Source organism: Panicum virgatum, chromosome 3N (genome assembly GCF_016808335.1).
Source record: "Panicum virgatum strain AP13 chromosome 3N, P.virgatum_v5, whole genome shotgun sequence".
Classification (NCBI taxonomy): Eukaryota; Viridiplantae; Streptophyta; class Magnoliopsida; order Poales; family Poaceae; genus Panicum; species Panicum virgatum.
In genome coordinates, this window is record NC_053147.1 from 23490005 (window position 1) to 23629725 (window position 139721).

Here is a 139721-nt window from a genome sequence, read left to right on the forward strand (position 1 = left end):
AGAGATATGGAAGACATTGTGTATTGCGGAGAGTGATTGAGGGGGTTCCAACTGATAAGCCACTGCTCTAACTTTCTTGGTGATCCCAAAAGGTCCCACATAACGTGACGCTAATTTTCCTCTCACTTGAAAACGACAAGTGCCCTTAAATGGAGAAACCTTGAGATAGACATAATCGCCAATCTTAAGGTGGAGTTCTCGGCGGCGACAATGGGCATAAGTCTTTTGGCGAGATTGAGCAATGCGAAAATTCTCACGGATAATCCTGACTTGTTCTTCGGCATCTTTCACCAAGTCTGGACCAAAGAAAGGTCTTTCTCCAGATTCAGACCAATTGATCAGAGTTCTACACCGTCTTCCATAAAGAGCTTCAAAAGGAGATATTTTGATACTTGCTTGATAACTATTATTGTAGGAGAATTCTGCGAATGGCAAGCAAGTAACTCATTTCTTTTCATATATGAGAGCACAGGCTCGTAGCATGTCTTCTAAGATTTGATTGACTCTCTCGGCTTGTCTGTCAGTTTGGGGGTGATAAGCAGTACTATAGGTGAGATCAGTTCCCATGGCTTCATGAAGACTTCTCCAAAAGTGAGCGACAAATTGAGGGCCGCTATCCGAGACAATTTTCTTAGGAACACCATGAAGACAAATAATGCGGGTAAGGTACAACTCCGCATATTGCTTGACGAGATAAGTGGTCTTGACCGGAAGAAAATGAGCCGACTTTGTTAAACGATCCACGATTACCCATATAGAATCATATCCTTGAGAAGACCTGAGTAACCCGGTGATAAAATCCATTCCGATTTCTTCCCACTTCCATGATAGGATAGGCAAGGGTTTGGAGAGTACCGGCAGGTTTGAGATGTTCAGACTTAACCCTTTGACAAACAACACACTCAGAGACGTACCGAGCGATTTCTCGCTTCATGCGAGTCCACCAAATTTTTTGCTTGAGATCATGATATATTTTGGTACTGCCTGGATGAATAGAAAATTGAGAACTGTGGGCTTCATCAAGGATAATTCGCCTGAGGTTATGATCCTTTGGTACCACGATACGCTTCCCAAAGAATAGAACTCCTTCATTATCCGTAGAGAAGCATCGATCTTTGCCCTCCTTCATTAATTCCCGAATTCGAGCCATACCCTTATTCTTCTTTTGGGCCTCCTTAATTTGATCATAAAGGTCAGATTTGACCGTGAGAGTAACAAGATAGCCTTCTTTGACTATGGAAATTCCAAGTTTCCGGAGATCGTCACAAAGAGTATGCACAAGAGGAGCTATGGTCAAGCAGTTGCATTGAGCCTTCCGGCTTAGTGCATCAGCGACGATATTCGCCTTACCGGGATGATAGTGCACTTCAATATCATAATCCTTGATTAATTCAAACCATCGATGTTGCCTCATGTTAAGATCAGATTGAGTGAAAAATATATTTGAGGCTCTTGTGATCGGTGTAGATATTGCAATGATTGCCAAGCAAATAGTGACGCCATATCTTTAGAGCATGGACAACGGCCGCAAGCTCTAAATCATGGGTAGGATAATTTTATTCATGTCGCTTGAGTTGACGAGAAGCATAGGCCACTACTATGACACCCTAGGTGTCTGCGCAGTAGAATTGCATTTATTTTATGCATCATGTGCTTATTTTGCTTGAAAAAAGATCTTATTGTAAAAATCTAAGAGTAGTTGTGTAAATATGATTTAATGCAGGGTCCTTTCTATAACTTAATTTGAATAGGGAGAGTAAATATTGCTTTTGTATAGGGTTTATTTATAAAATTCAGTGTAATCATTGCTTGGCAGAAAATTTTGCTTTTTAGTTTGAAATTAAACTGAATTTGCAATGGAAAAGACAAAAGTCCATTAAATTCAAAATCCTTCCTTTGTTTTTAAAATAACTCTTTAACCTTTGGTCAAATCAATTTTTGCACAACATCAAAGTTGTAGATCTTGAAAAATTGAACAACTTTCATGTTGGGAACTTTTTCATTTGAGCCCAAGTTTAAAAGTTATTGTTGTTTTACAGTAGGGTCACTAGAATTTTCTGAAGTTGCAGAAATGTCCACCTTTCATCTCTCACCTCTCTCCCTCTCTGCTTCAGCGCCGCCGGCGCAGAGCGCAGTGCCGCCCGCCACCGTGGAGGGCCCCGGCCACCTCCTGCTCTCCGTGGCACCCACGCATCGCGCCCCAGCCCCTCACCGCTTTTCTTCCCTCGCACTGGAGCCCCCTCCCCTCGCCACGCCGCCCCAGCCGAGCTCCACGGCCGCCACTTCACCGCCGCCGTGGCCAGCCTCGGGCAGAGCCCCGGATCACCTCCTCTTGTGCGCATCAGTATCAGGAGAATGTCCGCATTCCATTCCCCTCGCTTCCTCGCCTTTTCCCCGCCCCCAGACCGCAGAACGCCGCCGCCGTCCATCTGCACTCCGGCGAGCCATAGCTCACCGTCGACCTGCCTCTCCACAGCCGCTCCGCCCGCGCTGACCCCATCCCTAGCTTCGCCTCGCCCTCACGCACCTGACCGGCTACTCCTCGTCGACTATCCACCACCGGAGCACCCTCGCTGACGAGCCTCCTCCACCGCCGGACTTCCTTCTCCGCAGACCGCCCTCCTCCGACCATCTCCCGTCGCGCCAAGTACACTAGAGGGTGCGGCTCGGTCTCCTCTTTGTTATCCCCAACATCCCCCTCGCCGCCGGTGACCGGAATAACCAGTAAACGGCCGGCCGGCGTCCTCTGTTCTTTCCCTCTGGCCAAGGGCCTCTCTGTTAGAATTCAAAGAAACCCAGGGGGTTATTTGCATAGCAGTAGACTCTGATGAAAAGTATCAGCAGGGACCTCTTTGTTATTTTGGCTGTAAAATTTGAAATTCCATAGAAATTCGTAAAAAAATCAGAAAAATACAAACTCAAATGTTTTGGAATTCCTGTTACAAGAACTACATGTTTTGTTATATGCACATCTTCACTTTTGGTCTGTATTTTAATCCAAGAAAAAGAATAGAATAAATAGGCTTTATTTATTCCATGAGTTCTACTCAGTAACTATATGTGGTTTTTGGCTAGGATGTGTCTTGTAGTGTTCTTAGCATCTGGTAAAAATTTGAAACCTTTTTGACATCTTTAGCTAGGTCAAAGTTTCAAGATTCTTAAATCTACTAGTTTTGCTAATTTATTTGTACTGTTAGAAATATTCAATTTTTGTGTATGAAACTTTTTCCATGAACACATGTTACTAAAACCTTGTTGTTGCCTAAGTTTGGAAAATTTTCGATCTGTTTAACTATTTCTTTCATTTAATGCTTGTTTAGTAGGCTTTAATTGTGATAAATAGTTTCCTTAATTAGCAAATTCTGAGAATTTTTGTAGAACTTTATTTTGGTCATATGTTCATGTCTGTAAAATTTTGGATCCATAAACACTATATAAATTCCTGTACTAATTAGTTTTATCATATGTGGTTTAATTTTTGTCAAAATTGTTACTTCATTTTATGCCTATATAAATTCTGAAAATTTTATGAGGTATTCATAATAATGTTAATCCTGTTCTGAAAAATTTTGAGCTTCATAAGTGCTGTAGTTTGTTCTGTAGAAATTGATCTTGCTCTAGGTGTTGTCTAAATAATTGTTTTATTCTGATTAAATGGCTACATGAAATGGCATGAATTTTACAGGGTAGAATAAAATTTGTACATCCTGTTTGAAGTAATTTTTCTGAATTTAGATGTTGTTTGTGTACTGAGTTGCTCAATTCTTTGCCAACCATGATTTACATGCTTTATAAACTAAATGAAACTTACTTTGTAAGTATAATCAAATTGCCTTGTGATTTTAATCATGTTGTTTTGTGAAACAAGAAATGTTATATAACTACTCTATAAATGCTTGCCCATGTGAATGTATGTTTGCTATTTGTTAGACTACAACTTTATCGAGAAACATGTTTGTGGTAATACTGTTTCTTGCACCCCATATAGATACGACTGTTTTAGCGGACGGGACGTACGAGTTGATCCCGGAGTCCGAAGAAGGTGATCCAGAAGCCCAGGTGAACGCCGCTATATTGACTGAAGCCCCGGACCAAAGTCCGGAAGAGCCCAAGGCTAACCTAGCTAGCGACTACCGAGAAGGCAAGCCCCGGACATAACCCAGTATTTCAAATTATTACAATTTATTGTTATTACTTACTTGTGCATTTACAGTTCTTAGGATTTGAATTGAAACCCTAGATGCATGATCCTAGGAACCTATGTACTGAACACTAGACCTGAGTTCGAATAATTGCTAAGCTTATAGGACCGGTAAAAGTTGAGTGATTGCCTGTCACTCACGAGCTCTATAGGAATTTCTTGTTTACTTTCTGCTATCAATATAAGGATGACGGACGGGGTCGTGTTCGATATCATGACTTTGTGTGAGACCCCGTCTGTGTTGATGAACTTGCTAAGGTCGCTGTGTGTGGTAGCGGTGGTTAAGTTTTTGAACGTACTAGCCACATGCCGTAAATATGGTACGCGGTAAGCCTAGTAGCCGATCGGACCGGTGAGTGGATATACCTTTCACTCTCTCTCTTAGAGATAGGTTTTTATTTATGTTTATGTTGCGCAACACTGCGGCTACAGGGAGGAAGATGGTGCCCTGTAGTCGGGGAGAGTGACCCTATCCACAGGTCGGAATGAAAGGTAAACGGTTGTTTGGGAACGACCCGACGGTGTTCCAAACATGTGTGTTAGGTCTGCCTGGCCAGGTTAACAAATTTCGATTCAAATCATCCGCTTCTCACGGTTTTGGACTGCTTGATCCCTTTGCCACACAGAGTAATAAGAGCAACATTATTATGATCAGTTTTGATGTTTGACTAAAGTTCTACCATGGTTGGATAGGATTAGCTGCTGACCTAGAATGGTTAATCAACTAGAATATGGAAACCTAAAATGTGAAGTAAGGACCTACTCTTTATTGCTTTTCAGCAAAAAGAAAACCAGAGCCTCACAGAACCCTGCAAAGTCTAGTTAGGTGGGCTATGTATACCCGTTGACGGTTAAGTCTTGCTGAGTATTAGAATACTCAGCATTGCTGTTGAAACCTTTTTCAGGTATGAGTTTTGAGGACCAGATCGCTAGTCTGTCTTGGCCCTGCTCTTTGCCTCCTGGCTAGTCCGTAGAATGGGATCCGTCTTCGGCCAGCAATGACCCCGATGAGTGATACCTTGCTTGGGCTAGCTCGGTATATTTTTGCGACGTGATGTAGCCGTCGTGTTTTCTTTTCGCTGCTTAAACTCTGAACGTTAAACTTATGGCTTGTATAACTGTTTTACTGAGTTTGGAGCTGTAATAATGCTTTGAACTGGTTTGTAATAACTATTATGCTTGTGTTGTAAAATATGTGGTTGTAATATCTCTGGACTCGCCTTCGTGTGGGGTATGCTTGTTCGATCCGAGAACCGGTGGTTGTATCGGGACGTTACCCGACAGACCAAGTATTGTTCCATTTGAAGTGTGTTTGTATCGGTGTTGCCTTTATGGTGATGGCCAGCGCACTTGAGCCGAGATAATTCAGGTGGTTCTGCCACAACTACTCAGCCTTCTCGCATAAGAACACAGCCAAGGCAGATGCGAGAAGCATCGCAATAAACATCGAAGCTCTTGGAAATATTCGGCTGAGCAAGAACATGAGCGGTATTGAGATGATCCTTAAGAGTTTGGAAAGCTTCTTCACAAGCTTAAGTCCACTCAAACTTAACTCCATTTTTCAATAACTCGGTTATTGGCTTCGCAATTTTCAAAAAGTTCTCAATGAACCGGCAGTAATATCCCGCAAGTCCAAGAAAACTCCGAATCTCAGAGATATTTTGAGGTTGCTTCCAATCGAGGACATCTTGCACCTTACCAGGATCCACAGCAATACCATCTTTAGAAAGAATATGACCGAGAAAGGATACTTTTTCAAGCCAGAACTCACATTTGCTAAACTTGGCATAAAGACGATGTTCTCTCAGTTTTCGAAGGACAATATGAATATGACGAGCATGATCTTCCTGGGTCTTGGAATAAATGAGAATATCATCAATAAAGATGATCACAAAGACATCAAGTTCCTCCATGAAGATGCTATTCATCAGATATATGAAATAAGCCGGAGCATTGGTGAGGCCGAAGGACATGACCGTGAATTCATAGAGGCCATATCTAGTAGAAAAAGGCGTTTTTGGAATGTCCTCCATTCGAATCTTGATTTGATGATAACCCAGCCTTAAATCAATCTTAGAAAAATAACGAGCTCCCGAGAGTTGATCAAATAAGATATCAACCCGAGGAAGAGGATATTTGTTCTTGATGGTGGCCTCATTCAACGGACGATAATCAACACACATCCGCAAACTACCATCTTTCTTTTTCACAAAGAGAGCCGGGCATCCCCAAGGAGAGGAGCTCGGATGAACAAAACCCTTGTCCAATAAAGTCTTGAGTTGTTTCTTCAATTCCTTCAACTCATTGGGAGGCATTCGGTAAGGCTGTTTAGAGATAAGAGCAGTCCCGGGCATGAGCTCTATGACGAACTCCACCTCACAATTAGGAGGCATACCTGGTAATTCTTCCGGAAAGACATCTGGATATTCACATACCACAGGAATATCTTCCAATGCTGTAGCTTTAGTACTCGGCAAGGCATATAAACAAGATTCCGTCTTGGCAAGGGAGAGTAGAACTCTCTTTCCGGAGGGATGCAAAAGATCGATAGTGCGGGGCCCACATTTGATGACTCCATCATACTTAACCAACCAATTCATCCCAAGAATTACATCTAAACCCATCTGATCTAGGATGAGAAGATTAGCTTGAAAAGTAGCTCCCTCAATGAGAATTGGAACCCTATCCACAAAGTTTCTAGAAATGATCTCTCCACCCGGTGATTCTATATAGTACGGCACTTGTAGGTTTTGCATCTCAAGCTTACTATGCAGCATAAATTTCTTATTGATAAATGAAAAAAGTTGCTCCAGAATCAAAAAGAACCATCGCAGGGTGAGAATTGATTAGGAGCGTACCCATGAGAACTTCGGCATTCTCCAGAATTTCCTCAGCGGTGGTGTAGTTGAGACGGCCATGCTTAGGAGCTTGTTGTGGCTTGGCTTCTTGGCGCTGTGCCTGAGGTAGAGGGTTATTGGGCCTGGGTGCATTGAAGGCACCGCCATGCCTCGGAGAGGGACAATCCCTGGAGAAATAGCCTGTGCCACTACAATTGTAACATGGGCCCTTTGCAGCAACACTTGGGTTGCTCCAATAGGCATTGACTGGCCTAGGAGCTTGTCCTTGAGGAGGTTGAGGATTACGCACAATCCACATAGGACGGGGAGGTTGAGCTCCCGGCGCCCGAGGTGGAAGAGGAGAAGGCCCCAGACGTGGACGTGAGGAGCTACCGCCTGCCGAGGTAGGAGCGGGACGCTTGTTCTTGGCCTCAAGATTCTTCATCTTACGCTCAGCTCTGATGGCTATATTCACCAAGTCATTGAAGTCTTCAAACTTGGTAGTGGAGAGCTTATCTTGCAATTCTTCAGAAAGCCCATCATACAGGCGTTCTTGCTTCTTGGCATCGGTGGCCACTTCTTCAGGTGCATATTGGGAGAGAGTGTTGAAGATATTCACATATGTCATCACATCACGATTTCCTTGAGTAAGATTCAGAAATTCTTTCTTCTTGATATCCATTATATCCTTGGGAATATGGAAAGAGCGAAAAGCTGTGCGGAACTCCTCTCATGTGAAGCGGTGATTGGCAGGGTGAGATGCCTTGAAGTTCCGCCACCAAGCCCCAGGGGCGTCATGCAGTTGATGAGCAGCAAATAAAACCTTCTCATATGGCTCACACTCAATAAGACCAAGCTTCTCTTCAATGATATTGAGCCAGAAATCCGCATCAAGAGGATCTTTAGAGCCACGAAAGATGGGTGGGTTGGTACGAAAGAAATCCCCGAACCTGTTCACTTGAGGCTCAGCTCTTGGGCCATTGAAAGTGATCGGGTGCTCTAGCCTAAGAGGGGGAGGGGGTGAATTAGGCATTAATAAAAACTTAGACCTATGGCTCCAACTAGTTTGCACAAAGCTTAAACTAAAACATGCTATCTAGATGTGCAACTAGGTTGTTCTAGTGTGAAACCCCTATCCCAAAAGAGTTTAGTAACCTATAGCCTTTCCTATCAAGAAACTATTCTATGAAAGTAAAGGCACACAAATTGCTAGTATGAAATGTGGAAGCTTAAAGAGAGGGATAGGAGATAGCAAACTCTTGACGCGGGTGTTTATCCTGTGGTTCGGTTAGCCACAAAGGCACACCTACATCCACGTTGTTGTAGCACTCACTAAGAGTATTGCTACTCGGCCACCGAGTCTCTTCCGTGAACACAATCACGGTCACCTTGGCCCCGGGTTCCACTAAGGAGGTTCTCCACAAAGGATGGGGGTCTCCACGTCCCCCGCACAAAGTGTCGTCGCCGCTCCACACCAAGTCGGAGGGTCGATGACGTTGCCGGCGAGCTTCACGCTCCAAGGTGCCGGCGCACCAAGCTCTTGTTTTGGTTCACTAGAGAACCACAGCACAAAGGCTCAAGGCCTTACAATCACACTCACTAAGAGCTAATCTAGCACTCACACTTTACAAAGCTAGTGCTATAAGCTAAGGATATGATCTATGAGCTCTTGTATGGCTTGGAGATGTTCTTGGATGTGTATGAGGTGTCTTGGGACTCCAGCAAGCTTCAAATGGCCGGAGTGAGGCGTATATATAGGCCACCAAGTCTTGTAGCCGTTGCTCCAACGGTTAGCTGAAAATCTGCGTACCACCGGAAGAACCGATGCCTCTTGGCGAGGTAGCGTCGGTTCATCCGGTCACTCATAACACGAAGTAGCCGTTGGACTCCTGTCGGCTGACGCAGAGACCACCGGTTGAACCGATGCTTTGCACCGATGCCTCACCGGTTCAACCGGTGCTGAAGGAATCTTCTCCTGGACGCTGACGTCATTACACCGGTGGTATGCACCGATGCCCCGTCGGTTGAACCGGTGCTGAAGAAACTTTTCCTGGGCACTTGACATCGTCTCTGGTACAAAGAACAGCCAATGCACCGATGCCCTTTCTTGGACCGTCGGTTCAACCGGTGCCTGTAGGCTGACTTGGCTTCGATTTCCTCCTGCACCAAACATCGTAGCGTCGGTTCTTCCGACAAGCGTCGGATGCACCGGTGCCCCTGGCGTCGGTTCTTCCGGTGCTCCTGATCCGAAGAGCTTTGCTACGCCTATTTTCTCTTTCTCTTTGTCATCACTTGAACCTAAAAGCCTGAGAATGATCATCTTAATAATCATATTAGTCCAAGTGTTGTGTTGTCATTCGATCACCAAAATCACTCGAAATGGCATAAATGGTGCCATGTTCATTACAACCATGATTGCCGGCATTGCCCATTTGATTGACTATGGCCGCCATAAGTTCAGTTTGCCGGGCCAGGACGTCCGCAAGGTTTGGGTGAACAGGAGGATTTGGAAGGGGAACCTCGTTGTTGCAGTTGTTATTGCCACCCGAACCATTAGCACCATCCCTCTCAGTTCCCGAACGCAACACCATCCTGTTAATAAACAAAACGGTTAGCGGTTAGGAATGAAAGATAAAGAATGATACTCAAAGGCAGGGTGGAAAGACAATGTGTAGATAAAAATCTAACACATAACCAACACTAGGATAACATATCTAAGAGAAAGGGTAGATTTGGCCCACTAAGATTAACAAGAATGAGATCAGCGAAATCTAGACCACGGCACACTAGATTAACTGAGTATGGATTTGGAGACTGAAAAGAGAGTATGCATGCATGCGAGATATGAATGCAACATGACGTCTCCTCACACCGTGAGCACGCCTTAACGTTCTAGCGCTCACTTACGACTCGAAACAACCGCATTGCCCAGCAGCGCTACAACCCTCCTACTAGCACTTAGGACAATGGATGATTCCCACCTCCTCAACCCCGGTAAAAGGCTCAAAAGATAACCAGCAGGTAAGGGTTTTCCTACGCTCCCACTACTCATGAAGACAAGAGGGGTTAAGCATATCTTAATTAAGCAAGTGAAGCAATAAGGGAGAATTAGCTCTAAGACGAAGGAAGAAAGGTAGCATTTCACCTTAGGTTCAAATTTTTAACAAAAATAACTCTTAGTGCAAGTAATCAAATTTTATTTGACTCTCTACCCACTAAACAAATTTTTAGATTCACTTCATGGAACCTCAGCTCTGATACCCGTTGTGAGAACCGCCCAATTTAATACTATTTTAAACGAACCGCCAGTCATTGTCTTTCAGATGAGAGTTAACACGTGCCTGCCAGAGAGCGTGCCACGTGTTACCTCACATCTAGAGACACGAATAACCGACACATCATTCGGCTAAAATAATATTAAATCTGGTAGTCCCGGTATGTGTTCCAACATACGCCCAGAATCAGCATATACACATACCGTTTACCATCGAATACATCGTTAAATAACCACAAAGAGCAGTTTTACATTACCTGAGTTCAAAACTTAACATTACCAGATCAGCATAGGAAGGTTCAAACTATTCACCATAACAAGCCTTGGGCTCACGGAAGCCATATTATATAGAAACTTAAAGATTATTATATTTACATGCTCTCACGAAGCTCGATTACGATAAAACCTACTACGATGATGATGTCTTGCTCAAGGACACCATCCCAGCCTCAACGACCTACTCCTCCCCCGCACCTGGATCGGCGGGGTAAAAGTGGCCGAACACCACTTCCGGTTCACCTACAACTAGGGTTAGAAGCACCCTGAGTACAAAGGTACTCGCACGACTTACGCGATTAAATAAACAAGGATCATGCAAAGGCTCAAGTAAAAGCTTTAAGATTAAGTAATTATTGCATAAGCATGAGCTCTCTAAACTAACACCTAGTACAATTAATTAATGTTGCCCGAACCCCCATTAAATTTTAGTAGCACATATTAAGAATAACATAGTGATTCCCGAGTTACTAAAACCCACTTCAACATGACCGTAACTCTACGAGAGTTCATGGGATAAAGAGCGTGCTCATAACCGAGAGCGCGGCAATTCGAATTGATTCAAACCTTGCAAGGGTGTACTACTTTACCCACACGACACGAGGACCATGCGACTCACCCAACCGATCACGTCGGGCAAGGGGGTACTCACGTCAACCGTTCCCAACAAGGCTCAATCGTTGAGGGTACGCCCAGCTTGCGCGTGGAGACTTAGTTCCACCGGGGACATCTCTAAATTTTTCCTTTACATAGTTCCACTCGGGGACCCACTAAGCCTCCCTGCATAGCCCTTGGCCACGTATCTGGGATCAGGCCTCAATGATCAAGTCAAAGAAGGTAATTGGCTCATCCGTACCATTATATTGGATATGTGGTAGCACGGAAAGGTGCTCAAAACCAACGTCATCCACTCGGTCCTTAATCAATCCAAGCGGACTATGCCCATGTGACTTCATTCTCTAGGCCCTACTATTCCGCTCGAATCTCGATACTACCAAACTCTTACCACCAAGCCGAACCAGTGCAACAAGGATAACCGGTAAATGTGATCCTCCAAATTATTCATGTCTAGCGAGCAAAAGAAGTACTCTAAGCAGGGCTAAGCATCTAGTCAGGTTAAGTGATTAACTGACTAACTAGTGCCAAGAACGAGGATAACAAATCAAGGAAGGATAATGCACGCAAATAGGTACAAGAATGCAATACATACATAATATACATATAACCCCAACATAACTCGGTGAGATAACTATCTAACTTAGATTAAATAGGAGCAAGGAATCATGCTTAGCTGCTTGCCTCGGTTATCTTCGGGCTCGACCGCGAACTGGACTCTGGGTTCAGGCTCGACGGACTCGGCGGGCTCCACGGGTTCGTTCTCCGACGATTCGGTCACTATAATGCATGAAGGAGATGCATGAATTAGTGCGATGCTATGCTTATGCATAAAATAAACTACATGAAATGATATGCACGAAAAGATGTACATGAAACAACATTTTAGATATGCAACTCTGACAAAACCGGAGATTCCGGTTTAAAAACCGGATGTTCTGGTTTTCAGAACTTGATAGGCCAAAACCGGAAGTTTTGGTTTTTAAAACCGGCAGTTCCGGTTTCAGCGGGTTACTTGCGGACTATCCGCTCCAAAGAGCCGGGCTGTCCGCGACTCGACTTTCGACGCGGCGACCATGGCGCAGCGGCGGCACGGCCGTGTTCCGGCGGCAGAGCAGGGCCGGAGCGGGCCGAAGGAGGCGCGCACGGGGTGTTCTAGGGCAAGGCGAAGCTCACTCCACAAGTGGACGGCAAAGAGAGGCGACGAGAGAACGCCGCGACGGCGACAGGCGGTGGCGGGCGAAGGCGCTCGCCGGCGGCCCTGCACGGCGAATAAAGAGGCCGGGTAAGGAGGGGAATCGAGCGAGGAGAAGGAGAAGATGCTCCCCACATGAGGAATCGAGCCACGGCTCACCGGAGACGACGAACCGACGGCGAGGGCGGAGCTCGGACGGCGGCGGCAATGGGGAACGGGGAAAGAGCTAGGGTTTGGGTTTGAGGGGAAAGGGCCGGTCGAACCTTAAGGCGAGGAGAGGAGTGAGGGGGCGGCACGGTAGCCGAGGATGGCCGGCGCGTGTCGCGAGGATGGCCGGCGGCTGTGGCGACGTGCGGCGCGCCGCGATTCGTGCTCTGCCCACGAAGCAGAGTAAAACCGGAAGTTCCTGTTTTTGAACCCGGAGGTTCCGGATTTTGAATTTTTCACCCCGAGATGTTACACTCCACACCAACACTGTCCTCATCTCCGCCCTCGCGCGGCTGCACCCGGGCCTCGCGTTCTCGCTCTTCTCGGGCGCATGCCGCGGACTCGACCCCGGCCCCCACCTCATCTCTGTCGTCCTCGCTGCCTGCGCCGACCTTCCGCACCTCTACTCTCGCTCTTCTCGGGCGCATGCCGCGGACTCGACCCCGGCCCCCACCTCATCTCTGTCGTCCTCGCTGCCTGCGCCGACCTTCCGCACCTCTACGGTCGTCAGGTCCACGCGCGCACCACCAAGGCCGTGCCTCCTAACGGCGTGTTCGTCTACACCAGGTTGGTCGATGCGTACGCCAAGGCCGGGGACATGGCGGCGTCCAGGAAGCTAGGAAGGTGTTCGACAGAATGCCTTACCCGAGCATAGCATCCATGAATGCGCTCCTCGTTGGTTACGCTAGGAACAAGATGTATCTCAAACTCAAACCGCTGTCGTTGTTCAGGGAACTAGCAGGGCAGGGCGGGAGGTGCTTTTGGATCAGGTGAGCATGTCACCAGGTGTGGGTGCTCGCAAGAAGCTTTGGTCATGTTCGATGCTATGGATTGCAGGGATTTAATCACTTGGAACAATGTCATTTGTGCCTGCAGTCATGAGAGCCACTTCAAGGAAGCATGTATACATGCCCGGTTATGTTCATGGTCAGAGATGGTGTCTTGCCCGATATGTCCCCTATGCTAGTACTGCATTGCAGGCATCAACATGTATGTTGTTATGGGCTTTGGAGCAAGCATACGTGCCTCTGTAATGAACTGTGAAATGTCATGAACTGTGAAATGTCATGAACTGCCATGTTCACTGCACTGCAGCAGAATGGACATGGAGTACTGACGGTTGATATGTTTGAGAAAATGCTAGACTAGAGCATAGCATCTCTCCAGACCACATCACATTTGTTAGTGTTGTTGAGCAAGGATGCAAGTACTTCAATTTGATGAACCAAGTTCATAATATCATACCTTTGATTGACCATTATCCCTAGTCTTTACTTTCATTCATCCCTCCATCAATTTTAATTAGAGAAAAGAGAAGTGCGCAAACTCGGACATAAAGCACTTCTTGTAGGATATGCACCCAACACACATCTGCTTACGGCACTAAGTTACTTTTATATTGGTACCTCAGCAAGATTATTACTCAAGGTAGTGGATAATCAAACTCAATTCAAGCAGCTTCATACTCACCAATGTCAATGTGCTGAAATAAGCTAACAATAATATCTTCCAAATCTAATGCTACATTATACATGCCAAATAACGGGTCATAACCGCGCGCCAAAGGCGCGCCATATTTCTAGTATAAATAGATTTGTCTTGAAAAATACTTTTATAAAAATATAAATCAATGAAGAACATATAAATCTACAGGGACGATGCGCACATGCAAACCTATAAACTGATGAAGAAAAACTCATACAAGTAAACACATAGTATGGCTACGAGTATAACGCTAGCAACTGAAGTTTTTCCGTCACATCACCACCACACTAGGTGGTTTCGTATTCCATTTCTCGTATCTCTCCTCCACAAATCAGGTTGAAAAAACATGATGTGATTAACTGCTCTTTCTTAACCCCTCGGCCCCTCCATGATTTGCAAATCAAGCAAAGATGCCCTTTACAAACAAACTTTGACATCAATAAATACTACTTATTAAATAATAATCAAATTCTACAACAGCACTAACACAACTAATAAATTGACTATTTACACACACTAGTGAAGCTCTTGTCTTGATTTGAAGTACAAACTTTCAACTATCTTTTGAATTATGGCCAATCAACTCGATTGTGATTGAGGCATGAGATGAACCAGCCAATATAGTGTACATAAGTGACATGATCCCATCCCAACCTCTTGCACGCTCTAAAAAGCCGAAACAAGTAAACTTCACGGAAGCCTTAGAATTGATGTCGCAGCTCCATCTCTGGAGTATTCCATAATTGTTTACAGATTATTCTCCCTCTATGGCTCCATCATCGCATATCAAGTTCGCAAATAAATATGGCACAATAAATTCAAACTCTTTCTTGGTAAGAAAAAGTCTCCAGTTACTTGCAAATTAAGCAAAGACATTTCATATAAAACGAACTGCACCTTCAACATCCATAAATACTACTACATGATATCATTTAATCAAGTTCTTTTACAACATCATACAACTAAATAGTCTGACTATATACTACCCTATATCTGCTAACTCTTATCTTGATCCCAAATACTATACCCAATCCTGTGGAAACAGCACGATTCAGGCCAATCACCTCCTGAACCTGAAGTACCCAATCCGGTACAAGCAGCCAGCCGCGCGATGTAGACCACCGGAACGACGTCTGAACCAGCACCGGTGCACTCCCCAAAAAGCCGAAACAACCCAGCCCCCTCCGGGTCCGGGAGCGGTAGAACTACTGCCGCGGCTCCATCTCCGTGAGACCGTAAGTCTCTCTCACACACAGTACGGCGGTGGAGCCGAGCGCCCGGAGTCCCAATTCCCAAACAACCCCTGGAAACCCACGGAAACCGGCCCAAATCGCATGAAAATCTCGCGATTCGCCCCGATCACGGGGAAAACCAAAACAAACCACCCCCGCACGCCTCCCGTATATATCCACGCGGCGCCCCCAATTCGCCTAGCCAAAAACCGGTCGATCGTGCCCCGTGCCGTGCCAAAAAGCGGTCAGGCGAGAGCGAGCGAGCGCACTGGCGTCCGTCCTCGGCGAGGGCTCTGGGGCCGCGGCGGCGAGCGGGAGCGCAGCGCCGATGGATCGCTGCCGTAAGCGGGACGACTCCGACCCCGAGGGCCCCGGGGAGCCCGAGCCCCCCGCCGATAAGCGCCCGTGCACGGCGGAACCCTCGACCTCCGCGGCCGCGGCCGCCGCGGGGGTTCCTCCTCCTCCGGGCGGGGCGCGCCCCGCGGAGCAGGGCGTCTCGGATATGGACACCTCGTCGTCCGGCCACGCCGCCGACGCTGATGGCGACGCGGATGACGGGGATGGGGACGGCGATGGGGATGGGGATGGGGATGGGGATGGGGATGGGGACGGCGGGTCGTCGTGCGAGTCGGATGGGGACGGGAGCCCGAGGCCCCGCGGCGCCCGGGCCGTGAAGTTCCATCAGATGGTGGAGGCGGTGGCGGCGGAGGGCGCGGCGCAGGACGCGCTCGTGGCGCCGCTGACGGAGCTCTGCGAGGCGCTCTCGTTCTGCACCGAGGACGCGGGGGGATACTTCCCCACTGAGGCGGCCGCGCGGGCGCTCGTGCGGCTGGCCGGCGGCGGCGGCGGCGCGGGGGCCACTCCCGACGTGATTCTGCTCTCCGTGCGCGCCATCACGTACCTCTGCGACGCCATGCCGCGGGCCGCCGACGCAGTCGTCCGCCACGGCCTCCTCCCCGTGCTCTGCTCCCGGCTCCTCGCCATCGATTACCTCGATGTCGCTGAGCAGGTAACCCGAAAGCTCTTGCGACCTGATCAGGCGATCACATTAGACCGAGGCGTTTTATCTGATCGTTCTGTTGCGTGTGCAGTGCTTGCAAGCATTTGAGAAGATATCACGGAGGCAACCGGTCCAGTGCTTGCAGGCAGGCATGATCACTGCTGTGCTGGCATACATTGACTTCTTCACTGCAAGTATTCAGGTTAGAGCATTTAAGAAGGCTTCTTTGCTGGTGGGAATTTTGTACATTTGCTAATTTGATGCCTGCTTCCATGGTTCAGAGGGTTGCCGTGTCAGCTGTCGCACATGCCTGCAAAAAGGTCCCTGAGGATTGCTCCCATTTTGTTGTGGATTCGGTCCCAACGCTGTGTAATCTTCTGCAATCTGAGGATAAGATGGTACTTCTGTTCCCCCATCTAACGGAGCTTGTTTTTGGTGTGGGCACTGTGCTCTGTTTTAGTTTCTAAGTCATCCAAACTTCCAGGTAGTGGAGAAGCTTGCAGATTGCTTGATAAGCATTGTAGACTCTTTTAGCAGTTCAGTTGATCTTCTCGACCAGCTCTGTCACCAGGGCATTATAGAGAAGGTGCTCCCTTTGATCCACACTGGTGGACTCACTGCCCTTAGTCCGTCGACTTGCAGCGTAAGTTTGCTCTACAACTTTGCATGTGGCCAATTATGTGTTGAGGGAGCTGAATGTTGTGTCTTGTCATTGCAGAACCTGATTGGGCTTCTTGCTAAGCTAGCCTGTTCGTCACTTGTGGCAGTAAAGTCTCTCTTTGAGCTGAATGTTGGTAGTACGATAAAGGGGATTTTGGTTGCCTCAGAGTTGTCCCATGGCATGCCATACTTGCCTTTGGAAAAACAGAACAATCAGGTTGGCTGTTTCACATCTTCTTTACTTCTAGCCAAGCAGTACCTAGATGTGCGTAGCAGATCATTTTAGTTGCTTTCTGCTAACAATGAATTTTTTATAGATATCATGATGTTTGTTGAAAAATACTTGCTCTTCGCTGAATCAACTCATGCGTGCATTCAATAGCATTGCTTGTGGCATTGATTATTAGTATGCTTACTTGAACTGTTGAAGTTCCATGAAATGAAGGAAGTGTGAGAAATTGACCCTAGTAGCTATGCCAGAATGGGTGCCAATACAGTACATTTGGCATGCCATTTTTCTTAGAGGGCAAATGACATGTAGAATTCCTTTAAATTTTACTTTTATTATTCTATTTCTGCTGAAGTTTTTAACAATTTATTTGTAGAAAAAGTATAACTTATATGTAATCAGATATTTTACCCACCTGCAAATCATTATGGTTTTTTTTTTCTCGAACACGCAGGAGAGCTGCCTATCTTTGTATTAAGGGAGAATGCAAATCATTTTGTTACAATCTCACACCTGCAACTTTCATTTGTTTTCATTCTCATTGACTTATCTATAATTCCAGCCAGTATTGCCTTTTGGCATCTGCAAATTGCTTGTACTAATCATGCATGCACCAGGATCATTTACATCAGTACATTTCCCCCAAAAAGAACTTGGAACCTTAACAATTTGTGTTACTATATTCTTCTAGCCTACAATTATCTGTTTCATTTGTTTGTGCAAAAGTTTATTATAAGATTTCTTTTCATTGGAGTTCATGAAGTCATCATAGGCTAATTTATCTACAGTCCTACAGATGACTAGGAGAGATTTATATCAGAATCTTGAGAGAAAAAATCATATACAGACATTAAATCACAATATCTAGACTCGAACATTGTGTCTTCTAAAGTAAACCTTGATGTTTGGTATTCTGGTTTTCCTCTTGACAAGAGTTACATCACAGTTATGCAAGGTCGATTCAATTGCACAGCATCAATGTTTTCATAATCACACATTCCAAACAAAACAAAAGAAAATAGAAGAAGCAAAGCCAATATAGAGATTCTAGAAACCTGCTGTTTTCATTGAACATCAATGCAGGCAATTTTGGCCCTGAAACTCTGAAATTCTGCCTTCCCCTTCTTAACTAGGGAATAGAACCTTATGCATAGCATGCCATTGTAAATAGGTAACTACAGGTTTACTGTTTTTTCTCTTTTTCTACTATTGCATCTTTGGTTTATCCTTTCTGTGTGATAAACATTCTTAAAGCATGGACTCTGACGCATTATGCCATGATTTGATAATTTAATGATGATTATATCAGGTTAATGAAGCTCTGAAACTAGCAAACCAGTTGATTCCTTCTGCAGCAAGAGGCGTTGAAGACACCCAGATCATACTCGCGAAAGAAAAGATAATTACGGATGAACCAAGGTTTCTGTGTCAGTTCTCTAGGGATATTCTTCCTGTCTTGATAAAGGTATCTTCATAGTAACAGACTAACAGCTCGTAACAATGTTTTCTTATGAAATATGGAAGTGAGCTAGTACATTTGTGCAGGCGGTGAACTCTGGTGCCAATTCGTACATTTGCTATGGCTGTGCTTCAATAGTTAATAACATTTGTTACTTCAGTAAACCAGAAATGCTTCAAGACTTGCTGAAAGAAACGAACATAGCAAGGTACGAAATAGCATGTGAAAGGATTGCAGTATCACATTTCTTGAATGCAGTCATGGGCAAGACAAATTTTGCGCTTAAATTATAACTGAAGTGCTGATATTGAATGGATGCTTTTGTTTTGTGTTCTCTGTGGCAGCTTCTTGGCTGGTTTATTGTCTAGAAAGGATCATCATGTGCTGACCTCATCACTAAAGATAATCGAGATTCTCATGCAAAAGCTTCCTGATGCTTACCTGGGATTCTTTATCAAGGAAGGTGTAGTCTATGCAGTTGAGGCTCTTCTTACACAAGAGGACTCCTCAAGATCCACTCATTTGCTTGATGACATACAACAATCAGAGCCTCAACCTGTCATAAGAAATAAATCTACATGTTTCTGCTATGCATTTGATGCTCACAGATCTGAAGCCGCTGAAACAAGGACTTGTATGATTGGGAACGGGAGTCTTTTTACTTTTGCAAGGCATGTGAAGACAACCTACTTTACTAAGGAAGTAGTGAGTTCTGAGAAGGGGTTAACTGAGATTGTGCAGAAACTCAAAACTTGCTGCGCAGTTTTGAATGAGACCACAGACAAGTCATCAGAGCGAGAAAATCTTCAAAATGAAGAATACTTGTCTACTATTTTAAGTGAGGTGATGATGGAGCTTCGTGGGGGAGAAACAATGACAACCTTTGAATTCCTTGAGAGTGGATTGGTCAAATCTTTATCAAATTACCTCTCAAATGGCAAGTACCTCCAGGCAGAGGAAAATATGAATTGCAGCTCTGACCATTTTTTGGCTGTGGTGAAAAGATTTCAGTCTTTTGCTCGGATGTCATTCTCAAGAATGGGCCAAAGTTGGAGTGATATGCTCTTGACACTGTTAGTAAGGAAGCTGCAGAATGCTCTTACTTCTCTTGACAACTTTCCAGTGATAATGAGCCACAATTTCAAGCCAAGGAGCAATATTTCTGATATCCCTACGAGGCACTCAACAATTATTCCATGTATCCGAGTACGATTCAAGAAAGATGAAGATGAAACTAACTTGTCAAGCTATGATAGCGTTGTGAATGTGGAAATATCATCTTCCTTGCGTACTATTGAAGAATTTTTATGGCCCAAAGTTAGTACAGATATGAACATTCAGAAGGCTGAATCACCACCTAGTGGCCCTGCTTTGGAAAGCTATGTTAGTGATGGCTCTCTGGAACGAGATTCAACACCGCAATCATCTCCTCCATCAGAGGTGTTATTCTGCCCATTGTTAATACTTTAGGAAGTGTGACTAATTGGTATTCTTAGTGAATATGATAGGGCCGCTTTCATGAATTCAACATGCTTTCTTAGGTTTCTAGTCCAATCTCAAGGGATGCTATGTATTCTTAAACTCCACTGCGCATTTGCCTGCTTTTCTATGAAGTTCTAAATTAAACAGAGATGGTCTTGTTTGCTGGTAATTCCATAGAATGGATAAGTTCTCTGCAGTCAGCTCTCCTTCTATAAGTTTAGTTTTGAAATTAAACAAAGAGAATAGAAGGTTATTTGTGCTGGAAATGGTTTTGTGTTACTTTGATAGTTCTATGGAATGAGTTCACAGCTAATTGGGAAATGCATATCAAAATAAGTGTTAGCAATGCTATATTTCTGACAAAGCATGTCCTTGGAAATATTTTAATAGCCATCCTTGTTGTCTTTAAGGCTAAACTGACTCTTTTTTCAGGTACTGATTTGCAATAATCAAAATCCAGCTGTAGAACCATGCCCAAAGCAAGGAAGTTCATCTTCTGGTGAGCATGTGTAGCCTAAAGTTTATGGTTTTGTGGACCATCTTTTCTTCTGGCAAACCTGAAAACTCTATGTATGTGCAACTGCAGGTAAAGCAGAAAGAAACACAATAATCGTGAGCGATAATGCCTTACAACCGAAATTGGTTTTTAGCTTAAAAGGGAAAGAGCTTGACCGATCTGTTACTTTGTATCAATCAATCCTGCAGGATCAGATCAATGCAGGATCTGACATAATTCTGGACATGCAGTTCTGGCGCAGTGTACATGACATAACTTTCAGAACAGCTGCTAACCCAGAAACTGATAGAACAGCTCTTACCCCAGAGGCAGATTCTCCTAAAGATTCCTCAACTTCAATATCATCAAAGAATGACAGTACAACTGGGTTTAAATGGCAGATGCTGCCATTCTTTTCTAGTATGTTGCTTGGTAAACTTCCTTGCAAACTTGACAGATCGAGTCCATTGTATGACATATTGTTTATGTTACACATTTTAGAGGGTTTAAACCGGTATTCCTTTCACCTTGTTTCTGACGAGAGAAACCATTCTTTTGCCCAAGGAACAATAACTAACCTTGATGATCTGAAGGCTGTAGTTTTCTCGATTCCTCAGCAGGAATTTGTTAGTACCAAATTGACAGATAAACTGGAGCAACAAATGCATGATCCTTTGGTTTTAAGGTCTTGCTGCCTGCCTTTATGGTGCACCGAACTGATGTCTGCATGCCCTTTCTTGTTTTCGTTTGAGGCGAGATGGAAGTATTTCCAACTGGCAGCATTTGGCTCTTTGAAAAACCATCATGGGCATGCTATGGATGCAATTGTTAATAGTGTGACAGAAAGGGGGTCTCCCCACTCACGGAAAAAGTTCAAAGTTGATCGTGATGATATACTTGTTTCAGCTGCTAAAATGATGCAGTCATATGCTAAGAGCAATGCCCTACTTGAAGTAGAATATAATGAGGAAGTGGGTACTGGTTTAGGTCCTACAATGGAATTCTATACATTGATTAGTCATGAATTTCAGAAGTCTGGTCTGGGCATGTGGAGAGGGGAGCTTCCTTGTGAAGCTGGTACTGATGATGCTCATGTTTCTAGATTCGTGGTTGCCCCTAAAGGACTGTTTCCTAGACCTTGGTCTGCTTCAGCAGACTGTGCTTCCTTTCAAGAAGTGAGCAAACAATTTCACCTTCTTGGTCAGGTTGTTGCAAAAGCAATTAAAGATGGCAGGATTCTCGACATTCCATTTTCTAAAGCATTCTACAAGCTTATCCTTGGAAAGGTATCGTTGAGTCTGCATCCTTCAATATGTATAACATTTCTTATTCTTTCTCACTTTGTGTGTCTATTAAAAATAATCTCTTCTTTTCATAGGAGCTTAATATATATGATATCCAGTCATTTGATTCTGAGCTGGCAATATCCCTTATGGAGTTTCAAGCCATTGATTGTCGGAGAAAGTATGCAGAGTCAAATTCAACGAGTGACTGCCAGATAATATCTGATTTGACTTATCGAGGTTGTAGAATAGAGGATCTTGCTATTGATTTTACTCTTCCTGGGTATCCAGATTATATGCTCTCCTCAGGAAGTAGCTCTGGCAGTGTAAGTTGTGTACTACCGTGTTCTTTCTTCTGCCTGCTTCTGAACAGACTAAATCCCCCATAATGTTATTTTCAGTTGAATGTTGAGAATTTGGAAGAATATGTTCATCATGTTGTCGAGGCAACGGTTAAAAGTGGCATTGCAAGACAGATGGAGGCTTTTAAGTTAGGATTTAACGAGGTATATGCTCTATAATTCTGCGGCTCTTGCGCTAGTTTTTTTTTTCACTTACTCTATCGAGTGTCCAGTTTGGCACTATTTTTGGAAATTTTCTAGTTTTAAAATGTGCATAGGAAATTCCGTATATCACACACTTAAACTTTGAAAACTCAGATATTACTAGGGTTACACTTTAGTTGGGGATTTCTCGATATTTCTATGCAGTGCTTTAAAAGCGTCGCCTAGGCGTCCAGGCGGACCCAGCTCGCCTCGCCTCGCCTCGCCTTACCGCCTTTAAAACACTGTTACTATGTTGTTACTACCACAGATGAAGTTCAGATTTTACTAGAAAGCAAGGCTGTAAACCATACAAATTAAAAATAGCGTTTTGTTACCAACCATATTACCCTGTGTGTTTCATAAGCAAAATATATATCAACCTAGCATGAGTGAACTTCAATCATTTCTTGTACCGATTTTATACTTTGTCAGTTCACTCACCCTCCCACCTTTTTACTTCATACAAGCTTGTTAACACATGTATAATTTACTTTGAGTTAGACTAGACTAGATAATTTTCCCGAATACGCAGGAGAGCTGCGGATCTTTGTATTAAGAAGAGGAAAACTAGACTAGACAATAATACAATAATTTGCATCCCAAATTGATTAACAGTGCTGCATTGATCTTAATTCTTGTTTGCTGGGTTCAGGTCTCTTTGAGGGTTAGCATTGTTCCATGTGCTTCTGGTTGTAATTAGAAACCTTACATGTATGACATTGTGGTCCTTTTTTTTAGCAAACACCATGGTCCTTTTTTAAATTAAAATTTGTGTATCTGCTACTGTGTTGTTTTTTCGCCATTTATCTGTTGGATAAATTCATTTTGTCTGACATGGTGACACTGCCTACTGCAGGTTTTTCCACTAAACAAACTCCAGGTTTTCTCAGAGGATGAGCTAGAGCAATTACTCTGTGGTGAACAAGATACTTGGGATGTACGCATCTATCTTCTGTTGGATTTGGTTCATATTTTGTTATTATTCTATTCCTGTTGCTGATATCTTTGTTTTGAATAGTTTGGGAAACTTGTGGATCATATCAAATTTGATCATGGTTACACTTCCAGCAGCCCTCCTGTCATTAATGTAAGGTTTCTGTAGCCAAGATATTTGGAATGTGCAACATATGTTGTGAACCTTAGTGAAGGTTTTTTAAATCCAAATATGCATTGCAGCTGTTGGAAATAATACAAGAGTTTGGATCCCATCAACGCAGAGCTTTCTTGCAATTTATAACAGGTTCACCTCGGCTTCCACCAGGTGGCTTGGCTGCACTAAATCCAAAATTCACAGTTGTCCGAAAGGTCTGTCTTGCATTATAAAGCTCTTTCTGGATTACTTCGTTTCACCCATCTTTGCTAACAGTTTGTGTTATAATGATAAACAGCATAACAGCAATGATGCTGACAGTGACCTGCCGAGTGTGATGACTTGTGCCAACTATCTTAAGTTACCTCCATACTCTTCTAAGGTTTGAACTTTCTGCTTATCTTAATTTAATGCAGGTTACTAAATTAAAGTATTTCAATGTCATCATTTGACATTTATGGAGTAGGATATTGAATTAAAGTATAACAGAGCAAGTCAATAAATTGAAGTTATCCATGTTCTGAGGTTCCCAGCCAACATAAACTAGAAATATTAAGCACCCACCATAATTGAAAGTATTAAACACCCAACATAACTTTCAACATTCCTCAAATAACATACCACTAAAACATTAAGGAAGTGAAGGTTATTTCTTTTTTTACCTTAATTGGTAGTTAAAAAAAACATAGGATTTCTCACACAAGAATTATTACAAGCATTTGGGTTTTCCTATGTTTTCTTTTCCGAAACATGGAAGTTTCTTGTTTTAATCTTTGACACCTTACACTTTCCTGCAGGAAAAGATGAGGGAAAAACTGATCTATGCGATCACAGAAGGCCAGGGGTCCTTCCACCTATCTTAAACGGATAGGCATACGCATTAGGAGTTTGCGCTTTGTAAGTATCTCGTAGGAAAGGAAATCACGGTGTAAATCTGGGTGGTTCACTGCAGTTTTAGCTGACAGCACGATCTGATGGAGCTTACTTTAGGAGGAAAAAAGAAAACCTACCCTTCTCTGTACATACTAGGTTCTAGGTGTGTCCAGCAGACAAGTAGTGTTTGTGTGTCGCACATGGCGACCATCAGCTTAGTTCGCTACTGATTTACCCAATGTTCCCGTGGTGTACATATGTGTGCATGTTACAAAGTGCTAGTTCCATCAATGTATTGAAACAGCATTGTTCATTGGCGTTCGCCTTCTGAAGCCTTATCGTGTCTTCTAAAACATATCATTGCTTTTTCTGCAAAAAAATACTTATCATTGCGTGACTTTGTGCAAAACGTATGCGAATTGAATATTTGTGGGTTTCACATGAACAATCTGATCCAACATCCAAGCGTAAGGGATCTATGCCTTCTAAACAGGATCCAACTTTTTGGTCCAAACAGGATCCAACTTTTTGGTCCATTTCCTTGCAGTGGCCTGTCCCTTACCGATCATACACGACATGTTTATTCCTTGCCACTGGCGCTCCGTTCCTGCCTTTGCGATCTTGGTGTGACGAGTTGCTATCTTTTGTCCACAACAAGTTTCTCGTGGATGCGAGAGGTGGCACACTGGCACCCGAAGTCACCAGAGAACGGGGTGAGTCGGGTCGCTTCCAGATGCAGCCAAGTCCTTGCGTCCGTGCTGGTACTGTAGACGAGAGCAATCATACTGTTCTGTCGAATATAAGCCGGTCGAGTGTACCCTCTGAAGATGATATTATGGTTTAATACACCCTATTGCTTGGCCCAGAAGCCTTTGCTTACAAATAAATGGCCCTGGGGGTGGTGACCACAACCACGACACGAGTTAAGTATGCGGTCTCTATGATCTTAGGAACAAAAGGAAGCCCTTGCTTCCAAATAAATGGCTCTGTTGGTTGTGACTTGTGAGTGACCACAACAACGCTTAAGGAGTTAACTGTGCAGTCCCTGTTCTTAGCAACAGGAGGTCAGGAGCTATAGTTTAATTGTATCCTGTCCGAGGATAATACGCTTGTTTGCATATGCCGCGCTGCCGTGTAAAGGTGTCTCTGGTTGATATCTTATCAGAAATCATTGCTTGGTGTGATTTGCATAGCCCTTTTCCGCTTTACGAATTGATCTTTCCGAATTGGTCGTCCAAAAGCTTTGCACCGAATCAATACAAAAAATGTCTTGGAAAGCTCTGATGTTCATAGGGTGTAGTCGTCGTATATCATCTGATTTCCTATTACCCAAAGTGCATGCGAGTAGCGATGAGCTCTGTTTAGAATTGTTTATTCCGATTTAAGCTTCATCTAGTTTTGGCAAATCGAGACATTATACCGTCAAGTTATTTTGTAAGCTCAGGTTAAAATGAACTAGAAGTCCAATGAAATCAGGGTTTTTTTTTCTTCCCCAATTTTAACTTCACTAGTGAAGTTATTTTGAGAGAATCCCTATCAAACAATCTCTTAATAGAAATTAGGAAAAGTAAACGTCTCTACAACGTGTGTATGGTCTTTGCTTTGATGTTCCAAACGCTCTCTCAATAGTAATTAGGAAAAGTGAACATTTATACATCGTTTTTGTGATCTCTTTGATGTTAATTTACATGTGCAAATATGGGTCGTGAATAGTAATTCTATCAAACATTCAAACCATACGGTGAGTTTGTTAGACATAGTAAATATAGATCTGGATTTGATGAAGGTAAAGCAATACGACAATACCATCTTGTGCTATGCAACTTTTTTTTATCATTTAAATCACTATAAAATAAAATTTAAAAAACTTGGTAGCCACTCGATAATGTGGAAGCATAAACGCGTAAGGATGGTGAATACATCCACCATGAAAGAAATATGCTCTAGTACGCTTACGGAGTGATTTGTCCGTTCAATTTGTTCAAGGCATAAGTCAAGGGACAATGTTGCTAAATGTATTGATTGACAAATGCATGTCACAATTGGGCGCATATTAATTGATGGATTTCCACTCTCTGTTGCGACATTAAACCATTCGTGGTGTAATTTGTTCACGAAGCATAGGCCAAAAATGTCAACATTGCAAAATGTATAAATGACATATAAAGAAGACTGGCACATACGAATCAGGGATGGATAAACATAAATATGAGTTAACTTACTCATGTAAAGAAGCACAAATCATATCCGGGATGAGATGTTTTAATTCTTACCTTCCCCTCAATTTCATCTATTCTAATTCAAGAGAAATGCCTCATGTTCTTAAAAATCAGAGATATTTTAACACGATCATACATGCCAGAAACATTTCTTCTGATTTGTATTTTCTGATAGCCTACAGGCGCAGCCGCGGTAGCTGGAGAGCAATGAAAAATAATTGTGAAAAAAATCCTCGGCAGGACAAACCACCTCAAACACATGCCAAAAAGGCAAAATAAAAAGCGGGGAAAGAGGGAAGACTGCTCCCTGGCCATGCTGACGAACAGTGAACACCAGATCACCAACTACCCTGCGCCGGGTCCACGGTGCGCCGGGCTCTCCCACCCGCAGCCCCCACGCGGCGGCGCCCCCGGCGGGCTATATAAACCCCCACGAACGGCCCGGATACCTCCACCCCCGCATCGCACCCGCCCGGGCGGCCTTCTCTTTTCCAGCGTCCGATCTCCCACTCGCCGCCCTCACCGCAGCTCCCTCCGCTTCCCCACCTCCGCCTTCCCCGCGCGCGCGCGCGCCCGCCACCTCGCCCTCCCCTCCTTCCACGTCGCGCCCGCCCGCGCTTATATAAGGTACGCCCTCCTCATCCCCTCTCCGAACCGCGCATCCGCGGGGGGCTTGGGTTCGCTGGATTGAGCTGATGGATCTAGGGTTTCTGCTGGTTGGCCCGCGCGCGGCGGCGGTGGTCCTGCTGCAGTGCGGGAGGAGCGCATGGCGGACGCGCCAGCGAGCCCCGGGGGCGGCGGCGGGAGCCACGAGAGTGGGAGCCCCAAGGGCGGCGGCGGGGGCGGAGGCGGCGGCGTCAGGGAGCAGGACAGGTTCCTGCCCATCGCCAACATCAGCCGCATCATGAAGAAGGCCATCCCGGCCAACGGGAAGATCGCCAAGGACGCCAAGGAGACCGTGCAGGAGTGCGTCTCCGAATTCATCTCCTTCATCACCAGCGAGTGAGTGCTAGCGGCTCTGTTTACTTGGCTCGGTTGGGAATTCGGAGTGGCATTTCGGGCTTTATCTGAAATGGGGGGTTTGTGTTGACTTGTCCTGTTTTTTTGACTGCTCTTTGTAGGGCGAGTGACAAGTGCCAGAGGGAGAAGAGGAAGACCATCAACGGGGACGACCTACTGTGGGCCATGGCCACGCTGGGGTTCGAGGACTACATAGAACCCCTCAAGGTGTACCTGCAGAAGTACAGAGAGGTGTGCACTGATGAAAGCGTTCGGGTTAATCGGATTTCGATTTGTGTTGGGATAATTAAGGATGATTTATACTTGGCAAAATTGGCTGGTGGACACCGTTAAAAGGTGTCTTTTGCTGTAGGCCACTAAAAAAATATGACTTTGCTGAGAGACATTACAATTCTATGTTAATTTGCTAGGGGACACTATAGCTCATACAATAATATTTTCTATCCAAATAGGTCACAAAACACTTATAGGACAATTATATCCCTACCGCTGCTATGGCCGGCGCTCTCTCGCGCTCAACGCCGAGGGTGGATTTGGATTGGAGCACCCCATTCTGCACTGTTCCGGCTCCTTGGAGGCTTGGCTGCTAGTCATCAACTTGTTGCGCTTGCTGGGGTCGTGGTCGTGATCCGCTTAAGCTGTAGGTGCTCTTCGCGGTATCTACGGCAGCTGCTTGTCCACCAGCAGCTCGGGCAACAACGCCGCAAGCCCGCAACGAGGACCAAGGGGACTAGCTAGGGAAGCACAGCTTGGCGCGACCATCAACAACAAGGAGGCGACGACCAGGAGGTTGAGGATGTCCGCCTGCCCACAACCCTCCATGCGGCGCTCGCTCGAGCGGGCCGTGGTGCTCGATTCCAGCAGTATGGCTTGCTCCCAGCGGCCGCAGCGCTCGATTCCGACAGTGGGGCTTGCTCCCAGCGGCCGCGGCGCTCGATCCGGCGGGGATTCCTCCAGGCGGCATCAGCGACGTTGAGTTCGTAGGGCGACGATGTACCCGAATCGACCGGTTGGGGGTAGAATCGAGTCCAGGTAGAAGATAGGGAAGGATATTAGTCAATTCCAGTATCCTCATATTAAACTTGAATATTATAAGTGATCTAGTGTCTTACAGCAAATGGTCACAGAATTATAATGTCTTTTGGCAAAGCCACAAAATTTTAATGGTCTACAGCAAAGGACAACTTCTAACGGTGTCCTCTCGCAAATTTTCCCTTTATACTTTGGGGGTCAGGTTGTGCAATCACCAATTTATCACCTTTTGGATCTGATTGTACTGAAATAATCTTGTTGGGCATGGGCACTGATAGGTGACAGGGAGTGATCCCCTTCTGTACCCTGATGCTTATGGTACGGCTTTAGTTGAGGATATGAAGACCTCCCTGTTCCTGTAGTAAATACTGCTGCTAAATATGTTTTCAGGGACCCCCCCCCCCCCCCAAAAAAAAAAATAATAAATAAAAAAAGTTGTTTCGTCTTATGATTCTCGGAAGTACTTTGATTGAAGCCTCTGTTTCCTGTTATTGCGTGAGGCTAAGATAGCACTCATAACTCACGTTGAGTTGAGCTTTACATGTAAATGTTAATGGAATTCATAGAGCAGCAAAGCTTTTGTAAATAGAGTATGGTTGTGTAAGTTATGATAGACTCTACCTTTACACAATAGGATCTCAATTCTTACACTGTAACTTTAGATTTGTAGGCCATAGACAACCTCGCTTAAACTTTATGGATAGTTGCATTGTTGTGTGTATCTTGTTTTATCAATTGAATTATGTACCTGACGCAGTTTCTTTGTTTTTTGTCTTCTGTCTGGTGGATTCCTGTGCTGATTGCAGATGGAGGTATGTGGTATTGGAACCTTTTCATTGTGTTCATGAGATAACTTTTGCCTGATCGTGAACTGCACCTAGATCTCTTTCATGTTTCTGGATATTGATTATTGGGTTTTAGTGGTTGGAAATGTGTCTTGGTAGGTTTTAGAATGAACTTGGGAAATAGTGATTTGAGCTAATTGATCCTATATTGTCCTTGACTTGAAATGAATTGAATTGGTTTTGTTCACATCAGGAGGGCATAGACATAGCCATTGTCTTAATATTTTGAAGAGATGATGTATCTTTTGAGAGGGAGGGGACAGGTTAGGAAGGAGGTTTTAATGAATTGAACCTTTTGTAAACTTATCTAGTTCATCTGGTTCCCTATATTGATTCCTTACTGCCAGGGCAAGAAAATTTTAATGGAACAGTGACAGTGACATGCATGTTTCATTTTCTTGGAGAACCAATAGGGTATAAATGTGATCAAAATTCCAGATTTACACCATAAAAGCTGCTTTATGTCTGATTCAAGTAGAATTGCCCCTTTGCTGATTTTGATAAAAGTACTTGGCTTAATTGAAGCCTACCCCAACTTGCTTGGGACAAAAGGCTATGTTGTTGTTGTGTACTTGGCTTAATTGACTGCTTTGCAAGTCATTGGACTCCACTACAGTTCTTGTTACAAGAAGCTGATTCTTCACTCTAGGGTATAGGAGTATGTTTTTGTTATGATCCGTGATTAAACTAGCAAGCTTATAGAATCAGAGATGTGAGGATCTCTGATCCATGTTTTCAAATCGTCTAGTCGAACCTAGTCGCCATGGGACCGATCAGACGACTAGTCGCGATTAGTCGTCGATCAGGCCGATTAGTCGAGCTTAGTCGGTCCTAGTCGTCTGCCTAGTCATCCTATGTGTCCCAGGACCGATATGATATATGTACTACATATTACTTAATAAAAAGCAAGTATGAAGGCAACAATAATGGTCGATTTTTCACTTATTTGTGAGAGATGATTTGTGAACTGTCCAGAACTCTGTATTCCTATCCCATAGTCCATATTCCTGTCTCTCAGCCTCTATATACCAAAAACCTAATGGGCCACCTTGCCAGCCCATCACCGGCCGAGGCCCACAACTCAAACAGCCCACAAAACAATCTCAACTCTGATCATTTTCCAACCTGATTGTGCGACTAATCGCGACTAGTCGACAACTAGTCGGACGACTAGAAAACTGGTCGCCCAGACCTACTCGGTGTCCCTTATCGGGGTCATAGGACCGATAAGCCCGACTAATCGCGACTAATCGTGATTAGTCGGACGACTAGATAACATGGTCTCTGATTTTGTTTCTTTGATAACAAACAGGGTGATAGCAAGTTAACTGCAAAAGCTGGTGATGGCTCTATTAAAAAGGATGCCCTTGGCCATGGGGGAGCAAGTAGCTCAGCCACACAAGGGGTTAGTTTTTCTTTTCACCTGTTTAATTGTTGTCGTTTGATCATATTGCAAAGCTAACTATTTTTGTTCTTTTTAGATGGGACAACAAGGAGCGTACAACCAAGGAATGGGTTATATGCAACCTCAGGTGATTCACCTTAAATTTTCTTGACAAATGCTAGTTTGTTGCATACTTGTTTCTATAAGCACAATATATAGCTTGAGTTCCTGCAGTAGTTGCATATTTACCAGGTTGAATACTTGAACATGTTGGACCCTACTGGGCTGGCAGATCACCCCCTTAAATTTTTGCTGAGTTGATGATAAATACTTCTGCAATAGGCTTGATTGTTGAGAATGCATGACATGGGTTCACTCAATTGGAACATTACCATGAACCTGCTAGTTCATGTGTTCTATCTGCCTATCTGTAATGACCATCCACCATGACAATTTTCAGTATTAAGTTCTGTTCACCAAATAGTGGTCTGGTTGGTGTCCATATGATTGCTGATAGCCGCTCTCTCCATTGCCCAGTACCATAACGGAGACATCTCAAACTAATGAAGATATGGACCTTTTCTGCAACAGCTGCTCTTACCCGAGGTACAAGCTTGTGTATGTTACTTCAATTTCTGTATTGCTACATTTTTAACACAGTTGGGTTTTTTATTGCAGTTATTTACTAAGACACCCTTCAGTGAGCAGTTAAAGAGTAGTAACCAGCCACCCCAACAGGTCCGTTTTTATCAGGCAGAACTGATGAGGCAGCTTGCTAGGTGTAAATCGCTTCCCTGGGAATAGTTTCGGTTTGTGGGCTAGCCCCGCCCTTGTATGTATATTAAGAATAATTTAATGATTGGTCTTTGGGCTATCATTTCGTTACATGTATTTGTATTTGGAGGCATAAATATTGTGTAATGTGTTCAACTAGTGTATTGAACTACCAGAAGAGCTGCTCTAGCTGTAACCATCTTTGGATATCCTGTCTTAGGCAAAAGGAGAAATTGTGGCGTGGACACCAAATCTATCGTAGGTCAAGAATATTTCAGTTGCTCATATTTTCATTCATGCGTCACTCCCTGGGTTTGCTATTCGTTTCGAGGCCCGTATTTCTGCGTCCTATCACTCCACAGCCATGGCCGTGAAGGGGCCTAGCATGTCTAAAAAAACGTACCTCTCGAGCCATCCTGATCTCGGCCCAAGGCTGATCGTGCGAGGATAAGAATTACGGACCTAGCTTGCTGATCGTCCACAAAAACGGGCTGTTCATTGAGCATAACAAATTACAGGCACATTAATCATTATATTGTCAGACATGAAGCTTCCGACGATACAGATAGATTGGGTTATTCATTGACTATAAGGGCGCAATGGTTGGCTATTTACCTAACTAGATTTGATGTGGAAACAAAAAAAATAGGAGAGAGTAGTCACTAACGACGTGCAAATAACTGATCTATTTCACGTAGTCCAAAAACATGTGAGAGGAGCATGTGGGTCTAGTACAAAATATTTTTTCTTTTTTCTCTCACTTCCACATCAGCAGACTAAATAGCTAGTACTAGTTATTACCATTGCGGACGCCCTTTTACAGACTCATTAATCATTATATTGTCAGGCATGCAGCTTCCGAAGAACCTGACTCGCTGAATGTTCTGTGGCAAGAATATTGCGCAGTAGCATATGTAGAAGTGTCTGTCGGCATCTCATTGGAAAGTTGCAAGGAACATGGAGACCCCCCCTGAATAGGAATGTAAAGGGATCGAATACGGATGAATATTACTGATATCGTATTGTTTTCATATTTTTATTCGAATACAGATAGTGCTAGTTTTTGCCGGATAAAATTGCAATAAATATCGATATCATACAAATGTAACTTATACAAATGTAACTTTTGAGTATTCGAATATGGATCGGTTACGGATATTGAATACTCGGAAACAGATACGGACGGATAAAGACCCTTCCAAATTGGATCGAATTCGAATACCGTCGGAAAATATCCGTACCATTTACATCCCTACCCCTGAATACCAAAAAAAAAATACTGAAAATTCGATGATCAACCAATGAGAAGACAGAATTCGCCTAAAAGATTCTACGGGTAAGATAAAGGGTTCCAGAACACAGTTAGGTTACAAATGACAAAGGTACAAGAATCATCGGATTCCAGTAGAATGCCCAAAGACTCCCAATCCTGACCGTGAAACGTAGGAATGAACATGGCTTCTCCGATCTGATCTGATGGTCTTCACTCAGTCGCTGATCACCTGAGCGCTGAACAAAAGTACAGGAAGAAACTCTGTTTATGACAAACTGGCACATTCGCGTCATCCAATATAACTAGAGTTCATACGAGAAGGGGCAAAGATTTAGATGCCCTAGTAACTAATACCTAATAGCATTCTGATGCTAAAGCGGGTTCCCATTTTTCTATACAGACCACATCGTCCAGATGAGAATCAGTAGAGCAGTCTACATCGATATCAACAGAAGCTGACAGGGATGCAACATACCCTAGCTGGCTTACTCGCTAGCACCTGCTTGTACATGTTGTGCCTCAACCGTGGTATCCGTGGTATCCTCTATAGTCTTCTCTGCTGCTGTACCTTTCTCATCTGGTGCTTGAAGTGTGGCAGTCTCCGCAGCTGTACCTTTCTCATCTGGTGCTTGAAGTGTGGCACTCTCCGCAGTTTTTTCAGCCTCAGAGGCATTTGTATCTGGTGGCTCAACCATGGCATCATCCACAGTTGTCTCAGCTGTGGTAGTTTTCTCATTCGGTTGCTCAACCTTGGCATCCTCAAGAGTCTTACCGACTGTAGTCCTCTCATCTAGTGTTATAACCATGGCATCCTCTACAGGTTTCTGAGTTGATGTAATACCCAGCTCCTTAACATCCTCTATCACTTCCTCAGCTGTTCTAGCTTCTCCAAGCGGTACTTCAGCTGTCTCCCCACTTATTGTTTCAGCAATAGTCTCATTTTCTGCTTTCCCATCTGGTGCCTCAACTGTAATTTCGCCTTCTCTGGTCTCCCCAGCTTGTGTTTCAGCAGCAGCTTTATTTTCTATTTCCCCCTTCTCCACTGATGCTTCCTCAATTTCACCTTCACCAGTCTCCTCGGCTACTCCTATGGCAGAAACATTATTATTTTCTATATTCAACTTGACTGCTACTGCGTTTGCCTCCACAGTTTCCTCAACCATGATCGTAGAGTGCTCAGTGGTTGCATCAGCCATAGATTCATCTTCTGGAGTTTGTCTTCCCACCTCAAGTTGTTCACCTGATGCTTCAGTCACAGCTTCCACTTGAACAGTTTGCTCAATACTGTAGACTTGTTCGCCAGATACTTCAGCGGTAGTTTTGGATTCCACCTCAACTTCTTGCTCGATTGTACTTGGTACAACAGGTTCTGCAGCAAATGTTTCAGCTTCCAACTTTGGAACTTCAGATCCCACTTTTTGCTCAGTTGCATCTTGTTCCACATTTTCACAGGAGGTTTGACTTTGTAACACAGGAGGTACCATGCGCTCTTCTGGAACTTCATTAGCAGTACCAAACTCACGAACTTCTGCAGCACCTGGTGCTTCAGTGATTGCTTCGAATACAGTACTATCTCCAGAAATGTGATCCTGTTTGGGGGCTTCAGCTACAACATCCATTTGCATATCTTCTGAAACATCTTGAGCTGACTCCTGAGTGTAAGCTTGTTCAGCATTGCCAACTTGCTCAGATGAACCTTCAGGTACAGATGCAGCATGTGCCTCTGTTCCAATTTGATTAAAATGGCCAATCAGCTCAGTATCCATCTTTCCAGTTCTCTCATCCACAACTTGATTGGTGAATGTAGCGTCTGAAGATTCCACTAGAGATGTTTGCTTCACGGTCTCCGCTTGTTCAACAGAAAGTTCTCCCGCAACTTCTGCTTCCTCTGTTTTGTGCACCTGATCAACTTCCATGTCATCCTTAGGAGTTTCAGACGTACTCGAACCTATAGAGAAGACGTGGTCACAAGGCAGAGCGTTTAATTTTGTGGAAGCTGCAGAGAAACTTTATCAAATACTATAAATAGATGTGCAAATTGAAAGAATGTTTACCAGGAATCTCTGTGCCATGATCTTCAGGGTGTTTCACAGGATTATTTGTTGATAATGTCTTTAGAGAGAATGGCATATTCACAAGACGGTAGCTTCGAAGCGAAGGTCCAAAAGTGCCATACTTGCCAGCAACACCAAAAGCCCTTTCAGCATCTATACGTTTCTTAAAGACAACTTTAACAGTATTTGTGTCCTTGTCTACTTCTGTCTCCGCTTCTTTCAGAGGCCCATAGCGCCTGAACATCTTAATGAGATACAATTCTGAAGGAATAGAAGCTGACCTGCCAAAGCTCAAAACAAGTGCAGTGGGCTTCAACTCGTCAACCATCTTCTCATCGACATGGATGATTGACCTTTCCATCACTTGTATCTGCTTCTTAGGAACTGAATCTCCAAGTTCCGACAAAGGTACATATGTATGTCTTGAAGATCTCCGCCTACGTCTTGGCCTTGTTGAAGGACCATCTTTTCTGAGGTCATGAATTGGGTGATTATGCAAGCTCAATCCAGACCAATAAGAGTCTTGCATATGATCTGTTGTCTCTACTTCAGGAGAAGGTAAAACCTCTTTTCTCTTTCTACCCCTCCTTGATGTACCTTTTTCAACAATGTTTGCTTCAGTAGTAGTAGAAACAATATAGTTTCGGTAATCATTGAAGTAACTGATTATCATTGCCGAGAAACTATACCCACTCATTGGCTCTGTTGCAACCGAGCATAGCTGTGATAGTAATTCCTTGGGGTCAGCAGTGTGATTTCTGTGCAAGCGCCTCCTTTTTGCTCGCTTCTCCACAGTAAGTTCATCAACTGCGTCATCACTAGAGATATCAAATTCCCCATTCTCTGTTTCAGCAACATTCTTATAGCCTGTTGATTCATTCTGAGCCTTCACAATGGATGATCCTGTCAGCTGGCTTGCAGCTCGCCGAATGCACTCACCAATCTTGAAAGAACTACCACCACCAGTTGGAGCTGATACCTTCTCTGAATCTTCAAATGATTCAAAGTTTCTTTTCTTCTTGTTTTGTAAGTTGTCAAGATCATCAAAATCCATAAGCATTTGTTTCTCATCATAGCTAGTATCATTGGCTCGATTAGACGTGTTCTTTTTCTCCATGACCACCTGGTCATCCACAGGTTTTTGTTTCCGAGGTCTCCCCCTCCCTCTTTTTGGCTTATCTTGAGTAGGATGCACTTCATTAACCACAACTTCCTCGACCATTGCATTCTGGGTGGCTGAAGTGTCCGTGCCATCCATCCCCAGCCCATCCTCAACCCAAGCATCACCAGTTTGAAATGATGCAAGTTCAGGACATCCCTTTGATCGATAGAACGAAGTAAGTTGAGAACAAGCTATCACTAACTCCAGCAGATCACCTCCTTGGCCAGGAAATAGAGCTAAATCCTTAATGTAATGGAGAAGGTTTTCTGGATTAAAACACTTTATGATCTCAGGCCGATTAACTGCAGAGCAAGTAACTCCTTCCTTGAGGCCAGCATTATCAACTGTGTAGGACATGCCATTATCAGCAAGCTCTTCTGGCAAACAAGAGCAGCTCATACCTGACAGTATCCGCCTTGAAAGTTCTTCGAGGGCATTATTAACTGACCCGACAAAGGCATCTGAACTGCTCTGGTTCTCCATGTGTGAATAATTTGATACGAAAGGCTTCAACTGGGATTCATCGCACCATGCAAAAGTATTGTCACCAAAATAAGCTACCAAGTGGCTCCCCTTTTTCTGGTGCTTCAGCGCCAATTCAGATGCATCTGATGGATCAAAAATTTCACCAGGCCACCAAGGATGACTTTTTACTTTGCCCCAGACGAGATCGGCAACTTGAAAACTGCCTTTATCAAGAGGAGGCAGGCTGTATCTAGCACCCTGAATAACATTTCCTAGACTAGAATCATCCTCGTTACTATTTGGACCATTTCCACTGTCAGGAAACTGCTCCCCAGCTTGCTGCAGCATTACAGATCCATCGTCCGGTTGGCCACCTGCAGGTGCTCCATCATCCTCATGGATCTTGGAGCTTCCCTCGACCTCACCAGGCACGTTGTTCTGTATTTCCTTACCAGAATGTGCTACACCATAATCAATTTCAATATTCTCTGTCCCATGCTCGGCGTTTATATGATTTTCTTCAGGTTCATTGGATTCTGAAATGCAATCAGTGAATATTATTCAAGATGCTAAGCTAGTTGAAAACGGTGACATCAATAGACATCAAATCAGAGAGCACTGAGCAGTCCCCTTACCAGCTTCCTCATGTTTGGAAGCAGCATAACTAGCTGCTTCCGCCTCTTGACCAGCATCAGCAGCTACATCTCCCACCCGAACCGGCTTCCCCTCCGTCTCATTCTGCAGACTTCCAGCTCCAGCTTCCAGCCTCCCATCCTCGCCACCGTTCACCCCCTCCTCCACTGGCTCAACTCCGGGCCCTTCTACAACAACCATACCAGCCGACTCCGTCGCATAAAGCGGGTCGCTCAACGCGGCAGCCGCCGCATCTCCCCCTTCCCAGCCATCATCCGACGCCACTGCAGCCTTCCCCTCTCCCTTCACCTCGGCGGCAGGCGCAGCCACCACGCCATCTGCTTCGGTCATCGCCACGTCAGCGCCCGGCACCAGCTTCGGCTCGCCACCCCCCGGATCTGAGGCCGCCACGGCCCCCGAGCTCATCGGAGCAAGGCCTCAACGCCGCTCCCCGGACGGCGGAATCTGGACGGAACAGCGGGGGAAGGAAGTCAGCGAGGTCGGGAGCTCGGAATTCCCCTCGATCCGGCGGGGCGCCGAAACCCTAGGCGCGGATCAGCGCGAGGGAGCACGGAATTTTACCTGCGCGAGCGCCGGGCGAGCAGGGGACGGGGACGAGGACCGGGGTGGGGGCGAGGGCGAGCGCGTGGTGAGGTGAGTTGAGAGCAGCTCCGGAGATGGCAAGGCGAGAGAGATGGAGGGATAGATGCGGGCGGGGGGCGAGCTGGGAGGAGGTCAGGAGGGGGAGTGTGCCCGTGCTCGGCTTCCGTGTCGTGTACTCGTGGATCGGCGCTCCGCGCTCGGAAAGCGTCTGTTTGCGCGCTGGAGGATCTGATCTGATCTGATCTGAAGCAGCGTTTCAGTTCGATGTTTTTTTCCTTCTTTTCCCCCCTCTCCCCTCGCAGGGGGAGGGGAGAACGAGAGTGGGAGGTCCTCGTGACCGACGATCTTTCATAATATTGTCTGTTTATATCGTGCCAAATCACAATAAATACTTTCAGCAACCTTAAATACAAGTTCATTCATATTTGTCGTATGTTAAACTTTATCAAATTAAATACAAATTAACATCTAAATTTTGTATCAATTAGCAAAATACGATAAATATTACTGTGTTCATTTTGGAAAATACTTTCATAATACACAAATTTTGAGCTACTAGTCTATATAAAATGTTGGTCGGTAATAGTCATTTTAAAAAGCTTTGACATAGAACGGATCTAGATAGAAATATATTTATGATTACAGAAAGTGCATTCGCTCAATTCGGTTGGCTCGTCAGCCAGTGTTTTTCTCTCACATCAAATTAGCACCATCCACCAGCCAGCCAGAAGTATTTTTCTCTCGCAACAAATTAGCACCAGCTACTAGTCACAAACAGCCATGCCTATGATGCTAATGACTCTTTTTTTAAAAAAAACACTCATGCCGCGTATTACACGGTAAAAAGCTTATGATATGTAGTAGTGGTTTGCTGGTTCGAGGCTGCATTGCTGCAACTTATAGTTAATTTATTAAAAACATGTTTGACGTATAAATATGGTTATGCAGCCAAAGCAGTCAAGCAAGAAAAAAAACTAACAAGACGCTTGTTTTAACTTTTGAGTTTGATCGATCAGCACAATAAATTGAAGCTTATCTATTTGGCATGTCCATGAGTAGATGATTCCTAGTATGCCTCTAATGAAAAACAATACAACTCTAAATCATCCAGGAGTATATACTAATAATGAAGTTCAATTATAAGATGTAGTTTGCCTAATTAAGGAATGTTGTTTTGCCGCATGTACCCACAACCATTTACAGATGCGACACTTGATGTTGAAATGTAAAAAAACTAGATGTATGGGCCGCGCATTTGCGCGGCTAATATTGAAAATTCAAAAGTTTGCATATCGTTGTATCTTTATTATTTTTTAATGATCATACTATTTGTTACCATATATCACTCTATTCATTATCGTAAATTATGTCTTATTTTTTGTTAAAACAATTCAAATATGATCTATCTATAATAACAAATTGGTTTGTTCAGCTTTTATAATGTTATGCATATAATTATTCTTATTTTTTTATTTTGATTGATTGTTGTTAGCTTTAGTTTTTATTAATAGTATATGTTTGTAACTAATACACAGCTAAATAGTATTTTATATTTAATTTTTTATAATGGCATTGGTGGGTGATTTTTAATTAAGCATAAGGGTATTTTAGGCTAATTTTTATCATAATGGCAGTGGTAGGTAATTTTTATTTTTCTATACAATGTTAGTTGGGCCTAAAGGTACTCTAGCTAACTTTATTACCATTGCTAAGCTCTAATCCGCTTCAAACTAAATTAATATCACCTGATATAATTATGTGATTAGCAATGCTCGGCTTTCTAAAAATGCTCAGATTGGATGACCAAACAAACACAGTGGTGACTTTAGGCTAGTCTCAGTGGTGAGTGTTAACCGAGCTGGAAGATTACAAATATATAATACAAATATGGTATATATAGGTAAAAATAATAAACAGAAATGAAGAATAAGTAGCACATGATGCAAAAAGGAAAACACTTTTAAACAGTGAAGGAACATCTATAAGTAGTCGCTTCCCAGCTTGTGTCGAGCAGTTGATTTCTGTGATTGTAACTTCTCCATAAGTAATTTATAAAATCTTTCTTTACCCGCAAAAAAAAAGAAGAAAAGAAAGAAAGGAAAAAAAAGAGGTGCAGGCGTAAAATTGCATGCTGCTTGCATTGTTATAGGGTGATAAAGGGTCTAAAAATTTAGCCAAGAAATTTTAAAGATCAGGCTTAAAAATGGCTGGCTTCGTATTCTATATGTTTTGCGCTAAAAATAATTAAAGGCTGCAGTACAACATGCATAGAGAAAAAGGAAAGTATGGTGCGAGCATGCTCATGCATACTTCAGCGATAAAATTGGAATTTGTAGGGCTCGGGATGCATAGCCACCCCTGAGTTGCGCGCGGCGGTTATCACGGCGGGTTACGAGGCGTGGTGAGGCAAACGTAGGGACAGCGGCAAGGGCCAATCAGGTGGTTGACAGCGAGGTCCCAGATAGGCGTGAAGTGGCCGTCGTCCAGAGCAGCGGCGTGGCGGTTCCGGCGGCACGACGGCGTACGGCGGCCCGGTCGAACTGTCGAAGAGGTGAGTAAATAAAGCGTCTAAAAAAAAGACTATGAGGTCTCTGAATCCCTGTTCTTCCGTTCGTTGAGGCACGAGAGCTTCCGGCGTGCATTTTTGGCTAAATCCATGTCGTGCCGCCGCCGTGGTTTTTGTTATTGCATCTTTGAAAGTTCACCGTCGCAAAAAAGTGCATTGGATTTCCATTCCATCCCTATTCTGGGTGATTTTTTGGCCTACTTTTCTGCCCGTTTTGATCGAGCTTTTTAACCGGAATCATCCGTAACTCGCCGAAGCGGCACGAGGAATGGGGAAGAAAGGGAAGTGGTTTGACGCCGTGCAGAGGATCCTGAGCACTTCTGAACCAGATCCCGTGGAGGCGGATGCTAAGGTATAACATTTTAACAAGGGAAAATTTGATTCGTGCCACCACAACTCCGTGAAATTGGGTGTCACGTTCAAAATCATGCCACTCAATGGCATGGATTTCAACATGAAATCCAACTTCAAGAAATTGTAGTGGCATGGATCAAAATGACCCTTTTAACAACCCGAAACAAATCATCATCGCTCAATTCGTACGCGAAAAAAAATATTGATTTCATATTACTTTCACAACCGTTTCAAATTCGATGCGTAGAAGGCTGCGAAGCTGAAAGACAAGCCGAGCTTCAAGAAGATATGGCAGTTCAGCAAATCGCACCCGTCAGGTGCTTCCACGTCCGCCGCGCCGGCGCCGGATCCGGCGGCCCACCAGCCTCAACCGCCACCGCCGCCGCGGACTGATCAGCAGCAGGCCGAGAACACCGCAGAGGCGCAACGCGCGGAGACAAGGTGCGACGACGGCGGCGTCTCCACGGCGGATGTGGCTTCAAAGGCTGGCGCCGACGCCGCGGCAGTCGCGCGCCCCGCGGTCACCACGCCCAGGGCGTGGGCTGCGCGTTCGAAGGAGGACATCGCCGCCACCAGGATCCAGGCGGCTTGCAGGGGCTATATGGTAAACGCATCGTCACCTTCCACTGATCAAACGGACGCCGTCGTCTGTATCGGTTAACTGCCAATCTCCTGGGCAACATTTTTGCATCCAGGCAAGGAGAGCGCACCAGGAAAGAGGGATGGCTCGGCTGATGTCGCTGGTTGAGGGGTTCACCATCAAGCGCCAAACCGAGGAAGCACTGTACTGCATGCAGACGATGACGAGGATCCAGACCCAGATATACTCGAGGAGGCTCAAGACGGAGGAGGACAAGAAGGCCCTCAAGAGCCAGATCAAGGTTAAGCAGAGCCTGGACAAAATAAAGGTGCAGTGAATTCATTCAGTAAGCTCAAAGAGCCATGTTGCTTTGTGCACAAATTTGCTGGTGATTTAGCTGTAGCCAGCATGCTCGAAGAGCCATCAGGTTCACCTCCATACCTCTGGATTGCTGAAAGCCTGAGATGACAGCCTTATGATGTTATATAAATCTGGCAATCTTCTGATCTTTGATTCTGAATTTGTGGACAGAAGATTGGTGACGGCTGGGACCAGAGCCTTCAGTCCAAGGAGCAGATGGAAGCCGTGCTGGTGATGAAGCAAGAAGCCGCTTCAAGGCGACAAAGGGCGTTGTCATATGCATTTTCTTATCAGGTAGTTTAGTGATCAATGATCACGGTAGCTATATCGTCATCTGGTGCGTTTCCGGTTCTTTCTCTGAAGTCTGCCTATGCTTTGATCCTGGCGCAGTGGAGGAATAGGAAACCATCTTCCGCGCGAGCTGGGCCTCCTCCGATGTTCATGGACCCGGGCAACCCGAACTGGGGCTGGAGCTGGACGGAGCGCTGGATGGCGGCTGCGAGGCCGTGGGAGAACCAGACCGCGGCGCCGGCCGATGGCCGTGGCGCGGCGAAAAGCGCCGGCCGAATGCCTCGAGTGGCCGTCTCGATTCAGATACCCACGACGACGACGACGCCAGGGGGCAGGTCATTCCGCCCACCGAGCTGGCCGTCGCTCCCGTCCCCATCGACGCCCCCGCCGCGGTCCCCGTCGCTCCCGGGGAGGATGGCAACGCCGTCGAGCCCCAGGAGCAGCACGCTCCACGCTTCCAGAGGCCTGCAGCGCACCAAGAGCATGCAGCCGGATGGCCGCCCGCGGAGCAGCCAGGAGCTCTCGGTGAGCAGCCCGCGCCGCGCCGTGCCGTCGAGCCCGAGGGGCGGCGGAAGCGGCAGCCCGCTCCACGCTTCCAGCGGCATGCAGCCCCAGCGCCGGCCGCGGAGCAGCCAGGAGCTCTCGGTGAACAGCCCGCGCCGCGCCGTGCCGGCGAGCCCGAGGAACTGCGGGAGCGGCAGCCCGCTCCACGGTTCCAGCGGCATGCATCCCGAGCGGCGCCCGCGGAGCAGCCAGGAGCTCTCGGTGAGCAGCCCGCGCCGCGCCGTGCCGGCGAGCCCGAGGAGCTGCGGAAGCGGCAGCCCGCTCCACGGTTCCAGCGGCATGCAGCCCCAGCGGCGCCCACGGAGCAGCCAGGAGCCCGGGGAGACCAGCCCGCGCCCGGGCGCCAAGGTCGCCCCGCTGCGGCGCACGACGAGCCTGCGGGCGGAGCTCCCGAGAAGGCTGAGCCTGGGAAGCGCCGCCGCGTCCGCGGGGGACGACGCGGCCGCGCCGGTGACCCCCAGCTACATGCAGCAGACCAAGTCCGTGAAAGCCAAAGCCCGGTGCGCGAGCCCGTCGGCGTCGTCGGCCGCGGCGGACGTGTTCGACGACGCTCCAGACAGCGGGCCAGCGCCTCTGCGGGTGCCGTCGCCGTCTTCAGCGAAGAAGCGCCTGTCCCTGGAGTTCGCGGACAAGCCGAGCGCCTCGTCGCCGAGCAAGGTGGCCGCGGAGAGGGTGATGAGACGGCAATCGCAGCCTCCAAGCCCCAGGATGTCGTCGCTTTCCTGAAGCGATCTAGTAGAAGAGAGACGGATGGAATGAAACAAACCAGTTGTGTCTTGTAGGTGGTTACATATCCAGTGAGGTTTGTTTTCTATTGTGTCTAAATTCGGGTCAGCCTGGCGATTCGTATTCCCTTTTTTGCGTTTGGTCATGTAGCCATAGGGGGTTTGTTGATGGCCTGATGGCCTTGTACATTGTATTGATCTCATTTTTTTTGTCACTTGCCAGTTCTATTACCTGTTTGGTTTCTAAAAGTCTCTCCAAAAATTTCTGGAGCTAAACTTAAGTCTCTTTATGTTTGGTTTCAATAATTGAAGGGACTAAACACCATTAAATGAAGTGCTCAAGGACCACTTTACCCCTAACCTTGCATGCATGCATGCATGCGGACCGGGTAGGGTTAGAGCAACTCCAAGAGACTCTCTACATCTTTCCCATTATTAGAAATAGAGATTTTGATTGAAAAAAAAATCCTCCAACAGCTTCTCTAAATGGTTATCCAAATATAGCTATCCTCCATTCCGTATTTCTCGCTAGCCAAAGATAGATAACGAATATAGCTTTCTAAAGTGTACACAAGATATAGAAAAGATGTTAAAGAGTAAAAACATATAGAAATCGATTTTATGAAGAAGACTCTCCAAATGATAATTTAGATAATGAAATTTAGAAAGACTTTTGGAGATGTTCCTAGGAGGGGTAGTAGGTGGGAACATAGAGCAAAAGTCCCAAAAAGCTTCTCAAGATGGATTTCTCTAGTTTTAGTCTCTAGCACCAAAAAATCCCTAAAAAGTTCCTCCTATTTGATATTTATATGTCCCATAAATCCCAGGGACTTATAGAAGAGTCTCATCAACCAAACAGGGTCTATGTTTTGCAAATTCCCCGTGTTTTCAGTTTGTGATTTTGATCACGGATTGGTTATGTGGTTGACATGGTCACATGGATCTGCAGTGTAGTGAGGATCAGTGAGCATTGGAATTCCAGACCATCATCGGTGCGACGTGCCTGCTGATTCAAACACGATTGTGTTGTGAGCTCCGCAACATTTGCCTTCAGAGTACAGGTCCCTGATTCTGAAAAATGGGTCGCTGAGCCCATCACACTGAAAGGTCCTTTTTTTAATAGGAAAAAATTCTACTTTGCCTCTCCCAACTTTCATGAAAGTCTAATTTTCCTCCTCCAACTACAAAACCGGTCGTATGACCTCCAATTTTTCAAAACCGGTCAACTTCTCTCCCTGTCTGGTTTAAGGATGAGGTGACAATGGTTTTGATTTTTTTTTGAATTTTTCATATGTGCAACTTTAAATGTAACAAAGTATAAAAATTTATGATATTTCAGAAAGGAAGAAGTCCATTTTTGACCATCCAACATTTGCCTCAGTTTGGTTTTGGCCATCGAACTCCAAAACCGGTTATCTTTGCCATCGAACTATCAAAACCGTTCAAATTTTACCATCGGGGCTGTTTTGATGGGTGGTTTTAATTTTTTTATTTACAATTAAGTCCTGACATCTTAAAATAATTATTACTTTTTATCCGTACCTCCGATTTAAGTCATTCTCCGGTCACGTGTTCGTAATGGTGAGCTTTATCTTTTAAAATATTCTTTATACTATTTTTATCACTATTTGTTATATTATTCTTATATTGTTGTGTAAAAACAATAATATAATAAAAATAAAACAAATAGTTACAAAATAATATAAACAATATTTTAAAAGATAAAACTTATTGTTACGAACGCATGACCACAAGAATCACTTAAATCGGAGATACGAGAAAAAATAGTAATCATTTTAAGATAGATCTTAAAATGGAAAAAAATAGTAATCATTTTAAGATCCAAGAATTACTATTTTTTCTCGTATCTCCGATTTAAGTGATTTTTGTGGTCATGCGTTCGTAACGATAAGTTTTATCTTTTAAAATATTGTTTATATTATTTTATAACTATTTGTTTTATTTTTATTATATTGTTGTTTTTACACAACAACATAAGAATAATATAACAAATAGTGATAAAATAATATAAAGAACATTTTAAAAGATAAAGCTCACCATTACGAATGCGTGACCGCAAGAATGACCTAAATCGAAGGTACGGACAAAAAGTAATAATTATTTTAAGATCTAAGGACTTAATTGTAAATAAAAAAATTAAAATCACCCATCAAAACAGCCCCGATGGTCAAATTTGAACGGTTTTGATAGTTCGATGGCAAAGATAACCGGTTTTGGAGTTCGATGGCTAAAATCAAACTGAGACAAAAGTTGGATGGTCAAAAATGGACTTCTTCCTTTCAGAAAACGCTAAACCATAGAGCATGTATAACATTATAATAAGATGTGCAAGATTTTGCTGAATGAAATTTAAATTGTTGAATCTCAAATGGATATAGAATAAAAAAATTTCTAATTTTTTAGGTACCCAAATGATTGCTAAGAATTTGATAACATTATATTTGTGTATCCTTTCAAACCTTGTTGATGTGATATCTTTATATAGCATGTGCCAAACAAAGATACCAATCATTTGGGTATCATAAATATTTGGAAAATTTTGATTATGCCTCATTTTAAAATTTCAACAATTTGAATTTTATTCAACAAAATCTTGCACATCTTATTGTACTGTTAGCTATGGTCTATTTTAGCGTTTTGTGAAATATCATGATTTTGAGAGTTGTTTTGTGAAATATCATGTTTTTTAGAGTTGTCTAGGTGATACTTTGTTACTTTTAAAGTTGCACGTATGAAAAATAAAAAAGAATTTGTCAAAACCTCCATCACCCCGGTCTCAAACAACTCAGGGAGAAAAGTTGTCCGGTTTTGATAAGTTGGAGGAGGCTATATGTCCGATTTTATAGTTGGAGGAGGAAAATCAGATTTTTGTGAAAATTGGAGGAGGTAAAACAGATTTTTTTTTTCTTTTTAATATGTTGTGGGCCTACAAATCAGGCCCAGAATATGCGACCAGGGCCGGCCCATGATGACCAAAGATTAGGGCTTCTAGAAGCAACCACCCGGCTCGCTTTTATAAACTCGGGACGCCGCCTTCGAACCCTACATCGGGCTTCAGTCTAACGCCGCCGCCATGTATGCTTCGTCAACCTCCGTCTCCTCCCTCCTCAGACCGGACAACCGATGCGCGATGCTCTGTAGCTGCTGAACTCGTTTTCTTTGAAAAAAATATCCACTGTCCATCTCTGTTTTCGTCAGAAAGTTCTTGCTATCACTCAGTCGAAATTCTTGAGTTTGGATTGATTTTTTTTTGTTCCTTTCGTTGCCTCTTCTTTCGGCTTCAAGAGAAACATTCCACTCTTGGCGGCCTTGTTCTGGGGGCGCAGAACGAACCTCGCGCCGCGGGTGGCTGAGCTTGCGGTCCCGGCCGCCGCGCCATCGGTGCCGGATCCCCTCCCCGCGGCGCACACAGATTTGCACCGAGCAACCTGCCGGTGGTTTCCCAGTAGATGCAAATTCTTTGGTTCCGTTTCGCGCATCGCGTCGGTGGACATTGCCCGTGTGCCCGCCTCTCCGGCGAGGCCCGTTCCGTTGCACTGCCACTGGTGGCGAGCTGCTTCTCTGCTTTGTAGCTCTGAAACAGTTGGGGAAGAAAATCCGCTACCATCTGTGAACCACGTTTCGGCCTGGACCGTTGGTTTGGTTCGAGTACCAGTGAACAGATCGTGCTGACGACCTGGAAGCGCCGTGTCATCCGTGCGAATAAAGAAGAGCGACGTGGCTGTGCTATGCAGTACCACTAACATGACTTGTTTGGGGAGACCTCTTAACGGATGATTTTTTTTTCTTCGATATAAACTGAAGCAAATGATTGAACGTATAAACATTAACTTGTTTGATTAATTTCTTCTCTATAACTATATGAAAAGATTGTTCTGATTCCCAAACGATCAGCTGCGCAAATTAGCTTTAGGAAAAAAACTGTCATCATAGTATGACGAGAACAAATGCTCACCACTAACGTCTAAACTGTCAGCGGGGGGTGACGAGCAATCACGAATGCGACGAGGCGCACGATTTTCATCCGGACAGAAGAACACGAGGAACTCTGGCACTTCCACTTCCACCCGGTAGAGCACATGGAGCTGTTACTATGATGATGCCACTAACTTTGCTGATCGTGCGGGAGGTTTAGCTAACGTGCTAGGAGACTAGGACGAAATCAGCGAATCAGCGATGCACTCTACTCACGTTCCGAGGCCTGCTGCGACTTCTTGTTCGGAGCCAGGCACGGCCGGCGAGCACGTCCCGGCTGGGCAGACCAACCATGCAGCGGCAAAGCGGCAGTGGCGACGCGCTGTCGTGCCTCCGCTCCCGCCGGCGCCGCTTCAAATACGCGCGCGGCCTGCACGTTCCCACCCCTCGTTTCTGGAGCGCTCGTCGGTCCACTCCACCCGCCAAACTTAGCCTGCCCCCTCCCCCCCGCTTCCCCTCCATCGGTGGCCTCCTCCCCCGATCCCCCTTCTCTCTGGGAAGGCCCTTGGATCCCTCGATCTCCAAGGCCTTCCTTCCATTGCCACCGCCACCGTGGTCACCGACCCCACGTACGTGGTGATCTCGTCCCGCTCTCCGGCCGCCTGACCGAGCGAAGCCGCCACCGTTGCCACGCCTCCACCCCTCTCCGCTCCGCGCCGGCCGGTCCGGTTCGATCAACTTGGGGCGCGGCCAAGGCCGGGGCATGGCGTTCCACGAGTTGGAGACGCCGCGCCGGTGCTGAGAGGCCGGGGCATGCACATGCTCGGCGCGCGGTGACGGCGGCCGGCGGCTCGGTGCGTGCCCTGCGTTCCTGGCCTGATCGCGTCGTCGCCCGCCCGCCCGCCCGCCCGCCCGTCGGGCGCCCACGACGTCGCAGCCACGGGGAGGCGCCGAGAGAAAGGCAAGATGAGCTGCTTTCCGTGCTTCGGCGGCGGAAAGAGCAAGGAGGACGGCGAGGCCGAGGCTGCGGAGGCGGCGGCCCCGCCGTACAACATGACGCCGCCCCCGGCGGTGCAAGCGCCCGTCGCGTACTCCGCGCCCGCGGCCGCTCCAGCAGCCGCGGCGTCGCCCAAGCCAGGTGGCGGTGAGCGAGAGAGCCCGCCGCAGCTTCGATATTTTTTTTTACTCCCCATCGATGACGCCGGACCCATTTGATTTCTCGCCACGCAGCGAACAGCGCGGACCAGTCTTCCGCCGACGAAGCGTCGCTGCGGCAAGCCATCACGGCGCAGGCGTTCGCGTTCCGCGAGCTCGCCGCGGCCACCGACCACTTCACGCCGTACAACCTCGTCGGAGAAGGCGGTTTCTTCCGGGTCTACAAGGGCAAGCTAGAGAAGAGCGGCCAGGTACGTGAACGCATCTCTGCTCTGCTCGAATATTTTTGGTTGGGCTCTGTCTGAACGGATCAAGCATGCCTCGCACCAGACCGTGGCCATCAAGCAGCTGGACAAGCACGGCTTCCAGGACAACAAGGCGTTCCTGACCGGGGTCGCCATGCTCAGCCAGCTCCACCACGAGAACCTCGTCGACATCGTCGGCTACTGCGCAGACGGGGACCAGCGGCTGCTGGTCTACGAGTCCGTGCCCGCTGGCACCTTGGAAGACCACCTGTTCGGTACGCGCCTCACTGACTGCTAGTTGATTGCTACCTCCAGCGAGCCACGGTGCTGAGATTCTTCTGCTTGCTCGTCGCTGTTGCTGCGCGCGCCAGATTTGTCAGACGGCAAGAAGCCCATGGACTGGTGCACGAGGATGAAGGTGGCGTACGGTGCGGCGCAGGGGCTGGAGTATCTGCACGACAAGGCGAGCCCGCCGGTGGTGTACGGGGAGTTCAAGGCCTCCCACATCCTCCTCGACGAGGGCCTCACGCCCAAGCTCTCCGACTTCGGGCTCGCGCAGCTCGGCCAGGCGGGCGGCAACATGCCGGTGGCCTCGCCCATGATGGGCTCCTTCGGCTGCTGCGCGCCGGAGTACGACCGGAGCGGGCAGGCCACCATGAAGTCCGACGTGTATAGCTTCGGGGTGGTGCTCGTGCAGCTCATATCCGGGAGGAGGGCAGTCGACACCAACAAGCCTGTGGCCGAGCAGAACGTGGTCACCTGGGTAAGTGAGCTACAAACTTCGATCTGTTGGCATGGTACAGATTTTCTAAGATGCGGTACCAGATACTGAAACTCTGACCCTGGATTTCAATTTACTGGTATTTCTCAATTGGAGTTAAATACACCAGCGGCCCTCGAACTTGTCCTCAGGTATCACTTAGGTCCACGAACTCACAAAATCGAAATATGACACAATGAATTTGTTAATTTATGCCACTTAGGTCCATAACTCTTCAAGGGGTATGAATATATACAAAAGACCTCTTTTTTTTCCTCCTCTCACCACGCCTCCTCGCCCATCGGCCACACGCCGGCACGCCCCCTCCGCCCCACCGCCGGCGAGCGGCTGGCGCGCACCCCTCCTCCCCACCTCGTCGCGCCGGCCCTCCACGCTTCCTCTCCCCCACTGCGCCCTCCTCCTCCCTCCCTTGCTCGGTACCCTGCGCGGAGTGGCGGCGGGGCCTCGCTCCCTCCCCTTTCTCACAGCGGCGGCAGCAGGTCCGGCTCTGCTCCGCCGCTCGCTGCCATCCGTCGGCCCCGCCCGCAGCCACACCACGCCGGATCCACGTGGGTGGCGGGAGCACGCGGCGGCTGGCGTGCTGATCTGCGCGCGGCGGTGGCGGGCGCGAGCGGCCTGCGCAGGAGCGGCGGCCGGGCGGGACCCCCCTCTCCGCCGCGCCTCTCTCCTCTCCGACGGCGAATACGGGCGACAAGGGCCGCACACGACCTTCCCGTCCCCCACGCCTCGAGCTCCACCGGGCCTCTCGTCGCCGCCACCCCACCTCGAGCGACACGACAACAGCCATGGCCTGCGCGCGGCGAGGAGCCTCCAATGCGCGTGGCCATGGCGGCGCGGCGGCCACGCCGCGGCCCATGGAGGTTCGGCGGCTCGAGGTTCGCCGCCCGCCGGGAGGGCGCCGGCGCCAAGCGGCGGGGTCTGAGGCCGCCGCGGCGCTACTGCTGCTGCTCGCGATCGCCGCGCATGCCGACGATGATGGCGGCGGCGAGTCGAGGCCGCGGCGGTGTCGCCAGCGAAGGTGGGGGTCGGGGTCGGGGCATGGAGGGCGTGGCGGCGGCAGGCCATGGAGGACGAGGACGGGCGTCGCCGCAGGGCGCTCGCGGCGCAACCGCCGAGAAGTGATCGAAGAGGTGCTTGTCGCGGCTGTCGGTCATGAGCTCGCCGGGCATGGTGACCGTGCCGTCTGGACCTGTCTCGAAGGCCCTAGCGGATACTATCGTGTAGGCGGCCTCGTGGCGCTCGTCGGCCGCGATGATGCCGCAGATCTTGGCAAGGTAGGCGTCGCCGTGGCGTGCAGCGCGCCCGGTGGTTCGGGCGTGGGAGACGAAGGTGGCGCGCTCCTGGAAGGCGCCGTAGATGAGGCTGTGGTAGGGGCCTTGGCGGAGGACGCCGGCGCTGGGCCGCGGGTCCGAAGCCGCCGCGCTGCTGCTGCTCGCGCATGCCGCCACCGCTGCCGCCTGTGCGGGGCCGACGCCGCGGGGGTGCAGGGCGGCGACCGCGCGTGGGCCATGGCGCTCAAGGTTCCCCGTCCTCGTGTGCGGGCGTGGCGCTGGGTGCTGCCTACCCGTGCTGGAATGTGAAAGTAGAAGATGGCTAATTTGAAGGTTTTTTTTGCATATAGTCATGCCACATGACGCTATGTCAAGGGGTATGGATTTAAGTGGCACAACTTAACAAGTTCAGGGTATTAGATTTCGATTTTGCGAGTTCGTAGACCTAAGTGGCATCTCATGACAAATTCGAGGGCCGCTGGTGTATTTAACTCTTCTCAATTGTGTTATGTATGATTGTATTCAATAGTGTTCTGAAATATAGACTTCTGAACATAGATTGCTTTGCTAAACTATAATGCCATCTGCATGACACAATTTCAGGCCATGCCGATGTTCAAAGATCAGAAGAGATATCACGAGCTGGTTGATCCACTGATCAAAACAGAGTACCCAGCCAAAGCTTTGAACCAGGTGGTCGCCATGGCAGCGATGTGCTTGCAGGAAGAGGACTCCGTGCGACCACTGATGGCCGATGTCGTCATGACGCTGGGCTTCCTCACATCTATGCCGCCAGACCCACCCGCCCCTGCTGCTCCACCTGCCAGCATAGAGCCGAAGAAAGAGAAAGGATCAGACCATTCCGACTCGTCGTCGGAATCTTCGGACGATGAAGGCAACGAAGAGGAGGATGATGAGGAGGCCGATGAGCAATAATAAAGGGCAGGTTTGTTTGAAGGCTTCGATGTGATGGCCACGAAAAATGAAGTGGCTTTTGTGCGCTTTAAGGTGTAAAGGAGATCAGTGCGTGGACTGGTCGTGGCAATGTAAATTGTGGGGGGTGTTCATAAGTGAGTAATGTTTTTGTTGTGACGAGACTTCTAAATGTGAAGCTTATGAATCATACACGCTGATGAATGGCTACACATTTTGCAATTTGATCTATTTTGTTTATTGTCTCTTCGCACATACAAAACCAATGATCCAATGACCACGGTTTTACCAAAAGGTCCAATGAGCTAGAAGGCAAGATACCACGGTTTGAGTGTTCTAGCGCGGGAATAACGTCTTTCCTTTCGGAATTTCTATCGGTCCCTCGGGTGATATGTTGTGTTTTTTCACCAAATTTCTATGGCTGAGATGACTCCTAGATTCGTGTCAGCGACCATTTCTGTCGAGCTGTTTTGCGTTGATTTACTGATCCATCTGTTCGGCCGAAAGCTCAAATAGAAACATTCATAAGCCCACAACATCTCCTCTCTCCTGATCTCCTCCCATGATGATGCCTCCAAGAATCCACTAGCCGCGGACGTAATAGTTGTGGACAAACCATGAACTCGAGTTTACATTAGTCTCTTAGTTGTTCTCTATCTTGCCTCCTTCACCATCCTGGTGGTGGCCACAGGAGAAGACGACCTCTGTCTGTGCTACAATTCTAGTTCCCCGAGGTGCAGTTTGAGCGGCTTATCCTCATTTCAACTTCCTGCTCAAGAAGAACGAGGAATGTTCGAGCGGCTCAGACTAGCAGCGATCTGCTTAGTGTGCCCACGGGGAGCCCTTGGAGCAGCACGTGAGCTTGTTCAGTTAACAATTAGTGTTCAGTTAAAATTCTGGTCAATTAAACTTCAGTGTTCATAGCATGTTCAGTTTAGTGTATCCAACGTTCAGTTAGCTAATCTATACTAGACATAGTTATTTTGTACCTTCTATCATCACCATCAAGTTACCCATGAGATCAGGGTAAGGGTCGGGAATGTACGAGTGGTTGTTTCAATGTGTTGAAAGAGACAGGATTCTGGAGGGGGAACAAAAGGGTTGTTTTGAGTAATTTTTGTCATCATTATTACTCAGTTTTTGCTTTCATGCCTTTTTTGTGCTTTCCAATAATTTTATTTGTTGTATCAAACACTTTTTTTTAATAATTGTTGTGCTGGTGATGTGTCTGTATCATACATTGGACGAAAAGTGATTGATAACTGAACTAAAAATTACTCGGGTGATGGGTAGCAACTCATCATTTCCTTTCCTCCTCGCTTACCTCTCCCCAGCCGCTGTCATTCACCCTGTTGCATGTCACTGGCTCTCCACAATATCTGTGATTGTTTTGAGTTTTTTTCCTGTTGGTTTCTTCTAATTCTTCTCTGGCTTTGGTGGTAGGAAACACACATGTGAAGGAGTCTGATTTTGGCGTCCGTGCATGGCTTTTCTTTTTGGGCCAGTTACATTTTCTTTATCACATCATATCAGTTAAGCTAACTGACAACGCCTTCCAGAATCCAATGTCGTATCATTGGAAATTGACTTCCATAACCAGCAATAATGTTGATTTGGATTTCATGGTTTACGATCAAAAGGACACAGTTAAGAGCTTTTTCTTTCTTTCTCATCCATTTCTAGTTCCATGTTCTTCTGTTTTTTTTTCCACAATACTCTCTTCACCTTGTTTCCTGGGTGATGTTTTTCTTTTTTTTCTTCTGCGATATGTATTCTTATTCTCTTATTGTTTTCAGGATATTGCTGTGCATATGCTGTCGTAGGCGCTTGACTGGTCACGAAAAATACAAGGCTCATTGACTGGTATCATATACTACGACGACATTATTCTGAGATGACCATCTATTGTTTCATTGCAGACAGACAAAGGTGATGAAGAACCGTGTAATGTTTATGTGCCTACCAATCATTTATATAGTGTTTATGTGCCTACCAAAATATTAATCTGAAGTTGTGTCCCCAAAAATTTTATGCCTCATCAATCAAATGGGAATCTAGTTATTTAGGAGCATTAAATAAAATCTGTTTACATAACTTTTTACACAGATGAGTTGTAAACCGCGAGACAAATATAATGAGCCTATTTAATCCATAATTTGCAGCAATAATCTATACTATAAAAGTTGAAACAATTAAAACTCTTTTTCACTAAGATTAGACCCACCGTACCCCCCACGGAGGTCCCACTTGTCAGGCCAAAGATTTGACGAAAAAATGTGTAGACCCACGAAACTGATAGAAGAAAAAATACTTCCACTAAAATTCTAACACTTTTTACACCAAACATTTATCTACCCACCTCTTGTACTCGTATATTACTTTTCTTTGTCACACACTCTACTTTCCTTTTCATGCACTCACCTATAATTCGCGTTGTTATTTGTTTTGGAAGGATAATAATTGACATCATTGTTTTATGGAAGAAAAAGAAAGACATGTATTATTTTTGGAATAAAAAAATTGACATTATTGATCGATGGAAAGAAAATTAAATATGTGCCTGTGGCACGTACATCTCCGCTAGTATTACAGTAACTATTCACTAATTATGCATTAAATAGACTCATTAGATTCGTCTCGCGATTTACAATCTATTCGTGCAAAAAAATTTATAAAAAATTTTTATTTAATAATCATTAATAGTAAATTTCCTTTTAATAAATTTTAGAGAAGAAACTAAACACATATGAATTTATTATTATTCAATGAGCATATTGTATTTCATAAAAATTGGAAATATCTCGGCTCAGATCGACCTCGGCTCGGGATCCTCCAGCTTCAGGTGGCAGGCTCGCTCGAGCTCGCTCATTGACACCCTCCCGCTCAGGGCTCAGCCGCTCAGGGTCTCAGGTAGTCAGGTTCATCTCCTCTGTTTCTTTAAACATTTCCCTTCTCTCGGAGAAGACTCGGACTCTCTCCTCCCTTTGCTCTTCCTTCCCTGGCGGCGACGACTGGGTGAGCGGCGGCGCCATCTGTCCTGTCTTCGCCCAGCCCTTTGCCGGCGACGAGCGCATCCTCCTTCTCCAGGTATGCCCGCCCCTTCTCTTTCCTTCTGCTGTGCGAGACGGAGCACCCCAAACCCTAACAAAACTATTTGTATTCAGATCTGAATCCCGTTACAATATAATACCTACTAACTTCGATTTCGTTTGTAAGAATTATCGGGTGCACATGTGTACACCCATGTCCTATGCTGGGTCATGAGTGACTGTAAACCTAATTAGTCAGGGCAAAAATGTTCTTAATCGCAGTTGCTTCCTGCATACAAGTATAGGAGAGCAGGGTCAGTGGCCAAACCAAGATAACCCTGTAATTGGAAAAAACAAGAGGCTTAGTATTTGTCTTTTGCCATATTTTCACATAATCAGGGGAATAGGGGATGAATGAGGGATAAGGGTCTTGCGAGTTTGCAGGTAGAGGATCAATGATGCAAAGATTGGCAGAAGAAGCTCAGGCAAGCTGTTTGTCGCTGGAACTTTGGATTTACCTATCAAGAAGTTCTTGCTTCTTGGAGGGAGGAAGGAAAATAAAAGAAATTTAGGAATCCAACTTACATGGCTTCTTCATTTTGTGTTTTGCTTGCACTGTTGCACAATGCACGTGAGCGATGAGTATTTCCAGCCCAGCCTGTGAAACGTTCAGTTTCTTTTGGGCCGAAAGGTGCTCCTCAAGCTATCAGGGCTGGGAGGGTTTCAATGCTGAAAACAGTGTTTTAAAGGCGGTAAGACGAGGCGAGGCGAGCTGGGTACGCTTGGGCGCCTAGGCGACAAGGCGGCACTGTAACCCAAGGCGAGCTGGGTCTGCCGGCAACTCCTTTAAAACACTGGCTGAAAAGTAATTGAAATGAAATTTTGGGCCAGATGCACTTTGCTTAATGTCGATATGTTGCTGTCCTGGGCCGCTATAGCCTGGGCCAGGCACAGATCATTTAGGGCATCCTTGATTGGGCACTTTTTATCAGGTTTAGTTTTGTCTACTAATTAGCGTTTACTGGTATCATCTGCATTTGAGTATACAAATGTAGTCCAGAAAGATAGTTGTGGTTACGATGTTTGAAAATGTTTCTGTTGTATTCTACCTATATATTTTCAAACACCCAAGTGGTCTACATCCAGCTCGAGTTGGGTGCAATGAGGTGTTATAATGTCATGCATATTATGCATTGTGAATAAGAAGAATAGGCACCAAAATTTGAGTCGAACCTGGATGGTGGGGTTGTACACCCACACCACCCACCAACTACGCTACGTTCCTATACATATGCTGGAATACCATCTTGTGGCATATTAGTAGTAGAATCCATGCAGTGTGGATACTCAGAAACATATTATCACCTTTTGCAATTCCATACAATATGCTGCTTTGGATGTGCTTCTGTATATGCATATAACATCATGTTATATATGTATATAACTAATAAGTATTATGAATCCATCTTCTGTATGTCTCTCACTAATTTTTATGTCTTATCTCACAGATCTGAGACATGCCTAAGATAAAGACAAGCCGTGTGAAATATCCAGAAGGATGGGAGCTTATTGAACCAACACTTCGTGATTTGGAGGCCAAAATGAGGGAAGGTGTGAACTTTGTATATTATATGTGGATCTTTTAGTGTAAATATTTTCTCTGATAGGATAGTAATGTGGGTTTCTCTTGCAGCTGAAAATGATCCACATGATGGGAAGAGGAAGTGTGAAGCTTTATGGCCCATCTTCCGTATTTCTCATCAGAAGAGTCGCTACATATATGATCTTTACTATCGAAGGAAGGAAATATCCAAAGAGCTATATGAGTTTTGCTTGGACCAAGGCTACGCAGATCGCAATCTGATTGCGAAGTGGAAAAAGGTTAGTGATCATACTCTTAGTCTCCAGTACTCACTCTTTGTTTTGATGTTTTTATGATTTTTTTTTGATAGAAATACTATAAGGGAAACCCCTAAAGCTTAAATAGGTGCGGCACCCAGGGTTTGAACCCTGGGCGGGAGCCCCCCGACCAGTGGCCTTTGCCACTGCACCGTGAGCCCCTTCGCTGTTTTTAGGGTTAGAATGATACTATTCACCTTAAGCTTTTAAACTTTGACTTTGTAACCATTTGTAGTTTTCTTAGAACTTGTCTAGGCCACCTCAGCAGGTGAACATGTAAAACCTTGGCAAGTAGAATGGTTTTCTGGACCACCCTTTTCATGCTGATTATCTGTACCGTACTTAAATAAGAGCCATGTAGAACACAATTCAATGCTGCTTGCTTCATACATTTTTCAAGTTTTTGAAAGTACTGTCACTTCATCAGGGAAGAATATAGCCCCTGATATTAACCGGGCGAATGGGTGTATTTTGAGGAACAGTTTTCTGTGTGTCAAATTCAACTGCAGAATTGCTTGAAAGGTACTTTGTGGCTTAACCCATGCAGTTATAGGAGTACTTTGTGGGTTTGTCGTGTGGAATTTCTGAAAGGCACAATCTTCATTTTATTACTCCATACCGTGAACTGCACTATCTTTGTAACAGCTACCATAGATCTACTATGAATCTACGCTTGGATTCTATTACAAGCTGTTGAATTGTGACTGTTTGTATTCTGTTACCCGATTATCTGGATCACTACTAACAGTTTTCCTCTTGAGTCATTTTGCAGCCAGGTTATGAGCGCCTCTGCTGCCTCCGCTGCATACAAACACGAGACCACAACTTTGCAACCACCTGCGTCTGCAGGGTCCCCAAGCATCTCAGGGAGGAGAAAGTGATAGAATGCGTCCACTGCGGATGCAGGGGGTGTGCCAGCGGCGATTAAAGCCTCAATCTCGTGGTTGGAAAATAATCTCAAAACTAATCGCGCTAGATGTCTCGTTATACTTGGACGAGCCTCCTATGGGAACTTAAAAACAAACACCTTATGAGCATGACCAGGTGATTACAACTTGCGCAATGGTACGGGTGTGGAGATGTGCCACTGCCAGGCGACTAAAAGCTTCCTCATCTCGTGTCAAGAAATGACGCCAAAACGATCTGTATTTGATCCCCGTTGAGGACAAGCACTGTATAAACTGTTGATTTCAACTTGTGCAATGTATTGTAAAAAAAATCAAGTGACTATTTTCATGGATTGCTTACAAATATTGTGACTGTATAGCGACAAAGTTTTTGTCACTTCGACTGCTGACTATGATGCTACTTTTTTTTTTACAATTCCATGGGATTGTTTTCCGTCAGCACGACAGCACCGCCATTCTCACAACTCACCGGTTCCCCCACAGCTCCACAAGGCCACAACTATGCATGCAAGCGGGTTGTTGCTGCCCGCCCCGCAGCCGCACTGACCGCATGATTCGTCACGGGTCAATGCGGCTGCCCGCCTGCTGCCGCATCATTTTTGCGGGCTTTGCGGCAGCCTGCTTTACGCCGCGATTAACTATATCGATTAGCTATATGCCTCTGTCCGCCGCACGGTGTTTTGCGGCAGCCTGCTTTACGCCGCGATTAACTATATCGATTAGCTATATGCCTCTGTCCGCCGCACGGTGTCAGCTGGGCAGCTTCCGCTAGGCACCAGGCCAATCAGCTTGACTGCAACAGCTGAAGCGGCGGTCCACTATCAGTCATGTCACAGCCAATCAGCCAAAATGTATATCATTGCAAATTTATATTGATTGGTCACAACAACAATAAATTATTAAAATACAATACAATACAAAGTGAGTCTTCTAAACTACTTAGTAAACTTGCCAAAGACAATTTTCACTGTTACATAGACTATAAATCCTACTAAGCTGCCGTATCAAATAAATTATGAGCAACTGGCCACCAAAGTGAACATAAGCTCCTCCACTTCTCTCTTCAGTGACATCAAGCACCTAGCTGCAGTCTCCAGAGAAATCGAAAATAATTCAGGAAGTAGCTTTGTAATCTCTAATGTCAAACAAAATTGACAAAATATATAAACATAAGCTCCATCAACTGTTGTAACTGTTGCTATTATCTATTTTTGTTGTCCACAAGCCAGCATGCATAACTGTCAATGTGTGCAGAGCTTAACGAGTGCCACACCACTCGTCCAGTGATTCAAGTAAAATAAACTGCTTTGTACATATATAACACCAATGCATTGGTTGGACTGATTCACAAGTCTGAAGACTTTTTTTGGCTTTGTAAGCTTATAAAATTCTTGTGGTGGTTAGCAAAACTGGCTATCCTCTGATTCATGTTGTAGTATTGTTCTAAAACAAATTGAAATCATAATGCTTAATGAAAGTTGACTTAATCAACAGTCTAATGAAACATCTAATTGGGTCAGTGTACAAAAGTTGAGAGGTGTTTCATTTGAATTTCAGTTTGATGTTCAGTATATATGGGTCTAATTAAGCACGAGAAACACCACAAAAGTCAATAGAGTATAAACTATTAGTATCCTACTGAAGCATTTTGATCCAACTTCAGAAAAGTGAGCACCTAAACAAAATCAAGCTGTGAAAGTAGAAGACAACCTAGTACCTACCTCCTAATCTACACCACAGCATGGAGAACCGTGGTCCTCCTTCCACTAGTTGCAAGATTGACCAACAGAAGCAAGGGCAACCTTGCTAGCGGGAGCATCAGAATCCGAGGAACGTAACCACTTGAAAATCATGAGCGGCGCTCTCCACATCCACTGCCTTCATTTTAAAACAAAATTAAGATGGATTCCTCAAGTCAAAAGATTGCAATCCACCCTCAGATCCGAGTGGAAGAAATTACCTAGGAGGGGATGGATGGCGCAACAAAGGTAGGACCGTAGGAGTGGCGGCAGCAAGAGAGGAGCCTGGAACCATGCTCCGGAAGACCGGGACGTTCCATCCCCCGACGACGCGTGCAACAGCAGATGTAGGCGAGGCCGCCTATCAGCCATCAGCGAATGGTGCGCCCATGACCATGAGCTCGAAGGCGGAGAAGGGAGCGTGGTTGAGTAGGGAAGGCGCGAACCCGCCGACAACTAGTGGCGACAGCCGACAAGCGGACGGCGATGCCATGACTAGAGCGTGCCGCACTCGCGCGCAAGCGGACGGCCTCGACGGCGCCGCCGCCTCTCCCCTCGAACCCACCCTCTCTGTCCCGTACCTCTTTTTTTGCGGGCTCTGCGGCGCCGCTGGGCCCCGTTGGGCAGCCGCGTAGCCCCGCTTCGTTGATGCGGGCTGAATTGCGGCGCTTCACGGGCTTGCGGCGCGGGCTCGCGGCAAAGCCCGCCCCGCTTGCATCCAGAAAATCTATATATCTTTCGGTAGAAATTTTGTTAGTTATCTTTCATTGTTTGAGATCTGTGCAGACTAAAATAAATGTCTAGGATCTAATTAGGTGGGAGGACATTCTTGCACGCACAGCTTGCTGAGAGGTGGAGATGGACAGATGTCCAAATATGGCTGGCTACGGTGGTAACGGAAGTTGGATGGATTCTTTGCTTTCAAATTTCTTTTGAACCGTAAATAATTTTTGAAATCCGTTTGAACCATAATGATCTTTAGAATTTATGCAACAAAACAAGATATAATATGAATATATTTTATCTTCTAAATATTATTTTCAAAAATCAATATTTGCAATGAACTGTTTCAACAATTTGATTATATATGTTCAACAATTTATATATACTAATTCAACATTTTCATATAAAATGTTGCATTAGTTTACTCAAATTGTTGAACTAAATTTTTAAAATATCAACTATAGTTGTTTAAAATGTTGACCAGTTTGCATTTTGAATGCACTATCTTGGAGTATCTCTAGCAAAAAAAAACAATTTGACATGTCAGATTAAAAGAAAAAAGAAAACCCACCTACCACCTATCTATATGTGCATGCAGTTCGAACCAGTGTGCTGTGTGTTGTTCGTGCATTGGGCTATGGACCGTACAGAAGAGTTACGGACCGTCCGCGGGCCGTGCGCCGCGGGTCGTCCGATATGCACCTAATTACCTTCCGGAATATAGACATGAGCCCCCGCTTGCATCCCTAGCCACAACCTACCTCTCTCTCTCTCCCTCGCAACCGGCGACCTCCCCTGACCACCGTTGTCACCCGATTCGCCGGCTACCTCTCGTCTCAGAAGGCCGCCATCTCAGCCCTCGCCTCTCCCTCTACCCGCGTTTTCCACGCCGCTTCCAGACCCGCCGCCGCCATCGTCGTTGGCCTCGCCGCTCTCCACACGCTCCCTCTCTGCGAAACCACCGCCTCCGCACACCGCTCCGACACATCGAGAAGCCACTTCCCCTCTTCAACTCCCTTCCCTCTCTTTCCTGCAGCGGCGCCGCTCCGACGCGGGCGCCGCGAGGCGGCGCGTTGACACCCGAACCCAACCCTGCACGAGACGCCCGAAAAGGGCAGGAGCTCCTTTTTCCGTTTCCTGCGTCATCTTCCTAGTTTCGCGGGAGGGAAAATCTTTTCTCGGTCCAAAAAAAAGAGGGAAAAAATTCACCGCACGGCCTAATACACGCGATTTCGATTCGTCGTCCAGTCACGAATTCCCTCTTGCTTCTGGTTCGTTCCCCGCATCTGATCCGCTCCTCTTCCGCATCCTCGCCGCGGATCGAAGTCACGCGGGCGTGTGGCAGCGGCTGGGGCGGTTGACTGGTTGAGGATGGCGAGCCACGGCGCCGGGGCGGATGCTGGATCCGACGCCCCGCACGCTGAGGTACGGATGTGACTCCCGTCATGCTTGCTATTGTAAATTTAAATTCTGTTTTGATTCCAGCTAACCTCCATAGACTATGATGTAGTTGGCTTGTATCGTGGACGTTGGGTTGTCAGGAGTTGAGGAGCGTGTGATATCTGATATGGGATAACTATTCGGTCATAGAGAATTTCATTTGAGTGATTCGTTATGCAATTTATTGTGCCATGGATTGGGTTTGGGGGGGGGGGATGTAACATAGGCACAATGATGTTCTACTGCTATTAAATTGAACCAGGTTAATTTCTATGGGAGCTGTATTTGTACCATTTTTACTGCTCTGATGTGTTATTCTGTTGAATTTAAAAGTTGCGAGCGCCTTGCTTTACTACAGTTACTTGTTAGAAAAGAAATATCTAGAGTGGAATCTAAAAGAAATATTTACAGTTACTTGTTCTGTTGGTGATTTTTCATGGTTCTGAATTCGACTACTTTTGACCCCTCTATAATCTCTATTTAGATTTTAGAGTACATGTACGATGGGAATGACCACTCTATTTGGTGATGGCAGGTTGTTAGTATGGGACAGACAAATCCATCTCCTTATCCACCTCTATCTTCCAGTCAACAACCATGGTCCTCGGACAGTGGGTCAGTATCGGTTTCATGGAATAACCAAGTGGATAAATCTAGCCAGGATACAGTTTACTATGATCCACAAAGGGATGTATCAGTTGCAGGAGGGAATCAAAATGTAGGTAGCAATGCGCCTCATGCTGCCCAGTCAAGTATGGGGATGACAGATGCATCTCACTCTCACGCGTCTTACTCCAGTTCAGTTCAACATAGCTACAATCCTGTAGAATATGCCAACTATTATTATAGCTATCCACAAGCTGCAAATGATTCTTCTGTCCACCAAGGAGCACACCAACATCCAGGTGCAGCTTATCAGCCTCTTACTTCATTTCAAAATTCAGGATCTTACATTGATCCGACAAGTAACACATATTACAATGCTGGGGGTCATCAGACTGTGCCAGGATATGGAAGCAGCAGCTACTATTATCAGAACAATACATGGGATTCTGGAAGCTCAGGGAATAATTATGCTCAATCGTACCAAAACTACTCTTCGTCTGATACAAATGCACTCCAGAGTTCCACTTCAATGCCTGCCAATTCCGTACCATATCAGCAGCAGTATAACCAGTGGCCGTACTATTACAATCAATCTGTGCCAAGTGCTTCTAGCAATCCAGTTGCTGGAAACAGTACTACAGATAATGTAGCAGTTAACACCCCTGCTGGTTATTCCTATCCTTCTAGCCAGCCACCTCCACCAGGCACGACATCATGGAAAATTAATTCAGTTGCTTCTGTTGCACCTCCTATGCAGGTATTTTATTTCCTTTCACTACTAATTCTTACTTGATGTACATAGTTTTCTTCATGGTGTTCTGAAAACTGATTTTCAGAAGTATATGCTGTCTGGCTCTGTTAATTTAATTCTTTTTCAATTATGCATAGTAGAACAACACATCTTAGAAGCAGTTTATTTTATTTTTGCCATCAAGCTGACCCCTAATATCAGTTTAGGCAGTCCATTTTTGTCACCTTCCGGTTTTGCTACCCTTCTGTTAGGTGCTGGCTTATATTTGCCATTGCCTTCTGTTTTATCATGCTTCACTCAGTAAAAGCATATTATTAAATATTGACGAGTGACTACTACAGTGGTAAATTCTCCACAAGTAACAAGCGGTTTCCTAAGTATATATATCATTTTGACACACACCATTTGGCTGGAATTCTGTGACTTGAATGAGTTGAAAACACCTTTGACGGACTGCATTATGCAGACAATGGCAAAATGTGGAAAAAACAATCCGCCTTTGAGACATGAGTGGCAAAAAACAAAAGTTGATAAAAATGTATGGCAGAAAGCAGACTTAAGGGTTAAATTTATCCCGAAGAGGAATCTGATACCAAAAACCTGACTGATCTTGCTATTTTTCAATTTACATACATAACAACTTGTTATTTCATGGCATTATTTGCATTTATATTTTATCTAATTAGCACACCACATATTCAACTTAGTCATAATTCTTTCCATCCATTTCAGTGCAGCTGCCCTAATTGAGATATAGCTCAATAAACTAACACATGCCCATCATAATATTGAATATTACAATCTGTTTTTGAATATTAGAATATTACAATCTGTAGTGATTGCTTTTATGAGTTATGCATGAATGTTTCGTGGCACTAGCACCGATTATTGTGTTGGATTGGAATGCTTTTAGTACTTGAATTGCATAATGAAACTTAAAAATTTATCTACATAGCATATGCATAAAGATGAAAATTCTTATTGAAGTGGAAGGATGTTTCAGACATAAGTAAGAAATGGGTTGTCCCGTGTTGAGTCTCTTAAGGCTCATTGTCAGGCTGGCCTAAGAACTCAGATGGTTCCTTCCCAGACATACAACATACCGCTCCAGTGGTGGGGCTTGAATAAAGTCATTGAGAAAGCCAAACTAAGATAAACATACATAATTAGATTTTTGTTTGTGCCCAAGTGGACAAACTAATATTTTGTTATGTTAATTGTTAGAAAATCCTTGGCTTGGCCTCCAAGAAGGTCACCATGGCCCATTCCTTTGACTTTTTAGTTACATGAACCTATTGTTCTCTAATCGATGGCCAGGATACCAAGGCTGCTATCTTTTTATCCTCTTATACGTTAGCAGCTTGCATTTGCTGAAGCATGGCTTAATAATATTTAATTTGGAAATGTGAAGACACTTGAGCTGTTCTATTAAAACTTTACAATGCCCTTTCACTCTTTATGGTTATTTGTACAATTTCTTATGTTGTCAGTTGCATTTTATTTGCTTTTATTTGTGTGAAGGGCTCTCATCATCTACATTTCACCATGCTCCAGGCTCCAGGTGTTTCAGGACCTCAAAATCAATACGCTAACCAGGCAGAAGATCATCATGCCAACCAGGCGCCAGGTGTTCAATGGTCTCAAAATCATTATGCCTACCAGGCACAGGCATACCCTCAGAAGACTATGAATTCGAATCATGCACCGCTAAGCAACCCTGAAGATCCGCAGAGGACCGTAGACCCTATAGGTCGAAGCTCGAATACTTTGTCGAACCATGTTTCTGAAAATTTTCAACCAAACTTGCAGGGTTCCGTGACAACAAATACTTCCAGCGAAAGCAAAATACAGATTCCAACCAATCCTCGAATTGCTCCTGGTTTCTCCATGGTGATACCGAAGAGTGAGAAGAAAAATTTAGGACCTGATGTATCCAAGAAGCCTGCCTATGTTAGCGTCTCCATGCCAACAAATGATGCTAAAGCAACTCATGTTGGTCCTGATGCTGTAATGTTCTGCTCTCTTCTACGCATAGGAAATGGGGAAAAAGGCTGAAATTGCTTAATAATTGACTAAATCTCAATGAATAGGATAAATTTATAGTATTTGTGAGAATCACTTAATTCTGCTATAGCTGGGTGTATGTCTATAACTCAGATATCAAAGTAACTAGGATGTTTTGGTACTCGCATATTAACTGTGCGTTTTCGTTCTCTTGTTTAGAGATCTATGCCATTTTCACTACGTAATTATACCATGAGGAACCTCAATCGTTGCAAAGATGATGCCCAAAGGGCTGCCTGCCGAAGTATAATGGAAGAGGTAAGTCTTACTTTTTGTTCTTTTTTTCTTGCCTCAATTAGTTGCTAGGATTTTCATTCCAAAAAGTACACGCCTTGCTTTCAGTCATATGGATGACCATGGCCTATAAGGTCATGATAGTCGACGTCCTCTCCATCATCTTTTGGTAAAATTTAGTTAGCGAATCAGGGCTGTTTCACTTGTAAGAGTCAAATCACTCAACATTGCTTTCTCCCACACCCCTCTCGGATAGCACTTGAACATACTCTCGTGAGGTGGGACTGCAAAAAGGCTCTAAGTAAGAAACAAAAGTAGTCTTCCAACACCACCAAGAATGCTTGCATCCAATTGCGTATTTCTCACCACTGTTAACTTGAATACGCTTATATGCATCTAATGATCATCTGTCTCCTGTCATGCATGTGCCATACATGACCATGTCTTATCACTGAGAGACCACTACAGATGCAAACTCATGCATCTATAATCTATTATATCAAAACATGATCCTAACTAACACTAGCACCACATTCATGATCCATCACTTTCTCCATAGCCACGAGCTCTAGTCGTCTAGCCAACTAGCCACTACTGCATGCATCCTCATGATCCAAACCTCCACACATGAATGAAGGCAACTAGACAGCTAGCTAATCATATGCTGCATGCATAATACTTGTGTAAAAACTCAAACCGACTAATTAATTTTAGTTTCCAACATCCATGACTATGGATGCTGCCATTCTGAAGCAAATGACTGATTCCCAACTTCTACTAAGAGGCTCCTCAATTTGGCCCACCAATATGCTTGAGCTTCATTTTTTCAAACATCAAATTGGTTCTGATAAATTGACTGTAATCTCAGTTGTTTTTATTCCTTTCTTTTATTTCAGATCACAAGAAAAGCTATCGCTGATGGAACCCTTCTTACTAAGAATTGGGATACTGAACCACTACTCCCTTTGCCAGAAAGTGTTGTGGGCACAACTGAGGCAAGGTGTGCATACTTCTTATCAATGCCCTTTCTTGAAATCAAATAAATTTTCTGGACTGGCAATTTGGTGCTTGAAACCTTAAATGTATTGATTAATGCAATTTTAGTGAAAGTTGATTTTGAACTTTACTTGTGGCACAGCCAAAATGATTTTTCAGATGACACCTTCTCAACTGTATTGCATTTTGATTAATTTTATTATCTGGTTCCGACACCTTAAAAATTATTAACCTAAGAAAATTGAATAATATGTCTTTTTTCTTAATATAACTCAGTCATCAGATGACCTGAATATGAATTATGCACTTCTGCACTTTGGAATTCTAACCCTGAAACTGTAAAATGAACATGACTTAGTTATATTCCATAATGTTATCTGAGCTATTCAGTTATTTGTCATGATTTGTACTATTGTAATCGCCTCTATTTTCCTGAGGCGCTAGCTTGCTGTGTTCCATCTCCTAGCTTACCCAACTTGCTTGGAACTAAACTAAAAGGTTTCCTTGTTCTTGTTGTTGGTGGTGGTGTTGCGGCTGCTGTGTTTAACCTTTTTGTTTATTACTAATTGTAATTCAGTACAGTAAATCTGATGGAATAAGAGACACACTAAAAAGACTGTTACATGTTCCGGTAGGTTAGAGGCACATCAGTTCCTTAACTGCTGAAAGTTCTGCTTGTGTACTTAAGAATTTGGATCCATAATTTTGGTCCTGCGGTTAATCATCAAAACTGCCACCCATTTTACATCTGTTACTTGCCGCAGATTCATGTTGTTCTCTATATTTTCTGTGCTGTACAGAACTGGATAGTTTAATCCTCATTAGTTCTCATTTTGTTTCTTTGCAGCAGTGCAAACCATTCAAGTCTTTTCTCATCAACACCTACCCCTAGGAAACGTGTGAAAAGTAGGTGGGAGCCTGCTGTGGACGAAAAAGTTACCAATAAGGTGGAACAAATAGCAAAAGGATTGGTCAACAGTAATATACACAATTCCTTCGAACCTAAAAATAGAATGGTAAGCATTAATCTGCTATTCTTGTAAATTTTATCTTTAAACTGCTAATGAACAGACGGAATGGTTATTTCTGATATCTCTTAATATTTTTGTTTTTCACTTTCTTTTCCCTTTGTTTGTGGCTCATGTTGGGTTTGAACTCTAGGCCTGCCCCAGCTTGCTTGGGACTAAAAGGCTTTGTTGTTGTTGTATCAGGGTAGCAGTTGGGATCACGGGAAGTTTCTCCAATCTCACCAAGCACCTTTAAACAAAGTCAATCAGAGGCCTGCCAAGAAGCAAAAATTCACTAGTAATTCAAGTCAAATACAGAATGGAAATGCTTCAAGTGACAGTGATAAGGAGCAGGATCTAACCAAATATTATGCCAGTGCAACTGCACTAGCAAATTCACCGGAGGAAAAGAAACGCAGGGAGCATAGATCTAAGCGTTTTGAAAGGAGCCAGGATTCATCGTTAAAATCAAGAAACTCTTCTGCAAATAAAGATGCAATTGCTAATATGCATAGAAGAAGGGCAGTTTCTTCTCATCTTAGTAGAACTTACGAAGAAGGCACTAGAGCTGTGGAGGATATGGATTGGGATGCCCTGACAATCAAGGGAACATGTCAGGAAATTGAGAAAAATTATCTACGGCTTACATCGGCACCTGATCCATCCATAGTAATAACACTCACCAATTGTCTTCCTGATTGAAAAGTGTCACTGATGGTGACCCTTTAATTTCATTGCTGCTGCTTGATCTTTTCTACTCTTTGCCTTACTGCTCTGAACGTCCTTTTCAGGTAAGGCCAGAAGAAGTCCTGGAGAAGGCCCTTGCAATGGTTGAAACATCTCAAAAGAATTATTTTTACAAGTGTGATCAATTAAAATCTATTCGCCAAGATCTTACAGTTCAGAGAATCCAGAATGAACTAACCGTAAAGGTAGTTTGGAAATCTACATAGCATCCTTCAGTCCTCCTGTGCCTACTAGGTTATTATTGAGTAGAGAAATGAACCAATGAACATTGTCTATTTTACGTACTACTGTTAGTGACGACTTCGTATTATTTATACCAACTATACAGCTGACCATTAAGAAATACTCGTTAATCTTGTGCGCTGGGGCATCAGTTCAGCAATGAGCAATGATTTTATTACATTCATATTACTTATTTCAGGTCTACGAAACTCATGCCCGTTTAGCAATGCAAGCTGGCGATTTACCCGAATATAACCAGGTATGCCTGTTTTTCTACTTGATCCACTTCTTTAATATCAATTACCAAATGATTTTATGTATGTTCATTTTGCTAGTAATCTGTAACTTTATATTGTCTCTTAAATGATTTTATGTATCTTCATTTTGGTTTTCCCCCCCTCGAACACGATGTATGTTCATTTTGCTAGCAATCTGCAACTTCATTTGGTCTCTTACAGATGTATATATAGGAATGCAGGTTTCCTATTCTTGGTCAACACAAAACCCACACACCTGAACTAAAATGAACATCCTCCCAATTGCTATTAATTTTTCTCATGGACTGGAGGGAAAATGAACTAGAATAATGACCCAACTACCCATTGGGTTACCCACTTCCAGCCTGTTCGGCTGGTGGGAATTGGCTGGGCTGATCAGCCCAGCCATCCAGTGGTCCACCAGCAGCCGAACGGGTGTGCGCCCAGTGCGAGTTCAGAAGCGAACTCTCTTTATGTGTACATGTTCTTCACAAACAGCCGTTCGGCGGTTGTGGTGTGTACGTGACTGGGCTGATCGAACCAGCCAGCCCAGCCAATTCCTACCAACCGAACAGGGCCTTCATTGTTAGGTTGAGAATAGATTTTGCACAGGTTGGGTTTTACTTTTCCATTGGTAGATTCACTTATTAGCAATCCCAAGGCTTTGTCAACTGGTTTGTCTTGTCTCTGATCTTCGTCAGGCAGATCACTTTCACTGGTACTGGTAGATTCAGTAAAGCTGATTGGCCTTAAAACTTGTTGCTTACAAAATTTATATCTGCAATCGTAATGCAAAATACAACCCAGAAATCGACACTAGCGCTTCATGACTTTCGTGGTTCTAACTATTTCTGCATCAACTCTTACAGTGCCAGTCGCAACTGAAGAGGTTATACGCAGAAGGAATCAAGGGTTGCTATTCTGAATTTTCTGCTTACAATTTGCTCTGTGTCATGCTGCACTCTAATAATAAACGAGACTTGCTGTCATCAATGGCGAGGTATTATGTTGTAAATACTAGCATATTGAATCCCAATGTTAATTCTAAAGTGGGTCATAATTGGTATTTTCATTGTTTCAGCTTATCAAAAGAAGCCAAACAAGATGCAGCTGTTAAGCATGCCCTTGCAGTTCATGCTGCCGTTTTATCTGGCAATTATGTCCTATTTTTTAAACTATACAAGAGGGCACCCAATTTGAACTCGTGCCTCATGGGTAAAGTGCAGTCTAGTATCTTTCGTATCACTTAAAATGTACTGTTGTTCATAGAAGAGGTTTCTGATGTGGTAACATTCTTTCTAACAGATCTGTATGTGGAGCGGATGCGCTTTGAAGCCATGAAATGCATGTCTAGATCATATCGCCCAACTGTGCCTGTGGGGTATGTTGCGCAGATTTTGGGATTCTTGAGAACAGATAGTGAAGGTTGTATGGCTGATGGGGATGATGGCTTAGAAGAATGCGAGAAATGGTTGAAAGCGCATGGAACAGTTCTTTCAGTAGATAACAGTGGAGAATTGCAGATAGATATGAAGGTATTATTCCTGTGTAATGAATTTTTTGTGCTAATTAAGTATAACTAAATCCCATCCATCCAACTGTCATAAGGACGATGGGACTATGGGAGGGGTGAAACTGAAACTCCAACTGGACGGTTTTGTGAAGAATCTGTCAGTGCACAAGAATTATCTAACAGTAGTAGTCGAGCGTTTTGTTGAAAATATGCTATAACCTATCCTCAGCCATTGACTCGAGTCATCTTCTATGTCTTAACATGTTTTGTGTATGTGTGTTTCTGCACAGGCTTCTTCTGCCACACTTTACATGCCGGAGCCAGAGAATGCTGTTGCACATGGTGATGCATCACTTGCCGTTGACGACTTTTTGGCACGGACATCGTAAAAGGTGTAGTAGTGACAGACCGGCAGTGAGTAATTATTGGTGCTGAGCTGCGGAGGTAATGCACTTCTTCCGTATAAAAATATGCAACGGGAGCATCAAATGGAGCAGCTCAAGCATGCTTATAGAGGGCAAGAGTCTGAACAAGGATGTGCTCATCTGGTTCTGGGCTTTCGGCACTTGTTATAATCGATCCTTCATCCAGAGCTTAGTTGCGAGGGCGAACCCTGAACTCTGAAGCAGGGGTGACCCGACACGAACACGAGCCGCCAACATGGAGCTGCAAGTTTATGTGCGGATGTGGCGTATCACAATTCACATAGGTTTGCATATGCCAATTAGAAGGCCTTAGGTGTAGGAAATATTGAGAAACATGACCAAGCATATACAGAAATACATGCGTGTTTTTTTTGGGGGTAGGGGGGGGGGTGCACCTGGGGCTGCCCCCATTGTCCGTGGAAGAGTGTAAAACTACCTTTTCTTGCGCATAACGTTGTTTTCCTATAGAAATATAACTTGCGTCATTCGAACCAACCGAGTACTGATAGCTGATGAATTCTTCTGGCTGATGAAATGATATCACTGAAATTGGTATACCTGAAATGATGTGATAGCTAATGAATTCTTCTGGCTGCCTACCGAATGAGGAAACGCGGCCAATGCAGGCAGATTGGGAGGGAGCCAGCCGGCCGCTGGGAACGTGCGTACAGCCGTGCACTCGTTGCGCCGCCGTGTGGGCGATCCAGCGTTCGTTGAGCACGCGGGGCGCCGGAGTTCAGAGGCAGGCGCTGTCCCAGGCGGTGCGGCAGGCAGGTAGGCTGGCTCGGGGGCTCGGGGCCAGGCAGGTGCTCGTGGGCTGGCGCGTCGCCGTCGTCGTCGCAGAGTTGAGTGCTCCGCAAGCTTGAACAAAGACTGTGCTACTTCCTGTGGCCTGGTGCCTAGTCCCACCGCAACCAGCCGGTAACACGGTTTCCAAACCAAAAATTTTGATCGTCAAATTAACAATTTGAACAGATGTCGGGAGGATTTTTCGGACACTAATTAAAAACTAATTTCAGAACTCACTTGGAAACCGCGAGACGAATCTGTTGAGACCTTTGACCGCATCATTAGCACATGTGGGTTATTGTAGCAGTTATGGCTAATCATGCACTAATTAGGCTCAAAAGATTCATCTCGCCGTGTACATCCAAACTGTGCAATTAATTTTGTTGTTTAATTATATTTAGTACTCCATACACGTGTCCAAAAAGAAAGACACAAAGTTCGAGGTGAAAATTTTTGGGAACTAAACGCGCCCTAGACTAGACATGGAATAATTAGGTGATGTGTTAGCTGTGGATCAAGGCGCAGCTCACGACAATTATGCTACTAGGCTACTGCCGACGTTACGCCCCTGTTCGGCTGGGATAAAAAACGCTGGTCTGGCTGGGCTGGATGCGTCACCCACGTTTTGGCTGGTGCTGGAGAGCCGAACGGCTGGGCTGGGCTATATGCGTCACCCACGTTTGGCTGGTGCTGGAGAGCCAAACGGCTGGGCTCCCAGCCCAGCATTTTTATATCCCAGCCGAACAGCGTAATCGAGCGGCTCCAGCCTTTCCCTTTGGTATGGTATCAGTTGCTAACCACTCGCCTAAAACGGCCAGCACCACCAAACCTACGTAACTAGCTCTACTCTAGTCGCCGACAATGACCCCGTGAAAAGGTTGCGAGACGCGATCAGATTCACTACTTCAGAAAGCGCGAACCAATCTCTGCTCCCCCGCGTGAGCCTTCTCCGTCTGATTGTACCGAGACGGCACCGGGGCCGGGGGTGTACAGGAGCTTCCGTGCGCCCGGGGTGCACCCCAATTTTTTTCCGCTACATGGCTTACACCTTTAATTAGGTTCGCATTAGCCAGCTATGGCACTATGGCAGCCACAAATCGTGATCCTAGGATACTGTATTGTGGTAGCGCAATGGTTTCATTTAGCTATAATATAGAGTATAAACAAACGATTATCTTAGCAATTTGAACATGGGGAATGTGATTGGCTCAGGCAGTCAAGCTCAGGCTTCACATTGTTGCTCTGATTAGGAATGTACTGCTCGATTTTTAGGCCAGCTCGCCGACATGATCATATCCTGCCTTGAATTTTACGCTTCGTTTTTTGAGAGTTTTCTGTAGTAGTTAGGAGCTTGGAACTGAATGATCCCAGAGTTTGTTGTCAAGCCGCAACCAGCCATGCCAAAAGGGAAAAGGGATGGGCACTGACTGGACAGTGATGCACCACCAAGCAAATTAGCAAAAGCAAGGTGTCATGCTCGACTGAAAACAAGCGATGATGATCTGTATAATTTAGTTTCCCTGCCTCAATCATGCCAGTACGTTGACGTGTGTCACCATACTCCCGTAGGCTGGTAGCTAGTATTTGACCAAGACTTGCAAACTACAGACAAGGAAGGGATGGAGCAAAGCGTAGCAGATGTTCGGGAGATGTAGGACAGGGTAAGGTAGGCAGGAAAATTCCCTAAAAAAAAGGGTAGGCAGGAAAAAGGAATATGCGATTTACACACGCGATTACTGGAAAATCATCTGACCAGAAGCAGCAGAGGTCAAATGACGAGGACGGCTTACCACAAACATGCAGCAGTTTCCAAACTACGCCGCAACCGTAGTAGTTGTTGCTCAGTGATTTGCATATTTGCAGAGCAATGAACATGGTATAAGTTAAAGTAATCTGCGTTGCATCAGTGAAGTACTAAAACCTGAAATCTACAAGAGGAACAAAACAATCTCACATCCCTGCTAGTACATACACCACTATGAGCTATGTCCTGGCATTTGTAAAGTATGATCAAGATCACAGGGGGAGAAGATCAAACGAACGTGGCGCCGCGACCGATCCCGCGGCTAAGTTCAACCCATTCTTGTGAACAGATGCATCTCTTCACAGCTCGAATTCCTCTTCCCGGAGGACCATCTCTGCGGCCTCCTCTTCATCATCATCGAGAGAGAAGTAGTGGCTCTTCTCGGCCGGCTTGAATGTGTAGAACATGAACAGGTAGAACGCCAGGGTGGCCACCTCCTCTGCCAAGATGCTCACCCACCGGTACTTGTAGCTGGCAACGGTCTTGAGCGCATACACGACGATCCTAGTGAAGTACAGGTACCCAATCACCACGACGTAGAACTGCCGGAACAGAGTGAGCTTGGACAGGTTGCGCGCCGCCTTGCCGTCGGTCTTGGATGTCTCCCTGAGCGACCGGATCGACCACACAACCGGGAAGAGCACCGCGCAGCAGCAGGCGACGTCCACGAACAACAAGATCTGGTTCCATGTCACCCAGCCCTGCAAGAAGGGCCCGGTCTCCCCAATCACAGCGGCGGCGATGTTGGCGGTGACCTGGAGCGGGATCACGGCCATGAGCACCTTCTTCTCCCGGTCCTGCAGGACGGGCTTCAAGAAGGACCAGCCGGTGCCGACCAGCGCGATCACCGCGAACAGCACGACGCCCTTGATGAGCTGGAAGAGGTAGAAGGCGACGTCCCAGCCGTGCGGCGTCCCGGTGACGCGGATGTAGTGCTGGTCCTCGGCGGCGGAGAGGCAGTAGAGGAGGCGCGCGACGAGGAGGCCGGACATGAGGTGGTGGATCTGGTGCGCGTTGACGCGGTCGCGGGAGAGAGTGAGGTACGCCCAGGCGGCGAGGAACGCGGCGTAGCAGAAGGCGAAGAAGCTGTAGATGCCCGGCACGGGCGCCTGGCCGACGGGGAGGTAGTCCTTGGAGCCGTCGGCGTTGACGTTGTACATCTCGGTGCGGACGCGCATGGAGACGAGCGCCTCCGGCGCGCAGTTGGCGAAGAAGAGGGTGTACTCGTCGGGGCGGGTGACCGGGAAGGACTTGTTGTAGTGGCCGCCCTTCATGTCGTGGAAGGTGAAGAGCTTCTTGACGTAGGGGCTGGAGAGCACGCACCCCGCGCCGGCGCCGGCGGACCCGCCGTCGGGGTCCTCGCCGCCGCCGTTGGTCGCCGCGGCGCGCTTCTCCCGCGAGGGCCCCTCCTGCGCCTCGTCGATGGCGTGGAGGAGGGACTCGTCGGAGAGGAGGAAGAATCCGAGCTGCTTGGGATCCGCACGCGCGACGGGGGAGGAGACGGCGGCGCCCGTGACGACGATCCGGACGGCGCCCGACTTGGAGAAGCCGAATTTCTCGAACATGATGGAGGCGCGCGGGTCCTCCCGGAAGGACTCCGTCTTGATCTCGGCCGCCGCGGGGAAGGCGAGGGCTCCCGAGACGGCGAGGAGGGGGAGGAGGAGGCGGCGCGCGGCCATGGCGGGAGCGGCGGCCGCGGCGAGATCTGTGGGGGGGACGGCGGCGGAGGATGGGGACGAAACGAGTGGGAGTGTGTCGGTGACGGGTGAAGCGTCGGACGGGCCTCTTTAGTAGCGAAGTAGGCGTAGGGGTCGGATGCGCTTTGAGATTGGTGAGGGTCTGGTGGGCGTTTGACTTCAGAGTTCAGACTTGAGCAGGTGACTGGAAAGGAGAGCGAGCAGATGGGAAGAACTCGTCTAGCTGGGTCTGGGACAGAGCGATTTTTTCTTAAAACTCAGTAGAATTTTCTTTTTCGAATGAGTAAATCTGAAAAATAAAATTTTACAGTTAAAAATCTATGGGTTCTTCTCGTTCAATCCCCTGTGAAAAAAAATCAGATTTCACTTTACTCAAGAACTACACGTTTTCAGGTCGTTGAGGCCCCGTTTAGTTAGCAAAATTTTTTGGCATATTTTCTAACACTAAATACAAGTATTAAATATAAATTAATTATAAAACTAATTACATGGATGGACGGAAAATCGCGAGGCGAATCTATTAAGCCTAATTAATTAATATAGCACAATATTATCTTATAATTGCAAAGCCTAATAAATATGTCATTAGAGGTTGTTTAATGTATCACAATATTACCTAATAATTGTATAATTAGGTTTATTAGATTCGTGCGGAACGGTTGGAAATTAAGAGTACTTCAAAACTAGTAGAAATGTGCGGAACTTGGTTGACAAGAACCTTAACTGAGTCTTGCTTGTTTTTTTTTAAATTTTTGAAAACCTCATCCTAGAGAGTCTTGCTTGTTTTTTGGTGCATGCGCATGGATAAAAATGTCTGGCCTGAGGGTATACCACACGAGAAATGAGACTGCTCACTTCCTTCTCAGGCCAGCGCAAGCCCGGTGGTGGTGATCTTACCCAGAGGCCCAGAGAGCCAGCTCGGGCTCCAGATGGGCTGTGTTATTCGTAGGCTGGTGCCGTAGGCGCATATTTATAACAGGGAACCGCCGCCCAGAAGGCCCATTCTATGGACGTGCGCGCTCAGCCGCTCACCACTCCGGCGAACGGCCGCCGATCGCCGCCGTCGAACGGCCGCGGGGGGGGGGGGGGGGGGGGGGTCCGGCCCCATCGGCGCCGCCTGGCTTCTGCTGACCGACCACTCGTTCTCTGTCCTTGTGCTTCGGACCGGAAGAATGACCGCCTTTCTTGTTCTAGTTCTGTTTCAACCGTATGATATGAAGACCATGTCTATTTCCTCCCAACTTTTTTTAGCCCCTGTCACATCAAAAGTAATCTTATCATGATGGGCGCGGCCCTCCGCCACTAGGGCACGGGTCTCTAGATGACAGGCGCGGCTCTCCGCCGCCAGGGCACGGGTCTCTAGATCATTGGCATGACTCTCGGCTGCCTGGACACGAGATCTCACGCGCTCCACCTCCTCTTGAGACCGCCGAGCTTGCTCGGTGGCCTCCTGGAACTGCGAGGTGAGCTTCTCGATCTACGTCGTGAGCTGGCCAGTCTGAGATGTGTGTTGGAGGTCCCGCTCTTCTGCCCTCGCACGCTCCCTCGCCGCCTGCTTTTCTAGGTCATGCAGGTGGGATTGCATCTAGGCCTGGATGGAGCACATCTGTAAGTCACATCTCTCATGGTCGGCGGCCAACTTGATGATGATGTCCAGAAATCTTGTCAAATCCTCAGTCGTCGTCGTACCGGTGCAGGGGAGCATCAACCTGTTGCTGTTGATAACCGTGGCAACCGGGACGGATGGTGTGGACGGGGCCTCTACAGTTGCCTTCCCCATCCGCAGCGTGCTGGTGGATGTTGCGAGCGGAGAGGTCTGCGGTGTGGAAGAGCCGGGCACTGTTGTCTCCCGCGTCGTGGCATCTACAGTCGCCACCCCCATCGACTGCTACGTGCTGGTGGCCGCCGCGCCTGGCTAAGTGGTGGCTGGTGGCGCACGAGAGGTTAATCTCACTACCACCTGCTGTGTCGGCATCCTAGGACAAATAACAAGAAGTTTAACAGTGTGGGAAGTGAGTAATCGCCTTGATATCAGAGTGAAGGTATGATAATCTCCTACTGGGTGTGGCAGTGTCCCAACCAGAACTTTAAGGAGGGCAGATCCTCCTTGGCGGTCGCCGTGGTCACAGCACGCGGCGCAGTGGTCAGCGCGTCCGCGGACGACGGCGCAGCGGTCAGCGCGTCTGCGGACGACGGCGACGTAGTGGTCAGTATGGTTGCGGACGACGGCCTACCCAAGGCCATGGCAGAATCCACCGACGTGGGCAGAACGGAGGAGCTAAGCGTGAACGCAGAAGTCTCGTGTGGTAGAATTGAGCTGAGCGTGAACCCAGAAGGCACGGTCTCACGTGGCAGAACTGAGGAGCTGGAGCTCGGATTTTGAATCGCCGCCACGGAGGAGCTGGAGCACAAGAGGCACGTTGCCACTCACGCGGGATCCACCCTGGGCGCCGGCATAAGATTGCTGGTCAGGCCCATGGTAGTGCTCGTCGCCACCGCACAGCTTGGGGGCACATGCCCCCAGGAGGGATGCCGCTGTTGAAGCGGGATTCCTGACCTCCTTGTGCCGGCATAACAGTGATCGCTGTCGAGCTGAGCTTTGCGCGGGTCCGCGGGAGCTCCGGTGATAGCCTCGCCGCCGTCTCAGGGTGAGGATGCTTAGAAGCCGAGATCACATGTGCACCGCCCGAGGAAATGGCTGCAGACCTCTCCTCCGGCTCCCTAATGATTAGGGCGGTCTGCACCGACCGTGCATCCGCGCCAAGCAGATCCACCCGAGGAAGACCCTCCATGCGCTCTCATCTCTCGCGAGTGGTGAGATCGCACAACAGCTTCGCTCCCTCGGGTGTGTCGATCATATCCCCAGCTCCTCCAAGTAGCTCTCAAGCCTCTGGCTGTCAAAATTGCCTTCCGTTGTGCATTACCAATGCATATGAGGGGTGAGTCTAGTTGGAGCGCAAAACAACGGAGAAGAGACAAAATAAACAAAAACTTACCACTAGAAAAGGTCCATGCAATGTCATTGTCGCCGTAGTAACAACAAGCTAGCCGGGGGCGATGCCTCAGCGGAGAGATACGACGCCGCACTACGTCGCGGATGACCATAGTGCCAGCTAGGCCGAGTGCCTTTAGGGATAGGATGCGGCCCTTCAGGTTGTTGACGAGGTCAGTGTCAGGGCAGCTTCTGCCCAGGTGTCGTTGGACACGGGGGCAGCCATTGGGAGGTCGTACTCCTCGAGGCCGTTCCTGGTGTGGGCGATGTAGAGCCATTGCTCCCTCCAGTTCCTCCAGCTGCGCTGCATCTTGAGCGGAATATACTCGACCGAGTCGCGGAGCCAGAGGTAGCACCTCCCAGTGGTAGCACTACCCCCTGCGTCGCGGAGAAGGTAGAAGGAGCGGAAGAGCTCCAAACACGGCGTGACACCTACAAATTGCTCACACAAATAAACAAATATGGATAGATGAAAAATTGAATTTGGTGTGGCATGACCAAGATTAATGTCGTAGTATTGGAGAAAAGAGAAGAGGAACTCCGAGTAGGGAGGTATTGCTCCTAATTTGAGAAAATCTAGAAAGGTGAGGCAAAAGCCATCTCTATCATGTGGATGACGAGGTCGGTGTCAGAGGCAGCTTCTGCCCAGGTGACGTTGGACACGGAGGCAGGCATTGGGAGGTCGTACTCCTCGACACGGCTCTCGTGGGGGCGTGTGCCCCCAAGCTGTGAGGCGGCGATGAGCACTATCATGAGCCTGACTAGCAATCTTATGCCGGCGCCTAGGGTGGATCCCGCCAGCGTGCCTCTTGTGCCAACGCTGCCAACACAGGTCGCAGTTGGCACGGCGGCAAGTGGCACTGTGTCCACGAGCGGTGTGGCGGACATCCGGGATCCGAGCTCAGCTCCTGCGTGGCGGCGATTCGAAATCCGAGCTCCAGCTCCTCAGTTCTGTCACGCGAGACCGTGCCTTCTGGTTCACGCTCAGCTCAGTTCTGCAGCACGAGACTTCTGGATTCACGCTCAGCTCCTCCGTTCTGCCCACGTTGATGGATTCTACCATGGCCTCGGGTAGGCCGTCATCCGCAATCGTACGCCGCGTGCTGTGAGCCTGTGACCTTGTTTTCCTTTCTCACCTGTAGCTATATGGTCATCAACATGAACTTACCGAACCCGTTTCCTGTAAAAAGTTAGATCTCATTGCAGGTACGTATCTTCGAACAAAATGGCTGAGGTCGTATCATTTGCTTCTGTTCAGGGTTGGTATTTGACTTGAGGTACTCCTTATAGTCAGGTACCCTCTCTGACTTGGGGTGCTTTTGCGTCATCTTTTTTTAAAAATTTCATCTTTGGGGTACTCTCCCTTTATAAGACCGTCCACAGCGATAGGAGGAAATGGAGGAGTAAATCTACTGTTTGGCACTGTAGATGTACTGTTTGGCACTGTAGACAGAGAGGGCGTGGGAAACGAGGCAAGAGCAAATTTGCTCTTGCTCTTGCCATTGTGGACAGCCTAATATCTATATCTGGTTTGGTTTTTAAGTAGCTGTCACATCAAATATTCGGATGTCAATTCGAATATTCAGATGCTAATTTAATTAAAACTAATTGCATAAGTTGCAATTAGATAATCAATGCATGGAATGATTACTGTAGTAATTAGTGGTCAAATTATGAATTAATTGGGCTTAATAGATTCGTCTCGTGATTAAATCACAACTTATAAATTAGTTTTGTAATAATTCTATATTTGGTATTCCTAATTGGTGTTTAAACATGCGATGTGATATGACTTATAATTTAAACTTAAAAAAGCAAATGAGATCTAAATCTCTTGCTGGTTGTATTTAAAAAAAGGTGCCCTCTTTGACCGTAGCTATGTGTATTTCTTTTTGGACACAGCTAACTTTCGGCCGGTCGAAAATTAAATCGGTCGTACGGCACTTTCGGCCGGTCGAAAATTAAATCGGTCGTACGGCCACCCATCTGTGCATGCGCGTGAGGGCAACCAGATAAAATAAAGGCACATCCGTGGGAATGATTTCAAAATAGAAATGATCATAGTTTCAACACCGAGCATCGAAATCAAAATCCGATTGCACATGTATGTTTGTTTCAATAAAAGCTTCAAAACAAGATCCCACACCACTATGTTTTAATGATATAATTTTTTTGAGAGAAAGTACTTTTTCGCGCATTCTAATTTGCTTATGATGTTTGCAAAAATTGCTTATGGGTTTACATAATGTTGCTTTTGCATGCCCGAGTTCAGTTTAGTGGATATTGGTGTTCATATTGTGAAGATAGAATGTTTAGCGTCAATAGTAGATAAGGGTAAACAACTTTGTTAGGTAGGTGAATGTTGATCACATAATAGGCAACTTTAGCAGATCGATTGAGCATTTTAACTTGTTGATTTTGATATTTTTCATTGTAGTACATAAAGCAATTTTTGTGTTTTGAAAAGTATCGTCGAAATATATTGAAGTGGGGTCTTGTTTTGAAGATCTCCTCGAAAGAGATACAGTTGTGCAATCGGAATTTATATTTGATGGATGGTTTAAAAACTACAATTTTTTTTAAGTTTTGAGATCGTTTGCACGTGTTCCTGCTATCGTGGTGGTGGAGAGTCAATTTAGGCCGTTGTACCATACCGCAGATGTACGGCAGCCGTAATAAAGTCATCACCTTTTATTTTTAATAAAAAAAGAACGCACACTCCGCACCGCCGAGCGGGGCCGCATCCACTCGCTTGCCGCGCCGCGCCGTGTATGTGTATCTCGTAGCTGCGATCGCCGTCGGTCTCTCTCGCGCCCTCGGGCAACGGCCGGCGGCCGCGCGTCGCATCTCGCGCTCACGACCCGTCCAGTCCGCATCAACGATCTATCCTTTTTGAAAAGTCATCGACGATCTATCCTGCTCCCGTGCTCCGTCTGTTCTCGATGGTTTCCGCTGCCTCGCTCACGTCGCTCGCGTGCTCCACGCCTCCGCTGGAACAGGACGACGCATTCGCATCCTCTCCCAGACGGCCAGACCCAAAAGGACCGGTAGCTGCCGGCTGGGCAGGCAGCCACGGCATCCCTGGCCACTCGGTACGGCGGCGGCGACCACCACCACCGGGCCCGCCCGATAGCTTCCGGAAACACGCCGCCAGCCACCAGGTCGCGACTCGCGCGAGCGCACGGTTGCTTCAAGCCACCACATCCTCCTGACATTCTGACATCCACGGACCCGCACCCGCGGTTCCGACTCGCACGGCGCGAAGCAACCTCGAGGGGGGCGTGGCGGCGCTGCCTCTGCCTGGGCGGCTCACGGTTCCACGCCGGGAACGGCCGAACGGGAGGGAGACTGGGAGATGACGGGTGGTATGCGACTAATTGAGCCAACTCAGCTCGAGCTGGCTCATTATGATAATGAGCTGGTTCGGCTCGGCTCGTTTGCTAGCTCGAGCTGGCTCGTTTATCTCGTGAGTTGGCTTGAAAAAATCACTTACCACGGTTGGGACGGGGATGAGGTTATCAAGCGCTTGCATCTTGATTAAGACCTTTGCGGTGGCGGTGGCACAGCAAGGAAATGATCTTTATATGGAAATGAAGGAATCTGGAGGGCTGCAAGAGCATCCAGATGTCCTTGGTCTTCCTCTGTTCCTCCATGGGTGCAGGGAGGTGGCCATGTGCCCATGTGGGGTTCGACCGGAAGGGGCCTGAGGCGCCGAGAGACGAGCGGAGAGGGCAGGCGCGGGGCACTAGCTGCTGCAGTGCGCTGCCCGCCGGTGGGGCGCCAGGAGTCGGGCATGCGGTGCTGGCGTGGAGTGCTCAGGCGGGGGGTTGGGTGGTGGCTATGGGAAAACCAGGAAGGAGCAGTGGCGGATCCAAGGGGGGGTTGGGGGGCTCCAGCCCCCCTACGGGCTGCAACCTCCATTGGAACAAGGGGAGCTAGAGGAGGAGAAAGTGGAGGGAGAAGAGGAAGAAGAAGGCTTCAGCCCCCCTATGGCTGTGACCTGGATCCGCCACTGGGAAGGAGAAATTAGGAGCATGGAGGCCACACGGGCGGGCGGCGGCGGCCAGTCACGGGAGTGTGGAAGGAGCTAGCCAGAGCTAGGGTTTGAGCATGTTTTAGTGTGATGGTGAATTAGGCTAAATAACGTGGCTGAGTGGGCTGCTTTTTGGCTCATAGCCTTGGCTCGTTCAGCTCGCGAGCCAGCTCGAGTTGGCTCGTTAATGTATCAAGTTGAAACTTTAGTTTGGCTCGGTAATATTTTTGAACGAGCCAAGCCGAGCCATTAACAAGTCGAGCTGAGCGAACTAGCAAGCTACGAGTTTTTGTCCAGACTTATGCGTGACTGCGCGTACGGAGGAATTCCGATCCGGAAAGCAAACCGTTGGTTTTCCGTTTTCTTTTTGAAGAACTGGTTTTCCGTTTTCCGGGTGGAGAGGTCAGAGGTGAGGTGAGGTGAGGTCCGGGCATATTCGCACGGGCTATACCGGACCTGCCCTTTTTCTGGACAAAACGGGGGAGCTGAGCCGCGCACGCGGGCGAGATCTGCACGCCACGCCATCTGGGAGATCAGCCTCGTCCTCGTCACCGCACGTGCCGCACGCACGGAGCTGAAACGATGACCTGCACCCGCACTTGGCGTTGGGGACCAAACGACGACCAGCGCGTTCGCATGGCGAGGTACCGAGACTGCCCCTGCGTTTTCGGACTTTTCATTGTTTTTTTGTGTGTGCAAGGGATCTTGAGCAGCTGAGCATCTAGGCTGAGTTGCATTGTTGGAACTTTTTCTTACCAACACCTATCGATTCTAAACCGATATGCTTCAGATTAGCAATTCAGTCAAAACAACGCAAGATTATCGCATCCCGGCCGCTTGACAGTAAGCAGACAAAGTGAAAAGGCATGGGAAATTGGAAGAATCTTGGTTTGTCCTCCGGACAAGTCTGAAGAATGAAAACTCCAGTAGTTCAAAGATGCTATCGCTGAAGGGTGAAACTGTCATTTTGGCCATAAAAATAAATTCGAGTGAGTAGATGCGGCCCGACAGCAACAAAGACAGCGGCGGGCACGCAGGCTTCACTAGCCATTAATTAAGCATGCCCCCTTAAAGCTACCAGCGTTAATGAGTCCGCGACGAGTGGGCTCCACGTCGCTGGGAGCCCCCGCCTGACCCACCGTGGCAGCGTCACGCTATCGGAATTTCCAGGTCTTTTCACCGCTTCCTTTTGATTCCCCCACGAGAAAGAAAACCCGCCACGCCCAGCTACACGTAGCGGCATTTTATTTCTTTCGCCCCCACCCCCGGGTTCCTCAACAACCCGCATCGAAACGGGTCGATGGCACGTGGGCCCTGGAATCCGTGAGCCCCACATGTAAGCATGCCATCCGTCCAGGCGGTTCTTGAGGAGCGGGGGTGGAGGGCCCCATGTGCGCCTGGCGCTGCTCGTCAAGTCTCGCCTGCGCGTGCGAATGGAAGGGGTCGCCTATAAATGCCCTCACCCCCCGCAACGGCCGGCCTTGTCCCCCCCAAAATCCAATTCCGACCTCGCCATCGACGGAGGCGGCGTCGCGGCGGTGGCGGCGCCTTGAAGGTTCCAGAAGCTTCCCGAACGGCCTCGCCGAAGCGGGGAGGGGCCTAAGCAAGCTGAGCCGAATCGCGACGCTTCGAGGTGCGCGCCCTTCCCCCTCTCTCTCTAGGATCCGATCCGATTTTTGGTACCGATCCCCATTTCCACGCCGGCGCCGGCGACCGCTCCAGTAGTGCTCCATCTCCCGCTGCCGCGCTGCTTTGCTCCTCCAATCCCGCCCCCGCCGTCGCCACGCCCCTGAAGCGAACCGCCGGCGCCAGTGCGCTGCATCTGCCGGCTGCCTCCCCGCCCGCCCGCCGGAGCCCTCGGCCAGTTGTCCCTCGGTGCTCGACAGCTCGGAGGCTCAGCTCCTCACTGCTCTCGGCAGCTTGTCTCGTCCTCGCCCTCGGCAGCTCGCCCCCTCTCTGCGTTGCGTGGACGTGCCCGCGGGCAGCGCCGGCTCGCCAGAGCAACCGCGCAACCACGCAAGCGCCCTGGCACAGCCCGCAGCTCCCCCTCCCCTTCTCCAAAAGTTTTGGAGACTTCCTCCTCCCAAATTTCCCACCCTTTCAACTCTCTATTCAATTGGATATTTGGATTGAAAGTTCAACTATTTCGTCACACTATTAAACATAAGTTCAATATCATCTCAACAGTGTCAACATTGCAGAATCTTATCCAACGGCCGCAGCCACAGCCGCACCCCTGCCCGAGTATCTCCTCCGGGCACCTTACGCGGTCAGCGCCTACCATCTTCTCTCATTTTTCTGCGAAGCAAGCAACTGAGCTAGGTAATTTATAAGTTCACTTGCAGCTAGCATGCTGATCTCGTGAAGGAAATTGTACCTACCTTTAAAAGGATTACAAATGATCTTTAAATTGTTGTGATAAATAGCTCGGTTTCAAATCAACTTCTTAGTACTTAGTCTGCTACTAGTCCTGGTCTTTGGAAACCAATTGTGGAAGGAAATGCATCCAAACATTACGGTTGATGCCTTAATGGAGTTTATTTTGATATAGTGTTTGGTCCATGGCTCCATGCCAACCAAAATTTCATTTTTCACTTGCTTTTGTCTAGTAAACATGGAGTTCAAACATTGTATCACTTGTGAATTAGTCTTTTGCTATTTGTCGATGTGGGACCCAGTACAGGAGCCTTTTACACTGTTTTTGGCATTGGTCCTGGATAAAGACAATTTCACGCATTGAGCAACTAGGGATTAAAAATCCCTTGTCTGTGGAGCTTCTGAAAATTTCGTTGAGAAATCTTCATCCGCATCATATATTGCAGAATTGATGAAGAAATTGGACGAATCAAGCAACCACGGTCTGGATTGTTGAGTGCTTGATGCTTGGTGACCGAGGAGGGCTCCTGCGGATATGAACGTGGTGGGAAGGGTTGGATCTGTGATCTCGCAGGGAGTGTACTCCGTTGCAACGCCCTTCCACCCATTTGGTGGCGCAGTTGACATCATTGCAGTGGAGCAGCCTGATGGTTCATACCGCAGCACACCATGGTATGTCCGTTTTGGGAAGTTCCAGGGGGTGCTCAAGGGTGCTGAGAAGGTCGTTACCATCACCGTAAATGGCGTTGAAGCCAACTTTCACATGCACCTTGACAACTCCGGCCAAGCCTATTTCATGCGTGAGCTTGTGCCTGGCAGCGAAGACTCTGGTACAGGTTCAGAAGAAGAAGCTAGCAATGAGCCTGAACCTCCTGCGCGTAGTAAGAGTGATGGGGATCTTTACATTGGCCCTAGGGACAGGCTTGGTAGCCAAGAGTTGAATGTGGAGCATCAAGAGAAGCAAACCAGGGATGAGTTTGAGTCATTTGATGGTTATGGAAGGTTGGAGGACGCAGAAGATTTACCAAACCAAGCTGATGGGGAAAATTCAGAGGTGGTTCTGGTTAGTGTGGATGGACATGTGCTCACGGCACCTATTTCTTCAACAGACGAGGGTATGGAGGATGTGCAGTTAAGTGACCCGCAGTTCCATTTGGGACCTGGGCAGAGCTCTAGCGGGGACTTTAGCCGCAGTGGTGAGGTGTGGGATGCTGGCATTTTAGATGATTTATACATATCACAGGAAAAGGTCAAATTTGATTCTAAACATCAGTCAAAGATTTTAACAGGGAATGGAGAGGTACCAATTGAGAAGGATGAGTCACATCACATCTCTGTTGACGAAGATGAAAAGCTCCATGTGTCTGTCAATGAAGATGAAGTGCTCAATGTGTCAGTTAGTAAAGGTGAAGTTCATGCTGTGTCTAGAAATGAAGATGAAGCTCAAGTTGTGTCTACAAACGAAGATGAGGTTCAGGATGTGTCAATGTCAGGGAACAATGATGAGGTTTATCAACCCATAACCAGGGAAGGTGAGTCTTGTGGTGTTTCAGGGGACATTAATGTGGGTTATCAACCCTTGACCAGTGAAGACGACTCTCCTGGTGTCTCAGGGGACAATGATGTGTCAAAGGAAGATGAGGTTCAGGATGTGTCAAGGTCAGGGAACAATGATGGGGTTTATCAACATGTACGTGAGTCTTGTGGTGTTTCAGGGGACATTAATGTGGGCTATCAACCCTTGACCAGTGAAGACGAGTCCCCTGCTTTATCAGGGGACAATGATGTGGGTTATCAACCCTTGACCAATGCACATAAAGCTCATGATATACCAGAGAACAATGATGAGGGTCATCAACCCTTGACCAATGAAGATGAATCTAGTGATGCTCCAGTGCTTGAAAGAGCCAAGGATCTCCCAGCTAACAAGGATGAAGTTTGTGACCTCAACAACGAAGACACTGATTTGGAGGATACTGGTGCTAACTTGGCTAAAAATGACACTTTTCAGAGCTGCTTGGATCTAACATCACAAGTAGATGATGGGGATTCAGGAAATGAATTATTTTCTCCTGGATCCCAGAGGGACTCTGAGCTTAGTTTGGGTAATTCTTCTGTTGCTGGGACATATCTAGAGGAAGGTGAAACTAAAACTGCTTACTCTGATCAAGATGCTCAATTACAGGAGGGAGTGGTTGTTTCAATATTTACCTTAGGAGTTGATAGGACTCGAAACAAAAGGAGCTCCTCTCATTATGGCAAGGGATCTGACATGCTCTCTGAAGGAGGTTCTCATGATAAGGAACTTGCCTCTGAAACTGAGGCTGCTGGATCCGATGATTTACAATCATCCATAGCTACCAGTGATAAAGACAAACTGGGGAGCATTCCAGAGCATTCAGAAGAGGAGGAACAGAGTAAAGAAGAACATTCTCAATCACAAAATGGCTTGGGTAAGCACATGCCAGGTTGCATATTGTTCTTATTTCCTAATAAAGATAATGTGTCATTGTTCTGTTTTGATGTGCACTTGCAGGGGTTGAAATTTCTCTTTGTGGGAACATGTTACGACCAGGAATGGGTCGAGAATCTGCTGAGGAGGCCTTTCAACAGCATCTTATCCGCGAGGAGGATTTCAAGTCATCTGGATCAACAATTATAAAAAATGCAAACCTTATCGTCAAAGTTGACAATAAGTACTTCCCATGGAGTAAAGTTTCTCATGTCATTCTTGGGAAGGCTGTATTTGGTTCAAACGTCACCATAGAACCAAGTGATGCAATTCGGGTGGAGCGTCAGGAAACACCCAATTCAAGAGAAGACTCTCTTAGAATGTCTCCCTCAAGCCGTAGATGGAGGCTTTGGCTCAACCCCTTCCGGATAACAAGGTCCCTTCAGCGTAGTAACAGTGATTCTTCTGAGGACATTTTCCTTGACTCAGAGACTGTTTTGAGTCCAGTGGATGAACAAGCTCTGGAGAGCAACAAAAGCCAGTCACCAAGAAAGCAATTCGTCCGGACATTGATTCCCACTAGTGAACAGGTAGCATCTTTAAATCTGAAGGAGGGCCAAAACATGGTGACCTTTAGCTTCTGCACCAGAGTTCTTGGGAAGCAGCAGGTTTTTGTGCCTCTTCTTAACTACCTTGTACTTTTATTTTAGGATTGTATAATAAATTAGGATTTTTTACTAGGTCGATGCACACATTTACTTGTGGAAGTGGAATGCTAAAATTGTGATATCTGATGTGGATGGCACCATAACAAGGTATTTTCATAGTTTCTCCACTCCTGCATGCTACCCCCAACATTTTGCTTGAGTTGCTTACAGACATAAGTCGTTATGATGGGCTTTCCAAATAAATGCAGATTGCTTCATGTTGATGTTTTGAGTGACAATATCATGGTGTTCTGTTTTTAGTCACCATGTTCAATGGTAGAATTTACCTTCATTTGGTAGATGTAATGTAGGGTTCCATGCCTTGTTTGATTACTAGCGATTTAGTCTATTTATTATCTCATTAAGCTGGACTGCCCGATGGCCTGTGAGTTATTGGTTGATGAATTTCCAACAATCGCTTTATATCTTAAACTGTCACCAAATAAATCAAGGTTGCCTTGGGACTAAAGCTCAACTGACTGAATCCAACATCGTGTGGGAGAAATTTTGTGTTTTGCATGTCATTTTCCTTTGCAGTTGGTAGTCCGTAGTCGATATGCATGCTTTTCTGCTGTAAATGGCCAAAATCATTGGAGGTACTTAATGTTACATTTTTCAGGTCTGATGTGTTGGGTCAGGTCATGCCTTTGGTTGGAAGAGATTGGAGTCACTCCGGTGTCGCGCGACTTTTTTCTGCAATAAAGGTATGATGCTTTCTTAAAATATATTTTTATTTTCTATTATGTTTCATTGCCCTAGGTGGGATTATACCTAATTTTGTGCTTGTGTCTAAGATAACCTTTTATGTCCCAACCAGGAAAACGGTTATCAACTGCTATTCCTTAGTGCCAGAGCAATTGTTCAGGCATATCTCACGAAGAACTTCCTCTTCAATCTGAAACAGGTATGTGGCAATTGTTATTTGTCTTTTGGTGTTGTTTCTAGTACCTGGTTTCCTAACTTTTACTGATCTTGGCATATATATGGTACGAATACAATGATCTTGCTTACTTCATTCTGTATAGTATTGTAAATATGTGTGCAGTTCTTTCCAGTGGAAGTGACAATTATTTTCAATTTTGCAGGATGGGAAAGCGCTGCCCAATGGGCCTGTTGTAATTTCACCTGATGGTTTATTTCCTTCACTGTACCGAGAAGGTAACAGTTTGTTAACAGTTGGATCCTGACATAATTTGCTTACTATGATTTAGGCCAATTGATTTTCTATATCGATTGACAGGACTTATCTTAGCATGGTCAGTAATGCGGCCTCTGGCTCCATAGAAAATAGGCGGTCAATGGCTATATGTATAATGCTAATGTTATTGTTTTTAGAATGATTCTAATATGCCTATGCTTTTCTCAGTTATACGGAGAGCCCCACATGAATTCAAGATTGCATGTCTGGAGGTATATTTCTTTTAGGCAATTCCAATTTTTAGTTTGATGCTCTTGCCAGATTGCATGCAAGTTTTTCCCCTCGGGTTCTAAGATCTAAAACTCTGCAGCAGTACTATGGCCGATGCTTTCTTTCATGGATTTTTTGTTCTTTGGCAGGACATTAAGGCTCTTTTTCCTTCCGATTACAATCCATTTTATGCTGGCTTTGGCAACAGAGACACTGACGAGCTCAGTTACAAGAAGATGGGAATACCTAAAGGCAAGATTTTTATCATCAACCCGAAGGTATCTTTATTACACAACGCCATAATCATTCATATGCTTGCATAATTGCCTCTGAGCCATATCCATGGTCTTGCAGGGAGAAGTGGCTGTCAACAGTTCTGTTGATGTGAAATCTTATACCTCCTTACATACCCTTGTTAATGACATGTTTCCACCAACAACTCTGGTTGAACAGGTCAGTTTTCTTCATAGCTGCTAGTGGTATTTAACTTTCACCCCAGGCATGGACTGGAATTATGTTCTACTTAGGATATATCTAAACATTTTAACACCTAATAAAAAAACCACATAGGTTGGGTCTAGAAGACTTGCTGGTTTCCATCAGTTCCCTTTAGTACATTTTTTCTCATCCAAATACAACATGAAAAATTGAAAAGTTCACTAGCTACATATTTGAACTTGGTGCCCAGAATATTTTTACGATAGTTTTTTTTTTGCTGTACATTAGATAATAGTTGATTCCATGTACATGAATGCTGCATTCTGTTTCACTTACTAAAGGGCACAAATTTACCAATTACATTTCTACACATGGATAAATGGACACTTAGAAATACATGCCCATCAATCCTTGGCATATCTATGTAGATTACTTAAAAGATTCATGTGGCAAATGCATGTTCATATAATTTTCTTGTGCTGATTATTGGCGATCATGTTATGCAGGAAGACTACAATAACTGGAATTACTGGAAGGTGCCACTGCCAGATGTTGACTTGTAGTGTAGTTTCGACAGATACAGGCGTAGATACCAGTAGATCCTCAAAAGCATAGTAGCTGAGCTTTGTGTACACTAATTCTCAGTCACTACGACCAGTTAGATCCAATCTGTAAAGCCTCTCAAGAGACCCAGATGTGCGGTTTTGATAGCCAATGCAGATGTTGCCACTTCTTTCTTTCGACGGAGCTTTTCCACGATCATACATCTTTTAGGTAGTGATCTGATTGTCTTCGTCGAACTTGTTGTGCTCAGAGGTTTGGGTCCTGGTCTCTCAATTAATTAGATAACTCCCAGAGCTGGTCAGTTCTCCGAGCTATTTTGTTCTGATAACTGGACATCCTTGGATGACAGAACTCGCTGTATATTGTACATGAGGGCATGGAAAATAATCGACATTGCATTTCTGCTTCATCTTCAACCTTTTCTGGTGCTGTAAAAGTTGCATTTGCTGAGGTCTTCGGGCGGGGGGGGGGGGGGGGTACCGATGTAAATGGGTCTTGTTGTTTTAGATTGTAAGATGATATGGTTCAATCTTGCGCTGACAATGGTGAAGAAATCTTGACATTGTCAGCTCTTACAGGTCCACAGGCAGAGGTAAGTTAGTGGTCTGAGGCGGTAATGGTAGTTGAAGGGGAGGGAGGGCACACTGCATTATTTCAACTCTCAAGGCACTCAAAATGACTGTTTTATCTATATCTATCAAACTAGTGCTGGCTGGATAAAGTTTTTATAAAAAAAATATATATAGTCCGCTTAAGCAGGTGTAAACAAAACGTGAGTTGGAGCTCATCGGGGCTTCTGAAGAAGCCACAAGTAAACAGAGGAGCCTGATAAGAGAAAAGGAAATAGTGATGCGTTTTTCTATTGCACTTAAATTTTTACTCAAATTATAAGCAACACGAAAAGTCATTTGTGAATCGTCTGTTTTCCATTTTGTTACGTGTATCGTTAACTGTGCATGGAACACCTTGGAGCTATCAGCGATGGCATAGGACCATCCCGACTCTTTTTGACGACCGTACTTGTGTCCCCTCTCCTGATAATGGTAAGCGAGAACACGCCCTTCCTCTGAATGAAAGGGAAAACGCAAACACCAGCGCATGCTAATCACGATGCTTAAATGGAGGGGACACAAGTTGTTAGATCAGTCTCAATGGAGGAGCATTAAATTGCATGCCACATGGTAGGGTTGTTATAAAGAGAGAGAGAGGAGAGAGTTCTATGAGACGAGAGAAGAGTCTGGTACCAGTAAAATTTATCCTGTTATTAATAAATTCTCAATCTTAACAACTGTATCGTACCATAAAACTATACTAGTATACTAGCAAAACACAAGTCGTCACGAACGTCTGAACGATCAGTCGAGTCAGATGCCGCAGCGATCCACGCGAAACTTTCCTGCCCATTCGGCGTCCGTGGTGGCACTGGAACCGGCATGGCAGGGCCCCTGGCCCCAGGGCTGCTCGTGCTCGGGACTTGCGTTGAGGAAACGGAGACATGCACCCTGCGGCCTTCCACCCGCGGCCGCGCACGGAGCCAGCAGAAGCAGAGGAGGCAAAGCAACAGCCTCGAGCGCTGAGACCGCCCGCCCCTTGTGCTCCTTTAGGGAGCCGGCGCTCTGTGCGCGCCCGAAGGAGACGCCCGGCTGTCTGCCGAGCCCGCGCTCGTCCCCCCCCGGACGGACGCGCGCGTGCGGGGCTCCTGTGCGCGCAGCCGTGCACGCAGAGAAGCACCGGCAGCCGCGCAGCGCCACGGCCACACAACCCGCTGCCAGAGGAGGCAACAAGCCAACAACCATCCATCGGATCTGACCAAGGCCGGCAGGTGCGCCGGCCGGCATCTCGACGTACGCTGCTCAGTTCCGGTGTTCTGGTGGTTGCTCGCTGAGGTTTGCCCGAGACGCCGATTCAGACGTACCTCTCCTTGTTCCTGTAATAATTTGACTTTCTGCTGGCGCCTTTGATGCGCGTATACAGTAGTAGGCAAACAGATCACAACCCGTAAACTCCGTAAACGTAAAAAAAAAGTCACATCAAATATTTAAACATATGCATGTAGTACTAAATGAATTTTATTTATAAAACTTTTTGCATAGATGGGCTGTAAATTGCGAGAGGAATCTAATGAGCATGCTTAATCCATGATTTGCAACAGTGATACTACAGTAACCATCCGCTAATTATAAATTAATTATAGATTAATTAGCATCATTAGATTCGTCTCGCGATTTACAACCCATCTGTACAAAAAATTTTGTAAATAGACTTCATTTAATACTTCAAATTAACAAGATTCCATTGAAAATTTTTTTACGTTACATCCGGCCGTAATCCTGCAGCATAGTATGCTCGAATTACGAGTAGCTTGTGAAAAGGAAGTAGCACAAATTTCTTTTTCCGTATGCAACTATCAACACATAAAGATGGTAGCGAAACGTGCACAGTGCCTCTCCTCCTCCACTACGGCCGGCACTACCTCCAGCCAGGGTTCACCGAACCGTCGGTAACCGGTCCGGTTTGACCGGTAACCGGTCAAACCGGTCCGGACCGGTTTCGGTATGAAACCGGTCCAAATTCAAAATTTCAATTTGAATTTAAAAAAAATGAAAGATTTCCAAAAAATTCCTAAAAATACTTCAAGGTGCGACGAATCTAATGGTGTCAAATTTTCTTCAAAATTCGTTCATTTAGTATAGTTTGCGGGGATTTGAAGTTAAATAAAAAAACGTGCATAAAAAAATATACAAATACAATGTAAAAATAGTACAAAAGATGGTTGGAGGGTTCATTTAGACTAAAATATGTTATACAAACATTTATTTAGTATACTTTGCGGGCATTTGAATTTAAACCAAAAAAGAAAAAAAAATTGAATTTGACCGGTTACCAGTCAAACCGACCGGTTACCAGTCAAACCGGCCGGTAAACTGGTCTAACCGGCCGGTATACCGGTACGAACCGGTTGAACTGCGCCATTTGAATTCAAATTTGAATTTGACCGGTTTCTCCCGGTAACCGGTCAAACCGGTCCGGTAAACCGGAACCGGAGGCCGGCGGTTACCGCTAACCGGTTGGATATTTTAACCCTGCCTCCAGCAGAAAGTTATGACTGGAATTTCACAACAGGGGCGTACCGTTCTTTCTGTAGGAATATGGAGTAGCAAAAATAAAAAATTTCTACCGCATAAATCAGAATTACTCCAGATATAGATCACGGGATTACTACTAGACGCGCAATTGCGGAACTTTCGTAGCACGTCGGTGTAGTGCAGATGGAAGCCGGCAGTGCAGTTGCGTGAACCTCCTCACGAACGGCTCGTCCTTGTGCAACAAGCGCAGCACCTCCACGAAGTCCACACGTACGGGAAGAAGCTTCGCTCTCCGGATTGCTAGATCCGCAAGAACGAACTATGGCTTGATGCGCACGAGGAGGAGCAGTAGAGAGAGGGAGGACGCCAATTGAGGGGCGGCTAGGGCTGCACCAGATGAGGCGCCCCCTCCGTTCCTCCCCTTCTTTTATAGCTTTGGTGGGCGCTTCTAGATGGGCTCTAGTGGGCCCCATCTTGGGCGCCCCCTTCAGATGGGCTGCTCTAAGCCCCCACCGCAAGTCCAACCCTCTCTAGGTCCATTAGTGCATCAAAATCCAGTCTAATTTGGATCTCATCCTCATTAGGCTTCTGGCCCTTAAGTGTGTGATCCTATGGGCTCACGCGTGAATAGACATGGCCCAGTACTTCTACTGGTCAATAGTTGATAGCGGTCTCTAGTAAGACGTGTCAACTCCTAAGCACGCGCGAATCATATCTGTCGAGCCGTTACAATCTTATAATGCTGTTCCCTTTGCCTCACGATATTTGGTCTAGCTTGAAGCCGACCACTCTTTCTTGATCCTGTGATTCGGAATTCTTGGTTAACTCTTAACTCTAGCATGACCACGCATTTCCTGATCCGAATCACTCGAGGGCCCTAGAGATATCTCTCTCTTGTAGAGTGGGGCACATCCCGTCTTGACCGACCATGTCTCACAGCATGTTTCTTGACAGACCCGAAAGCCACCTTTATAACTACCCAGTTACGGTGCAGCGTTTGATGGCTCATAAGTAAGTCGGTTCACATCTTGAGTACATACGACGATCTCAGGTCTTAGGAGACAGCGTACCTATTGTGTAATGAGAAGTCACCATCTCGTGTTGGGTCAGTTCAATCTCATGTCTCACATGAGCCCACATTATTAGTTTGACATCCCCATGTCCATGACTTGTGAAACATAGTCAATCAACTAATACATGTGCTAGTCTAATATTCATGTGTGTCCTCACATGAACTCCGACTAACAACACTTTAGAATATTCATACAAGTAAAGAGTTTCATAAATACTTCACATAAGCATTAATCAATACAAGTTGTCATCCATGAATATTCAAGGAACACTTTATTAATCATGAATACAAAGAAATGTAATTGTCTCTAGGGCATATTTCCAACAGTCTCCCACTTGCACTAGGGTCAATCTAGAATGTATCTAATACCCATTGCTCTTGTGTGCCTCTCATGCTTGGGCTGTGGAAGGAGTTTTGTCAACGGGTCTGAAATGTTCAGGTCCGTGTGTATTTTGCATATCTTGATCTCACCACGATCGATGAACTCTCGAATGAGATGAAATCGCCGCATAACGTGTTTGCTCTTCTGGTGATTCCTTGGCTCCTTGGCTTGCACAATAGCTCCACTATTGTCACAGTAGAGATCTAGCGGGCTAGAGGCATTAGGGAACACACCAAGCTCAATAAGGAACTTCCTTATCCAAACACCTTCCTTCGCAGCTTCCGAAGCTGCGATGTACTCGGCTTCTGTTGTAGAATCGGCCACCGTCTCCTGCTTGGAACTCTTCCAGCTAACCGCACCACCATTTACTTTGAACACGAAACCGGACTTAGACTTTGAATCGTCTTTGTCGGTTTGGAAGCTAGCATCAGTGTAACCAGTTACAACGAGCTCCTCCTCACCTCCATAGACTAGAAACACATCCTTAGTTCTTCTCAAATACTTGAGGATGTTTTACATAGCTGTCTAGTGACTCTCACCTGGATCTGACTGGTACCTGCTTGTAACACTTAGATCATAAAAAACATCTGGAAGTATACTTATCATTGCATACATGATAGATCCAATTGCTGAGGCATATGGAACTTTGCTCATGTGCTCTCGCTCATCAGTCGTTGTAGGACACTGAGTCTTACTAAGATGTATGCCATGTGACATAGGTAAGAACCCTTTCTTTGCCTCTTCCATATTGAACCGCTTCAACACATTATCAATGTAAGTATCTTTGCTTAATCCTATAAGCCTCTTTGATCTATCTCTGTAGATCTTGATGCCCAGTATGTGTGCTGCTTCTCCTAAATCCTTCATCGAAAACTATTTTTTAGTGAAGTCTTTACAAACTCAAGCATAGGAATATTATTTCCAATCAATAGTATATCATCTACATACAGGATTAGAAATGCAACAGAGCTCCCACTTTCCTTCTTGTAAACACAAGAGCCAAACCCTTTGACTACTTCATCAAAACGAATATTCTAACTCTGAGATGTTTGTTTTAATCCATAAATAGATTTTTGAAGCTTGCATATCTTTCCAGCATTGGTCAGATCGACAAAACCCTCGGGCTACATCATATACACGTCCTCAGTCAGATTTCCATTAAGGAAATCTGTTTTGACATCCATCTGCCATATTTCATAATCGAAATATGCAGCAATATCTAGAATAATCTGAATAGATTTAAGCATCGCTATGGGTGAGAAAGTCTCATCGTAGTCAACTCCTTGAACTTGTCAAAAACTTTTTGCGACAAGTCGAGCTTTATAGATGTGAACATTTTCATCCATATCTTTCTTCTTCTTATAGATCTATTTGTACTCTATGGTTCTCACACCATCAGGCGGGTCTATCAAGTTCCAAATTTGATTTTCCTTCATGGATTCTATTTCGGATTTCATGGCATCTTGCCATGACTCGGAGTCAGGATCTGCCATCGCCTCTGCATATGTCGCATGCTCATCATTGTCTAACAATAATAATTCCCGCGTTGTGCGGAGCCTTGCTGACGTTTGTGGTTGCAGACGTGCTTCTGTTGCCATAGGCATCTCAACTTGTTCAGCTACATTAGCGTCACTTGTAGAGTCTTGTCCTATTGGTTCATCTCGAACTTCTTCGAGTTGCACCATTCTTCCACTTTTCTCTCCTTTGAGAAACTCTTTCTCTAGGAAAACTCCGTTCTGAGTGACAAACACTTTGCCCTCAGATCGATTGTAGAAGTAATACCATAAGGTCTCCTTTGGGTATCCCACGAATATGCACTTATCCGATTTGGGTGCAAGCTTGTCAGTCTGGAGTCGTTTGACAAATGCTTCACAACCCCAAATCTTTAGAAAAGACAAACTGGGAGTCTTGTCAGTCCATATCTCATATGGTGTCTTGTCTACGGATTTTGACGGCACCCTGTTCAGTGTGAAAGCTGCTGTTTCTAGAGCGTAACCCCAAAATAACAATGGTAACTCCGATTGGCTCATCATTGATTGAACCATGTCCAATAGAGTTCGATTACGTCGCTCGGAAACCCCGTTCCTTTGAGGTGTTCCAAGCGGCGTAAGTTGTGGAACAATTCTGCAACTCTTCAAATGATCGCTAAATTCGTGACTCAGATATTCGCCCCCATGATCAGATCGCAAGGCTTTAATCTTCTTGCCACGTTGATTTTCAACTTCATTCTGAAATTCCTTGAACTTTTCAAAGGTTTCAGACTTATGCCTCATCAAATAGACATAGCCATATCTACTTAAGTCATCAGTAAAAATAATGAAGTATTGGAATCCTCCTCTAGCAGTCGAGCTCATTGGTCCACACACATCAGTATGTATGAGTTCCAGCAAATCCGATGCTCTCTGGAAAACCTGTGAATGACGTTTTGGTCATCTTGCCAAGCAAACAAACTTCGCATGTCTCGTATGATTCAAAATCAAACGAACTTAGAAGTCCATCCCCATGGAGCTTCTTCATGCGTTTCTCGCTTATATGACCAAGACGACAATGCCACATGTAGGTAGGATTCAAATCATTTAGCCGAGGCCTTTTAGCACTTATATTACAGACAAGAGAATTATCAAGATTTAAAATAAATAGCCCATTCTTAATGGACGCCAAAGCCACAAACATATTATTCTTAGAGATCACACAACCATTGTTTTCACTCACAAAAGAATAACCATCGTTCATCAAACATGAAGGAAACACAATGTTTCGGCTTAAACTAGGAACAAAATAACAATTATTAAGCTACAAGACAAATCCTGATGGTAGGTGTAGTTGCATCGTCCCGACGGCCAAAGCAGCAACTCTTGCATTATTGCCGACGCGGAAGTCAACTTCTCCACTTTCAACGCTTCTACTCTTTGTCATTCCCTGCATCGAATTACATATATGAGCAACCGATCCGGTATCAAATACCCAAGAATTAACATAAGAGTCTGCAAGAAATATTTCTGTAATATGAACGACAAGCGTGCCCGAGGTGGAAGAACGATTCTTCTGTGTGGCTAGGTACAGCTTGCAGTTCCTCTTCCAGTGTCCTGGCTGGTGACAATGAAAGCACTCCTTGTCTGCAGCTGGTCCAGGTTTTGCCTTGGGTGTAGGGTTTGGCTTGGGGTTCGCAACTTTAGCCTTGTCCTTCTTCTTCTTCCAAAAAAAATCTTTCTTCTTGAAAGTAGGCTTATTCTGGACAGCCATCACATGGCCGCCACCTGTGCTTTTCTTGATGTCACTCTCTGCCGTCTTGAGCATGCCGCACAGCTCATTCAAGCTCTTTTCAGCCCCGTGTATGTGGTAGTTCGAGACGAAGTTTCCATAGCTCGGAGGTAAAGAGGCAAGAATGAAATCAGTGGCCAACTCTTGGCCAAGTGGGAAGCCCAGCTTCTCCAACCTCTGTGTGTAACCAACCATCTTGATTACATACGGCCCTACTGGTGCTCCTTCTGCTAGCTTAGTTTCAGCAAAAGTCTTGGACACATTGATCCTTTCAGTTCTGGCCTGAGTCTGGAACATGTCCCGTAGCGCCACGATCATATCATGCGCCGCATGGTTATTCTGAAACTGCAGCTGCAACTCAGGTTCCATGCAAGCTAGCATGAGACAGCTCACTTCACGGTCTTTATCAACCGCTCTCCTGTAAGCATTCCTCTCAGTAGCAGGGGCATCTGCAGGAGGCTCCTCTGGCAGTGGGTTATCTAGAACATCTTCCTTGTTAGCTGCCCTAAGAACAATTCTCAAGTTGCGGATCCAATCCGCGTAGTTTGTCTCATTCAATTTGTTGCTCTCAAGTACGAAACTTAAAGCAAATGGTTGGTTTTGAGCCATTGATCTGCAACATAATAAATGCAAAATACTAAGACAAAAGTATTCATGATGGAATAAACGATATTAAACACTTTAATAGAATTTACTCCCACTAAAATCAATATCCCTCTGTTGATTCTTAGTGATTCAAGACCCACAACTAACACGTCCACTAGTGAGCTTTTGCATCACCGCTAGAAGACGAGGTAGATCGGTAAGCAACTCTTGCTAATCATATCTCATATGACTTTGTTGTTGGGTGACATCTCCATGTCTCGCTCCCAACCTTTATGCCCCAAGGTCCTTAACCGTTAAGATGACCTTGTCAAGCTAACCAACCCTTTATGCGTGCATGTATCCGATACAGCCTGTCTAGTCAAGAAAAACTAGTGGCGCCCTAATTTCATAGACCCACCACTAATCGTACAAGACATGGGACAGTGCAAGGTTTAGTTGGTAGGACATGTTGCACGAAATTAATGAGGATTGTTCTACTTCTACTATGACGCTCGTAGTTGTAAAACGTTAAGAACGGCAAGCACTTAATTGTGAATCAGTATGGCCCTTGTTCTCATGGTGATCTCCATCTCTATAGAATTTGTTCGCCATGTAGATCTCCATCTCCATGTACATGTGCATCATCCTTTATATGATGAAAACTCCGAGAACTAGAACTTGCTATTACACCTAATAGTATTAAATAAAATTACATTCACAACTTGGATCATCACAGGTTGGCACGCAGGCCATTACATCAAATGCAACAATTCATATGGCTTCGGCCGAATTGTCATAATCATGACACGCAGGTCATGAAATAATTACACACATGTATCACATACACATAGGGGCCATACCGATCACAAAACCTGCAAAACAGAGTTATGCGATTCCGACGTCCAAACTTAAATCGCCGAAAACTCTATCTTCTGGGCCGAATTTCGTAAATCTAAATTTCGCAAAAACACAAATTCTGTTCTGAACCAATTCTAACTTTTTCTGTAGATACAAATCGATATAAAATTCGCCTCAATCCGAGTTCGTATGTAAAAGTTATGACTATTTTACTGTAAAACACACTTTTGCAATAAATCAGAATTCGCAATAGATCCAATCTACTGCCCTATGCATCTGGCTTATGCCCTAAGTTTCGATTCGACCAATCACATTGATCTTCAACCGCAACGACCGGGTTTATGTGCATCACTTAACTCCGATGGCGGAAAACCGACCGATAGGAGTATGTCGTTGCACAACCTTCGCTGCATGTTTACGAAACTAGATCACAGATCGATCTGAAACTACGCATATCTCCATATGCACATATCCGAATCTATAACGAGACAACACTGGCTTTTGATACCGCTGTAGCAATATGGGGTAGCAAAAACAAAAATTTTCTACCGCATAAACCAGGATTATTGCAGTAATAGATCACAGGATTACCACTAGATGCGCTGTTGCAGAACTTCTATAGCGTGTCGGTGTAGTGCAGATGGAAGCCGGCAGTGCAGTTGCGTGAACCTCCTCACGAACGGCTCGTCCTTGTGCAACAAGCTCAACAACTCCACGAAGTCCACACGTACGGGAAGAGGCTTTGCCCTCCGGATTGCTAGATCCGCAAGAACGAACTATGGCTTGATGCGCGGGAGGAGGAGCAGTAGGGAGAGGGAGGAGGGCGCCAATTGAGGGGCGGCTAGGGCTGCACCAGATGAGGCGCCCCCTCCCCTCCTTTTATAGTCCTGGTGGGCGTCCGTAGATGGGCCCTAGTGGGCCCCACCTTAGGCGCCCCCTTCAGGTGAGCTGCTCTAAGCCCCCACCGCAAGCCCAACCCTATGGGCCTCTCTAGGCCCATTAGTGCATCAAAATCCAGTCTAATTTGGATCTCATTTTTATTAGCCTTCTGGCCCTTAAGTGTGTGACCGTATGGGCTCACGCGTGAATAGACATGGCCCAGTACTCCTACTGGCCAATAGTTGATAGCAGTCTCTAGTAAGACGTGTCAACTCCTAAGCACGCGCGAATCATATCTGTCGAACCGTAACAATCTTATAAATGCTGTTCCCTTTGCCTCACGATATTTGGTCTAGCTTGAAGCCGACCACTCTTTCTCGATCCTGTGATTCGGAATCCTTGGTTAACTCTTAACCCTAGCATGGCCATGCATTTTCTGATCCGAATCACTCGAGGGCCCAGAGATATCTCTCTCTTGCAGAGAGGGGCAAATCCCGTCTTGACCGACCATGTCTCACAGCATGTTTCTTAACAGACCCGAAAACCACCTTTATAACTACCCAGTTACGGTGCAGCGTTTGATGGCTCATAAGTAAGTCGGTTCACATCTTGAGTACATACGACAATCTCAGGTCTTAGTACACAACGTACATATTGTGTAATGAGAAGTCATCATCTCGTGTTGGGTCAGTTCAATCTCATGTCTATGTCTCACATGAGCCCACATTATTAGTTTGACATCCCCATGTCCATGACTTGTGAAACGTAGTCAATCAACTAATATATGTGCTAGTCTAATATTTATGTGTCCTCACATAAACTCCGATTAGGAATACTTTAAAATATTCATATAAATAAAGAGTTTCACAAATACTTTACATAATCATTAATCAATACAAGTTGTGATCCATGAATATTCAAAGAATATTTTATTAATTATGAATACAAAGAAATATGATTGCCTCTAGAACATATTTCCAACACTTTCCGCGTTACCTTTACTCCCCCGCGCCCCTTTCTCTTTATCTGAAATCCAAAAAAACAAACAAAAAGATTACACGCGGCAAGCATACAAGAGCGAGTCTAAATGTGCTCGTAGCTGCTACGAACAGTCGAACACACACACTCTCTCTCCTAGCTAAGCAGTAAGCACGCTGGCTTTGCCCACAAGATCCTTTGCTTAACCACCGTAACCTTCTGCAGCATTAGTATAATTGCATCGTCGAAACAAGAATCTTCCATGTCCCAACCACCGCCGACCACGCTCTGCGGCGTCCCGCAAGTGGGCGGCATCCGCCCTGCAATCCACCGCAAATCCGGAGCTGGGGGCAGAGCCGACCTAGATGGCTAGACCTAACCCTGCACTGCATCTCCCAACTTCCCAAGTTTTTTTTTTCCAACTGTTGTGAGCTCCTGACTCGGCAGCAATCAGACAGACCCGGCAGAAGAATAATCCCATGGATCAGCGGCCCGACGGCCTGATTGCGACTGCAAAGGACGATGCTAATTAATCCAGCTGCTGGGCACTCTCCAATCAGCGGCACTCCCCTTGGTTAGTTCCTTCAAAATTCCAAAATTTTACAAGATTTTTCATCGCATCGAATCTTTAAACGCATGTATAAAATATTAAATATAGCTAAATAAAATAACTAATTACATAATTTGTCTATAATTTGCGAGACGAATCTCTTGAGCCTAGTTAAGCCATGTCGGGTACCATAATTAGGGGCACCCTAATCAGGGGACTAAATCACCCTTAAAACACAAAACACGGGCCACGAAGGCCTATGGCCTCCCTCCGATCCAAAGGAAAGGAAAGGACTCAAAGATGCCAATCCAGAGCCCAAAGACGCAGTGCGGCCCATCCAAACCCCCACGAATCCGAGGGACAATCTCCGCTTCGCTCGAGGGCTCCCCGCCGAGACCCTCGACATGCGCCCCACGTCTCTGCCTCGCTCGAGGGTAGCGAGCCTACCCTCGAGCGAGCGGGTCGACTCCGCCTCGCTCGAGGCCACTCCTCGACAGAAAGGACAAAATGACCAACCGCTCGCCCGTCCGCCGTACGGGAGCATTAAATGCCAACCACTCCGCCGCAGCACCCAGATCGGACGGCGTCAGGCCGCCACTCAGCACATTAACAGCACCCGCAGTCCCGTCCGCCAACTCCGGTCACTGCTCTTCAGCGCTGTGGCTACACTGTGGGAACCTACGACGCGCTGTGCGGACGAGCTCGGCGCTGCTCCCTCCACTATGCTGCCTACTCCTCGTACTTTCCTCGCTGCAGGACCCTCGGACGGTATGGGCGCGACCCCCCGGGTGCGGCCCGAGCCTTGACCAGATCAAGACCCCGACCTGCAGGACCCTTGGAACGCTGCCACGCCACGCCTGGAGGACGTACCCTCTACAGGAGCCACCATGCCGCCCGCTGGAGCTGCCAGGATGCCGGCGCGGTCTCCGCAGGACCAAGGATGACGCCCAGGACGGCCGCCACGCCCGGCGCCTCACTCTCCAGTGCAACACAGTGTACTTTCCACAGTAGCCCGCCACTGCACGCCCCCAATTCGGGGAAGAACGACGACTTCTCCCCCCTCCCGTATATGTACACCCCCTCCTTGTGTCTATAAAAGGGGGAGGCGGTCTCTGTCTTATCCATCTGGGCTGTTCTCCACACTTAGCACAACTCACAAGAGCACACACGCTCTTCTAAGCCCCGATATTGGCACTTGCCTTAATCAACTTCTCCTCTAGCAGAGACTTGGGAGCTTTCCTCCCTCTCTCGCCTCGCTTGTATCCTGTAGCAGCACCGTCCAAATTAAACCGGCTTAAATGCACTAACCATCATCTTAATACTTAATCAAGTTACTGTGCACTTAAAACGGTGTAACCTGACAGGCTGTCGGGTAAAATCCCGATTAAACTACTGTACTTCAGGATCACAATTGCACTTAGACCCGTACGAAGACGAGCACAGGTGTTACCAGCAACAGAAATCTTCAAATTAATTTACAACACAGGTTTTACATAAAAGGTCTTAAATACAAACAACAGGGTTCAAACGCACAGCGGAAGTTTAAAACTGAGTTCGAAATACAATACGATAGCTACGACGACGATAAAAGGTGAGCTTCACATCCTGCCCACCGATGTGACGCCAACCTGCCCAATCTTCACGGGGAAGATGGGGCCCACTCGACGGTCCAACCTGGAGGAAGCGGCTGTCCAATCCAGGACGCACAGATCTCCTCGAAGTCCGCTGGGACACAACCTGCTCAGAAGGGTTACAACAACAACCCTGAGTATACTAATACTCAGCAAGGCTTACCCGACTCTGGGTATACTTAGCCCAATACCTAGGCATGCAAAGCTTTTTGGCTCTGGAGTTCTTTTGCTGAAAAGCTGCTAGAAGTGAATCCTTATTTTCAATATTTTAGCTCCATTTAGTATACCAAGTATTACTAAGTTCGCCTATTCATCTAAAACACACATGGTAGATTATTTAATCTTCAGAACAAACAGGTAAGGCATTCCATCGCTACCTTTCAATACTTATTCCACTTCTTACTACGATGTGACGCAGTGACCAAGGTTCTCTTAACCGAGAGAGACGGCGAATCGATCCGATTTAACCTTGCAAGGTGGACCTAACTCACACGACACATGTGAGCCCCGCCGGGCCATGCGCGTCAACTGTTTCCACATTACCACGGCATCTGAACTACGCCTGCTAAAACCCAGGTGATGGGCCCCTCGCGGTGAACTCCCGGAGAACCCGGAGGCGGCATCCTATCCAACACCCGCCAACTCCCACGCCCAGCGTAGCATGGCGGAATTCAAATCACCGCTGTAATGTGGTACACAGCTTACCGGTTTCGACTACCTCCTACTTCCGGTATGTGGTTAGTACTGTTCAAACTCGGTCATCAGGGCCAACAACGGTACGGTCCTCAATCGACACAGGCGGGAGTCCATTTTCTCACATAAACCAACTCATTCCCGCCCGGTCTCCAATTCTTTTTACTCAACAATGTATTTCCAAGCCCAAAGCTAAGGAATCAAGATCCTAAACTCGCGAGTGACAGTAATCACTCGACTTCTACCGAAATCCTATTTAGCAAAGCATTTCTATCGACACCTGCATACTAGTATAGGCCCACGGTACCTAGGGAACATGCATACTATGGTTCCATTCAACTCCTAGAACATAAATGCACAATACTTAAATAAACATTGAATACTTTAAATTATGGTTATGCTCCGGGGCTTGCCTTGCAGGTCAGCGGGGTTAACTAGGTCTCCTGGGGCGTGCTCAACGGCGACCTGCTGCTGCTCCTCTGCTCGAGGCTCCTGGACCGGCTCAGCAACTAGCACGTAGGCAGCTTCGTTCGTGGAATCTACACGAATAAAAATATGCCATGCAACAGTTAGGATATGGTGCAACGCATGAGTGCTGCTGAAGCGATTCCAAAAGTTAAAACATTTTAGCCTGAAGTGTTTCCTGCCAAAAACAACTGACAACACTTAAATAACGAAAAGAGCAGCAAAACCCTAACTTGCAAACATGATCTAGCAACACAATTAATCAGTGTAAAGTGAAGACAGTAAAGCATGCCAAAGAATTTTTCCAATAAATAATGTTATAGAAACACATTTCTTTTAACCCTAGAAAAGGAAAGCAAACACTAATAGATGCACAACCAAGCACATAGGCTATGCATCTGAAAATTTTACCGTGGATTACACATGCAAGGATAAAGCTACTGCAAATTTTTCATAAATTTTAGAGTTATAGAACAAGTGGTACAAAATTAAACTAGCTTTAACACAAACTGAATTTTCATCACAGCAAAAGTGATAATTCACATGAACCAGTATTTTTCCTCTGAAGATCATGATTTTAGAAACCTAACAAAATTGGGTTTGCAATTTTTGGATTTTTCTACAAATTTCTATGCAATTTTGAACTTTCAGCCGAAAAGAAATAACAAGAAAAACATAAAGGGGGGGCTGACAGCCGGGGCCCACTCGTCAGCGACCCGGCCCGCCCCCTCCTCTGCTTCGCCCGCACGGGCGGCGCGCGGCCAAGGTGGCCAGCGGCGGCGCGGCACCAGCTCCCGCCGGCGGAGCCCGGCCGGCGGGGCGGCGCGGCTCGGCCGTGGCCAACACAGGGCGGGGGGGGGGGGGGCACAGGCGCACGGCGTAGGGCGGCGCAGGGCGGGGCGCGGCGGCCCGCGGCGGCGCAGGGCGGGGCGCGGCGGCGACGGCCGCGTTCCGGCCTGGCCCGGGCCGGCCGGCGGCGGGGGCAGGCGGCTTGAGCTCCGGGGAGGCTAGGAGGCCCTAGGGCGCGCGGCAACGGCGAGGGGCGGCGCCCAGGGAGGTCCGGCGGCGTGAGCAGGCGGCGGGCGGCGCATGCCACGGCGGCGCGGCGGCACTGCGGAGGCGGTGGTGACGGATTCCGGCGGGGATAAGGTCGGGGAGTAGGAGGAGGCCGCGATTGAGCTCACCGTGGGCTCGATTTAGGCGGAGAAGAGCCGGAAGAGGGTCGTCGATGGAGAGGGGCGGAGCTCAGCGAAGAACGGCAATGGCGGCCGTGGTCTGCGGGCTCGATTCGGCTCGGGATGGGGTCGACCGAGGTCGGGAAAGGGTGGAGTGGTTTCGGGGTGAGGTCGCGCGGCTCTGGGTGCGAGGAATCGAAGCGGAGTGGCGAGGGTTGGCCGGCGGGACGGACGGCGGCGAGCTCGAGCTCGTGTCTGCGTGACGCGAACGCGAGGAAGGAGAAAGGCGAAGCGAAACCGGAGACGGCACCGCGACCGGATAAGGACGCGAAGCGCGGCGGGCGAGGATCGTCGACGGCCGACGCGTGGAGGAGCGCCGACGAGCACAGTTGCCGGTATGGCCGGCGAGCTGCACAGTGAAGACACTGTTTCTTCGTTTAAATGATTTTTGCCCGAGTTTGACCAGTTAAAACTCAAATTTTCATATAGAAACTTGAAATTTGGCCAAAATAAAAGTTGTAGAGAAAAAGAAGATCTACAACTTTCGTTTTGGGCGAAAGTTGATTTGGAGCTCAGATCAAGGACAAAAACGAGATCGAACACGGCTAATTAGATGTTTACTACGCGAACGCGATTAGTGTTAACGACGAATTTGAGCCCACGATTAGCAAGTTAACTCGTGATTAGCGAGATGATTAACACAGGGGTGTTACAGCCTTCCCCCCTTAAAAGAATCTCGTCCCGAGATTCAGGTACGAGAGAATTCAACAGGCGGAAAGGGTTCGAAGATGTAGTACCTGGATGAGCGTTTAAAAACTCCGGATACTTGGATCTCAGGAATTCCTCCTTCTCCCAAGTGGCTTCATCTTCGGAGTGATTACTCCATTGAACTTTGTAGAATCGGTTGGTTGTGCGACGAGTAACTCGATCTTTGCGATCAATAATCTTGATAGGATGCTCAGGATAGGTGAGATCAGACTCTAATTGAATCGAGTCACTTTCTACAGCTTCCGTCGGAACTCTAAGGCACAATCTGAGTTGTGACACATGGAAGATGTTATGAACTGCAGAAAGATTCGCTGGAAGATCCAACCGATAAGCCACAGGACCGCATCTTTCCACAATTGGATATGGACCGATGTAGCGGGGAGCTAACTTCCCTTTTATTCCGAACCTTTGCACGCCTTTCCAGGGTGATACTTTCAGATAGACGTGGTCACCGACCTTAAAGACGAGTGGATCTCTTCTTTTATCCGCATAGCTCTTCTGTCGAGACTGTGCAATCTTTAAGTTGGCTTGGATAAGGCGGACTTGTTCTTCGGCCTCTTGAACCATGTCGGGCCCAAAGATTGTTCTTTCCCCAGTTTCAGACCAATTCAGAGGTGTACGGCATCGACGACCGTATAAGGCTTCAAATGGAGCCATTTTGATGCTTTCTTGATAACTATTGTTATAAGAAAATTCAGCTAATGGCAAACATTGATCCCATTTCTGTGGATAGGTCAAGACACATGCACGAAGCATATCTTCCAGAATCTGATTAATTCTCTCTGTTTGGCCATCTGTTTGAGGGTGGTAAGCAGAACTGCGAATCACCCGAGTCCTAAGCAAGTATGCAATTGTTCCCAAAAACGAGCAGTGAATTGGCTACCACGATCAGAGACGATAGTCTTGGGTATACCATGCAGGCATAAGATACGCTCAACATATAACTCAGCATATCTTTTTGTGGAATAACGAGTACTGACTGGAAGAAAATGTGCTGACTTGGTTAGCCTGTCGACCACAACCCAAATAGAATCGTATCCCTTTTGAGTTCGAGGCAGGCCAACTATAAAGTCCATACTAATGTCTTCCCATTTCCATTCAGGAATACTCAAGGGTTGAAGAGTCCCAGCGGGTCTGAGATGACTGGCTTTAACCCTCCGACAGATATCACACTCTGACACATACTTGGCTATTTCCCTTTTCATCCGAGTCCACCAAAATCGTTGCTTCAGGTCTTGGTACATCTTGTTGCTACCCGGATGAATTGATAATCGTGACGTGTGAGCTTCATCAAGTATTTGTTTTCTGAGTTCAAAATTCTTAGGCACCACTAATCGGTTCTTGAACCATAGTACATTCTCAGTATCCTGGTGGAAGCAATTCACTTTAGGGTCTCCTTCTGACAGTCTTCTCTGAATTTCCTTCACCCCTTTATCTTGCTTTTGTGCCGCTATGATGAGGTCGCGAAGAGTAGAGGTAAGCTCTAGATGAGCCAATGTGCCATGTGGTACAATACTTAAGTTCAGCTTTTCCATTTCAAAGCAAAGAGATTCGCTTAATGGTATAGCTGAGATGCAATGACAGTGAGCTTTGCGACTCAGCGCATCGGCAACTACATTCGCCTTGCCAGGATGATAATGCACTTCGAGTTCATAATCTTTAATCAATTCAAGCCATCTTCTTTGACGCATATTCAAATCAGCTTGAGTGAAAAGATATTTGAGGCTCTTGTGATCGGTAAAGATATTGCACAATGAACCTAAAAGATAGTGTCGCCAGATCTTCAGAGCATGGACGACAGCTGCTAATTCAAGATCATGAGTGGGATAGTTTTCTTCGTGACGCTTAAGCGATCGAGATGCATAAGCAATCACCCGGTTCTCCTGCATCAGAACACAGCCAAGTCCTGTGCCTGAGGCATCACAGTAGACATCAAAAGGTTTTGTAGTGTCCGGCTGGGCTAAGATTGGAGCTGAAGTGAGAAGTGTTTTCAATTTCTGGAAAGCTTCCTCACATTGATTACTCCAATAGAACTTGACACCCTTTTTCAGAAGTTCAGTCATCGGCTTCGCAATTCGGGAGAATTCTGGAATAAATCGTCGATAATACCCAGCTAAACCCAAGAAACTGCGGATTTCAGGAACTGAAGTTGGGGCTTCCCAATCGAGTACATCTTGTACTTTACTGGGATCCACAGAGATGCCCTTAGCAGATATGACGTGACCGAGGAATGGTACTTCCTTCAGCCAGAAGTCACACTTGCTGAGTTTGGCATAAAGCTGGTGCTCTCTCAGACGCTGAAGTACTATGCGAAGATGATGAGCATGCTCTTCCTCATTCTTGGAGTAGATTAAGATATCATCAATGAAGACCACGACGAACTTGTCTAACTCCGGCATGAATACCGAATTCATGAGGTACATGAAATACGCTGGAGCATTGGTTAATCCAAAGGACATCACCAAATACTCGTATAACCCATAACGAGTAGAGAATGCTGTTTTTGGTATATCCACTGGTCTGATTTTGATTTGATGATAACCAGATCGTAGATCTATTTTTGAGAATACCTTAGCTCCAGCTAATTGATCAAAAAGAATATCAATACGAGGAAGTGGATATTTGTTTTTGATGGTGACTGCATTCAGCGGTCGATAATCCACACATAGCCTCAGTCCGTGATCTTTCTTCTTTACGAACAGAGCCGGACAACCCCAAGGTGAGGTGCTCGGTCGGATATAGCCTTTATCCAGCAACTCTTGTAACTGGATTTTTAATTCAGCTAACTCACTGGGAATCATTCTATATGGCCTTCGAGATATGGGGGCTGTGCCAGGCTGTAACTCAATGACAAACTCAATATCCCGATCGGGAGGCATGCCTGGCAAGTCCTCAGGAAACACATCGGGGTATTCACAAACCACCGGAATTACTTCTAAAATTTTTCCCTCCAGATGGTATATGACAGTGGCTGGAATTGCATTCTGGGAAAGATGAACGTCCATAGAACCATACATGGAAGAGTTGAACTGAAGGATACGAGAAGAAGTATTGATGATAACGCCATGCTTCTTCATCCAATTCATTCCAAGTATGATATCTATCCCTTGACTTGGAAGAACAATGGGAGTAAGTGGAAAAATTTTCTTACCCAAGTTAAGGGGAACATTTCGAACTACTTGGCCAGCATTTAATCGATTGCCAGGTGTCTGAATAATGTAGGGTTTCTCTAGGCATGTTACTTGTAAGTGAAGTCGTGCCACACATGCTTCACTGATAAAATTATGAGATGCTCCAGAATCAAATAGCACAGTAACAGGGCCGCGATTAACTGAGAACGTACCTGCCATCACTTGAGTGCCCTCCGGGACTTCCTCCAGAGTAGTGTAGTTCACACGACCAGTCTTAGCAGGTACAACCTTCTTCTTCTGATCCTTCTGGCTGGAACCTTGACTCAGTGCTGGAGTCTTGTAGATGTTCTGCCGAGGTGGCAGATGGCAGTCTCGTGCAAAGTGCCCCAGGTTACCACAATTGTAACAAGGTAGTTGTTGGGGCGTGGAGCTTGTAGCATTAGCGGCCTCTGCTGCTGTGTCGGGAAACGAGGTACCCACGGTTGCTATTGCTGGGGTGGCCTAGCGACCCAACGGCCCTGCTGTGGAGGACGGTTTGAAGCCTGCTGATTCCCTGTCTGAACCAGCTTGTACCTCTGGGGTGCATTACTGGAGGATCCAGCAGGTGCTTTTCTCTTCTTCTTCTTCTGGCTCCTCCTCTGCTGCATCAGCCTCCATCTCTGCTGCTGCCTGCACCTGAGCCTGGGCATCCTCAATCCACTCCTGGGCCTGCTGAAGCTGCCCCTCAAGGTGCTGCACCATCTGAGTCCTGTTCTCTAACTCCTCCTGCAACTCCTGAATCCTGATCTTCCTCGCTCTGGACTTGGCCTTCAGGGTCTTGATCTTATCCTGAGTACCGATCATGTGCTGCTCATGGAGGTGAGCCTCTCGAGCCTTCCTCCTGCATATCGCATTTTCCTCGCGAAGCTGCTCATACATGTTGCTCAAGGCTGAGGAGTAGCTGAACGAGAGTGCTGTCCTGACGCTGTAGTAGGGCATCATGATGTTCAGTTTGCGGTTAACCCGATCTGCATAGGCCTGAGTGGTCTCATCCCTCAGAGGAAACACACTGTAAGGAGTATCTATCACCTCTGCATTATGCTTCTCTGAGAACTCCTCAATAGCCCTCCTAGCTGCAATCTCCCAGGAGTCTGCCAGCTTCCTACCATAAACAGTGAGCTGCCACGAGTCCCAATCCAAGCGAGCGGGGCAAGCAGGAATCTTCACAATCATCTGACAGCGCTCGGTGCCCAGCAAGCTAGACTCGTGTCCGGAGTACTGTGGGGGCTCAGTGTAGTTAAACGCCCTGAGCATCTGCCACAGCAGACGAGGAAAGTGGCCGGTGTGGAGGGCATTGGAGTGCGCCCAACCCTCAGCGTCCACGATCACGTGCGTGAAGCTAGCCATCTGTAAGAACACACATAGCGCTGACGTAAGTGACAGTTTTCAAAAGAAACAGGTTTAAACTTGGCAACGCAACACAAATAAATTTTTTTAAGAACACATAGTAAAAACATGGTGATCCAAATAAATTTTTGTGAAGCGCAACCGAAGGTAAAATAAACAACAACTCAGGAATGCAAGATGCAAGATGCATGCCACGTTCTAGCGTATCTCACCCAAACAAGTACCAAAATATGGTATACGAGAGCAATCGGTGGCACAATTACGTTATCTCCCTATATAAAGACTAGTCGTTCCTACGATCAAGGATTTTATAACGCGCTTACGGAGTTAGTTTCCTGCAGAAGAACACAGAGACAGGTATAATATCCATTTCTGGACCCTTCGTGCCAGCACACACGAACGGCCCCCATGTGTCCTACGCCACACGGGTAACGCATATGCAGTTTCCCACATATTCACACATACATTACCATCCACTATAGAGATGGCACCCAGACGTTCGACGCTGAATGGGCAGCGCTGCATACGTCATAACAACGTATTCACTTCCCGTACACTCGCCTTACGGGACATCCAAGGGTAGACGTGTCCCAAGGGTCACGGTCATGGCCAACCGCATGACAGGTTTACATCTCGTAACATTGCCTTACGAAATGGCCGTGATCACAATCACACGACATGAAATCCGCACTCCATATCAGGCGGCAGATAGCGACAGGCTCATTTGAATTGAGCCTTATCACCTCCTCGTATGCTCAACATACGGGACCCGCGCACGTATAAAACACGTGTGCTATTCTAAAGACTACCAGAATGCTTACCTTGCTTACCTCAACGTAGGTGCGTCGTTACCAAAATAAGGTTTAACAAAAAGTAAAAGCTGGAAGTGCTGGAATAAAATAGATACTTAGTTGCCACCTAACTCATAAAACATAATTAGGGCATACGAACTATCTATTCTATTCCTTAGCGCATCTAGCGTCAACTTTTCGAAAACCCGAAATCGTTGCAAGGTAGTCACCCCAGTGCAATTTAGAGCTCTGATACCAGCTGTAGCAGCACCGTCCAAATTAAACCGGCTTAAATGCACTAACCATCATCTTAATACTTAATTAAGTTACTGTGCACTTAAAACGGTGTAACCTGACAGGCTGTCGGGTAAAATCCCGATTAAACTACTGTACTTCAGGATCACAATTGCACTTAGACCCGTACGAAGACGAGCACAGGTGTTACCAGCAACAGAAATCTTCAAATTAATTTACAACACAGGTTTTACATAAAAGGTCTTAAATACAAACAACAGGGTTCAAACGCACAGCGGAAGTTTAAAACTGAGTTCGAAATACAATACGATAGCTACGACGACGATAAAAGGTGAGCTTCACATCCTGCCCACCGATGTGACGCCAACCTGCCCAATCTTCACGGGGAAGATGGGGCCCACTCGACGGTCCAACCTGGAGGAAGCGGCTGTCCAATCCAGGACGCACAGATCTCCTCGAAGTCCGCCGGGACACAACCTGCTCAGAAGGGTTACAACAACAACCCTGAGTATACTAATACTCAGCAAGGCTTACCCGACTCTGGGTATACTTAGCCCAATACCTAGGCATGCAAAGCTTTTTGGCTCTGGAGTTCTTTTGCTGAAAAGCTGCTAGAAGTGAATCCTTATTTTCAATATTTTAGCTCCATTTAGTATACCAAGTATTACTAAGTTCGCCTATTCATCTAAAACACACATGGTAGATTATTTAATCTTCAGAACAAACAGGTAAGGCATTCCATCGCTACCTTTCAATACTTATTCCACTTCTTACTACGATGTGACGCAGTGACCAAGGTTCTCTTAACCGAGAGAGACGGCGAATCGATCCGATTTAACCTTGCAAGGTGGACCTAACTCACACGACACATGTGAGCCCCGCCGGGCCATGCGCGTCAACTGTTTCCACATTACCACGGCATCTGAACTACGCCTGCTAAAACCCAGGTGATGGGCCCCTCGCGGTGAACTCCCGGAGAACCCGGAGGCGGCATCCTATCCAACACCCGCCAACTCCCACGCCCAGCGTAGCATGGCGGAATTCAAATCACCGCTGTAATGTGGTACACAGCTTACCGGTTTCGACTACCTCCTACTTCCGGTATGTGGTTAGTACTGTTCAAACTCGGTCATCAGGGCCAACAACGGTACGGTCCTCAATCGACACAGGCGGGAGTCCATTTTCTCACATAAACCAACTCATTCCCGCCCGGTCTCCAATTCTTTTTACTCAACAACGTATTTCCAAGCCCAAAGCTAAGGAATCAAGATCCTAAACTCGCGAGTGACAGTAATCACTCGACTTCTACCGAAATCCTATTTAGCAAAGCATTTCTATCGACACCTGCATACTAGTATAGGCCCACGGTACCTAGGGAACATGCATACTATGGTTCCATTCAACTCCTAGAACATAAATGCACAATACTTAAATAAACATTGAATACTTTAAATTATGGTTATGCTCCGGGGCTTGCCTTGCAGGTCAGCGGGGTTAACTAGGTCTCCTGGGGCGTGCTCAACGGCGACCTGCTGCTGCTCCTCTGCTCGAGGCTCCTGGACCGGCTCAGCAACTAGCACGTAGGCAGCTTCGTTCGTGGAATCTACACGAATAAAAATATGCCATGCAACAGTTAGGATATGGTGCAACGCATGAGTGCTGCTGAAGCGATTCCAAAAGTTAAAACATTTTAGCCTGAAGTGTTTCCTGCCAAAAACAACTGACAACACTTAAATAACGAAAAGAGCAGCAAAACCCTAACTTGCAAACATGATCTAGCAACACAATTAATCAGTGTAAAGTGAAGACAGTAAAGCATGCCAAAGAATTTTTCCAATAAATAATGTTATAGAAACACATTTCTTTTAACCCTAGAAAAGGAAAGCAAACACTAACAGATGCACAACCAAGCACATAGGCTATGCATCTGAAAATTTTACCGTGGATTACACATGCAAGGATAAAGCTACTGCAAATTTTTCATAAATTTTAGAGTTATAGAACAAGTGGTACAAAATTAAACTAGCTTTAACACAAACTGAATTTTCATCACAGCAAAATTGATAATTCACATGAACCAGTATTTTTCCTCTGAAGATCATGATTTTAGAAACCTAACAAAATTGGGTTTGCAATTTTTGGATTTTTCTACAAATTTCTATGCAATTTTGAACTTTCAGCCGAAAAGAAATAACAAGAAAAACATAAAGGGGGGGCTGACAGCCGGGGCCCACTCGTCAGCGACCCGGCCCGCCCCCTCCTCTGCTTCGCCCGCACGGGCGGCGCGCGGCCAAGGTGGCCAGCGGCGGCGCGGCACCAGCTCCCGCCGGCGGAGCCCGGCCGGCGGGGCGGCGCGGCTCGGCCGTGGCCAACACAGGGCGGGGGGGGGGGGGCACAGGCGCACGGCGTAGGGCGGCGCAGGGCGGGGCGCGGCGGCCCGCGGCGGCGCAGGGCGGGGCGCGGCGGCGACGGCCGCGTTCCGGCCTGGCCCGGGCCGGCCGGCGGCGGGGGCAGGTGGCTTGAGCTCCGGGGAGGCTAGGAGGCCCTAGGGCGCGCGGCAACGGCGAGGGGCGGCGCCCAGGGAGGTCCGGCGGCGTGAGCAGGCGGCGGGCGGCGCATGCCACGGCGGCGCGGCGGCACTGCGGAGGCGGTGGTGACGGATTCCGGCGGGGATAAGGTCGGGGAGTAGGAGGAGGCCGCGATTGAGCTCACCGTGGGCTCGATTTAGGCGGAGAAGAGCCGGAAGAGGGTCGTCGATGGAGAGGGGCGGAGCTCAGCGAAGAACGGCAATGGCGACCGTGGTCTGCGGGCTCGATTCGGCTCGGGATGGGGTCGACCGAGGTCGGGAAAGGGTGGAGTGGTTTCGGGGTGAGGTCGCGCGGCTCTGGGTGCGAGGAATCGAAGCGGAGTGGCGAGGGTTGGCCGGCGGGACGGACGGCGGCGAGCTCGAGCTCGTGTCTGCGTGACGCGAACGCGAGGAAGGAGAAAGGCGAAGCGAAACCGGAGACGGCACCGCGACCGGATAAGGACGCGAAGCGCGGCGGGCGAGGATCGTCGACGACCGACGCGTGGAGGAGCGCCGACGAGCACAGTTGCCGGTATGGCCGGCGAGCTGCACAGTGAAGACACTGTTTCTTCGTTTAAATGATTTTTGCCCGAGTTTGACCAGTTAAAACTCAAATTTTCATATAGAAACTTGAAATTTGGCCAAAATAAAAGTTGTAGAGAAAAAGAAGATCTACAACTTTCGTTTTGGGCGAAAGTTGATTTGGAGCTCAGATCAAGGACAAAAACGAGATCGAACACGGCTAATTAGATGTTTACTACGCGAACGCGATTAGCGTTGACGACGAATTTGAGCCCACGATTAGCGAGTTAACTCGTGATTAGCGAGACGATTAACACAGGGGTGTTACATATCCCCTACTACCGGCACCCCCCGGTGCGGAATAGTACAGTGCACTCGAACATGCTTGCTGGACGTACGGCCCCGCGGCCGGAACCAGGATAAACCCGTGCGTTCCTGTGTTATCTTCTGCATCAACCATCCAAGAAGAGAGATCACGCAGCATGATTACTAGTTGATGCCGGACCGTCGGGTCAGGACACCGACAGTTGGCGCGCCAGGTAGGGGTAGCGCTGCGTAACATCTTGTCTTCATTCTCTCTTTTTTCCTAGATGGCAGACGAGCCACGCCCACTCCCGGTGGGCACGATGCTTCGGTTCGGGAGCCTCGACTTCATCGCAACCGGCAACGGTTACGACATGGAGCTTTTCCCGGCCAGGGCCAACACCGACACTCCGACTCCACCAACCCGGCGCAACAAGCGCTCGCGCCAGCGCGCATGACTAGCGCGCATGGAGCGGCGCAGGGCGGCATGCCTCAGCTCCCTCACGTGGGTCGAGGTTGGCATGTCACAGCTCAGCATCGCGTCCGACGGAGTCGCTGCTTCATCACCACCTGCTCCGGCGCCGTCTGCGCTGGCACCACAGCCGAATGCGGCCCCAGAGCCTCCCAAGGAGGGCGCGACTGCGCCGTCGCCCTTTCCCTTCGGGATGCACTCCAATGCTGCGACCTACGCTTCGTCAGTCAGCACCAACATGAGCGTGTATGAGGAGCTGCCGGGTCACCACCTCTTCGCGTCCTCTCCTGACGACTCCTACCCCGAGACGGCGGACGACATCAACTTCTTCATGAACAACTTCACAACCTCGGAGTGTGACTACTCCGGGGTCCGTGACCCCGACGCCTTTCGATCATTTCAGCTCGCGGCGGTGTACTGCCTCACCTGCTCCGAAGACTCTAGCGATGGAGATTACGATCCCACTTGGGAGTGCTTCATGGTCGAGCTGGCGGACGGAGCCGTCGAGGGAGCATCAAGCGACAACAGGAATCACAGGGAGCCCCCGCCTGCAAACCTAGTGGTGGGCCGAGATTGGCCACCTCCGGCCGCCCGCCGCCGCGGAGCAGGGCTCCGGCGACATCCCGCCGCCGTCCCGCGCGCCCAAGTCACCCCGGCCGCCCGATCTGAAACCCACGCCCCTGATTAGATCCAAAACTCATCAAATCCCAACCTTCAGATCCGGATCCAATGGCCCTAATCCGTGCATACCGGTTCGGCCCGCTCTTTTTGCATAAGAGCCCCTGCCCTTTCCCTGATTCAACCCGCGGTCCGTCCTTACTCAGAATTAATTGCAGTTCAGTCCTGTTTTCTTGCAAGGGACCCCCTGAGTTTATCGAATATCGAACCCGCAGTCCAGCATTAGTCTTTTCACGAGTTGGACCCCAGATTTAATCTTTATTTACGTCTAGGCCCTCGGTTTTAGCAGAAAAGTCCCTGGAGCCCTGTTTTTATTACAAATAAGCCCCTAGAACTTGTTTTTAGCCTAGATTATGCGTTTTAGCTCCGTTTTAGGTGGTTTTTGCGCCCACGCGATCGTTGTAACTCGTAGAATAGTTCTAGAGTAGTTTTGTGCGCTGTTTTTATGTATTGATGTACTGTTTCTTAGTTTTTGTTAGTGTTTGCTTGTATGCTTATTTTCGTGCATTGTTTTGGCCATGTGTTCGTGATTAGACGTTGATCCATCTGAGGAGCCCCAGTACCAGTACCAGGAGCAGCCTTCTTCCGAGCAGTTCGAGCAGCAGCCAGAGCAGTACGAGGAAGGCAAGTATAACATGAACAACCTATCACCTTTAAATACAATTTCATACTGCATTTTAATACTGTATGCCTTTAAGGATTTCCTAGCCAGTTTATATCCTTTATATATACCTTTGGGTTGCATTTTGGTTAGTGGTGCTAGATTGCTGCGCTATAACACACTCTGGTCCTTTTTAATTAAATTGATTAATGGTTTACTTGAACTTGATTCTGAGAGTGGCACTCTGTGTGGCTTGAGTGGCTCACTTCTCGTTAAAAGATGTTTTTTTTAGAAACATGGTTTAGGGGGCCAGCACGGTGCTTACTGCCTGGTTGGCCACTCTCCATAAGGACCGGTTCATAGAGCGACAACCTGGGACAACAGCGCTACCACAAGGCTAGAATGGGATAGACTTGGCGTAATAACTAGATCTTTTTGGTTTGGAGTAACTTACCTGCGGGGCAAGAGTAGTAAGCTTCAATGGTCCCTGCTCCTCCGGCTTGGTCTGTGCTACGTGCTTGTACCCCTGGAGGTGGGCCCCATCGTCGCCGACCTAACTCTCGCGGTTACGCCTTACCAACGAGATTCTTTTTAAAGGCCTCGTAGTGAGTCGCTGGCCATCTCACCTAAGGAAGTGTGATGAACAACTGGCGTAGCTCACGACTTGTGGGTAAAGATGTGCAACCTCTGCAGAGTGTAAAACTGGTATACTAGCCGTGCTCACGGTTATGAGCGGCCCAGATCCTCCTTTTGATTAGTGAAGTTATCTCCTTCCGACGAGGGGGGTGCTTCTCGGGGTTTACCTTGGTGGCTTGGTTTTGGTTTGGTTTCTCAGTAGTATCATAATTAAATCTGATTAATTACTATGTAACTGGGTTAATGGTAATTCATCAACTCGTAGTAAATAGCTTTAATAAAATTTTGCCAACACTTAAAAGCTAATGCAGTTGAGTCAGCCAGCCTAGAGCCTCATAGTTTGTGTTATACTTGTTGAGTACAAGTTGTGTACTCACTCTTGCCTCTTCTCTACTTTTTCCTCTTGGCTACGCTACTGCTGCTCAGTTCCTGCCGACACGAGGGAGTTCGTCCAGCGCTACCAGGATTACGAGGACTTCTAGGTGCTTCGTCTCCCAGTCGACGTCCCTGTGGCGCCCTGCTTCAGCTTCGGAGAGCTTTATCGTATTTTGTACTTCGCTTCCGCTGTATCAGACATTTTGTCATTATTGTAATAAATAACATTCGTATTCGCTTTATTATGTCTTTTTACGTGATATGTGCTATGATATACTGTTCATTCTGTTGTATATACGTGTGACTTGATCCTGGCACGTATATGATTGCTCGGTTTATGTTCGTTTATAAACCGGGTGTTACAGAGTGGTATCAGAGCCATATCGACTGTAGGATGAAGCCTAGATAGAACTGGTCGAGTTTTAGGACTCTTTCTCTCCAATCCTTGTCTGCTGAAACTATTTTACTATTATACCCCTTGACTTCTTTGACTTTTTACCCTTCTTGCCTTGATTTCTCTCTCTGAAGAATAGTTTTCGTAGATTTTGGCCTGAATCAGTCATCTGACCACCATGAGTTAGCTAGGTGACCCTTTTATAATAAAACGATAGCACGTTCTGCGATGCGTTGTGTTAGTCGAGTCGTATGCTAAACTCGGCTAAGTCGTGAAAATTGTCTGCTTGTTATTATGCTACATGTTTGATTTGGATTTTTGACTGATTGCATAGTTTAGTAGTTTAAATTTGTTTAAAGAAAATCACTTTTATGTTAAAGTAACTAATTAATAAAATGGGTTAGATCGTTGGGGGGTAAAATAATCCACTCTAACCTCTCTACCTTATCATGCCTTGAGTTTCCCCGGTCTTGTTTGTTGAGAAGAAGGATAGTACGAAGAAGGTATGATATCCATGGATTCACTGGAAAGGATGTCACCGACGGGGACGCCGGTTTCTGTAAGGGGGTAGGGATGTGACACCCCGGCCTATATTTAGTACAAGAGAAGTTGAAAATCTCTCAGATGAAACAGAAGAGTTATGCTCTAGTTCCTTTTTCCCAGATTTATGTGACATTTATCTGGAGTTATCAGCAGTAATGCCTGTGCAGTGTTGTCTAAATGGGATAGAACCTTAAATAATGGAGTTTTTCTCTTTTCCTTGACCTTACCAATCTGTATTTTCATTTTACCCCAGCTCAGATGTCGGCAGAACAAAAGGATCTTGGAGACAGTGCAATGGGTGATGGTGAGAAAACTTGCCAGTGTTGCCAATTTTATGGTGTTCCTTGTCGTCAAATTCGTGCGACTGAAGATGAAGCCACAACTAAAAGAAACCAGAGGTTGTTCTCCGGTACAAAGAGAAAGATGCCTCATCAAGGGCAGCTAGCGGAGGATTCCCTTTTCCTTGACGGAAAGCTACAGACCATGCCAAAGAGAAAGGATCCTAAGTGCTCTAGAGTTACATAGGTCGAGAATCAAGCTCTCCATGATTATGTTGATGGGTTGACTATCACTATGAATGTGATCCAGCCACGCGGTCGCAAGGAGTCCAAAGAGCAAGCAGCAGAAATAATGCAAGATGTGAAGATAAGTTCACAGGGAGGTCGACGAAGAAGCGCCATTCACCGCCACCGCATGTGCTACAAATGCGGGCAGAAAGGTCATTATGCTAAAAGTTGTCCAGCACCTCAGGCTCCACGGCAGGCAGGACAGCAGGGGCGCCCAGCCCAACCCAGGGCACCACGACAGGGGAAGGTGAACCACGTGACGGCCAAGTCAGCTGCTGAGGCTCCTAATGTGGTTATTGGTACATTCATGGTCAACTCTTATCCAGCTACGGTGCTCTTCGATACCGGTGCTACCCATTCTTTCATTTCCAAGTCATTTGCCGAGCAGCATCGTATACCAATTTCTTGTATGAGGACAGCTATGATAGTTACTTCACCTGGGGGCCAGATACACACATGCTCTATATGCTCCAGAGTTAGAATTGTTATAAGGAGGGCAGAATTCTGCACTGGTTTGATCGTCATTGATTCCTCAGAGATAGATGTGATTTTGGGCATGGAGACCCTTACCAGATGGGGAGTCCGTATTGATTATGCTCAGCGGACAGTTCACTTGTCAGCATCTGATGGCCAAGAGGTGACAGTCAGTGCTACAGAGCCTTATGGTTTTCTTCATCAGATAGGAGGCTAGACCCTCGGATGATATTCGCGTAGCTGAATGCCCGGATGTCTTTCCGGAAGACTTGTCAGAAGAAGGAAGAGAAGTTGATGGAGACATACCCGGATCTCTTTGCTAGCCAGCCCAGAATCTCGGGACGAGATTCCTGTAAGGGGGTAGGATTTGTAACACCCTAATTCAAATTTCAGTATGTAATAATAAATTTAATTGGCTTTATTTAATTTTCTAAGGTTTATTGTGTTAGACTTGCATTTAATCTAAAATTTTGTTCCTTAAGTAATTAAAATTTATTTTAGGTTTAAACTTGTTTGTGCATTCATGCTGGTGCATAAGTTTTATTTGTTTGGTTGAGTGCATAGGGTTTGAATTCAAATTTGGTTTGAATTCAATTAGATTTGTTTTGTTTAGAAATAGAAAAAGAAACCCAAAATAAAAAAAAAACCCCTAAACCCATCTAGACTCAGCACAGCCAGTCCGGCCCAGTCCAGCACCCTTTCCTGCCGGCCCAGTCCGCTTCAGCCCGGCCCGCTCCTCCCTCCCGCGCCAACAGCCTTTCCCCGCGCGACCCACTCCCTCCTTCCCACTCAGGCCGGCCCAGCGCGCAGCGCCTCACCTCACCCCGCGCGCACGTGCCCCGGCCCGCTCCGCGCGTCACCCCGCTCAGCCGCTCGCAGCGCGCCCCGCCGCTGACAACCAGCCCCGCGACCCAGCCGGCCCACCTGGCAGCCCGGCACCCCGCAGTCGAGCGCTCGCCCTCCACCACGCACCGCCAGGCCCACTGGTCAGCCCCGTGCGCCCCGCTCAGCCCGGCCTCACTCATCAGGACCCTGCGCTCCGCTCCAACTCTAGCGCCGCGCACTCGCTCCGTCCCCGACCGCCCGGCCCCACACGTCGGCGCCCTCCCCTCCAACGCCACGCGCGTCACCCGTCCCCTCCGTCTCACTGACGACTCGGCCCACCAGCCAGCGGACGCCGGCCGCGCGCACCCCGCTTCCCCGGACCCACTTGCCAGCCTCCACCCGCGCGCCCCATCGCTCTCGCTGCCAACAAGGCCCCACCCGTCATCCCCCATCTTCTTCCCCGGCGAGCTAACAGAGCCGAGATCTCCGGCCGAAACCCCCACGGCTTTCTTTCCCTGCTTCCACGCCGTGATCCTCGGCCCTTCTCTCTTTAAACGCCGCGGACCCCCCAGAGCCCCCTCACCCTCCACGCTCTAGCCGCCACCACAAGCACAGAGTTCACGCCCGTCTTGCCGCCGGAGCCGAGCCGCTGCTCCACCCCGGTCCCGCCGCACCGCCGTGTTCTAGCCCCGGCGGACCCCGGTGCACCATCGCGGGGCACGCACGGCCTTCCTGGACGGATCAACAGGCTCGGAGCTCCACCACATCGCTCCTTCCCCGAGCCCCGCCGTGCGCCGCCGCGGTTCTCATCGCCGACCGCCCTGCGCCGCTTCCCCGCTCGTTTCGAGCCACTGTAAGCGTTCCCCAACCCGCCTCTGTCGTTTTGGCATTAGTGGATAGGCCGTGGCCCCTGGAAAACCCCAGAGCGCCCGCTCGCTGGCGCGTTTCACCGAGCAGACCCGCCACGGTAGCTACGCTCGCCGTTGCAGTCCTTCCCGAGCCAAGCTGAGTGCCCAGGGGCATCACGCGTGTCACGTAGATAGCCCTAGACGCAAACCCTGGCCGGATTGACCCCGGGAAGGCCGAGATTGGCCACCTCCGGCCGCCCGCCGCCGCGGAGCAGGGCTCCGGCGACATCCCGCCGCCGTCCCGCGCGCCCAAGTCACCCCGGCCGCCCGATCTGAAACCCACGCCCCTGATTAGATCCAAAACTCATCAAATCCCAACCTTCAGATCCGGATCCAATGGCCCTAATCCGTGCATACCGGTTCGGCCCGCTCTTTTTGCATAAGAGCCCCTGCCCTTTCCCTGATTCAACCCGCGGTCCGTCCTTACTCAGAATTAATTGCAGTTCAGTCCTGTTTTCTTGCAAGGGACCCCCTGAGTTTATCGAATATCGAACCCGCAGTCCAGCATTAGTCTTTTCACGAGTTGGACCCCAGATTTAATCTTTATTTACGTCTAGGCCCTCGGTTTTAGCAGAAAAGTCCCTGGAGCCCTGTTTTTATTACAAATAAGCCCCTAGAACTTGTTTTTAGCCTAGATTATGCGTTTTAGCTCCGTTTTAGGTGGTTTTTGCGCCCACGCGATCGTTGTAACTCGTAGAATAGTTCTAGAGTAGTTTTGTGCGCTGTTTTTATGTATTGATGTACTGTTTCTTAGTTTTTGTTAGTGTTTGCTTGTATGCTTATTTTCGTGCATTGTTTTGGCCATGTGTTCGTGATTAGACGTTGATCCATCTGAGGAGCCCCAGTACCAGTACCAGGAGCAGCCTTCTTCCGAGCAGTTCGAGCAGCAGCCAGAGCAGTACGAGGAAGGCAAGTATAACATGAACAACCTATCACCTTTAAATACAATTTCATACTGCATTTTAATACTGTATGCCTTTAAGGATTTCCTAGCCAGTTTATATCCTTTATATATACCTTTGGGTTGCATTTTGGTTAGTGGTGCTAGATTGCTGCGCTATAACACACTCTGGTCCTTTTTAATTAAATTGATTAATGGTTTACTTGAACTTGATTCTGAGAGTGGCACTCTGTGTGGCTTGAGTGGCTCACTTCTCGTTAAAAGATGTTTTTTTTAGAAACATGGTTTAGGGGGCCAGCACGGTGCTTACTGCCTGGTTGGCCACTCTCCATAAGGACCGGTTCATAGAGCGACAACCTGGGACAACAGCGCTACCACAAGGCTAGAATGGGATAGACTTGGCGTAATAACTAGATCTTTTTGGTTTGGAGTAACTTACCTGCGGGGCAAGAGTAGTAAGCTTCAATGGTCCCTGCTCCTCCGGCTTGGTCTGTGCTACGTGCTTGTACCCCTGGAGGTGGGCCCCATCGTCGCCGACCTAACTCTCGCGGTTACGCCTTACCAACGAGATTCTTTTTAAAGGCCTCGTAGTGAGTCGCTGGCCATCTCACCTAAGGAAGTGTGATGAACAACTGGCGTAGCTCACGACTTGTGGGTAAAGATGTGCAACCTCTGCAGAGTGTAAAACTGGTATACTAGCCGTGCTCACGGTTATGAGCGGCCCAGATCCTCCTTTTGATTAGTGAAGTTATCTCCTTCCGACGAGGGGGGTGCTTCTCGGGGTTTACCTTGGTGGCTTGGTTTTGGTTTGGTTTCTCAGTAGTATCATAATTAAATCTGATTAATTACTATGTAACTGGGTTAATGGTAATTCATCAACTCGTAGTAAATAGCTTTAATAAAATTTTGCCAACACTTAAAAGCTAATGCAGTTGAGTCAGCCAGCCTAGAGCCTCATAGTTTGTGTTATACTTGTTGAGTACAAGTTGTGTACTCACTCTTGCCTCTTCTCTACTTTTTCCTCTTGGCTACGCTACTGCTGCTCAGTTCCTGCCGACACGAGGGAGTTCGTCCAGCGCTACCAGGATTACGAGGACTTCTAGGTGCTTCGTCTCCCAGTCGACGTCCCTGTGGCGCCCTGCTTCAGCTTCGGAGAGCTTTATCGTATTTTGTACTTCGCTTCCGCTGTATCAGACATTTTGTCATTATTGTAATAAATAACATTCGTATTCGCTTTATTATGTCTTTTTACGTGATATGTGCTATGATATACTGTTCATTCTGTTGTATATACGTGTGACTTGATCCTGGCACGTATATGATTGCTCGGTTTATGTTCGTTTATAAACCGGGTGTTACAGCACCCCTACCAACGAACCAGGTGGTGCCCCCTCCAAACCCTGCCGCTTCGACAAGCTCGGCGTCACGGCAGGCGCAGCTGGCGCAACTCACGGAGCTCGGGAAAAATCTCGAGGAGTAGCGTCGGCAGAGCAGGAGCGCACCGTGAGCAGTGCGCGTGCTCAGGCGGCAGGGCGCGTCGCTCGGGAGCGGATCCTTGCCGACGACAATGTCAACAAACCGATAGAACTGCAAAGAGCCAGCCAAAAGCTCGTCGCTGCGGCTTACCTGCTTCAGGCCTTGCCGGAGCCCTCTACGACCGAGGGACGCAACATGCAAAACGAAGCGAAGGCGCTCATCGAGCAGGCTGCAGTGCAGCAAGCTGAGAGCTCGGCAGCGCACCAGGGCCATGAGGCCTCGGTGCACACTCCCCTGGGAGACAAAGGCAAAGCGGCCGCGGCGGACGACGCGAGTGCACCCTCGGTACATGAACGCATCAAGAGGACTCCTGCGAAGGAGCGCCTCCACGACACGCACGAGCACGCCTGCGACGGCGATGCCCGCTACATCATCAATGGGAGGATGTACACCCCTCGCCGGGGTGGCCGCTTCGATCCCGAGCACGACAGGGGACTGTCAGCGGAGCCTCTGGGAACCCGCGTGTTCAGTCGGGAGATTCACACTGCTCCCTTCCCCCCATGCTTTCGACAGCCCACCACCCTCGTCAAGTACTCGGGCGAGACCGATCCCGCGGTCTGGCTCAACGACTACCGCCTGGCATGCCAGCTGGGCGGTGCGACGAATAACGCTGTGATCATCCGCAACCTTCCTCTTCACCTTGCCGACGCCACACGAACGTGGCTCGAGCATCTGCTCATGGATTAGATCCATGACTGGGCCGACCTAGTTAAGATCTTCGTGGGCAACTTCCAGGGCACTTACGTGCGTCCTGGGAACTCGTGGGATCTCAAAGGGTGTCGACAGAAACCCAACGAGTCCCTGCGCGACTACATGCGGTGCTTCTCCAAGCAATGCACCGAGCTCCCCAGTGTCACCCACGTCGAGGTCATCAACGTCTTCCTCGAAGGCATGACGTGCAGGAACATGGTGCACGAGCTTGCGTGAAGCCACCCCGCCAACACCAACAAGTTGTTCGACACTGCCACCAACTACGCCGCCACCGAGGAGGCAGTTGGTTCCATCTTTGACGGCAAGGCGAACAAGCGCAAGGAAGATGCGCCCGCAGAGGGCAGCAACAACAAGACCAAGGCCCCCGCCAAGAAACAAAAGCGGGGGAAGAAAGGAAAGATGCCGGTCCCATCGAGCCAGCGCAGACAGGGGCAAGTGGAGGACTCTGACGAGGCCTTCGTCGCTTCCCCAGACCGTAAAGGTCCTTGAGGCCCCCCGAGGCGGTGGCGGCCTTTTTGACGACATGCTCAAAAAGCCGTGCCCTTACCACAAGGGCTCGGTCAATCACACCCTCGAGCAGTGCGAGATGCTCGGAAAGTACTACAACCGCGTCACGAACCACGACGAGGACAAGAAGAAGGACACTGGTGACAAGGGTGGAGATGGCTAGTTCCCCTTGGTGGAAAACGCCTTCTTCATCTTCGGAGGGCCGACGGCGAACATGACCTCTCGGCAGCGCAAGCGCGAGCGTCGAGAAGTCTACTCCGTCACCAAGGCCACGCTATCCTACCTCGACTAGTCGGAGGACACCATCTCCTTCAGCCACGAGGACCACCCCCACTACATCCCGAACCCGGGACAGTATCCTCTCGTTGTGGATCCCATCATCGGCAACACCCGCTTCTCCAAGGTGCTCATGGATGGAGACAACAGCCTCAACGTCATGGACGCCCACACCTTGAAGCTCATGGGGATCGGACTAGACAAGCCTCGCCCCAGCAAGTCGCCATTTCACGGTATTGCGCAGGGGAAGCGGGTCCAATCCCTCGGCTAGATCGACCTGCCCGTCTGCTTTGGCACGGCGGCCAACTTCCGCAAGGAGGTGCTCACTTTTGAGGTGGTGGGGTTCAGGGGAGCCTACCACGCCATCCTTGGTACTCCAAGTTGAAGATGCCGGGCCCGAAGGGTGTCATCACCATCGGCACCTCGTTCGAGCACGCCTATGAGTGCGACGTCGAGTGCGTCGAGCACGCCGAGGCTCTGGCGCTCGACGAAGCCCTCACTGCGCAGCTGCAAGGAATGGCCGAGGAGGCCATGGACTCCAAGCAATGGCACGCGGGCGCCTTCGAGCCTGCCGAGGGCACCAAGGACATCCCCCTCAACCCGAAGACCCCTGACGGCAAGACGCTGAAGATTAGTGCCACCCTCGACCGCAAATAGGAAGTGGTGCTCGTCGACTTCCTCTGTGCCAATGCTGAAATCTTTGCGTGGAGCCCCTCGGATAAGCCTGGCATCCCGAGGGAGGTCGCCGAGCACTCCCTTGATATCCTGCCGAACTCCAAGCCGGTCAAGCAATGCCTGCGGCGCTTCGACGAGCTCAAGCGGCGCGCGATCGGCGAGGAGGTGCACAAGCTTTTGGAGGCCGGATTCATCAAGAAGGTATTCCATCCCGAGTGTCATGCTAACCCTGTCTTAGTTAAGAAAAAGAGTGGAAAGTGGAGGATGTGTGTAGACTACACTAGTTTAAATCAAGCATGTCCTAAAGTTCCATTTCCTTTGCCACGAATTGATCAAATCGTTGATTCAACTGCGGGATGCGAACTTTTGTCCTTTCTTGATGCATACTCCGGTTATCATCAAATCAAAATGAAAGAATCTAACCAGCTCGCGACTTCTTTTATTACCCCTTTCGGCATGTACTGCTACGTCATGATGCCTTTTGGCCTTAGAAACGCCGGGGCCACATACCAGCGATGTATGCTCCATGTGTTTAAAGACCATATAGGGCGAACCATAGAGGCATATGTCGACGACATCGTTGTGAAATCTAGGAAGGCAGATGACCTGGTAGCCGATCTTAGGATCGCGTTCGATTGGCTCAGGGCTAAGGGGGTGAAACTCAATCCCGAGAAGTGCGTATTTGGAGTCCCTCGAGGCATGCTCTTGGGCTTCATCATCTCCCAGTGGGGCATTGAATCCAACCCTGAGAAAGTCTCAGCCATAACTCGGATGGGACCGATCCGAGACCTAAAGGGGGTACAGAGGGTCATGGGATGCCTGGCGTCCCTTAGCCGATTCATCTCGCGCCTCGGCGAGAAAGGCTTGCCCCTGTATCGACTCCTGAGGAAGTCCGAATGCTTTTCGTGGACCCCCAAGTCCCAGGAGGCTCTCGACAAACTCAAGGCGTCGCTCTCCAGCGGTCCAATCCTAACACCGCCAGTGGATGGCGAGCCCCTCTATCTGTATGTGGCAGCCACGACTCAGGTCGTCAGTGCAACCATTGTCGTCGAACGACAAGAGGAGGGACACGCTCTGCCCGTCCAGAGGCCGGTGTACTTCATCAGTGAAGTGCAGTCTGAAACCAAGATACGGTATCCAAAGATCCAGAAAGTGCTCTATGAAGTGATCCTGGCTCGGCGCAAGCTGCGCCACTACTTCGAGGCCCATCCCATTACCGTGGTCTCGTCCTTCCCTCTCGGGGAAATAGTCCACAACCAGGAGGCCACGGGTAGGATAGCCAAGTGGTCAGTGGAGCTGATGGGAGAGACCCTCACCTACGCACCTCGCAAGGTGGTCAAATCCCAGATCTTGGCAGACTTCATAGCCGAGTGGACGACACTCAGCTGCCCCCACCCCAGATTCAAGTGGAGTGCTGGCTCCTGTACTTCGACGGGTCGGTGATGAAGACCGGCGCAGGCGCGGGCCTACATTTCGTCTCACCCCTCAGAGAGCACATGCGCTACGTTGTGCGCTTGCACTTCCCGGTGTCCAACAACATGGCGGAGTACGAGGCCCTTCTCAGCGGTCTCCGCATCGCCATCGAATTCGGAATCAAACGTCTCGACGTCTGGGGAGACTCCCAGCTCATCATCGACCATGTGATGAAGGAAGCAAGCTGCCACGACGAGAAGATGGAGGCGTACTGCAATGTAGTGCATCATCTCGAGGACAATTTCGACGGGCTCAAGCTCAACCACATCGCGCGCAAGTACAATGAGGAAGCGGACCAACTAGTCAAGATCGTGTCCGGGTGGACCACCGTTCCCTCGAACATCTTTGCCCGCGACCTCGCCAAGCCGTCTGTCGACTTCAAGAACCCTGCGGAAGACGTCGGGGCGGCACCCGGACCCTCGGGGGCTGTGACCACGGAGCCATCGGCCAAGGACCCCTCGACGTAGGAGCCCGAGGCCATGGACACCGATTTTGAGACCTCTATGGACGAGGCTGAAGCAATAGAGATCGATGAGGTCCCGCCTCCATGAGACTGGCGCACCCAGTACCTTGACTGGATGATTCGAGGGGTCCTACCCTCGGACCGCGCTCAGGCGCGACGCATTGCTAGGGGGGCCAAGTCCTTCGCTTTGATCGACGATGAACTGTACAAGCACAGTCCCTCGGGTGTCCTTCAACGATGCACCCCCATACCCGAGGGCAAGGAGCTAATCCGTGACATCCACGCTAGCATCTATGGTCACCACGCCGCGCCACGCACCCTCGTGAGTAACGTGTTTCGGCAAGGCTTTTACTGGCCCACCGCGGTCGCCGACGCCAACGACGTCATGCAGACCTGCGAGGGTTGCCAGTTCTATGCCCGGAAGACGCACCTCCCGGCCCACGCTCTGCAGACCATCCCCGTCACATGGCTGTTCGCCGTGTGGGGACTGGACCTCGTTGGCCCGCTGCAGAAGGCGCCCGGGGGCTACACCCATTTGTCGGTGGCAATCGACAAATTTTCCAAGTGGATCGAGGCTCGACCCATCGGTAAGATCAAGTCTGAGCAAGCTGTTCTGTTCTTCACTGATATTGTCTTCAGGTTCGGGGTTCCGAATTCGATCATTATCACCGACAACGACACCCAGTTCACGGGCAAGAAATTCTTGGCGTTCTGCGACAGCTACCACATACGCGTGGACTGGTCGGCTGTGGCGTACCCACAGACGAATGGGCAAGTGGAGCGTGCCAATGGCATGATCCTCAAAGGCCACAAGCCAAGGATCTTCAACAAGTTGACAAATTTGACCGGAGGTGGCTCACTGAGCTGCCCTCGGTTATCTGGAGCCTGAGGACGACCCCAAGCAAAGCCACGGGCTTCACTCCGTTCTTCCTTGTCTACGGTGCCGAGGCCATGCTCCCCACAGACTTGGAGTACGGGTCACCGAGGCTCAAGGTCTACCAAGAGCAGCAGAACCAGCAAGCCTGCGAAGACTCGCTAGACCAAGTGGACGAGACTCGAGATGTGGCGCTCCTTCACTCAGCGTGTTATCAGCAGTCCCTGCGAAGGTATCAAGCGCAGAGAGTTCGACGCCGAGACCTCAACAAGGGCGACTTGGTGCTGAGGTTTCGGCAAGACAATAGGGGACGCCACAAGCTCTCACCACCGTGGGAAGCCCCGTACATCATTGCTGAGGTGCTCAAGCCCGGCACGTACAAGTTGGCGAACGAGAACGGCGAAGTCTTCACCAATGCTTGGAACATATAGCAGCTACGTCGCTTCTATCCTTAGAATTCCAAGCTCTTTGTACATAACTTGTTCTCGTATTTGAAATTTCCCAAAGCAATAAAGAGTATGCTTTACTTATTTATCTTTGGAAACTTTCCGAGCCCTCGGGGGCTCGGGTGTGCACGAACACTGAGGTACGCTTGGCTTTACCCTCGGCAAAGCCAAGCCTCTCTCGGGGGCTACTACGGGGGAACCCCCGAACGTCCCCAAAATCGCCAATGTTTTTTCGAAAAATTTCCGTATCTAAGTTCCTCGTATATTTAGAAAGGTAGACGCAAGGCGTAAGCGACTAAGGAACGGGTCGGCCGAGCCGCGGGACCGCCTATGCCTCCGGGATACGGCATCCCCACTCACCTCCCTACGCCTAAGTCGTTTATGAATGCAAACTTCCTCGCCGAAACCTATCTAAAATATATACGAGAAAACAGAAATAAAGTAGAAGAAATAAAGGCTCGAACGCCGAAGGCCTCGATGGACCACACTGCCAATATACATTAACAAATTTCTTAATCCAAAAGGTACGATTACGACAAGTACTAACTTATTTACGTGGGCTCCGAGGCCCAGACTCTCTACAGGTTATCCTCCCCCCTCTGCGGGTCTTCAACAGCGTCGAAATCAGCTATCGGGGGGATGTCAGCCTCGAGCTTCTTGGTCAAGGCAGCGGCGAACTCCTCGACGGCAGCGTCGGCGTCATTTATGATAGCCGACGCAGTGTCCGCATCTGCGCCGGTCGGGACGACGTACCCTGACGACACCAACTGGAGGTCCATGGCATAGTGTGTCGAAGCCACGGCGAGGGCTCGTTGGACGCCGAGGCGGAAGTTGCTCTTGGCATGCTCGGCGATCTGACCGCCTAGCACTCGCAGGCGGCTGACCACCGAACTACCGGATTGAGCACCTGCCCCCTCGAGCTCCTGACACACGGCCACGGCGGTCCGCTCCAGCTCCGTGTACTTGTCGTGCGCCACCGTGAACGCGGTGTTGGCAGCTTCCTTCACCGCGGTCTCGTTTGCCACCGCCTCCTTCAGCTTTGAACAAATGAACAAAGATAAGTTGCGCCAAACTAGAATCGAACAACAGCGAAATTTCGAACACTCACCCACAATTAACCCTTGCGCCTCTTCTTGCTGGACCTGTGCGGCTTCCTGGTGCGCGGACAAGGAGTCCTCCTTCTCCTTGAGGGCGGCCTCGGCGTTACGCACTGCCGTTTCTTTCTTCGCGAGGGCCGCATCCCTCTCTGCGAGGGTCACGTTGAGCATGGCGACGGTCGCCTTCTCGCGCTGAAGCTCGGCCTCCTTACCTTGGAGATTGGCCTCCTTGCGCTGGAGCTCGGCCTCCTTCTGCTCGAGCGCCGTCCTAGCTTGCTGCAGCTCACCAGTTCGCGCCTCGGCCTCCTGGGCTCTCTGCTCTGCCGCGGCCCTTTGGGCATTGCACTCGCTGGCGGTCTGCGCCTGCTCCTTCTCTAGCGCACGCTGGCGCGCTCCCAGGTTGGTCACCAGGGTGTTGGCATTGATCGTCCGGAGCACCAAGTCGGTGTTGTACTGCCCATGCCAGCGCACTTGGGAGTACAACCGGGTCAGCTCGGCGCTCTTGTTGCGCGAGATTTCCCTCAGCCACTGCAAGTGGAAGGGCATGAGTGAAGCACACAAAAACAAGACTGAACACGAGCAATAACCAAGGGAAAGGCACCTACCTTGCTGATCTGGAAGTCCGTGGTCCTATGAAGCTGCAAGGCGCGGTCGAGGTTGCCCTGAATCTGAGAGCTGACCTCATACTGTGCCTTCCAGGCCGCTTCCTCCTCCCGCTCGTTGCAGATAAACTCCAAGGGGACCCCAGACTGGATGATCGTCCCATGACGGGGCCCCTCGGGCGTCCCCGCGCTGAGCACCTCCTCGGAGGCCGACACAAACTCGGCAATCTGGTCGGCGCACTGGCCGCAGCATCGGGGTTAATGTCCCTCGAATCCCCGAACTCGTCGCTGCTCAACGGTAGCTCCACCACCGGCTCCATGTTCCCCGGCGCCGTGTGCGCCGTCGCCATTGCGACAATGCCGTCGCAGGCTCTGGGACGCGGGACTCCTCCACCACCAGCGCCCCTGGCGCCGACTCCTCTATGACACCCTCGACCCCAACCCTCGGGGTCTCGGGGGTGGGGGTCTCCTCCTCTCTTTGGCTAGTGGGGCGCTCCAATGCGTCCCCACCAGCTCCTCCTCCTGCGACCTGCTGGGCGGCGCTATCTGCGTCGCCCCTACCGGCCTCGACTTCGACGTCCGGCCGGGTGGCGTCATCCGCACCGCCCCGGCCGGCCTCCTCCTCGGCGTCAGCCCGAGCGGCCGTTACAACGCCGCTCGGGCCGGCGTCACCCCCACTCTCCAGTGCTCGAGCCAATTGGGCCTCCTGGGCCCCTCGAGCCACAGCTTCGCGGAGCTTTTCGTCCTCCGCCTCTATGTCCACTCCGGGCGGGGGCTGCGGCGCCATGTGCGGCGTCGCGAACGCCCTGGCCTTAAGGGCCTTGTTCGGTGCGAGGCGGGCTGCACTCTTGGTGGAGGCCCTGCAGCCGGGGAGTCGAGGAAAAAACGTTGAAGTCAGCAGAATTGGAGGGTCGAGCAAAAATGAAAACAAAGTCGAGATCGCTTACTCCGATCGGGCGCTCATGCTGCGGTTGCTCCTACTGCTATTCTGGGCCCGTGGCATGCAGATGCCTCCTGATGACTAGCCCGAGGGCGCGACCCTCGGATCGTCCTGAAGCCTCGGGGCTGCCCGCACGGGCGTCTCCGCCCTTGTCACGGACTATCCGCCGCCCGTCGACACCGCGGGCGCGGGTGTCCTCCTACCCGTCGCCGGTGGGGGCAACCTCTGCCCCGTCTGGGCGTGGGCGATCTCTCGCCTGCTGCCGGCGTGGGTGACCCTCGTCCCGCCGCCGGCGTGGGCGATCTCCACTCCGTCCTCGAGGGGGCGGCTCCACCGGTGATCCCGGCGCGAGCGTCACCTAGCCCAGCGTCACCGTCGAGTCCTCGCCACCAGCCCCTCGATAGGCCGGCAGGGAACCCGCGCCCGTCGCCGTCTTGTCGTCATCAAAAAAATTGAGCTCCACGTCCGAGGAGTCCTGCTCCTCAGTGGACTCGGGCGTGGCGGGCCACGGAGCACCCTCCGCTTCTGCAATCTTGCACTCCTTGGCGTGCTTCTCTTTCTTCTCCCTCTTCCTGTCGGCGGTCTTCTTCGCCGCATCCTTCTTCTTCTTCGCCGCCTCATCTCGCAGGCGATTGGCTTCGCGTTTCTCTGGGACTGGGGGCTTTGAGGCATAGCCCTTGTGGCTCACCCCTGCAAACGCAACCAAGTCAGGAACAAGGAGTGGGCAGGAAACAGCATAAAATTGTAACACCCTAATTTTAAATTTCAGTATTTATTAATAAATTAATTGGCTTTAGTTAAATTTTCTAAGGTTTATTGTGTTTAGTTGGCATTTAATCTAATTTTTGTTCCTTAATTAATTAAAATTTATCATAGGTTTAAGTTTTTGTTGCATTCATGCTGGCGCATAATTTTATTTGAGTGTGGTTTGAATTCAAATTCAAATTTGAATTCAAACTTTGTTTGAATTAGATTTAGAAAGGAGAGAAATAGAAATTTGAAAGAAAAACCCAAAGAAGAAGTCAGCCTTCAGCCCAGCAGCAAACCCAAAACCCCAAGCCCAGTCTAGCCCAACCGAACCCGCGGCCCACTCCCTCTTTCCCTTCTCTCGCCCGGCCCAACCGGCTCTCCCCGAGCCCACTCACCTCGCTCGCGCCCGCGCCGAAGCCCAGCTGCGCCCGCTCGGCCTCTCGTACGGCCCAGCTTCGCGTCGGCCGCTCGCGCTCGCCTTCGCTGCCACCGGGGCCCCGCACGTCAACGCCCGCCCATGAACCGCTCGCGCTGGCTCTGTCGCTGACCCGCGCCCCCGCCTCAGAGCCGCTGACGCCGTGGCCCCACCCGCAGGTCCATCTCTCCCCCGCAGCGTAGCTGCCGCCCGAACCCCCCGCCGGGGATCACGCCGGTTTCCCAACCCCGGGCGCGCACGCCCAGGTTGGCCGCCGCCCTACAAATAGGGGCCCGAGCCTTCCCCTGCACCCATCCACCCCCGCCGCCACTCCCAAAACCCTAAGCCGCGCCGCCGTGCTCCCGGAGTCGGAGCAGAGCCCCTCGCCGTAGGTAAGCAAGCGCCGCCGCCCCAATTCCCTCGCCACCGGCGACTTCTGCACCCCTGATCCCCCGCGGCAATCTCTGCAGGACCCCTGTGAACCGATTCGTGGCGACTGGGAGCCCTGGGGAGCCCTACGCCGGCAGGACCACGAGCTCAGCGCCCGCCTCGTCGCCGGTCAGCGTCGACGCCAACTTCACTCGGCCGTCCAGCCTGCCCTGCACCGCGGTGAGCACCACCCGAGCCCTCTAATCAATTTGCGCAGGTTATTTTCGCCCTTCGCGCGCCCTAGGCGCCCGTCCGCCGCAGACCCGCTCTTGCACCGCCGCGCAGCCCCGCCGCCGCCGTAGCGCGCGCCGCTCCGACCCTCCTCGAGCCCAGGCTAGCGTCCAGATGGATCACGCATGGCGTGCTGACCATTCCAGACCCGAAGCCGCGTCGTTTTGAGCCCCGGAGCAGCCGAACGGCCAGCTCCGGCGAGCTCGCCGCCGCGGAGCTCTGCTCCGGCGGCTGAGCGCCGCCGCCCAGCGCTCCTTTGCCCTGAACCGCCCGATCCGAATTTGACGCGTGAGATTAGATCCAGATCGGGATAGGTCCGGATCGTTGGATCTAGATCCGGCGGTCCATATGCGAACGTACCGCTTCAGCCAGGCTCTTTTGCATAAGAGACCCTGGAGTTTTCTTTAATAAACCCGCCGTCCCTGGTAGTTCAAAAACAATTAGATTTAGGTCCGGTTTTTAGCACTTAACACCCTGAGCTTTCCAGAATTCAAACCCGCCGTCCAGAGCCGTTGGTTTTGCACGATAGACCTTAGATTTAATGTTTATTTATGTTTTAGTCCTCGGTTTTAGCAGAAAAGCCCCTGAACCTTGTTTTTAGCCCAGAAAATGCGTTTTAGCTCCGTTTTTAGCGTTCTTTATGTCCACGCGATCGTTGTAACGCGTAGAATAGTTCTAGAGTAGTTTTGTGCGCTGTTTTCATGTATTGTTGTACTGTTCTTAGTTTTTGTTAATGTTTGTTTGTATGCTTATTTTTCGTGCATTGTTTTGGCCATGTGTTCGTGAGTAGACGTTGATCCATCTGAGGAGCCCCAGTACCAGTACCCGGAGCAGCCGTCTTCGGAGCAGTTTGAGCAGCAGCCAGAGCAGTACGAGGAAGGCAAGTATAACATGAACAACCCATCACTTTTAAATACATTTTCATACTGCATTTTAATATTGTATGCCTTTAAGGATTTCCTAGCCACTTTATATCCTTTATATATGCCTTTGGGTTGCATTTTGGTTAGTTGTGCTAGGTTGCTGCGCCATAACACACTTTGGTCCTTTTTAATTAAATTGATTAATGGTATACTTGAATTTAATTCTGAGAGTGGCACTCTGTGTGGCTTGAGTGGCTCACTTCTCGTTAAAAGATGTTTTTTTTAGAAACATGGTTTAGGGGGCCAGCACGGTGCTTACTGCCTGGTTGGCCACTCTCCATAAGGACCGGTTCATAGAGCGACAACCTGGGACAACAGCGCTACCACAAGGCTAGAATGGGATAGACTTGGCGTAATAATTAAATCTTTTTGGTTTGGAGTAACTTACCTGCGGGGCAAGAGTAGTAAGCTTCAATGGTCCCTGCTCCTCCGGCTTGGTCTGTGCTTGGATTGCGCTCCTGTGCTTGTACCCCCAGAGGTGGGCCCCATCGTCGCCGACCTAACTCTCGCGGTTACGCCTTACCAACGAGATTCTTTTTAAAGGCCTCGTAGTGAGTCGCTGGCCATCTCACCTAAGGAAGTGTGATGAACAACTGGCGTAGCTCACGACTTGTGGGTAAAGATGTGCAACCTCTGCAGAGTGTAAAACTGGTATACTAGCCGTGCTCACGGTTATGAGCGGCCCAGATCCTCCTTTTGATTAGTGAAGTTATCTCCTTCCGACGAGGGAGGTGCTTCTCGGGGTTACCTTGGTGGCTTGGTCTTGGTTTGGTTCTCAGTAGTATCATAATTAATTCTGATTAATTACTATGTAACTGGGTTAATGGTAATTCATCAACTCGTAGTAAATAGCTTTAATAAAATTTTGCCAACACTTAAAAGCTAATGCAGTTGAGTCAGCCAGCCTAGAGCCTCATAGTTTGTGTTATACTTGTTGAGTACAAGTTGTGTACTCACTCTTGCCTCTTCTCTACTTTTTCCTCCTGGCTACGCTACTGCTGCTCAGTTCCTGCCGACACGAGGGAGTTCGCTCAGCGCTACCAGGACTACGAGGACTTCTAGGCGTTCGTCTCACAGTCGACGTCCCTGTGGCGCCCTGCTTCAGCTTCGGAGAGTTTTATCGTATTTTGTACTTCGCTTCCGCTGTATCAGACATTCTGTCATTAATGTAATAAATAACATTCGTATTCGTTTTATTATATCTTTTTACGTGATATGTGCTATGATATACTGTTCATTCTATTGTATATACGTGTGACTTGATCCTGGCACGTATATGATTGCTCGGTTTATGTTCTTTTATAAACCGGGTGTTACAGAGTGGTATCAGAGCCGTATCGACTGTAGGACGAAGCCTAGATAGAACTGGTCGAGTCTTAGGACTTCTTCTCTCCAATCCTTGTCTGCTGAAACTATTTTACTATTATACCCCTTGACTTCTTTGACTTTTACCCTTCTTGCCTTGATTCCTCTCTCTGAAGAATAGTTTCGTAGATTTTGGCCTGAATCAGTCATCTGACCACCATGAGCATGGCTAGGTGACCTTCTTATAATAATACGATAGCACGTTCTGCGACGCGTTGTGTTAGTCGAGTCTTTTGCTAAACTCGGCTAAGTCGTGAAAATTGTCTGCTTGTTATTATGCTACATGTTTGATTTGGATTTTTGAATGATTGCATAGCTTAGTAGCTTAAATTTGTTTAAAGGAAATCACTCAGATGTTAAAGTTAACTAATTAATAAAATGAGTTAGATCGTTGGGGGTAAAACAGTCAACTCTATCCTGTCTACTTTATCATGTCTGAGTCTTTTTCCGCAAAGAGTTATCATATCCATCTGAATTCATTCTTGCAATATCCTTACTCGTGAAATCTTTTGTTCAAATCAGATGGTGAACACCAGGAGCACCGGTTCAGGTTCTGGCCAGCAGCAGGGTCAGAACAACCAGGGTACCGGGATCCCGATGCCTCCGCCTTTGACTCCGGAGCAGTACTTCCAGCTCCAGATGCAGATGATGGCTACCCTGAACAACACTGTTCAGGCTCTTCAGCACGCTCACACTCAGCCTCCGCCTCCTCCACCGCCGCAGCCTCGCGACAGGCGTGCTGAGTTCCTGAGGGGTCACCCGCCGACGTTTTCTCACACGTCCGACCCTCTTCAGGCTGACGACTGGCTTCGTGCAGTGGAGCGTCAGTTGGACATCACCCTGTGCGATGATCGGGAGCGAGTTCTGTACGCAGCAGGACAGCTGCGAGGGGCGGCTTTGGACTGGTGGGAGTCCCACCCAGTCCATGACCGCGAGGCTCTCACCTGGCTCCAGTTCAGGGAGCGTTTTCGCAGCCACAACGTCCCAGCGGGCGTTATGAAGATGAAACAGAAGGAGTTCCTTGCACTGAAGCAGGTAATCTTAAGTATAATCATTCAGCGTTTTCTTTTGAGCTAATGCCCCCCTTGTTCTATCCTTATGAATCTTGAGTTAATCTTCCGATATCTATCTGTCTTTGTGAATTCAGGGGACTATGTCGGTCACGGAGTATCGTGATCGCTTTCTTCAGCTGGCACGCTACGCCCCTGCCGAGGTTGCGGATGACCGCAAGAAGCAGGAGCACTTCATGGAGGGTCTTGAGGACTACCTCCAGTACGCGCTGCTCAACCTCCGCTTCGACGACTTCAACCATCTGGTTGACAGTGCGCTCAACACTGAGCGTAAGCACTTGGAGATGGAGGACAAGAAGAGGAAGGTTGTCCCCGTTGCTTCCGGCAGCAACACTCGTCCACGACTCCAGCCGCCTCAGCCGTACCAGCAGCAGTACCGGCCTCCTCAGCAGTACCAGCAGAGGCCACCGCAGCAGTACCCGCCTCGACAGCAGCAGGCAGGTCAGGGCCCGAGGTTACCGGCACCTCCGGCTCGTACTGCTCTTCCAGCTCCACCGGCACCGCAGGCTCCACGTCCGGCAGCTCCTACCGGACAGCAGGCTCAGGGACCTCCTCGCACCTGCTTTCACTGCGGCCAGCCGGGGCACTACGCCAACGCTTGCCCCCGGAAGGCGCAGGCGGGACAGCAGGGGCGCCCAGCTCAGCCCAGGGCGCCAGCACAGGGCAGGGTGAACCACGTGACGGCCGAGTCAGCGGCCGAGGCTCCCAACGTGGTTATTGGTACGTTCATGGTTAATTCATATCCAGCTACAGTGCTTTTTGATACTGGTGCTACGCATTCCTTCATTACTCAGTCTTTTGTCGAGCATCATGGTATTCATACTAGCACATTAAAGAGGTGCCTGTTAGTATCTTCACCGGGAGGACAGTTGAGGTCTCACACTTACTGCCCGAGAGTCAGTGTTTCTTTGAGGGGAGTAGAGTTCTGTACTGATCTGATGGTGCTAGACACCAAGGGCATTGATGTCATTCTGGGAATGGAGACTCTGGCCAAATGGGGGGTTCGGATAGATTGTGCTCAGAGGACAGTCTTGCTATCAGCTTCCAGTGGCCAAGAGGTTGTTATCAGTGCAGTAGAGCCTTCTGGATTTCTTCATCAGATGGAGGCCAGACCCACGGACGGTATTCGCGTGGTGTCTGAATTCCCGGATGTCTTTCCGGATGATCTGCCAGGTATGCCGCCTGAACGCGCCATTGAGTTTTGTATTGATCTCTTGCCTGGCACAGCTCCTATTGCAAAGCGGCCCTATCGTATGGCACCTATAGAGCATGAAGAGGTCAAGAAGACTATTGATGAGTTGCTAGCCAAGGGCTATATCCGTCGCAGCTTCTCTCCTTGGGCTTTTCCATTATTGCTGGTAGATAAGAAGGATGGCTCGAAGAGGATGTGTGTGGATTATCGGGAGCTGAATGCAGTTACTATCAAGAACAAGCATCTGCTGCCCCGTATTGAGGATCTCTTCGATCTGCTTCGAGGTGCTCGTATATTCTCGAAGATTGATCTTCGTTCGGGTTATTTTCAGCTGAGGATCCGTCCTGGGGATATTCCAAAAACGGCATTCACCTGCAAGTACGGGTTATATGAGTATACAGTCATGTCCTTCGGCTTGACCAATGCCCCGGCTTTCTTCATGCATCTGATGAACATGGTCTTCATGGATTATCTGGATGTCTTCGTGGTGATCTTTATTGATGATATTCTGATCTTCTCCAAGACAGAAGAAGAGCATGAGGAGCATCTGAGACTCGTATTGCAGAGACTGAGAGAGCATCAGTTGTATGCCAAGTTCAGCAAGTGCGAGTTCTGGATTGACGAGGTTCCATTCCTCGGTCATGTTATCTCTCAGGGAGGCATTGCTGTTGATCCAAGCAAGGTGAAGGATGTGCTCGAGTGGGAGACACCGCAGACAGTGAAGGAAGTCAGGTCTTTCTTGGGCTTAGCTGGATATTATCGGAGGTTCATTGAGAATTTCTCCAAGATCGCGAAGCCTTTGACTTCTTTGCTAGAGAAGAATGTGGCTTTTGTATGGACTGATGAGCGTCAGATGGCCTTTGATGAGCTGAAGAAAAGGTTGACTACGGCGCCAGTCCTGACTCTGCCAGACCAGACGAAGAGGTTCACGGTGTATTGTGATGCTTCGAAGGATGGTCTTGGGTGTGTTCTGATGCAGGAGGGCAGAGTGATTGCTTATGCTTCACGGCAGTTACGTCGGCATGAGCTGAATTATCCTACTCATGATCTTGAGTTAGCCGCAGTTGTGCATGCTCTGAAGATTTGGAGGCATTACTTGTATGGGCAGCGGTGTGATATCTACACTGATCACAAGAGCCTCAAGTATATTTTCACGCAGAATGAGCTGAACATGCGGCAGAGAAGATGGCTAGAGTTGGTCAAGGACTATGATTTGGAGATCCACTATCATCCGGGCAAGGCCAATGTTGTAGCAGATGCTCTGAGCAGAAGAAGTTATGTCAACATGGCCGTGGCTTTCCAGATGCCTCCAGAGTTATGCGAGGAGTTCGAGCAGTTGAGTCTGGGTTTCTTGCATCATACCTCCAGTGCAGCATTTGAGGCAGTACCGACTCTAGAGGCAGAGATCAGGCAGCATCAGAAAGATGATGAGAAGCTGCAGGAGATTCGTGAGTTGCTCAAGAAGGGCAAGGCTCCTCATTTCAGAGAGGATGATCAGGGTACCTTGTGGTACAAGAACCGGATCTGTGTTCCAGATGTGAAGGATCTTCGG

At 47.7% G+C, this 139721-nt stretch overlaps 10 protein-coding genes and 1 long non-coding RNA gene across 17 annotated transcripts; 7 read left to right on the forward strand and 4 right to left on the reverse strand.

Annotated features, from left to right (window-relative positions):
• The first annotated feature begins 15524 nt into the window (after window positions 1-15524).
• Window positions 15525-24792, forward strand: LOC120665216 (E3 ubiquitin-protein ligase UPL4-like). Its single transcript, XM_039944691.1, has 17 exons — window positions 15525-16331; window positions 16414-16524; window positions 16604-16720; window positions 16807-16965; window positions 17041-17199; window positions 18521-18676; window positions 18757-18878; window positions 19015-20110; window positions 20585-20651; window positions 20739-21934; window positions 22027-22257; window positions 22333-22437; window positions 23333-23413; window positions 23495-23563; window positions 23653-23781; window positions 23865-23948; window positions 24364-24792. Exons 1-17 carry the CDS (start codon window positions 15651-15653, stop codon window positions 24427-24429), a joined length of 4629 nt encoding a protein of 1542 aa, XP_039800625.1. The 5' UTR covers window positions 15525-15650; the 3' UTR covers window positions 24430-24792.
• Window positions 24793-27115: 2323 nt separating this feature from the next.
• On the forward strand, window positions 27116-31998 carry LOC120665217 (nuclear transcription factor Y subunit B-like). 2 transcript variants are annotated; one of them, XM_039944693.1, is made up of 8 exons: window positions 27116-27285; window positions 27364-27660; window positions 27780-27909; window positions 29517-29522; window positions 30868-30960; window positions 31037-31087; window positions 31477-31545; window positions 31618-31998. In XM_039944693.1, exons 2-7 carry the CDS (start codon window positions 27425-27427, stop codon window positions 31501-31503), a joined length of 543 nt encoding a protein of 180 aa, XP_039800627.1. In that variant the 5' UTR covers window positions 27116-27285; window positions 27364-27424; the 3' UTR covers window positions 31504-31545; window positions 31618-31998. The 2 variants fall into 2 exon arrangements, with proteins under 2 accessions (XP_039800627.1, XP_039800626.1); XM_039944692.1 differs by having other exon boundaries at window positions 27411-27660.
• Window positions 31999-32895: 897 nt separating this feature from the next.
• On the reverse strand, window positions 32896-38260 carry LOC120665218. Its single transcript, XM_039944695.1, has 4 exons — window positions 37883-38260; window positions 37303-37765; window positions 35041-37203; window positions 32896-34934 (listed from the first exon to the last, which is right to left on the reverse strand). Exons 2-4 carry the CDS (start codon window positions 37724-37726, stop codon window positions 33472-33474), a joined length of 4050 nt encoding a protein of 1349 aa, XP_039800629.1. The 5' UTR covers window positions 37727-37765; window positions 37883-38260; the 3' UTR covers window positions 32896-33471.
• A 2261-nt stretch (window positions 38261-40521) lies between these two features.
• LOC120667683 (protein IQ-DOMAIN 1-like) lies at window positions 40522-43548 on the forward strand. The gene is made up of 7 exons (XM_039947709.1): window positions 40522-40821; window positions 41071-41163; window positions 41260-41427; window positions 41519-41731; window positions 41938-42057; window positions 42154-42699; window positions 42910-43548. Exons 1-7 carry the CDS (start codon window positions 40738-40740, stop codon window positions 43342-43344), a joined length of 1659 nt encoding a protein of 552 aa, XP_039803643.1. The 5' UTR covers window positions 40522-40737; the 3' UTR covers window positions 43345-43548.
• Window positions 43549-47723: 4175 nt separating this feature from the next.
• LOC120665219 (probable serine/threonine-protein kinase PBL25) lies at window positions 47724-51888 on the forward strand. The gene is made up of 5 exons (XM_039944696.1): window positions 47724-48423; window positions 48510-48685; window positions 48765-48954; window positions 49051-49442; window positions 51335-51888. Exons 1-5 carry the CDS (start codon window positions 48246-48248, stop codon window positions 51665-51667), a joined length of 1269 nt encoding a protein of 422 aa, XP_039800630.1. The 5' UTR covers window positions 47724-48245; the 3' UTR covers window positions 51668-51888.
• Window positions 51889-54539: 2651 nt separating this feature from the next.
• Window positions 54540-57876, forward strand: LOC120665220 (protein BUD31 homolog 2). Its single transcript, XM_039944697.1, has 4 exons — window positions 54540-54751; window positions 56202-56304; window positions 56387-56574; window positions 57365-57876. Exons 2-4 carry the CDS (start codon window positions 56211-56213, stop codon window positions 57518-57520), a joined length of 438 nt encoding a protein of 145 aa, XP_039800631.1. The 5' UTR covers window positions 54540-54751; window positions 56202-56210; the 3' UTR covers window positions 57521-57876.
• A 476-nt stretch (window positions 57877-58352) lies between these two features.
• LOC120667439 lies at window positions 58353-59838 on the reverse strand. Its single transcript, XR_005672187.1, has 3 exons — window positions 59461-59838; window positions 59222-59378; window positions 58353-58584 (listed from the first exon to the last, which is right to left on the reverse strand). It is a non-coding gene; the product is annotated as an uncharacterized LOC120667439 (long non-coding RNA).
• Window positions 59839-60724: 886 nt separating this feature from the next.
• On the forward strand, window positions 60725-70719 carry LOC120665221 (SAC3 family protein A-like). 3 transcript variants are annotated; one of them, XM_039944699.1, is made up of 13 exons: window positions 60725-61387; window positions 61938-62765; window positions 64314-64766; window positions 64983-65081; window positions 65954-66057; window positions 66904-67069; window positions 67265-67729; window positions 67852-67992; window positions 68229-68288; window positions 69156-69286; window positions 69368-69501; window positions 69592-69821; window positions 70090-70719. In XM_039944699.1, exons 1-13 carry the CDS (start codon window positions 61334-61336, stop codon window positions 70186-70188), a joined length of 2964 nt encoding a protein of 987 aa, XP_039800633.1. In that variant the 5' UTR covers window positions 60725-61333; the 3' UTR covers window positions 70189-70719. The 3 variants fall into 3 exon arrangements, with proteins under 3 accessions (XP_039800633.1, XP_039800632.1, XP_039800634.1); XM_039944698.1 differs by having other exon boundaries at window positions 60726-61387; window positions 66901-67069; XM_039944700.1 differs by lacking the exon at window positions 60725-61387 and having other exon boundaries at window positions 62159-62307; window positions 62400-62765; window positions 66901-67069.
• A 2100-nt stretch (window positions 70720-72819) lies between these two features.
• On the reverse strand, window positions 72820-74570 carry LOC120665222 (protein CANDIDATE G-PROTEIN COUPLED RECEPTOR 7-like). Its single transcript, XM_039944701.1, has one exon. The coding sequence runs from the start codon at window positions 74494-74496 to the stop codon at window positions 73117-73119; it is 1380 nt and encodes a 459-aa protein (XP_039800635.1). The 5' UTR covers window positions 74497-74570; the 3' UTR covers window positions 72820-73116.
• Window positions 74571-82932: 8362 nt separating this feature from the next.
• Window positions 82933-89900, forward strand: LOC120665223 (phosphatidate phosphatase PAH1-like). Of its 4 annotated transcripts, none has more exons than XM_039944703.1 (12): window positions 82985-83172; window positions 83741-83861; window positions 84362-86368; window positions 86452-87035; window positions 87109-87182; window positions 87694-87778; window positions 87892-87978; window positions 88160-88232; window positions 88441-88484; window positions 88632-88760; window positions 88837-88935; window positions 89427-89900. In XM_039944703.1, the coding sequence occupies exons 3-12, from the start codon at window positions 84451-84453 to the stop codon at window positions 89481-89483; spliced, it is 3150 nt and encodes a 1049-aa protein (XP_039800637.1). In that variant the 5' UTR covers window positions 82985-83172; window positions 83741-83861; window positions 84362-84450; the 3' UTR covers window positions 89484-89900. The 4 variants fall into 4 exon arrangements, with proteins under 4 accessions (XP_039800639.1, XP_039800637.1, XP_039800640.1 ...); XM_039944706.1 differs by having other exon boundaries at window positions 83023-83172; window positions 83741-83808; window positions 89427-89891; XM_039944705.1 differs by having other exon boundaries at window positions 82933-83172; window positions 83741-86368; window positions 89427-89891.
• A 39833-nt stretch (window positions 89901-129733) lies between these two features.
• On the reverse strand, window positions 129734-131641 carry LOC120667684. Its single transcript, XM_039947710.1, has 4 exons — window positions 131216-131641; window positions 130858-131094; window positions 130298-130780; window positions 129734-130192 (listed from the first exon to the last, which is right to left on the reverse strand). Exons 1-4 carry the CDS (start codon window positions 131639-131641, stop codon window positions 129734-129736), a joined length of 1605 nt encoding a protein of 534 aa, XP_039803644.1.
• Window positions 131642-139721: the final 8080 nt, after the last annotated feature.

Excerpts from the sequence above, each read along its gene's own strand:
- LOC120665216 (XM_039944691.1), top strand. The coding sequence starts at position 15,651 with ATGGATCGCTGCCGTAAGCGGGACGACTCCGACCCCGAGGGCCCCGGG. Across the intron at positions 16,525-16,603 it reads TCTTCACTGCAAGTATTCAG|AGGGTTGCCGTGTCAGCTGT; the intron begins GTTAGAGCATTT and ends TCCATGGTTCAG. Across the intron at positions 22,438-23,332 it reads TTAAGTTAGGATTTAACGAG|GTTTTTCCACTAAACAAACT; the intron begins GTATATGCTCTA and ends TGCCTACTGCAG.
- LOC120665217 (XM_039944693.1), top strand. The coding sequence starts at position 27,425 with ATGGCGGACGCGCCAGCGAGCCCCGGGGGCGGCGGCGGGAGCCACGAG. Across the intron at positions 30,961-31,036 it reads GTAGCTCAGCCACACAAGGG|ATGGGACAACAAGGAGCGTA; the intron begins GTTAGTTTTTCT and ends TGTTCTTTTTAG. Across the intron at positions 31,088-31,476 it reads TGGGTTATATGCAACCTCAG|TACCATAACGGAGACATCTC; the intron begins GTGATTCACCTT and ends TCCATTGCCCAG.
- LOC120665218 (XM_039944695.1), bottom strand. The coding sequence starts at position 37,726 with ATGAGCTCGGGGGCCGTGGCGGCCTCAGATCCGGGGGGTGGCGAGCCG. Across the intron at positions 37,204-37,302 it reads TTCCAAACATGAGGAAGCTG|AATCCAATGAACCTGAAGAA; the intron begins GTAAGGGGACTG and ends ATTGCATTTCAG. Across the intron at positions 34,935-35,040 it reads TCATGGCACAGAGATTCCTG|GTTCGAGTACGTCTGAAACT; the intron begins GTAAACATTCTT and ends TCTTCTCTATAG.
- LOC120667683 (XM_039947709.1), top strand. The coding sequence starts at position 40,738 with ATGGGGAAGAAAGGGAAGTGGTTTGACGCCGTGCAGAGGATCCTGAGC. Across the intron at positions 41,732-41,937 it reads AGAGCCTGGACAAAATAAAG|ATTGGTGACGGCTGGGACCA; the intron begins GTGCAGTGAATT and ends TGTGGACAGAAG. Across the intron at positions 42,058-42,153 it reads CATATGCATTTTCTTATCAG|TGGAGGAATAGGAAACCATC; the intron begins GTAGTTTAGTGA and ends ATCCTGGCGCAG.
- LOC120665219 (XM_039944696.1), top strand. The coding sequence starts at position 48,246 with ATGAGCTGCTTTCCGTGCTTCGGCGGCGGAAAGAGCAAGGAGGACGGC. Across the intron at positions 48,424-48,509 it reads GTCGCCCAAGCCAGGTGGCG|CGAACAGCGCGGACCAGTCT; the intron begins GTGAGCGAGAGA and ends CTCGCCACGCAG. Across the intron at positions 49,443-51,334 it reads AGCAGAACGTGGTCACCTGG|GCCATGCCGATGTTCAAAGA; the intron begins GTAAGTGAGCTA and ends ACACAATTTCAG.
- LOC120665220 (XM_039944697.1), top strand. The coding sequence starts at position 56,211 with ATGCCTAAGATAAAGACAAGCCGTGTGAAATATCCAGAAGGATGGGAG. Across the intron at positions 56,305-56,386 it reads GGAGGCCAAAATGAGGGAAG|CTGAAAATGATCCACATGAT; the intron begins GTGTGAACTTTG and ends TTTCTCTTGCAG. Across the intron at positions 56,575-57,364 it reads TGATTGCGAAGTGGAAAAAG|CCAGGTTATGAGCGCCTCTG; the intron begins GTTAGTGATCAT and ends GTCATTTTGCAG.
- LOC120665221 (XM_039944698.1), top strand. The coding sequence starts at position 61,334 with ATGGCGAGCCACGGCGCCGGGGCGGATGCTGGATCCGACGCCCCGCAC. Across the intron at positions 61,388-61,937 it reads CCGACGCCCCGCACGCTGAG|GTTGTTAGTATGGGACAGAC; the intron begins GTACGGATGTGA and ends TGGTGATGGCAG. Across the intron at positions 64,767-64,982 it reads CTCATGTTGGTCCTGATGCT|AGATCTATGCCATTTTCACT; the intron begins GTAATGTTCTGC and ends TCTCTTGTTTAG.
- LOC120665222 (XM_039944701.1), bottom strand. The coding sequence starts at position 74,496 with ATGGCCGCGCGCCGCCTCCTCCTCCCCCTCCTCGCCGTCTCGGGAGCC.
- LOC120665223 (XM_039944705.1), top strand. The coding sequence starts at position 84,451 with ATGAACGTGGTGGGAAGGGTTGGATCTGTGATCTCGCAGGGAGTGTAC. Across the intron at positions 88,485-88,631 it reads TCAAGATTGCATGTCTGGAG|GACATTAAGGCTCTTTTTCC; the intron begins GTATATTTCTTT and ends GTTCTTTGGCAG. Across the intron at positions 88,936-89,426 it reads CAACAACTCTGGTTGAACAG|GAAGACTACAATAACTGGAA; the intron begins GTCAGTTTTCTT and ends CATGTTATGCAG.
- LOC120667684 (XM_039947710.1), bottom strand. The coding sequence starts at position 131,641 with ATGGCGCCGCAGCCCCCGCCCGGAGTGGACATAGAGGCGGAGGACGAA. Across the intron at positions 130,781-130,857 it reads CGGACTTCCAGATCAGCAAG|TGGCTGAGGGAAATCTCGCG; the intron begins GTAGGTGCCTTT and ends TTCCACTTGCAG. Across the intron at positions 130,193-130,297 it reads CGCACCAGGAAGCCGCACAG|CTGAAGGAGGCGGTGGCAAA; the intron begins GTCCAGCAAGAA and ends ATTTGTTCAAAG.